The sequence below is a fragment of the Spodoptera frugiperda genome, chromosome 26 (genome assembly GCF_023101765.2).
Source record: "Spodoptera frugiperda isolate SF20-4 chromosome 26, AGI-APGP_CSIRO_Sfru_2.0, whole genome shotgun sequence".
Classification (NCBI taxonomy): Eukaryota; Metazoa; Arthropoda; class Insecta; order Lepidoptera; family Noctuidae; genus Spodoptera; species Spodoptera frugiperda.
This window is the reverse complement of record NC_064237.1, coordinates 9529853-9648386: the sequence shown is the minus strand read 5'-3', so window position 1 is coordinate 9648386 and position 118534 is coordinate 9529853. Positions and strand designations below refer to the sequence as shown.

The 118534-nt window shown below is 33.9% G+C and overlaps 6 protein-coding genes, 1 non-coding gene and 1 pseudogene across 12 annotated transcripts in view; 2 read left to right on the top strand and 6 right to left on the bottom strand.

Annotated features, from left to right (window-relative positions):
• Positions 1-25039: 25039 nt before the first annotated feature.
• On the bottom strand, positions 25040-27844 carry LOC118264744 (ecdysone oxidase-like). Its single transcript, XM_035577364.2, has 4 exons — positions 27712-27844; positions 27197-27342; positions 26779-26906; positions 25040-26647 (listed from the first exon to the last, which is right to left on the bottom strand). The coding sequence occupies exons 1-4, from the start codon at positions 27720-27722 to the stop codon at positions 25076-25078; spliced, it is 1857 nt and encodes a 618-aa protein (XP_035433257.2). The 5' UTR covers positions 27723-27844; the 3' UTR covers positions 25040-25075.
• A 7639-nt stretch (positions 27845-35483) lies between these two features.
• On the bottom strand, positions 35484-53263 carry LOC118264746 (ecdysone oxidase). Of its 6 annotated transcripts, none has more exons than XM_050704715.1 (4): positions 53121-53263; positions 52383-52510; positions 37580-37713; positions 35484-37229 (listed from the first exon to the last, which is right to left on the bottom strand). In XM_050704715.1, the coding sequence occupies exons 1-4, from the start codon at positions 53129-53131 to the stop codon at positions 35652-35654; spliced, it is 1851 nt and encodes a 616-aa protein (XP_050560672.1). In that variant the 5' UTR covers positions 53132-53263; the 3' UTR covers positions 35484-35651. The 6 variants fall into 6 exon arrangements, with proteins under 6 accessions (XP_050560672.1, XP_050560674.1, XP_050560673.1 ...); XM_050704717.1 differs by lacking the exon at positions 52383-52510 and adding an exon at positions 44688-44815 and having other exon boundaries at positions 53121-53262; XM_050704716.1 differs by lacking the exon at positions 52383-52510 and adding an exon at positions 37985-38112 and having other exon boundaries at positions 53121-53261.
• A 5390-nt stretch (positions 53264-58653) lies between these two features.
• LOC118264250 (E3 SUMO-protein ligase ZBED1) lies at positions 58654-69174 on the bottom strand. The gene is made up of 6 exons (XM_050704655.1): positions 64793-69174; positions 62607-63672; positions 62310-62397; positions 62072-62220; positions 61776-61991; positions 58654-61670 (listed from the first exon to the last, which is right to left on the bottom strand). Exons 2-6 carry the CDS (start codon positions 62919-62921, stop codon positions 60849-60851), a joined length of 1590 nt encoding a protein of 529 aa, XP_050560612.1. The 5' UTR covers positions 62922-63672; positions 64793-69174; the 3' UTR covers positions 58654-60848.
• Positions 69033-70265, bottom strand: LOC118264412 (piggyBac transposable element-derived protein 4). The gene has a single exon (XM_050705143.1). It carries the CDS (start codon positions 70263-70265, stop codon positions 69033-69035), a length of 1233 nt encoding a protein of 410 aa, XP_050561100.1.
• A 4873-nt stretch (positions 70266-75138) lies between these two features.
• On the bottom strand, positions 75139-85790 carry LOC126912471 (uncharacterized; annotated as a pseudogene).
• An 83-nt stretch (positions 85791-85873) lies between these two features.
• On the bottom strand, positions 85874-94343 carry LOC126912470 (uncharacterized). Its single transcript, XM_050704654.1, has 2 exons — positions 91178-94343; positions 85874-88375 (listed from the first exon to the last, which is right to left on the bottom strand). The coding sequence occupies exon 1, from the start codon at positions 94341-94343 to the stop codon at positions 92130-92132; it is 2214 nt and encodes a 737-aa protein (XP_050560611.1). The 3' UTR covers positions 85874-88375; positions 91178-92129.
• A 15165-nt stretch (positions 94344-109508) lies between these two features.
• Positions 109509-114516, top strand: LOC118264414 (uncharacterized). The gene has a single exon (XR_007707186.1). It is a non-coding gene; the product is annotated as an uncharacterized LOC118264414 (transcript).
• A 3745-nt stretch (positions 114517-118261) lies between these two features.
• LOC118264432 (zinc finger BED domain-containing protein 4) overlaps positions 118262-118534 on the top strand; it is a 2015-nt gene continuing 1742 nt past the window's right edge. Inside the window, exon 1 of the mRNA XM_050705142.1 lies at positions 118262-118534. This exon is cut by the window's right edge and continues 1068 nt beyond it. Within this exon, the coding sequence (XP_050561099.1) occupies positions 118262-118534 (273 nt within the window).

The window sequence follows — 118534 nt, the reverse complement described above, 5'->3', positions numbered from 1 at the left end:
TTACAAGAATTAATTATGGATACATTAAAATCCAATCGAGTTGACTTGATTCAATAATTTTTGTTAAATTTCATTTCGTAACTAATAGGTCATTCTTAAGTCATTAAGATGTTTATGAATAAAGATATATTAATAACAAAAGCCTAGTAGCAGCAAGAACATCTGCAATCACATAACGACTAGAGAAAACGAATTAATTGCCTCGGCAATGCACTTCTGCGAACGAGCTAAGTTTTCATCTATTTATTAATGTCATAATAACAATCTCCCGCTCCGGCGGCGAAATGGGTCTTGCTTTAATACCATTCATTTCTTTCACAAAAGACGTGGCCCATCTCGTAAATGTGTTGCACAGATTAATTATGCGAAATAGAGACTCCTTTGTGAAGACACGCTGAGGATAGAGTAGGTTAATATAATCTGTGAAGTCTGTGGGATCTGTGGATCATATTCTATAGTCTATAGGCTTCTGTTGCTGACTGTGTATTCTATTTGCTGTCTATTACATGGTGTTTTAAAGGAGGGTCATATTAAAATGAATGTATGTGCATCTCTGTTTAATACTTCCTGAATTAAAGGTATAAGTTTTTAAACTGACATGGTCACTAACACTAACATTAGAACTTAAGACGGGATATTTACCATGTTTATTTATGTCTATGAGTTTCCGATATTTCAGCACTGTTGCAAGCGCCATGATCGCGGATGACCACCCACAATCATGGCGTTCTAATGTTCGAATTAAAGGTTTGTGTAAAATTAAATGTTTCAGATTAATTAATATTAGTATCTTAATAGTTTTTAATTTGGGATCTGTAGCTGCAATATCTATATAAACTATGATTACAGCAAACTACACTTCATACATTTTAATTAATAGTCCCAAAAACAATTCCTAAATACCAGTACAAAATTACTAAATAATTCCTCATGACAGTTTAGCAAAGCGCTGTAAAAACCAGCGAACAAAGTTTTAAAGCGCTTAAGTCGCTGAATATCAAACTTGCGTTTTGTAGAGAGCTATATTTTGTTGGGAAAAAACGCAGTTAAGCTGTACACGACCGGACGAACGTAATAACGATGCCTTTCACAGAGTGATTGGGAAAATAGCATTACTTGAGTCGCAGGGAGCTCAAAGAGAATTCAGTCATATGCGATACTTTTCCGAGTACATGCCATGTAGTCGGCAAATAACAGCGCTCTGCTCTCCATACTTGTTTTTGGTTTTGCGATTTTTAGTCGCAAGTTGTGAATTCGAATTTATATTTTTGTTGAATATAATTATGTATGCAACTATGTAGGTAGGTACTTTGGTATTTGAAATTTGGCTTCTTTTCAATAGGTAATGGAGTCGATTTTCTGTAACCAAGGAATGATTATCAGCATCATTGCAATGTCTTTTGAAACAAAGTACCAGGTACTATGAAAATAGTGTTATTAACTTTAACGTTAAACACTTTAGTTAGTGAAAGTAAGTTAAAGTGATTTATTTATGAGTCTTATAGACAAACACAACTCCTAAACAAAATCACCAAGAACAAAACAAAAGCAACGAAACATTGTTCTATTTATAAACAAAAAACTGTCATCACTCACTGAACAACTTAGCAATCATATTTAGAAAACAACAAAACAAAAATACGCCATAAGTCAGTCACATAAGATACGAAAATACGCAAGTGGCCGACTACGCAGAATACGTAATACGCCAATGTCTTCCCTTTCCAATTCGTCATGTCACTCAGCATAAGTCGTTGGTGAAATGTGAGTGACGTACGTTGACTGCACTTCGATTCGCAAGATAAGAAGATTGTGGGGCAAAAGCAATAAAATATAATGCATTTGTAATACGAAAGGGGATTGTGTTCGGAATATTGGGACGTTTTTGCTAGCATTCAGAGAATTTAAAGGATAAAAAGGGAATTTATTCGCAGGGAATTGCATACGGTAATCATATTATACTAGAAAAAGATAACGCCAAGAATAAATCTGCAACGGTGAAAAATATCGCGATTTGATACGAGTAAAATGCAACGTTCGTTGATTGGTCAGTTTTTACGATGTCACATATGATTGGCGGAGCTATGTCAGATGACAGGCATTTAAATTGAGTGCGTTTCGAGTTGCGTATTGTGGAGGGGGGTGACAAGTATGGCGATATTTCTAGTGTAAGAGTATTTTGATTTTGTTTTCTATAACCACGAGTCATAAGATTGTCAAAAAGTATGATATTATTTTGTCTTTAAAACTAGCTGCTTTAGGTTTCGCAGTTTCACCTGCTGCTCGGCTCCTATTCATCGTAGCATGATGTTTTAGCGTATAGCTTTCCTTGATAAATATACTATCCAACACAAAAATAATAATTCATTCATTTGTATGCATATAGATATAAAACAAGGAAACAAAATCTCACAAGAATTTGAGGTTTTTCGACAAAAGACCGTATCAAAAACTTAGGTACAAAACATTAAGCTTTCAAAAATATCTATATCACTAATATCACAAAGTAAACAGATCTCATAAAAAAGTATTTACGTTATTTCCATTAAGACGTTTTTATATTAAGAGTGAATTGCTCGTCAACATTAAAAATTAGATTGGTTGGCTCAGTTAATGTATCTAACTGACGTCTCTCGCCTTAATCCCGGGTTTGCGAAGCTTGGTAAACAGTAATCTTTGCCGACGCCTCCGTTCCAAAGAGTTTGTAAGTGCAGAACGATTGGTACGTTATTTTGTACCTATTTGTTACGCAAACGATTGCTTTGTAAAATTCGACTTAGTTACAGTTGAAATTAGTAGTTTTTTGAAATGATATGTCTTTAAGCTTTCCACAATGAGATTGTTCAAAACGTAGCCAGGTTTCGTTGTACCACGTATCATATACAGTATGTAAATGTAACGCTCCCGAAAAACGAAAAAAAAAGTTTTTATAATTTTAATAGTTTTGGTTTTTGTGTTATTATTCATGCAACATCAGCCGTAAGCAATTGATTACAATTATTATTACATAATCGGATTCCTTAATTTTTTAAAAAGATATCTCGTTTATTGCCATCACCAGTTTGCGGCGTTTGGGAGCGTTCCGTTTACACCCTGTATGACACAATAAAATAACAAACAATATTATCATGAGTAAAAAATCCACCAAAAATATACCAAAAAATTGCAAGCAAAGAATTGAATCACCCGAATATTGCGGCACTCGATCGTACCTCATCTCAAACGTATCACAATTACAAGGGAACCAAAACTAGATTGCAATGTTCCGAGCGTCTGCTTTTAGGCATAAACGTATCATTTCAAAGCAATATCTCATCTCTTCGTTTTCATCAAAGCGAATGGAACTCCATCCAGACTTATTTCCGGGGGCGCCCGTTTGGAATAAACAAATAGGCGACCTCTCAAATATACAAGCCGAAGCCTTGGTTCTTTCCTTATTGACGGCCGCGTTAATCGATGTCGTGGACAAATATACGTGCCGACTTTAAGAATAAACAAGTATCTCACATTTATAATTAGACTAGCTGTTGCTCGTAACTTCATCCGTATACAATAATGACTTCGGATAAGCTTTTGGTTTCATATTTTTTATGAAATAAAGTAGTAAAGCCTAAAGAACTCCTACCTGCCATTAAAAGTCCCGTCAAAATCAGTCTAATCATTTCAGAAATTAGCCGAAACAAACAGATTGAAAGACAGACAAAAATTTAAAAATATGTTATTTTGGTGTCCCTACGTAGGTATCGTATGTATAGGTATATTCGCATCGTATGTATATTGTATATACGCATGGAGTAGAAAGCAGTTATTTCAGTGTTACAAACACTCCAATTTAATTGATTAGTGTAGATGCTCATTATATTTGGCCATGCTTTGCCATGCTGCCAGCCAAATACCAATTCATTTGAATAAAATTTCTTGAGGTCACAATATCTATCTAGATATTCTTAGAACTTAAAACGGGATATTTAGCATGTTTATTAGTGAACTGATGAGAGTTCATCCGTGATCATGGCGCTTGCAACAGTGCCGAAATATCGGAAACTTACAAAAACTAATAAACATGGCAAATATCCCGTTTTAAGTTCTAATGATATTACTAGTGACCATGTCAGTTTAAAAACTTATTATAGATATACTTAGTACATAAGTTTCATCCCTAGAGAATTGGCATCTCTACACTTTAATTAACCGGTGGTACGATCACGTTTTTAATTATTTTGAAATAATATTTTATATTAAAAGTATGTACAGATATTCTCTTATTGGTACTAAGCTAAGCTACGTGATTTATTCGATGACAATATTGGAGAAATGTGGGCGGAGTAATTTTCACTGTTTATCTTTTTCGTTTCGGTGATATTGTTAACAGTTGCTACTGCTCTATTTCATATTTTACTTATTGTTAGGAGTAAACTTAAGCAGAAAAGGATTCTTTACTTGAAGTGTTACCAAAATAGCTGTTGTTGTTTCTCCGACTATTACAAGGGTTGTTAAATTAAACAAAACGAATTGAATGAACATTTTTGCTTTCAGTAGATGGCGTTACGAGCGACTTGGGTCTTATTATAATTCTTTTGTATAATATCTAGTGTATTAATTGACTCCAAAGTATTATGAAATCTATTATATACTTATTATAATCATTGGTGAATGAAATAGCACACGGTCTGTTTTTCTAGAATGCAAGTACTATAAAATATTTTATTCAAATAGTTCAATATACAAGTTAATAAGATATTTGTACACCATTCGATATTTCTGGTTGGAGACATGTTTCTATAAACGAAACGTTTCGATGGAAATATGTGATGGACGACTTCTTAGAAGTGCTAATATTATATGACTTCCCTTATGTAGCTAAGGAAAATATCTATTTCCTAGTTACTTCCGCGCGGTTTCACCCGCTCTTCCCAGCTACTTTTTATCGCAGCGTGACTTTTTATAACGTTTGACCTTCGTCGATAAATGCATTATCCAACACAAAAAACATTTTTGAAATCAAATCAGTAGTTCCGGAGATTAGCACGTTCGAACATAAAAAGCTATTCAGTTATTCATTGTTTTGATTACAAAGTTATTTTTTCACCTAAGTAAATTAAAAAAAACACTTAACAGTCTTAAAGATTTTACAAGACAATCGTCTATGAACTCAGTTCAACGACCGCATATTACACACACATCATACATGTAATCCTTGTTTATATAAACGTGACAGCTAGGATGTTATATGGGCGGCGTCGGCGGTCTAATCTTCAATTAGTAGGCATGTCAATTAGAAGACTATACAGGAACTATATGTATAATTGTATGCACATTATGTATGAATGCGGACGACATTATGGGATTCTGTTTGGTCACTTGGATGATCTGATCACTTAGGATGAAATAATGGGTGAAAAGGTAATGGAGTAATATCGCAACTATTGTTAAAAGAGTGTCGGTTGGCTTAGTGGCCGGATGATTGGTTGTTAAGCAGCATGGGTCCAACGCCCATTCGTATTTCTTTTGTTTTCAATTTTATTTTTTCTGTGTTATAGGTTGTAGGTGAGTAATGTAAACGCACGCACAACACAGATAGAAGGTTTTTTATGCTATAAACCGGCAAACGAGCCCATGCATCACGATGGCAAGCAATCGTCACCGCCCATGAACACCCGAAATACCAGAGGCGCCACAAGTGCGTTGCCGGCCTATTGAAGGTAAGGAATTAAAAGGTTGTCGGGGAATCGGGGATTGGGAAAGGGGGTAATTGGGCTTCAGGTAACCTCACTTACACAACGAAACACAATTCAAGCGTTGTTTCACGTCGGTTTTCTGTGAGGCCGTGTCCGGAGTGATACCAATCACTCCGGTCGACCCGCCCATTCGTGCCGAAGCATGCTCTTAGTAATCGTTCTACTTCTAGTAATAGTAAAGCTTGTAAAGACGGATAAACAAACAACTCCTCAAATTATAATATTAGTAGATGAATGAGATCAAGTGAAGATGATACAGGCGTTGGATTATAGGATAAATCTTTATAGACTTCCCCATATCCGGGGATTTGCGCGCTTTAAGAGGTTATTCCACTTGACTTGTAGATTGGTTCATCAACCTTTTGTTTTTGAGTTATTTATTTACATAATCCCTCTACGTGTTGTTACTGGCCTGAAACACAGGTTTTTAAATTAAACCTAGATCGGGCGGTCCACTATCAAATAATGCATTTCCAAATTATTGTTTTATACCGTTATTAATATTTTAGTTCTAGTATATTTTTAGCACTGTAATTGTATCATTATTGTAATAGGAAACCTTGTTTCTGTTGGAGTAATGTTAAACATTTTTTGTAAACATTATTTTTGAATAAATTTTATTTATTATTATAATATTTATTTTACTGGGAATTTATAATTATAATAATCACATACACATAACATCACACCTTTTATCTCGATGGGGTAGGTAGAGGTGCTCATTACGGCACGTAATGCCGCAATGTACACCCACTTTTCACCATTTGTGTTATAAGTCCCATGTAATAGGGGGTGAGCCTAACTCGACTAGTTTCAAGGCATGCTAGAGGCTATATTCATGATCAGCATTCCGCGACAATCGCGGTGTCGTGCGTCGCGGAATGAAATTGGTCGTAAAAAAACGTTCCTCATCAAACAGTTACGTGAGTAAGCCGATAACATAAAAATTAATTTAGTATGTTTCACGAAAGTTATAAATATTTTTTTTACAAATTACGTTCAATATATCATTGTGTAGAGATTTCGAAGTAAATTTTTCGACGAATTAAATGAAAGACATTAAAATGCGCCTTGTAACAATTTGCAATAAAAAAGGGGATAACTTTAAAAAAAGTTTTCAAATCAAGAAACTTCACATCTAAACACGATTAAAGATTAAAAATCTAATTCTCATAGCCAGTAACTTTTACACAAAGTCATTTAAATTTCTATAAAAAAAGTTTGCTAGGTATATACATAAACTTCCAACGCCAAGCTTCCAAATTACACATCTGCATTAAATTCAAAGCAATTCAAATGTAATTAGTATTTTTAAAAGAAAATCTCAAACTTGATACAAGAAATAAAAAAGTAAACAGAGTTTTATATCAAGTTGTATCTTGTTAGCGTCTAGAGGGCGCCACTAATGAGAATTTAAATATTTCAGACGAAAGTCCGTTAGAAAAATCCGTTAATCCTGAAAGAGAGTTTCAGTCTGTAATGTAAGTAGCTGAAATTATTGCATTTCCTTTACTTAGAACAGGTATTTGTGATAATTTTATTCGCAAATCTGATGATTTAAATAATATGTTCTAAGTAAGAAAATACTTGAGTCTGTAAAACTTGGAGACTAAATATGTACTAAGTAAAATATAATGTATAAATTACCGTGGTATTATTATGGTCGAGTGGTCGCAAGTGCGACTACCGGACAAGGAGTCTCAAGTTCCATTCCCGGGTCGGGCAAAGTATTACTGGGCTTATTTTGGCTTTTCGAAAATTCATTTCTTGCAAAATAGTAAAACGCCTCCATTGACCCGGAAGGCAGCAATTCTACTACACGATTCTTAACCTTACCTCCGCCACTTCTATTTACATATATTTTCAACACAAAACAACTCGAACCTGTATTATACATGGGAAAAATTAGTATAAAGAACCCCCATTGTAATTGTAGTGCTATGCAAAGTAACAGTATATAGAAAATACCAGTTAAATACGTACACAGAGATGTAACGCGTTTTGTAACAGTTACTTTAGAGAATTAAGCCAAGCCACAAGGGAAAATGATGGCTATTTAAAGTCGCTCAGAAAATTCACATAGAAGATAAGCCCGTAATTGCGGCCGATCTTGTGGGAATGTCGGAAAAATTCCGTTGAGGCCGAAATTTTTATCAATACCTATCTGTCTCTCAAAGTAAAATAGTGGTATTTGAATTCTTTTGGTATCGTGAAGGTGGGTCATTATGCTTTATCGTGCGAGGTCCCTTGGTAACGGTTATGTTTTGTATGTCTATGGAATAATGGGGCTTTGGAAATATTTTGATTGTCATACCTCGGTATTTATGGAAATGGCTTGCTAAGAAGTAAAGTGGTTTGGAAGATCATTGTTATGAGTCGGAAAATCGATTGCAGTTGCTTTTACATAGTATGTGTTTTCTGATTTGTGTTACCTATTTGCTGATCTATGTTACATTTAAGTTTAGCTAGTCTAGTTTATAACAATCAGATAATTTTGTGTCTAACTGTGGTACTCAGAGTCATTTAATGGTTACTTAACCCTGTTTTTAGCAATTGTTTTCGGAACAAAATCGTTACTAAGGAATAACTTTTTTTAAATCTTCACGCCTTTTATTCTCGAAGAAGTAGGCAGAAGTGCACATTATGGCACGTAATTATTGCGGCATTACTGGGTTTTTTCGGCTATTTAAAAATTTCTCAGTAGTAGCACGGAGTCTGGAAATGTGCTAGGTATAGCAATAGGCTCACCACCTAATACAAGGGACTTACAAAATAAATTTTGAAAAGTGGATTGTACATTGTACAATGACATAACGTGCCATTGAAGGAAGTAAGCAAATAAAACCTTTCAATTACCACCAATTACAATGTAAAATGGGTTTAATATTAGGTACATGTACATTGAACAGTACTTTTATAGAACAGATATAATAAAAGTTAAGTAGATACCTCAGGGACGTATTAGAGAAACCGCGTCCCTACTTCATTTGAATATTTAGAGAAATAACTGTTATTGTTATCTTCGTGTTTAATTCTCTATGTTGTGTTGTCTTGCTTATTTTCAGAGTCTATAAAAGCTTTTCGATTTTTTATTGGGATAGGACGACCTACGAGGCGACGGTAAGCAATCGGTGCTGCGTGCCGCCCATAGACGAGTCTGTCTCCTTGCAACTTCAGAGGAGTTTCAAGGACATTGCCCTTACATGGGCATTTCTACTGGGTTACATATTTGAAGATTCGGGATTTGGGAATCGGGGATAAAGTGGAGAGTGGATTGAGCCTCCTCACACTTGTAATACAACTTGAACGTTGTTTCTTGTCGGTTTTACTCTTGTCGAGACGGCCCTATTTGTGTCGAAGCATAGCTATCCCACGTGTAAAAGTGGTGGCAACACACTTGTTACTTTTTGTTGTTATAAGTATCCGTGGGCGGCGCTGATTGCTTACCGTCATGAGTCATTATCTTTTTTATGAAACACGCCGGTTATCGAGCAGACGTATGACCTGATGGTAAGCAATCGCCGCCGCCCACACTTGAAACACCAGAGCCGCGATTTTCTGTGAGGTCGTGATATCACTCCGATCGAGCCGGCCCATTCGTGCTGAAGCATAGCTCTCCCACACTTAAATTCTGTTCGTCTGATCGTTTGCCTCAGGCATCTCCTCTATTTAAGCCGCAATCAGAAGCTGGAAACCAATATACCTACAAGTACATGGAAGCCTATATCAGGAGTACATGAACCGTGATGATTACTATGTAAACAGTTAACGATCAATTTGATAATGTGTGGCCAACGGATAATCGAATCATAATTACCTTTGTCGGTGGAGCTTATTGTATCGCACGTAATTGGTTATTATTGCCAAATGCATTTCTATGTACCTTTGTATGCATGTGTGTGTGTGTATGTATGATTAGCACTCTATGTTTTAAGTAAATGGTGGCTTACGTTGCAGGCGTCATAGGTTATAGTCATTGTATCAATCTGTAAATGCCTCAAAGATAATTAACACATTGAACGCCGTAATGGTCACCGGTGACCGACGTTAGCGGAGGATTTGCCTTCAACAGTTTTCTATTGGCAGTCAAAGACTTAATTCATTTATTTAGAATCATAATATCGATCTGTAAATGCCTCAAATATGGTTTGATTATTTTGAAATTTCTGGCTTCTATGTGGTTATTGACAATTGAATTGAAAAACCCCTAAAATAATCGTTCTTTACATTACTTATGATGACGAAACACAATGTACATTGTAAAGTTCCAGAACACCTGGACCAATTAGAAAATACAGGTTATTTTAATTTATGTCAAAATTCCTACAGAATCAAGTTATTTCCTAGCAAAAATTCTAATTGCTACGCGGAAATCTAGTTTAACATAAAGTATCGTGAGTAGTTTAAACCGTTACTCGCATGTATATTGTATACAAAGCAGTATTGTAAACAAAATTGCTGCAATCGAGCCGCACTTAGGTACTCTCCACTTCTCCCCTCGTTTACAGCGAAGCGGTGTTGCCAGCTTTTGAAAGGAAATCTCCACACATTTTATTTACTAGTGCTGGAGGAAAAGTACTTAGGAGTATCTGAATTTCGGTTAAATTCTACTTTATCGAGTAAAAGTAAAGTAATTGTAGTTTAATTGGGTTTTGTTGTCTTCCTTACTCTGCCTGGCTGTCGTTCTCATTGTCAGAGTAAATCTGGTGCGATCTGTAGTTCTAAGATTGTAATCCGCTACTTTTTGTGATATTATTGAAATAAGATCTTCTTATTATTGTCTCTTAAATGAAAATAAACATGTAACATTTAAATAAAGACTATCAGTTTATAGTTCCAAAAAAATATGTACCTATTATACTATATTATATTATACTATTTTTAATAACGGTGAGGCTCAGGTAGATGGCAAGCAAATAATTGCTACTGTGATCACAGACCTATTTGTGCAGGTTAGGGATCAGCTAACAGATACCGTTCGAAGTGAGTTCGATATAACACCGTTTGCGCTAGTCCGAATAGTCCGATCTAAGTGAATGTTCAAATATTTAGAATTAGTAAGCTTATTGTGTTACGGTGTTAGAAGTATTTTATACGACTATGTAGTATTTATTCAATGATTGCGTTTTATTTCTTCAATAATTTCTTGGCGGGCTTTCTGCCCTAATGTTGATCGTCGGGATTTTATACCCAGGTTTACTCGCATGAAACTTCACATGTGTGATTTAGGATTTATCTGCCGTCATATGGCTCTGCCCATATGTCTATGTGTGACTTCTGTCATCTGTCACTCGTCATGTCATGTCATATGTCGCCTCTTTAGAATAGGAATATATTCATTGCAATAAACTAAAGAACAACTTTGACTAATAGGTCTAAGAAGCGTAATGATTGTACTACCACATATAATAAAAGCAGATTTTTCATAATAGGTTTTTCTAACGTTTATAAGGTATGTCGTAGTGCAACGAGGCAGCTGGCCAGGCCAGACGCTGCACTGGCGATTTCTATTATCGTAAACAACAGGAGTAACTTGGCATGGCAAGGTTTTCCGGCAAGAAACTAATATGCCGTTGTAGGAAATGCTAGAAGAACAGTCAACTGAAATTTGCATGAAACTGTTTGTAACAAAAACAGGAATCTAATAGAAGCCCCGAAGTGCGCTTTATTTATATTTATTATGCCTGTTTTCATAGTAATTGGTGGAGAACATTATTATATAATAACATGCAAAATTCACTAAAATTCGTGTAAATTAATGGATATAAGCTTTACTAGTCAGAGAGGGACTCTTCATCATGAGAATCTGTGACTCAAAACTAGTAGAGCTTTTCTTAATTATAGTTAAGTATGACCTCAAAATGCAGGTCGCTTCCAACCGGTCCATCTGGAAGTCATTGGGAGAGGCCTATGTTCAGCAGTGGACTTCTTATGGCTTATATGAAGAAGATTACCTTAAAATTGTAGTTCTACACAAGTTGATCTACACAAGACTGAAGGAATATTATGTAGTATTATATGACTAAAGTAATGTTCCTTAATTTCACCTCCAATTTCTAAATAGCTTGTAAAAATTACCACAGATAAGTGGAAAATTTCCAACCTGACAACACCGTGTGGGTGCTTCATTTCTAAATCACCTGAGGCGAATTTAATATTTTATAAACAGGTAGCGGACGTCAAACGGTGCGTAAATTTTGCGCACCCTGTATAAACGGCCCTTAGTTTAACTCGCTCGTTTCCTACATCATGGTGAATGCGTTGTTTTCAGAGTGTAACGTTTGTAGCTACAATACTTTAGTTTTAAATTATTCTAGACCCTGTTTCTCAGTTAGTTTTGAGTTTCTTGTATATATTTTTTTGGTGAGATGAAACTGTTTCTTGTTGTTATTTTGTAGCTATGTTATGTTGACTTATTTATTTATTATTTATTTATTTTATTTTCAGCCATGGTTGTCCCACTGCAGGGCAAAGGCCTCCCTACCCTCCTTCCACTCGTCTCTATGCAGAGTTTTCTGTAGCCAATCCTTTTCATAGGTGTCGAGTTCATCCTGCAAGTTCATGTTAATTAATGTAAAAGCGAAAATTGTGATGTTTTGACTTATGATCGGTGCAGTGTTACAACTTCACCAGTGAATATTGCAATGAAAATCTGACCCTATTTTTATTTGTAACCAACAGTACCTACAAAGGCCATTAACTCCGGCAGGGGACTGTCACAGCTGTTGATGTCGATCCTTCACTACATAGTATAAAACAAAGTCGCTTTCGCTGTCCCTATATCCCATTTGCATGCTTAAATTTTTAAAATTACGCAACGGATTTTGATGCGGTTTTTATAATTAAAAAATGCGGTTTTTATTATTTTTTTTAAACTTTGCCGCACTCTAGGATTTTAACCTGTGTCGTGGATGCGTTTAAAAACAAATTCACACAGAAAACACACTCAGACACGAAATAACAATTTGTGGTTCACACAAAGAGTTGTTCCGTGCGAGAACCGAACCCGCTACACGGTGCGCGGCAGCCAGTTGCCCAGCCACCGCACCAACCGTGCGTATGCATAATATATTATCACCATTGCACCTATGCGCAGCTTGGGTCGCCAGTAATAAACAATATACAACAGACTAAACCCTAATACGTCAACGATGGACACACAGACCAAAATTGCATAGTAACTTTATAACATGTCGGTTTGTTCCGTAATCCAAGGACGATGTACGGAGATATTATTCGTTCCGGCACACCTGTGTCACAATCCGATTGTGAAGTTACTTGCATCTATTTCATGGTCTACGGATCAAGTCATGCGGGGTAGGGTTGAACTGATATTTTATACTATTTCTATAGGGATGATGACGGGGTATGAAAATTAAAAATGTAATTAGTCCGTCAGTTAGGTAATGAAAAAATATTAGACACGTATTTTTTTATTTTGTCATATAAGATAACAATACTTAGATAAAATGAATCAAAGTTTAGGAGTGGGAGCTAACTACGTCACTATAGAGTATAAAACGTACTCTAAAGTGACGTCACGCGATATTTCAAATGGATATATCTTCGAAAGTATTTGTTTCCGTAAGAAAATAAAAAATACGTGTCTAATATTTTAAAATAATCTACAAGACGGACATTAAAATAAAAATTAGTCATCTACCCTATTCTATGTGTCTATAAGTTATGAATCTATACTAATACTAGCTGCCCCGGCAAACTTCCTACTGCATCAAACCTTTTGTTCTAACCTTTTAAACCTTCCTTGGAGTTCCACATATAACTATAGACCAAAATTTGCTAAATCGGTCCAGCCCTTCTCGAGTTTTAGCGAAACTAACGAACAGCAATTGATGATTTTTATATATAGAGATTATAAAGCTGAAGCGTTTGTTTGAACACGCTAATCTCCGGACCTACTGGTCCGATTTGAATAATTCTTTTTGGGTTGGGTAGTGCATTTATCGAGAAAAGCGTAAAAGGCTATAGGCTATAAAACATCACGCTATGACCAATAGGAGCCAAGTAGAGCGGGTGAAACCGCGCGGAAGTAGCTAGTATAACATATGTTGATAACTGATGTCTTAAGATCAGTTACAGGCTTCTTAATGTTACAAATGGTAACTTATAGTACTGAAGCGGGAGATAACGATCGTCTCTTGTTTCTTTAAACTAGAATTACGGCATACCGTTACAAGCTTATGCTAGTAAAAACACAACGTATACGAGTATTTGCATTTATATTTTCAATTCACAAATTAAGCTAATTTTCAAAACAGTACAGTGAAAATTGCTGGCTTGTAACAACATAAAAAAATAAAAGTAGTAGTCCAAATAATTCTTAGCCACCCCTGACATGTCAGCCGGACGAGGGGTGTGAGGGGCTTAATCTGTCGCCCTCCTGTTAACGCTTACACAGAAAACCTTCCATGCATGTGCATACGAACTGCAACCCGATGTAATTGTCAGCTACACTCACTGGCTTAACTGAAAGTAAATAAACTAGATTTGTTTGACAAGCAGGATTAAAGAAATTAGTATAAAATTATTTGTAAGTAATATTTGACTTGATTAAAGTAGCAGGTAACCACTTCTTTTTAAAGGAGGTATAATCATCCAATGTCTTCTCGCGCCTTAGGCGAAGCGAGAGGGAGTGTCAGAGTCTTACTGACTAATACCACCCCGTCCCTACTCCTGCTTTTCGACCTGGAGCCCCCGGTAACCTGCTAGGAAGTCTCATACGGAGAAGGGGTAGTCTCACACATTAATCACCACGCTTGCTCAGTGCGGGTTGGTGATTTCAAACTTATAATTAGAAATTATAAGCCTCGGTTTCCAAACGATGTTTTACTTCGTCGTTTGTGAGTGATGCCTAAATAATCTTAGAAAGTATACGAGTACATAACTCGGAAAAAGTCACATTGGGTATTGAACCGCACTCTCATGCGTTGAGGAACGGGCGTCTTAATCCACCGGGCTACCACGACATTACATGTCACGATATGTTAAATAAGATGAACTTTAAAATTGAATACTCTACCCTAATATTGTGTTCAACCAAACAGGAGTTTGATGATGAAATCTCATATTTAACAGTTTCTCCAAAGTCCTGACTATATGGAAGTATGTATGCTAACACAAGTAATCTCATCTTATGTTTTAAAATGACGCCATTGTCGAAGTCATGCTCGGAGCTCCAATAAACCAAGAAACTTCGAAGACACTCTCCGGAATGTTTTAAATTAAATTCTTTCACAAACTACGGAAGTCTTAGGACTTAGCGTGGTACCGTTTTCTAATCTAACACTAAGTGAGGAACTTGATAGTGATATTGCCACTTTATTAGAGGCTGGGTATTAAAATATGCTGTCTTATGTTAAAAGTTGCTAATATATGTTATGAGTTTTAATCTTCGATTGAGAAAATTAAGTGGATCTCTAGTAGGTGCTTGATCGTGTAATTCTACCTAGAAATGCTATTTTTTGCATAATTTAAATGAAAGTTCTTTGTTAAGAAATGGGTTATTCTATTTTCCTAAGAATTTCGTGAATTTCTCTCTCTTAGTAGCACCTTACATTCCTTAATAAAATACAAGTACCGTTTATCTTTAATGACAATTTCATCTGTCAATCATCAATACTACAACATAAAAATAGATTTCTACTTCACAAAAATAATAGACATTTATATCCCAGATTAGTGATTCAAAATGTAGGTAATGACCCCAGTTGACGTCCGTCGCAAGAGCCACTCGATACCGTCCAAACAAATGGAGGGTGCTTGACGTCACGTCGAAGCGGACTCTTTATCTGACAGCCTGACGCTTACGTCTCTCGAAAGGGTAATGAGAGCGCATTTTTTATATCCCAGCCGGCTATTGGAACTCTTACCCTAAGTGGATTTCAATCATAAGTAGGGAATTAGTTTTTGATTTATTGATTTTGTTTTCGAAAGATTGTTTGGGAAATGATTGATATCATTACCATAATGAGTATACATTTTGGTTCGGAAATAAAAATAGATATTCTTTTATTCGACCCAAAGACAGAAGCATCGTACTTGTTATAAAAACACTGTTAATCTATACATATAATAAAATCGTAGAAAAGTGCTGTCTGTACATTGAAAATAAAAATAAAAAAAATAGCAGGGGTTATTGTTATGTCGATGTCGAACCCAAAAATGTAATTAACTTTTTTTTTGTCTGTTTGTCTGTTTGTCTGTTCGTCTGTGCGCGCTAATCTCAGAAACGGCTGATCCGAGTTGGATGCGGTTTTCACGAATATATTGTGGGATGCTTAAATTTACATTTAGTGTTTGTTTCATGTCAATCGGTTCATAAATAAAAAAGTTATGTCAAATTAAAGAATCACGTCGAACATTCTATGCTTATACCATTAATCTCCGCAACTATTTGACGGATTTGGTTGAAATTTGGTACAGATATAGTTTAGAACCTTAGAAAGGACATAGATATATTTTTATTTCAAAAATCAAAAAATAAAAATAAGAAATAAATTATTTATAAATAATTCTATGTCGATCGTTACACGACTTCGGTTCATGTTATTGTTTTAATTTATCGAAAAAAAGTAAATAAATAGTAAAAAGGTATGAAAAAAATAATATCAATATAAAGAAAATGCTCTAACGGAGTATAGATAATTCTATGTCGATCGTTACACGACTTCGTCATGTTATTGTTTTAATTCATCGAAAAAAAGTAAATAAATAGTAAAAAGGTATGTAATATCAATATAATTAAACTTTTAGTACAAAGAAAATGCCCGAACAGTTTAAATATTATCCAAGTTGTCTTTATCCTCATAGATGGCGTTGGGATATAGATCGCGCTATGGTTTCGTTACATTCATTTGGTTGGGTATCCCGAGCGCTTCGGTAATCGTAGAAAAAGTGTATTATCAATCGTATGATTATTTGTCTGTAGTGGTCCTGCCTGCTTTTCGTAATTCTAAATTGGTTTTTGTATTTGAATTAATAAGTATTGTTGGGTTTCCTGGTTTTTTGGTTAAACTATCGAGGTTTAGTTTGATATCGATTATTAGTAGTTACTGTAGGAATAAAATTGTAAGTCTATTTTTTTTTTTAGATTAGATTTAAGTCATTTCTTTTATCATTTAGTTTAATTGGTTATTATAGCATTTTGGATAGGTCGTAATATAGTTTCTTTTTTAATAATTGTTATAAATTCGTAATTCGTAGATTTCTTTATTTTAAGTTTTTTAAGTCCGTTTTTAAACTATTTTTTCAATGAAGTGAGTATACATCTATTAAATTCAAACGCAGAGCTCAGAAGTTGATTGTAAGAGTTCCCTGGAATATCTTCCACATCTCATTTTTGAAGAGATCCCGCGAGATCGGGAACTATGTGGTTAAAACCAAAAATTTGCCGGAAGTAACTATTCCACGCGAACGAAGTGCGGGCAAAAGCTAGTGTGAGTATAAACTCAATAGTAGGTCCAATGTTTTAGTAGTTAGGTTCGAGGGGTAACAAGTGTTCATTTTTATCCTACCGCAAAGTTTTTAGCCATAAACTATTCAAGTACAAGTTACAAGGGAAGAGAAAACTTTTATATGAAGAAAAACGGTTTCTTTTTTACTTATTCTTCAATGGAGTTTTTATTCATAAACTTAAATAAATGTTGATCGCAAGTGTGACTGTTGGATCCCAGGTTAGAAATCTGGAATAAAATAATTATTAGGATTTGAAAGTTTGAGGAGTACCTTTTTGTTTTTGAGGTGTATCATCCAATGACTTCGCCCGCCTTGGGTAAGGCGAGAGGAAGTGTCAGACTCTTACTGACTAAAAACCAGCCCGTTCCTACCCTTGTTTTTCGAGTCGGAGCCCCGGTAAACCGATTAGGTAATCCGCTGCTATGGATCAGGCATCAACCCTATTGGACCCCATCTGTGGTGATCTGATGGCTAAGAGGAGTACCTACTGATTTGCTCATAGTGGTTTTATAATTAAGTGATAACATAAGGGAGCAGTGAGTAAGGTTCCCTAAGAAACAGGATGCTTCGATCAAGCGAGGTGATAGCAGGCTTTCTGCGCTACAGTTGTTCGTTGGGATTTTCTATCCATTATTACTCGCATGTGCGAAGTACGATTTATGACGTCATCTTTTGATTTGTTCGTCGATCGTGCGACTTTTGTCATTGGTCACTTGTCATATGTGATGTCGCAACATAACTATTAAAATGGCGTCAATATAATTAGCAAGTGTTTGTCTATCTCTGCTTTTCTATTCAGCGTGATGTTATGCTACAGTTTATAACATAGACAAGGCTTGTTTACTCAATAATCGCTTATTGTGCATATCTCGTGGTTTGTGGCTAATTTTCAATTCAAATGAAGATATTTCAATAATCCTGCATACATTACAGTAATACGTATACAGTCTATGTATACAATACAAGGGTAGATTACGTGGTTAATATTACCAGAGCTTCAGAAGTAGGGTGAAAGTTTATGAAGTTCAAATACCATGTGTGAGATGTCAGGTTCAATCCTTCGAGTCTGTGGCTATATACCTATATAATAAGTTTTTCAAAGTTTCTTCTCAGTCACTTTTCAATTTCATCATCAGTCCAGACGCTTGCTCCATAATATTGTACCTTCATCTAATCTACATACAATTGCTAAGTTTCATGACATATTGATACAATAATTAGAAGTATTTAAGTGTAATTCAGATTCTTAGATTTCATCTCATAGTTTGTTACGCTTGAGCTAAAAAGCTTGTTAAAAACCTAGGTCCTCTTTTTTGATGGTGGAAAATCAACCAATGGCTTCTCCCGCCTTGGGCGAGGCGAGAGGGAGTGTCAGAATCTTACTGACTAAAACCATCCCGTTACTACTCCTTCTTTACGAACAGGAACCTCGGTAACTCACTAGGCAGTCCGCAGCTCCGGGTAAAAAAAAAAACCTAGGTCTGCAAGCTAATGATAAGCAAAGACTGCGGTGTATACAGGATTGTATAACACGTGGTATCTTGTTCAACTTGCGTTGTACAGTCAACATCTCATACTACCTATGACACATCAAGCTACAAAAACCAGTTTAGCATGAGCTCACTTTGTACGATCTTTCCGCACATTTGACAGCTAATTTATACTGGTTTTGTATAGCATTATGTGAAGCCATTACACGTGTGGGTGTTATATGTATACATACGTCCTAAACTAACAATCAAGTGTGCATAACTGAGGAAATGCTGGGACTACAACAAGCCAGTGTTTTGTTATTGTGTGGTCATAATGAACGAAATGTATATGTTTGGGAAGGGTTGACAAACTGTATATATTATAGTTGAGGTCGCACGTGTTTCAAGTTAAGGTTTTTGATAGTTTCGAATCATTTGGAAGTTCTAGTGGCTGATAGAAATAATCGTTTTATATTTGCATGGTAAGCTATGACGCAGGTGAAATATTTATGCGATATTTTTAGAAACAGATGTCGGTTGAGGCATTTTTAAAAAGCCAAACATGTATTGGGATTCTGGCTTAAATTCAAAATAATTATTTATACTACTACTTTACTATTTTATTTAAAGCCGTGGTTGATTATCAACATTAGTTAATTTACGAGACTCCAGAACGATACTTACAAATATATATGTTTTTGCTGTATATTGAAAGTTTAGTGCAATAAAAACAGTATGTTAAACGACCAAAAATATCTTGAACAACATTTAACATAACAAAAGTAGAATTTACCTAAATAAGAATTAAAAATAAAATACGATATTACACACTGGGTGAGTTCGGAACCGGCACTGGGCGCCATGACAGCAGGAAATTAATTCTAACGCTCGACTGACTTGCTCACGCGTCGCGGTTTTGACAATTTGACACTGCGCCCCCTTTGACATTTGCAGTCGACGCCAACGATAGTTCTCTAGGAAATTGGTGGTGGAAACACTTTTACATTTCAATTATATTATTATGACGAAACATTGACGGGATTATTTAAAGATAATAAGAAATTCGCACCGATTGTTGTTTTCAAAAGTTTTCCTTGGATAGGAGTGATAGACAATATTTATAAGTTGGGAGAGCCATGCTTCGGCACGTATGGGCCGGCTCAACCGGAGTGATACCACGGCCTCACAGAAACGACGTTTGTTTCGTTATAAGAGTAAGGTTACTGAAGGCCCAATTTCCCTCCTTCCCAATCTTCCCATCCCCTTTCCCAATCCCCGATTCCATAACCCCCAAAAGGTCAGCAACGCACTTGTAACGCCTCTGGTGTTTGAAGTGTCCATGGGCGGCGGCGATTGCGTACCATCAGGTGATCCGTCTGCTCGTTTACCGGCCTATTCTAAAAATAATATTCAAAGTAATATTTTTTTAATTTTGGCAACAAATCTTCTACAAATTACAATCTATTAATAGCCCATTATTTTTATATTAAACGACGAATATGAATCCTAAATATTTGAAAGAGAAACGTAATTAGGAAGGGGAGCCATCTTAGTGAATTTTCGCTAATCCAATAAGCTAAGGTCCCGAGCTGCAGGATTAAATTGGGATATAGTCACAAACTGGGAAGAACGAACATCTAAATTAATCAGGTGACTTACTCGCGGCCGAAAACCGGAGAATTTAGCCCCCAAATTATAATTTATCGTCCTTTTATAATGCCTAGTTATTAAGTCTTTTTTTAGAATATATTTTTATGTTGCGGAACTTTTTAATATCTATTTTTATTTCAGGTATAATGGTGTGCACAAAATAACTTCTTGTAATTTGAAATTGTTTTATATAAATAAAGAATGACCTACAGAAAAAGTGTGCTAATGTGTTGCACTATAATTTTGGTCCCATTAGAAAACGACTATAAACAACTACATGTAGGTACCAATTGTCTATTGATAACAACTTCAATATTTCACTTGCACATGACTGCACGGCATAGCAGGTTCGATACCCGCGCAGAGCAACTCTTCGTATGATCCACTAAGTATTGTTTCGGGTCCGGGTGTCATGTGTATGTGAACTTGTATGTTTGTAAAATCACCCACGACACAGGAGAAAATCCTAGCATGGGGCAATGTTTTTTAAATAAAAACGAAACAAAAAACAAATCTTCCTTCATTGATTAGTATTAGTTGATCATAATCTCCCAATCAGACCAGCCCTATCGTGGAACTACAGTATAATGAACACGCCATGCAACACTAATGACTTAGCCAAGGATACATAAGTACCACAATTCACACCCCTATAATTATTACCATAATTACTTAGCTGTTCGTATTTTGTTACGAATCAAAACGAAAATCATTATGTTCGTTTGCAATTCAAATGTTTCTTTGTGAACTTAGTTGGAACAATCGTTAATTAAATTAGCTTAAATTCAAAGAAGTTCTGGAACATTCCATAATGGCGGGTGACGATAATTTGTGCGGATAACTGGTAACGTTTTATTTATTGCTATTGCTATTGCTATGCTCGTGCCATTTTTTTTGGTTCGATTGCGTCTGGTGTCCGATCTTTTATGGCAGCTCGCTTTTCTTTTAATATGTGGTTTTCGTTTTTGTTCTTTTTTGTTATTAATTTTAACTACACTTAGATCTTCTCCTGTGTCGTGGGTGCGTTTATAAACAAAAAAAATCACATGCACATGACACCCAGACCCGAAACAGCAATTAGTGGATCACACAAAGAGTTACAACATCTGGGAATCGGACCCCGCTACACGTTGCATGGCAGCCGGTTGCTAACGCACCATCCGTGCAGTCAAGTTTTCTGTGTTTGATACTGAGATAAATAATTTACTCCCTAATTGTATTTTTACTTAAAAAGTACAGAATACCAAGCAAATCATAAACCAATTATCAAATTTAAGAAAACATTTCCTACATTATCTCCTATTTCTATGACTGAATTATCTCCTGAATGCCAGAACAAAACTAAACATTAACATTGACACACACTGAAACTTATTCGGTCAGCTCTAAATATCAAGGTACTAGAATGTTCTGTTTAACTGTAGTTAAGTTGACTAAGAGACAGGTTACCTCGCCGTCGTTAGCGTATGTGTTAACTAGGTGACGAAGTTTAGAACATTGATTGGTGCAACCAGACCCTGTCAATTTGCTGTGTTGCGGAGACGCTGTTTGGTCTCATTACTATGACAATGATTTACTTTCTTAAGTGTTAATACTTGAATATTAGGTTGAGAAAAAGTAATATGTTTTGTTTTAGTGATAGTGATAATATTTCTTCATTTTGTAAGTATGTCTGTTACTTTTATTGGTTCTCTAATGTTGTGATTGTTAAATTAAATAACGTAGTGTAATGTAACGTCACGCCTTTTATGCCCAAAGGGATAGGCAGAGGTGTATATTACGGCACATAATGCCGCTATACAATATACACCCACTTTTCACTATTTGTGTTATAAATCCCATGTAATAGGGATGGCCTTAGTAGATAGGCCAATTGCTATAAACTGGGCATACGTCCAGTTAAATAAGAACAATGTGAACTGTATGTTTCTAGTGTGGTAAGTTATATGAAAGACATATAGAGAAACAGCCCAAACCTGTAACATTGTTCGTTTCGCGTCTGGGGCTAAAAATAAAACAAATTGATTTTGATCGAAAGACCAGATCAAAATATTGATGCGTTTTTAAATTAAGATTTTTATTTAAAGCACTACACAATATCAAATTAGCTTTGGTTTTAGCTCTTTTACTATATCTGTTAATACTAATAATGGCCCAGTTAACTAAGACAATGCATCTGAGTAGCTTGCTGGATCTTCTTCGAGTCGGCAGGTATAAGTTGGTTTTATCTATTTGTCAAACTTGAAGTTAGCCGGACAGTTTGTCCTAGGTAAGATAGATTTGATTGAAACTTAACAATGAAACCAGAGCTCTGCTAGATAGAAGGCACCATAGTAGATATTAGAGCTCTATTGGGCACAAATTCTAAGTTTGTAGTGCCTAAAAATGTTCTATTATGTGTAAACATAGGGATAGACAAAGGCCTTTAGATTGTAATAACCACTACGAATCAATAAGTGTTAAATAGAGTTAGGATAGAAGTTCAGAAATATGGTCTACGTTTGGCCATAATGGTCATTTTACTATGACACATAAATGATGTCAAAGTTAAAGAATTTATTTCAATTAATCCTAAATTAGGCACTTTTGATTTAAATAACATGCATATCTTTATAATTCTGTAGCAAGCTGGATTCCAAAACAACTAAGCATCTCGTTTACATCTCATCTTTGCATAAACTTACAAAATTAGCAACGGATTAAAATTAAAACCTTACTCATGTAAAATCATACCTAACCACACACATTATTTTAGGCACGAGTCATCTGTAAAGCAAAAAGCCACATAATTTTGTCGTAAGCATAAACCTAAAGCAGTTTACACGAAACGAATATCAGTGTTCAATATTAATAAATTGTGAGCAATGTACCAGGGTTTCATGAATACGAAACGGTGCCGTTACATCAGGGACGGTCCTAAGCAAACATGTACACTCGCCAATAACACAGTATTGGTTTAATGACAATTCGTTTGTTAATTGAATAGAATGCCGACCCTTTTTTATGTTGCAAGCATTCATTTATTCTCCGTGTCATGCCCTTTTTTGGTACGAAGTTGATAGAAGGTTTATTTATGTTCATCCTAATTTGGGTGTGAATAGTAGAACATATTTAATACATTATGTATCATGCGACTGCCTCGGTCGAGTGGTTGCAAGTGCGACTGCCGGGCAAGGCGTCTCGGGTTCGATTCCCGGGTTTGGCGAAGTATTATTGGGCTTTTTTCGGTTTTCGAAAATTTCTCAGTGGTAGCACGGAGTCTGGAAATGTGCCTGGTATATGGCAATAGCCTCACCACCATGGGACTTACAACATAAATTGTGAAATATGGGTGTACATTGGCATTACGTGCCATAATGTGCACCTCTGCCAACCCCTTCGGGGATTAAAGGCATGAAGTTAAAAAAAAATGATGTATCATATTGGCTTAAGAAGACATGTCTGGTTTACATTGATAAATTATTACTAGTAGTGTTTTCTTGATGTCTGTATTTGCAGTACCTGGTCTAGCAAATTGCGTATAGTGCACAAATAAGCGTGTGAACACAGGTGTCTTTGCATTTCATTTCGCCATTCTGTTCCTTGTTATATTTTTTAATTTGAAAGTCAGAATAATATGCTACGTATCAATATGTCAGTTAATTTTCAACTTCATTACTTAGTGAAAAAAGTCTAAAATCTATTGATTGTATTGATACATAGGCTCACCCCCTATTACATGGGACGTGTAACACAAACGGTGAAAAATGGGTGTACATTGTATAGTGGCATTATGCGCTGTAATGTGCACCTCTGCCTACTCCTTCGGGGATAAATGGCGTGACGTTGCTTTGTTTTGATAGAATACGATGCCATAATCAGCTAATTTTAAACTTTATCACTTAGTAAAAGCGTTGAAAATCCATTGGAAGTTTTTAGATTGTACCAGTGCCTGTAACTATGTAACTAATATCCGTAAAATATATCGATCCTCCCAATTTATAATTCGTTACCCACCTTTACACCGCCCACGGAAAGTGATGAAGTGCTTCGTCCTTAGGCAGGACCGTACGACAAATAACAATTAAACTATAATTAACTTAACCCCAATTTAGCTGGGAGTTTCTGTAATAGAGAGCTATTACTGAGTCCTCCAGCTAAATTGGTTACTTTTGCAATGGTTCATGTCAGGATTGGAGGTTGAACTTATAGCTATATGATGGCCTGATGTGATTAGGAGTGAATGCAAGAACGGTTGGAAAAGAGGGTCAGTGGAAAGAGGTGATAGAGAGATATATTTATAGAGACAGAATTATGAGGAAGATTAATTTTAAAGTTTATGCAACAAAGACCATAAAAATTAAGCCCTCTAATGATGTTGATATAAGACTTACCATTGCTAAAGCGGGTGACATTCTAGCAATGCAAACTGCATCAGGAATATGATTCTACTACCGTGAAAATACAGTTATAATACAGTTCGCTTCGCTACCTACTTGGTGCTTTCATATGTGAGAAAGTATTCTGTATTTTATTTGTTTAGTTTTGTATGTTTCCACAAGTGTTTCGTCTTTAAAAATAACTAAAAGTGAAATGTATTTTCTTGTCACTTTATAGCAACTGCTGTTGTGAGTGTGAAACTTCGTCTTTTGTTCAATATTTTTGGTTATTATTGCAAAGATGTCTGAACATCTAGTTCTTATGGTTTCTACAATTAAAAAACTCTAAAAGTCAGAAAAACATTTATTGTGATAATATTTATTATTTATTGTAATCTTCTTTGATTAGTTCTGATCCCCTTTCGCCCACCATAATGCAAGCTGCATCGATGTTACCACTTATGGTCGAAGGGAATACTCCAGCATCGATCACACGCAGGTTGTTCACACCGTGGACTTGTAGCCTGCTGTTCACTACCGACGTACTTATATCAGATCCCATTTTACAGGACCCCATGGGATGGAAGATTGACGTAACTAAGTTTATGCAAATACACCTCCAGTAATCTTCACTGTCTAATTCATACTCATTGCATTCTGGCACGTCCATCCTTCCCAAAAAGGCTTTGATCATCTTGAAATATGGAGTGTCCAAAATTTTAGTTGCCATTTTAATACCAGCTACTGCAACATCCAAATCTCTACTATCGTCGAAATAATTGGCATAAATTAGAGGTGCGTCTTTAGGATCGTTGGATTGCAATGAAATGTACCCTTTGGAATAAGGATGCAAGAGAATAGTTTCGAATAAATAAAGCGCGTAATCTTTATTCAAATCTACGATTGAGGCTAATACAGTATCATTGTAGCGGAATTTTGTTTGTAAATAGTATTCAAGTGTTTTACTGTTTTTGTGTATGATTGAAGCACGAGTTTCAATGTTAGGGTAGGTAGCATCGTCGACAGTAGAATAAAATGCAGCGACATCAGATATAACGCTGCTTTGTGCAAAAACGCCTTCACGGATCGCAACATATTTAGTGATATCGCTCATCATGTTGAGTAATGTTTTTTCTCCGGGTGCATTGGCATAAATTGTTATCGGCAATAAAGCATGATCTTGCAGATTTTGTCCAACCATCGGAGAATCAACTAAAGTTTCTATATTATATGATTCAAGATGTTCTTTAGGACCCACACCAGACAGCATTAACAGCTGTGGAGAACTGACAGAACCAGCACTTAAAATTATTTCTTTAGATGCGTAATAAACCTTTTTTCTTCCGTTTTTCTCGACTTCAACACCATACGCCGATAAGGTGTCGTTTATCAAAATTTTGGTTACTAATGTATCTTTCATTATGACTAAATTTGATCTGCTTTTGATTGGCTGTAAATATGCCTTATTAGTGCTTTGTCTGACTCCATTGGTTGCTGTGGCCGTTATTATGCCCGAGCCTAAAAAGTTCGCTGCTTTTAAATCAGAGACTCTCTTGAATCCAATTTTATCCCATGATTCAATGACAAGATCTGTGTAAGTGCGGAGAGTATGATTGTACCTATTAATTATTAAAGGACCATTATGACCGTAGACATCTTTGATATTTGGATCTTGTAACATTTTCTCATTTTGAAGACTCTCAAATTTCTTAAAACATCTTTGGACGTCTTCTACACTCCATTCTTCGTTTCCTGCGTCATACCAGTTTTGGTAGTCTTGGGTGTTGCCTGGTACATATGCTAAAGCATTTATGCTACTACTGCCTCCAAGCATCTTTCCTTTCGTCCATCCCACAGAACCGTCTTTGAGGCCTTGACTTGTAATACCATTATTTACTGTTTTATATTGCCAATCATTCTCAGTTCCATACATAGTGGTTTGCAGTCCAGGAATCTAGAATTGATAAATTATGTTTGTAAGTTGCTTGGAACTCAATGACAATGACAGCCAATATACAACCAATTTACTAATCGCTATTCCGAAAATATAGTAATAAATAAATATTAAATTATGAGGGTACATACATCAGATGTGAATGGCGGGTCTCCTCCAGCCTCCAGAAGCAAGATTTTCCAATCCTCTACTTCACTTAGTCTATTTGCAACTGCACTCCCGGCAGATCCCGCACCAATTATTATGAAGTCAAATTTATCTTAAACAAAATTGGAATGTAAAAATATATTTAGCCATATTATTTTCTACAAGATACCTATGATATTGTCGAGAAGTATTTGTTTCTATAAAGAACATTTAGACAGACAGACAGACGGACAAAAATTTTACTGATTGCATTTTTGGCATCAGTATTTATCACTAATCACCCCCTGATAATTAATTTTTAAATACATTCATGTACAGAATTTACCTCTATGAGATTTATTATAAGTATAGAATAGATAACATGTAGATAATTAATAATCGTGGATAATAAGAATTACTTACCATATTTAGTTGAAACGTCTGGCACCGAGTTGTCATCTAATAAAAACAAATTAGCAGTAACAAAACATTGGAATACTGCTGCTATGGAGCTGAGGGTGATACCATTGGTACTGACCAATTGTGCCCAACATGGTGACGTGGTGACGCTGGAAATATATCATAATTATTCAGAAGTTTCATCAAAAATTTAAGATATACAGTATGTTAACTAACAGAGGGCATTCCTGTTAACCCGCAATAGTATAGCATCCATACATGCTAAAAAAATATTACCATTCAAAAACAAAACAATTTTATTTTTTTTTAATACTAAAATGTTCACCAAAAATTATAAATCGATACGTAAAAGGAACACTCTGTGCACGCGTAGTTGAAGGAAGGCAACGTTGCAATTTATTGCTTATTTTTCTATGCTGATATTTTTATTTTAATCTATTAATGATATAGATTAACGAGTTTAAAGGAACGCCCTCTGTTAGTTAATATACTGTATATTTTATCAGAATAAAACTTACCTTAGCGACATTTTTCTCGACTACATTGAGTAGACTGACACCGTTGCTTTATATGGTCTTGTCTTTACACACAATGGCTATGATGACGAAATTTTATTTTAACATTTATAAAATTAATAATTATGGTTGTTCCTACATTGATGGTTATCGATATAAATTGGAGGATCGATATTTTTAAGATCTATTGACAACTCAACAAAACATTTTTCTTTTAGTTGTACCCAATTTACTTGGTCTTTTTCCAATTAAATGTCAGAACATGTACCTGACTTTAGTACTCGTTACTATTTCGTAATTATGATCTTATCTGGTAGCTCGTTCATATGATGCCTTCAAAATCTTGACAGTTAAGATTCTTTTGTTGATTTGATAGTACAGCTTACTATCAGGTCTCACTAAATGTTTCAGTTAAGCCAATGATCTCTAATTAATAGGGATGATGACGGGGTATGAAATTAAAGATAACAATACTTAGATGAAACGAATCAAAGTTTAGGAGCAAATACGCCATTTCTACGTATAAAATGTACCTAGAAGTGACGTCACGCGATATTTCAAATCGAAGGTATATCCTTCGAAAGTAAAAAATATTTGTACTAATATTTTAAAATAATCTACAAGCCTGACATTAAAATAATAAATAGTCATCTATTCTATTTTAAACAGATAAAACCTCGCTTTAGATTTTTTGGGCCTTCGAATAAACATTTAATTTCATCGATATTTTTAATTTTTAGCAAATGTTAACGGCGTATCATCGCAAAATTATAATTCCTAGTATTCCTACATTACTGTTTAACCAAGTGTTTTAAAAGGTGCAACGTAATATTATTGTCAATTTTAGCAAATATTTGAATATTACGTTTACATAATTATTTTTAAAAATACCGATTATCCACTTGTATTAGTGCATATGTACCTCCTTCGTTAGGTAAAAAACCTAATAGTTACATAATGCTTATTATCAACTAAGTAATAACTGGATAGAGGTCGTTTCCATCAAGGTGACCGTTTTTTTGAGGGGGGCGGGGGAAATCATCCAATGACTTCTACCGCTTCAAACGAGGCTAGAGGGAGTGTCCGACTCTTACTGACTAAAAACCACCCCGTTCCTACTCCTGCTTTTTGAGCCGGAGCCTTGGTAAACGCGCTAGGTAGTCCGCAGCTTCAGGGCATCAGCCATACTGGGCCCCATCTATGGTGGCCTTTGAGGCGCGTTGACCTAGGGGTCTTCAGTCACTTCTTTATCTCTCATCTGGCATGACTTGATGATGATTAATTTGGTGATGATGAGTAGATATTTGTAAAATAACTGCAGCAATTTAATTTCTACATTGAAATGGAATTGTTTTATTGAATCGAAACATTAAAACTACAAACAGGCGTAGTTAAAAAAGCCTCAAAACGAAATACAAACTCTACACAACAACATAAAAGATAATAACAAGTGATATTTTAAAAATAATGTAATATGAGATGACTCATAATAGCGACGAAATGAAGAAATTTGACAATTTAAAATATCCGAACAATAACACTAAGTACTAGAAAAACATATTGCTCAGTGTTAAGTCTAAGAAATATCATAAAAATAATAGCAATGCTATCTTCTACACGATTGCTGTAAGTTTTTTAAAAGTATTTACTATTTCTGATATTTAAGCATCTATTCAGATCTTTACTGTAACCAGAGACAATCTCCGACCACCCTAAGTGCGGGTCTGTGGACGGCGAGCAAGGGTATTTCGCCTGACCAGAACCAGACACGTGCCGCGCCTCAAAGAGCCATCAGACCACTACAGACGGGGCCCAGTAGGGCTGATGCCTGATCCGGAGCTGCGGACTACGTAGCAGGTTTACTGGGGCGCCAGCTCAAAAAGGAGGAGTAGTAACGTGGTGAGTTTTAGTCATTAAGAGTCTGACCCTCCGTCCAGCCTCGCCCAAGGCGGGAGAACTGATTAGATGATTTTACCCACAAAAAAATTCAGAGACACCAAGAAACATTCACAAAATCACGATGTTACAAAACAAACCAATTTATCTCCAAATTACGGACACCAAACAAAATATCCAGAGAATTACATATAAATAATGCAAAAACAGTACGGTTTGGTTGTAAATCCGCTCTAATCGGTCCCGCAAGAGTTCTGACCCGAATTCCGGGTACCTTTGGCTATTTTCACATGATTACAGCACCGAAGATTATATACAGCGATGTTTGGGGTTCCACGAGCTGACTCAGGAACTATTGGTCCTAAGTAAACGGCTCGGTTGGCAACCCGTAAATATTTTAACAATAGAGAATAGCGCGCACGTAGCGTAATCTTCGCAAACATGAATGACAAACGTTTGTTTGGCGCAAAAGTTAATTTTTGGTTCGTTTGTTCTACGATGCTGGCCGCAGATTCAGTACAGTCGCCATTATCTGTGGAACTGGTCGTTCATTGCCATTGTTTGTGGCAACAGGTAAAGTATAATAAATTAGCATATAATAGAGCAGTCAGTGTTTTGTGCTGTTGTTTTACTTAATTACTACCAGGTTTATGGCTGCCTGTGTTTGTAACTTTTGTGACATTGTCCCCGCTTTGCAGTTTCTATGGAAGTTTAAAAACAATACTGCAAGTAAAGTATTCATGGGACAAAGGTGTTGTGACGTAACGCAAAGATTAAAATGTTAATTTCTGTTTGCCTCTGTCGGGAAAAGGCAGGTGTGATGTTATGACAAAGTTTAAAATTTTGCACCTGTCTAGAGACGAAGTAATTTACAACAACATGACCCTTTGTTCTAAATAAAGTTTGGACCACGGCCGCGGTCGGTCGCGGCCGCAAGTTGCGTTAGCGATACGTGGTCGGCTAAACCCTTGTGGGACGCCGCAAATCTCTGAAGCTTACATCCACTCCCGCGAATATCATATTAAACTGTTTATGTTGCGTAATACGGACTCTTTTTAAAATAAATTAATGAGATACAGACTTGTGTTAATAGTATGTTTGTAGGATTAGAGATTGCAGTATTATTTTACAAGGTAGATTGCACAGTTTGGTCGAGTTTTGGATGCGATGTGTGTGATTAACATTAATTCAGTATAGAAAAAAGCTATAGATTCTAACATTGTACCAATGGTAACATTATATAGAACTTTTTGGCTTTGGCAGCAAAGATTAGAGTTTGATACAAACAGAACCGTACGTGATGGAAGTTTATAGCAAAAGTTCAACTAAAAATAACAACATAATATGTACATATAATATTCAATCTCAACGTTTATGACCACAAAGAGGTCAATTGTAGGACCTGATCTGCGGTCAATCGGGACCGCAAACAACATAAACGATACATGATCGCTATCATATGACTTTGGGTCACCCTTGAGGGACCACGCAAACTTTGGACCTTTAGCTCGATCAATGAATTGCCTGTGACCCCTTGTGTAAGTTTAAACATGTTTTAGGGTTATGTTAGATGATAAGTGGGAACGAAATTTAATTCTCTACCAACTTGTGTGGCTTGCAAAATTGATGGACAAAATGTTGGTTCAATGTATTGACCATAATTTTATTCGTTAGCAGCATGACAATCGTCGCGTCGCGTCAAGTGTCGCAAATTGCTGCTCATGAATATTATGCCTTTAGCATGGCTTGAAACTAGTTGATTGAGTAGAGTTTGTCGTCAAACAGTTATGTGAGTAAGCCGTTTACCTAATAGTTAATAATTCGTACATTGAACTAAAAATAACTATTTCATTATTCAGTTTTATAATCTCAACTAACGTGACCAGCGAGGTAATAAATAAGCACTAAATAAAAAATATATTATAACTTTCGTGACAGAGACATACTAAATTAATTGTTATGTTATCGGCTTACTCACGTAGTTGTAGCTCACATAATTGCTGCTCACGAATCAGTTCCTCGTGAAACAGTTAGGTGAGTAAACCGATAACATAATCAGTTCCTCGTGAAACAGTTAGGTGAGTAAACCGATAACATAATACTTAACTAAATAAAAAATATAATAATTTTATCAGCGGCACGTCTCTGAAGGTCCCCATCAGTTTTATTCAGGAACTTTCTTTAGAACAACGTGACTGTCCTCCAATCTGATCTGGATTAATCTTTGGTATTACCCGATCTCAGAATACCGTCCGCAAACTTGTTGTTTGTAAAGCGCGATGAGAATACACGTCGCTTGTTGTCTTGTTGACCGTACAAATATTATTTAAGAGCTGCTTTGTTTTCCTTGGTTAACGTTAGTGCATTTGCTATGTAGACTAGGTTCTGTCTTCTGTGTACTGTGTGATACCTGTAATAAATGTCTGTATTATTTGGATATGTTATGTAACCTTTTTTGTAAGTATAATGTAGTAGTAATGTATTAATATTCTTTAATAATTTTGTTTGACTTTTCCTAAAATCATACCATTTCTGAGGGGGGAAAATCATCCTATGACTTCTCCCGCCCTGGGCGAGGCGAGAGGGAGTGTCAGCCTCTTACTGACACTCCCGTTACTCGCCTGCTTTTTGACGGAGCTCCGGTAACCCGCTGTACGTGAAAAATCATATCTGGTAGCCAGTTGCATAAGTACAAAATGAGAAATTAATAATCTTCACAAACAAAATATAATAAACATGAGCAAAGTCACAGAAAAACATTATAACTACTTCATTTAAGCAGAACTATAGAAGTCGACACTAAATTTATACGTAGTACTTTATCAAATGATCTAACTTTAGATCTAAGTAGAGATCTTCGTGGCATTATCATTCTTATCACGTATTGCGTTATTGACTCAGGTCGGTCTCTGAATTCAGTCAAGTGCCGCATGAATTATGTTTAGCATAATGAAACAGTTCAGATGGATAATGGATCCTCAGTTAAAGATGAAGGAAAAGGGGTGCAAATAGTCAATTAGATTCTGGAGATAGATAAGGAATGAGAGAATTATACTTTTTGGAAGCTATAAAGTGTGTGTGCTTTGTTTATTCCGTGGAACGAAGACTGTAGTAGCAGTTCCTTAGTATAATATTAGCCACAAGATGAATCTACAAATACTGCAAAATGCTCCAATCTTCCCTCAAATACAATTAGTGTAAAATAGATAAATTCTAAGATAAATTAAGTAAAGCATTATTAAATGCTGTGTCTTCTTCAAAGAATGTAGTGGCACATAGGTTTAGGACGTCAGCTTCTCATTCATGAGGGTTCGAAACCTGCTTACGGCAAGTACCAATAGGACCTTTTTCCGAGTAATATGTACTTTCTGAGATTATTTAGCTGCCACTGAAAACGGCGAAGGAAAACGACGTGAGGAAACCTATGCTTATAATTTATAATTATAAGTCTAAAATGCCAACCTGCATTAAGCAAGCATGGTGATTAATGCTCAAACCTTCTCCATACGAGAAGAGGCCTTAGATCAGCATGGCCACTTATAGGCTGTTGATATGTATAATTATCCTTTCAAAATATGTCAGTCATGTATATGATTACCATACACAATATTTGTCTGTTCATTCAGCATTTCGAATGATTCTTCCTTATAACGTGTATCGATCAACATAATGGTTACATCGAGGGTCACCACTGAACCGAATAGGACTTTAAGTGCTTCTTAGAACAATCAAGACGAGATATATTGTTATAGGTACGATTTTCTTCGGCTTTTTCTTCATTTAATATTTTGTTAGTATCCAGGTTACATCGTTGTTCGCTTTAATATTTTCTAAATGCCATCTAAAGCATTACAAAACATTTTTTTTTCATTTGACCTAGTCTTAATATTTCTTCTTTCTCATTTTTACTTTTTAGTCAACATAAAATGGTAAGTAAGAAGAAAATACAAACAAGGTTGTTCTGGTATTTCGGGTCAAGTTTATGTTTACTCGTATATCAATTTCTTTTTTCATCTCATTTGACTTAGTCTGTATGTTTCTCATTTGTACTTTTTAGTCGACATTAAAGGGCAAGTAAGAAAAAGCAAGGTTGTTATACTTTTGTCTGAGAATAAACACGTTTAAGTATTCAACCCAAGAATCAGAGAGCACCTTGTGTCATTGATTACTAGAATATTATAATGAAAGAGGTAGGTATTCAAACTTGTTATGCCATTCACAAAAGTCCAATAACAAACTTCCATATTTGAATAACAGACAATCAATAATAAAGTCATTTATAAAAATAACAGAATCATTATCGTAATAAACCGCGTAGGGGAGCAAATAAAAATAGGGAAAAAGACTAGGAATGGTGGAATAGGAAAATAGGGAAAATAGCGAACGACGGACCACTGAGTAAACTTGAAAAATTTTCATATCATTTGTCTTTTACCCCGGGCATGATCGATGTCAAAGCGGAAAAAACACGGACGATTTTTCCCAACGGTTTTTGGTCGACCAGGTAAAAAATCCTGCATAGTCATACTGCCTGGAAATGTCACGGTTCACGCTTGATCGGCACTGTCACTTCACGTCGGTAAAGATCTATGTTTTGGGCTAAAGAAATCTATCATTTAGTTCCAGTTTTTAGGTGATATATTGACCTGGTAGTTACGAGGCGATAAATGTTTTATATCAATTTGAAAATATAGGTTATGGTTAATTTTACGTTGAATCGAAGAATTGGTTTTTAAATAATAGTTGAATGATAACATCAGAAGCCTCATTTGTTAATTTGAACCCAATTAGTATTTGAGACAATTCGTCGTCGTCATTTTACAAGACAAGATCATTTAATTACTTATAGTTAGATCCTATTTCATCAGCATTTAAACATATTAGGTACTTTAACAACTCGATAATTTCCTATGAATCATAAACTTATCAATAATTTATATGACAACACAAATTATTACATCCATTGTCGCATTGTATGAACGTGACGTTGGTGCCTAGATATTGTCTGTCTGGGCTATGAATAAAATAGTTTCTATGTAGTTGTTATAATGACCTTAGAACAGATTAGCTGTTATAGCTACATGTATATGTTATATACTCTGTTAGTTGAATGACTTTAAAAACTGCAGATATTTGATCTGAATTATCTTTTCTGTACTTCTAAAATTGGTTCTTAACACTCAATAGGTCCTGGAGCTGCGGACTGCCTAGTGGGTTACCGGGGCTCCGACTCGAAAAGCAGGATTAGAAACGGGATGGTTTTTATTCAGTAAGAGTCTGACACTCCCTCTCACTTTGCTCAAGGCGCGAGAAACCATTGAATGATTGATCCCCCCTTAAAATATACCTATACAATAGGTTTAGAAATTAGAAAAACAGCTCTGCTTTATCGAGTAGATCGATCACAAAATGGGAGTTAATTTAAGTTCGTATTTATATAATTACCGAATCCAATGGATTTTATTATCAAATCCAGTCCAATAGCTTATCTAAGTCATTATGATTATCAATGCCAGTTCATTTGAATATAATTATTATATTTTGTTGTAAAGAAACAACGAAAGGTATGATAACCTTTGTTCATTAAGTCCAACATAAAAAAAGGTATTTAAAAAGTTCCTGGAAACGAAGAACTGAGAAGTACTAAACTCCTTGCTTTTGTTAGATAAAAATAAAAATTCATACAATAACAGACGGAAATAAAAGTAATTTTTAGCCTTTCGCTCTGAACAAGTTCAAAAAATTATTCATTGTAGCTACTTACTTACGCAACAATGTTACAAGAAGAATTCAAGGAAGGTTTTGCTTTTACAAAATTTATTTTCGTAATAAAATGTTTACCTTTTCCCTAATTAACTAATAATAACATTATTACACAATAAGATTCTTAGATAGTTTATTTATTTACAAGAAAATTGGCTTTAATAGCACTTTTAGAATTTCGTAGGTTCAGTACCTAGAACAAACAACAAACTATAGTAAAAAATAGAACATTTATATCCCTTAAACCTAGTTTATAACATTATCAAATCCCAAAACCATAGTCACTATTTAAAATTATAATAATCTTCCATAATGAACTCCGCTCCTCTCTCAGCTATCATGATACAGGGTCCATTGATATTACCACTAGTTATTTCTGGCATCACACTGGCATCCACCACTCGTAAATGTGATACTCCATGGACCTTCAGTCTACTGGTCACAACTGCTGTCTTAGGATCAGGTCCCATCCTACATGTACCAGCAAGATGGCTCATAGAAGTTACCATATTCATAGAAACACATTCCCAGTAAGCTTCACTATCCAGTTCAAAATCATCACAAGCTTCCCAGTTCATTCTTCCCAAAAATCCTCCATTTTTGAAAAATGAGGTCTTTACAACTTTCGACGCCATTTTAAGCCCTTGAACTGCCAGTTTTAAGTCTCTTGGATCGCTGAAGTAGTTTGTAAATATGAGAGGAGTGTCCATAGGATTATTTGTGTTTAAAGAAATGTTGCCTCTTGAATATGGGTGTAGAAGATTGAAAGCAAAGAAGTAAAGTGAGTGGTTCTTGTTTAGTTTTGTCATAGAATCTATAATGGAATCTTTGTATCTGTATTGTGATTTAAGTAATACGTCTAAGTCAGTTGTATTCTTTGGAACTATTGAGAGGTAAAGTTGAAATTCGGGATGATACGGTTTGTTCTTGGTAGAATAAAATGCTGTTATGTCTGTGAATTTTGCGCTCTCAGCTAATCGTCCCTTACGATCTAGGAGATAGTCTATAATATCTCGATGGGTTTCCTTTTCAGTTGGTTTTTCAGGTCCATCACCATAAACAGTTATTGGAACTACAAGATGATCTTGAAGATTTTGTCCAACCATTGGAGACTCGACTAGACAAGTTACATTCTTGGAATGTAGGTGTTCTTTAGGTCCGATGCCTGACAACATCAGGAGATGTGGTGTGTTTACTGCTCCAGCACTCAAAATGACTTCATGAGTGGCATAGAAATTTAGAATTTTACCATCTTTTTCTACCTCCACACCAAAACATAATTTTGAATCGTTTGTTATTAACAATTTTCTTGCCACAGCGTTTTTTAGTATTTTGACATTCCATTTGTTCTTGATTGGCTCCAAGTATGCTGTATATGTACTTTGCCTTTCTCCATCAGCTGCTGTGGCTGTTACAATACCTGATCCCATAAGACCAACCATATTTAAATCAGGTACATACCTAAATCCCATTTCATGCCAAGACTTAAGAACACTATTCATAAGATCTCTGTCAGTACTATTAAACCTATTTAAAACGATTTCTCCTTTATCACCATAATATTTCCTTATAGCAGGATCCTTTAGCATTTTCTCATTTTGAAGATTTTCAATCTTTTTGAAACATCGATAGATGTCATCGTGGGTCCAGTCAGTATTTCCAGCGTCGAACCATTTTTGGTAATCCTGGTCGTGGCCACGAAAGTAGTGCATATCATTGAGGCTGCTGCTTCCTCCAAACATTTTGCCTCTGGACAAGTTTATGGAGCCGTTAATAATTGCTTGATCTATAACTCCATTGTTCATTGATACATAATTCCAGTTAAAATCATCATCAGTCAGTGAGTTGTCTAAACCTGGTATCTGAAAATTGGGAGTTGAAATAGTTATAAATAACAATAATAGATACTGATCATATTGTGATGGAAACAGATAAGAAATATTCTCAAAATAATATTGCAGAAATGCGACATTAAATTTTATCTACTTATACAATGTAAACAGTTGAATGTGAGTATTGAAATCTGGGTACAGATACAGGTTAGTTTAAACTTCAAATTACAAAATTATAGAGCAAGTCGTATCAATACACTATCAGATCGAAGTCAGAATGTGACGAACAAATGATAAAGTTGACATATGTCTATCATACCAGTATCAGTGAGTATGATAGCTACATTACACAGTTAAATGGATTTTTCATTGGTACCTACATGAGATTCAACAGGCGGGTCGCCTCCAGCCTCTATGAGCAATATCTTCCAATGTTTAACTTCACTAAGTCGTTTCACAAGTACACTCCCTGCCGTTCCGCCGCCGATTATTATGAAATCAAAACTTTGGTAGTCTGAAAGAGATATTGTTCTTTTTATTATAAAATTAAAAATTAGATGTATTGGTAAAAGCATTTGTTACCAATTTTAGAAAAGGATTTTTTTATATTTTGTTTTTATTATTAAACCTACAACAGATCTTACGTCCGTCATCATCGTCATACTATAACTGTTCTTTTGCTAAGAAAAGGCTTCTTCTCATACAGAGAAGTAATCACAATTAATCACCACGCTTGCTCAATGCGGATTGGTTTTACAAAGGCAAAGAAATCAACCTGTACGTACTTAGAATGGGAGTATCTGGAATATTCTGGTGGTTGAGGAGACATTGTGCTGCTGCGAAGTACTGGAGCGTGGCGGCGAACAATTGTGGGCTTGTCCCCGTCGTGGGCGCCAGACATGACGTGTAGTTGCTGGAATTTAGGTACAAACAAGTATACTAGCATTATTTTATTTACGCCTACACGTGTTATTTGATAAAGTGTAGGTTTATATACATTTTTCGTTGGATATGTGATTAATTCCATTGTAAAAGCAGGCGAGGCTTAGATGGATTAAAACCTGCATCTAATTGTATCACACTTGGTCTATGAATCATACTTCCCACTAATATTATAAATGTGGAAGTTTGTTTGTTCATCTTATCTATCTTTATCTTTAAAAAAAAAAACGTCGCCCCACATTAGGATTTTCTCCTGTGTCGTGGGTGCGTTTACAAACATACAAGTCCACACACACATGACACCCAGACCCGAAACAACAATTTGTGGATCACACAAAGAGTTGCCCCGTGCGGGAATCGAACCCGCTACCCGTTGCGCGGCAGCCAGTTGCCCAGCCACCGCACCAACCATGCAGTCTGTGTTTGAATGTTTGTCCGTCAATCACGCTGAAAATACTGAACGGATTTTGATGAAATTTAGTATACAGACAGACAGACAGGGTTTGAGCTGACTTGACTGAAACGCAGGTGAAGCCGCTGGCAGAAGTTAGTTGAGAAATAAATATGAAATGACTCACCACCACGTCATGTTCCACTGCTGTCACTTTCACGAAGAAATACTGAACAACGGTTGAAAAACAATACATTTATTACCAACTTATAAGAAATCGTTCATATTAAAATATTTATAAAGCCACACAAAGCATTTATTTTATTTTTATTTTATTTTCTTCGGAAAACTTACAGCTAGGATACAGATGGTTGAGAAACATTGAAAGATGGCCAATTACAAGTTTCCACGGGTAGAATTATAGTAGAACAAGAAACAGTAGACAGGTAAGAAAAAAGAAAGAAGTAAAGGCGCTCAGAGCAAGTGAAACTTATCCTGTTGAAACACACGCATGCGATTTTTAAAGAAATTTAAAAGTGATACATCGTACTATTATGTATTTAGAGTATATGGAATATAAGTGTGTGTGTGTGTGACTGTTTATATATTACTCTTTCTAATTTTGATTTGTCTAAGCTTCTAAATACCTATCTGAGGTCCTTATCATGTTTGATTTTGTGGGTCTAATTTTGTTACTGTAATTTTGCTCCCTTCGTGACCGATCAATATTTGGTATTTGGTATATTAGATTTGATATTTTGTACATATTTTTATCTAATCTTGATGACTATAAAATATAGTATTTTTTTCCATAATCTTCTTTATTATAGATATCAAACGAAATGACTTGATAGGTAGAATGGAGATCCTTAAAATCGCTTAAATTTTTTTTCTGTATTAATTGATTTATAATTAATTTTAGATGATTGGAATGTTTTCCAATCATCTAAAATATATATTATATGTTTATAATATTAGCAAAATATAATAAAATATGACGTAACAATATTAGATTTTGAGATAAGTCAAAATGGATGGGACATCAAATCATCGTGTGCTGTGAAACTTAAATAAACACTGCCGTGCCAAGCCTTCATAATTTATTTAGTTAGCTATTGTGTACCTTCTTATGAAAGAAAAACTACATGTTTTTATTGCAGAAATAATATTATTCGATGTAATGACAGGTGTTTTGTATAATTAGCATTTATACAAGGGTATACAGGGTGCATATTGGAAAAAATGTTCTACAAAAAAAAGTAAACGTTTTTGATTATTTATTTTGACAACTAGTAGTTGTTGTATTAATTATTACATCTGATCACTTCTGTAATATTAAAATTAAATACATAATATGTACTTACATGATATAGAACAAAAAAGAAGAAACTAAATTATAAATAAGGTAATTCAATAAACGGTATACACACGTAAATATACTGAGAAAACCTTTACTAATTTCGATTTACACAGGGACCTTTCCTCATGAGCAGCGGGCGCTGACACAGTGACGTCGTGCAACCTACTGTCCCTTTGTGACTCGAAATTAGTAGAGTTTTTATCGAAATATTCACATAAGTAAACCGTAATTTTGAGTTAACTTAGTGGGTAGTTCTTCGAAATTTGATTCTTCGACTGATTCATATGGCCAAAATTTAATTCCACTTTAAGATCTGTAACACGTGTTCATATGAAAATAGGTATACCAAATAACGTATATTCGAAAGAGGGACTCGTTTTTAAAAAATAGTTTTCGAGATATCGACGTTCGAATATTTTCTGCCCAGATGAATCAGAAATTGTAACAGATGAATCTGTTGAACAATTGAAAATTGTATGTAAATGAGCTCTGTATTTATTTTAATTTCACGTTCTTTTAATTTCTTGTTAGCATACCATTTTCGAGTACTTTCGCACAGAGAAGTCACGAGCATTCATCATCACGCTTGCTCAGGGCGGATTAGCAATTTCAGACTCATATTAATTACATTCCTCAAAAAAAAAGTTTTTAAATTATAGCTATAACATTTATAGCTAAGTTAATTTAAAATAAGACTAGTAAAAAAATAGACAATGCAATAAGAGCATTATTTTATGACTCATATGCGGTTTTGACCATACGAATCAGGCACAGATGAATCAGGATTTTGCTTACAATCATGCATAACTCATCGTATATACAGACTTCATTCTTATTATTTTTCTACACGAATGTATAACCAAAAAGCTTCACAAGACACATAGATTGAAGTTTTAAAACTGTAAAGTAAATTTTATAAAATAGGCATTGTAATCAGGATGCCATGTAAACCAAACACAGATGAATCAGATATTTACCTTAGTAACACCTGGATCTAAGCCAACCAGCCGCACGTCCGCCTTCTAGCTTGTCCGTTGCACGCCTGGTTTCCCTCCGCACAGGAAGCCATACTCTCATTATTAATACCCGACCAAGTATGGTCATTCGCAGCTTACGCCATATTAATCAGTATTATACGCCGGACACTTCTTATTTATTTATTTATAATCATACTAACATAGTTATAACGAATGCATATTTTTTTTTTAAGAGGACAACTCATCTCCTTTCGATGTAATTATAATTTATATTGAAGTATCAAAGGGAAAATGCGAAATCGACTACTTTGTTCCGGAAAATGGCAAACGGACACACCATATGAATCAGAAGAACAAGCTTAAAAAAAATATTTTGTACCTAGACTGCAATTATTTAAAAATATTATTTGTCCTAGTAACTGATATAGCTAAACTATACTAAAAAAAATATTACATGCTGTTTTGTTAGTTGGTTTCAAAAATATTCCCATAGACATCGAAAATTTTGTCTCTGAAGAACTACCCTAGTATATCTCAGGATAGTTATTATAAAAATAATATAATATATATATTTCTACTAGTTTCTCAATACATTTAATTCTCCTAATATTTTCCTTGTGTTAATCCCATGTGATTGAAAACACTACTTATAAAATTACAAGGCCTTAATGACGCACAAAATTGTTTAAAAAAGATAATATTAATAATTTCATATGTACAGCTGCTGATCAAGAAGAAATTAATAAATTAGTATAAAAAGTAAGTATTTCTAGAAAATGTTTGTCGGTCATACAGTGAAGCTATGTTACGTAGTAGAAATGATTGTACAATTATCGAACACTGTAAAACCACTGACTGTGTAGGTAATATTGAATTCATTCACGTTGTCAACAGTACTGATAATTGTACCTACGTTTTAATGTTTAAACAGACCTTACAATTTGGCAAATATTTCCCTTCGAAAAGTTTCCTAAATTTTTATATTTGATTTGCCAAAACTTTTCTACTATCTATATTTAAGTAATTGATATAAAGCTTGAAAGGCGGTAAAATCTTTTTATCTTCATCATCATATCGTCACGCCTTTAATCCCCGAAGGGGTAGGCAGAGGTGCACATTATGGCACGTAATGCCACTGTGTACACCCACTTTTCACAATTTATGTTGTAAGTCCCATGTAATAGGTGGTGAGCCCATTGCCATATACCGGACACATTTTCAGACTCCGTGCTACTACTGAGAAATTTTCGAAAATCCGAAAAAAGCCAAGTAATACTAAAATCTTTTCTTTTTTTTTAATATAACATTGCCCCACACTGGGATATTTTCCTGTGTCGTGGGTGCGTTTACAAGCTTACAAGTCCACATACACATGACACCCAGACCAGAAACAACAATTTGTGGATCACAAATAGAGTTGATCCGTGCGGGAATTGAACGCTGCGTTGCTTCCAGCTGGTTGCCCAGCCACCGCACCAATAGTGCAGTCTTCTACAAAATACTTTACTTGGAGGAAATATTCTTATATTTCCTGTCCATCAATCAATTTTCAAAATACAGGAAGAAGAAATGTTTTTGGTCATAAAGCGAATATAATAGAAGGGGTTAAAAGTTATTACGGGAGAGACAAAAGGTTGAATAATGAACGAAACAAAGGCTACGCTACGTAGGCTAGCTGCAAATACGATTATGCGAGCCCTCTGTACCTTACCGCGGAGTACTCACCAATGGAGTGATCTTGTTTTAAAAGTATTAAGTAGCTTCTGCCGGCGGCTTTGTTCCCATGGGATAAAAAGTATCCTATCACCCAAGTCAGCTTATAACCTGTCTGTATATCAAAATCCATTCTGCAGTTTCAGCGTGATTGACATACAAACTACATAAACTACATTACCTACTCTTAAACAAGAGAAGATTTGTTAAATGAACCAGACATAAACAAACATTTTATTATTTAATATACGTTTGCAAAGATTATATATTACCCAAAAAAGATAAGATAAAAAATACTTTCATAAAACCAATAGCAATTGTAAAGCAGGTTGGATTGCTATTGTTTAAATATATTAAGGAAAAAAATACGTATGTACTTTTAACATGGCAATATAATTTTGTTACTGATTGCTAATAGATTTTTTTACTCTATATATAGATATGACATTTTTAAACTAAGTAGAGTAAATATTTACAAAAGGGTTGATAGTGGTTAGTGTTTTTTGTAGTATTTTATATGTATTAATAATTTATAATAACAATATAGACTTCCAATTAACACCAAATCGTTTACATATTTTTAATTACATGTCTATAAAAGAAATAAAATCTAATACAATAAATCCAGTTAGTTAAAATTAAGTTAAATCTCGCGATTAAAATAAACTTCTCAATTAAAATTGTTTTGAATTATTCAAATAACAGAAAATGTTATTATTATGTTATCGGCTTACTCACGTATTGATTTGACGAGGAACTCGACTAGTTTCAAGCCATGCTAGAGGCTCATATTCAAAACAGTTCCTCGTTAAAACAATACTTGAGTAAGCCGATAACATAATAATCAATTTAGTATGTCTCACGAAAGTTACAATAAAATCAACAGAAAATGTATTTTGATTTAGTAACATCACCATCTAAAAATAAGTCTGTATCTAGTTTGTTTTGTTAATTAAATTATCGTTAATTAATTGAATGGATGGTTCCAAGGCGCTGGAAGCTTAGCTTCCTGTACTAGCGGTTTGCCATAATTTCTATGTCTGGCAGACCAGTTGGAGATCGCACTTTTAAAGGTTCAGGTTTATTAGAGAATGTTGCCTGGTTTCTGGTACATGTGTATATTTAGTCTCTTATATTACACCTGGACCTGCCTGCCGAGCGATTAAGGCAAACCTCCTAAAGGGGAGGCCTTTGTTCAGCAGTGGACGTCTCTCGGCTGATGATGATATTACACCGATGGGAAAACTCACAGGGAAAACTATAGGTAGTGTTGAAGGTAACGATTTTCATTGACAGACGCAAAAGTATATACCTACTCAAATTATAACCTTACCCACACTAATATAGATACTAAAGCTGTATAAATAACGTTGTTTTTCGTTTGTTTCTACCTACCACAACAGAAACTTGATTAATATTTATTCATAATTAACAACTATTTCGCGGCTCCGGTTACGTAGCAATGATTTTTTTATAACATCTATGTTTTAAGTAGGCACATTGATTGAAAAAAATATCTACATCACATTAATGTTCTAAAGATTTATGTGGAAAGCCATGCTTCGGCACGAATGGGCCGGCTCGACCAGAGCCGGAGTGATACCACGGCCTCACGGAAAAACGACGTGAAACAATGCTTGCGTAGTGTTCCTTCGTGTGAGTGAGGTTACCGGATGCCCATTTTGCCTCTGGATAAGTTTATGGAGCCGTTAATAATTGCTTGATCTACAACTCCAATGTTCCTTCCAATGTTTAACTTCACTAAGTCGTTTCACAAGTACACTCCCTGCCGTTCCGCCGCCGATTATTATGAAATCAAAACTTTGGAAGTCTGAAAGAGATATTGTCCTTTTTAATATAAAATTAATAATTAGATGTATTGGTAAAAGCATTTGTTACCAATTTTAGAAAAGGATTCTTTTATATTTTGTTTTTATTATTAAACCTACAACAGATCTTACGAAGGCCATCATCATCGTCATACTATAACTGTTCTTCTGCTAAGAAAAGGCCTTTTCTCACACGGAGAAGTAATCAGAATTAAACACCACGCTTGTTCAAAGCGGATTGGTTTTACAAAGGCAAAGAAATCAACCTGTACGTACTTAGAATGGGAGTATCTGGAATATTCTGGTGGTTGAGGAGACATTGTGCTGCTGCGAAGTACTGGAGCGTGGCGGCGAACAATTGTGGGCTTGTCCCCGTCGTGGGCGCCAGACATGACGTGTAGTTGCTGGAATTTAGGTAGAAGCAAGTATACTAGCATTACTTTATTTACGCCTACACGTGTTATTTGATAAAGTGATTAATTCCATTGTAATAGCAGGCGAGGCTTAGATGGATTAAAACCTGCATCTAATTGTATCACACTTGGTCTATGAATCATATTTCCCACTAACATTTATAAATGTGAAAGTTTGTTTGTTTATCTTATCTATCTTAATCTTAAAAAAAAAACATTAGGATTTTCTCCTGTGTCGTGGGTGCGTTTACAAACATACAAGTCCACACACACATGACACCCAGACCCGAAACAACAATTTGTGGATCACACAAAGAGTTGCCCCGTGCGGGAATCGAACCCGCTACCCGTTGCGCGGCAGCCAGTTACCCAGCCACCGCACCAACCGTGCAGTCTGTGTTTGAATGTTTGTCCGTCAATCACGCTGAAAATACTGAACGGATTTTGATGAAATTTAGTATACAGACAGGGTTTGAGCTGACTTGACTGAAACGCAGGTGAAGCCGATGGCAGAAGTTAGTTGAGAAATAAATATGAAATGACTCACCACCACGTCATGTTCCACTGCTGTCACTTTCACGAAGAAATACTGAACAACAGATGAAAACCAATACATTTATTACCAACTTATAAGAAATCGTTCATATTAAAATATTTATAAAGCCACACAAAGCATTTATAATAAACTTATCCTGTTGAAACACACGCATGCGATTTTTAAAGAAATATGAAAGTAAAACATCGTACTATTATGTATTTAGAGTATATGGAATATAAGTGTGTGTGTGTGTGACTGTTTATATATTACTCTTTCTAATTTTGATTTGTCTAAGCTTCTAAATACCTATCTAAGGTTCTTATCATGTTTGATTTTGTGGGTCTAATTTTGTTACTGTAATTTTGCTCCCTTCGTGACCGATCAATATTTGGTATTTGGTATATTAGATTTGATATTTGGTACACATTCTTAATCTAGATGACAATAAAATATATTAATTTTTTTCCATAATCTCCTTTATTATAGATATCAAACGAAATGACTTGATAGGTAGAATGGAGATCCTTAAAATCGCTTAAATTTTTTTCTGTATTAATTGATTTATAATTAATTTTAGATGATTGGAATGTTTTCCAATCATCTAAAATATATATTATATGTTTATAATATTAGCAAAATATAATAAAATATGACGTAACAATATTAGATTTTGAGATAAGTCAAAATGGATGGGACATCAAATCATCGTGTGCTGTGAAACTTAAATAAACACTGCCGTGCCAAGCCTTCATAATTTATTTAGTTAGCTATTGTGTACCTTCTTATGAAAGAAAAACTACATGTTTTTATTGCAGAAATAATATTATTCGATGTAATGACAGGTGTTTTGTATAATTAGCATTTATACAAGGGTATACAGGGTGCATATTGGAAAAAATGTTCTACAAAAAAAAGTAAACGTTTTTGATTATTTATTTTGACAACTAGTACGGTAGTTGTTGTATTAATTATTACATCTGATCACTTCTGTAATATTAAAATTAAATACATAATATGTACTTACATGATATAGAACAAAAAAGAAGAAACTAAATGATAAATAAGGTAATTCAATAAACGGTATACACACGTAAATATACTGAGAAAACCTTTACTAATTTCGATTTTCACAGGGACCTTTCCTCATGAGCAGCGGGCGCTGACACAGTGACGTCATGCAACCTACTGTCCCTTTGTGACTCGAAATTAGTAGAGTTTTTATCGAAATATTCACATAAGTAAACCGTTATTTTCAGTTAATTTAGTATATCTCAGGATACTTATTATAAAAATAATAATGTAATATATATTTCTACTAGTTTCTCAATACATTTAATTCTTCTAATATTATCCTCGTATTCATCCCATGTGTTTTAAAACACTACTTATAAAATTACAAGGCCTTAATGACGCACAAAATTGTTTAAAAAAGATAATATTAATAACTAGCTTTTGCCCGCGACTTCGTTCGCGTGGAATAGTGACTTCCGGCAAATTTTTGGTTTTAACCACATAGTTCCCGATCTCGCGGGATCTCTTCAAAAATGAGATGTGGAAGATATTCCAGGGAACTCTTCAAAAATCAACATAATGAGCTCTGCGTTTGATTTTAATAGATGTATACTCACTTAGGGCATTGAAAAAATAGTTTAAAAACGGACTTTAACTAAAGAAATATAATAATCTTTCCGAACTTAAGATGAAAACTAACTTAAAACTAAAGAAAGCTACGAATTACGAATTTATAACAATTAAAAAAGAAATTATATTAGAACCTATCCTTTATGCTATAATAACCAAGCTTAAACTAAATAATTTAAAAGAAACGACTTAAATCTAATCTATCTAATTAATTAATAAATTAGACTTACAATTTTATTAAAAAAACTAACTACAGTAACTACTAATAATCGATATCAAACTAAACCTACGTTAAATAATTTAACCAGGAAAACCCAACAAATAAATTTATTAATTGACAAATACAACGAAACCAATTTATTTAGAATAGGTATACGAAACAGCAGGACCACTACAGACAAATAATCATACGACTGATAATACACATTTTCTACAATAGTACCGTACCGAAGCGCTCGGCCGATACCCAACCAAATAATTGTAACAAAACCATAGCGCAATCTATTTCGATCCCAACGCCATCTATCGAGGATAAAGACAACTTGGATTATTTATTTATACTCCGTTCGGGCATTTTCTTTGTACTAAAAGTTTAATTATATTGATATAATTTTTTTCATACCTTTTTACTATTTGTTAACTTTTTTCGATGAATTAAAACAATAACATGAACCGAAGTCGTGTAACGATCGACATAGAATTATCTATACTCCGTTAGAGCGTTTTCTTTGTACTAAAAGTTGTATTATGTTATATTTTTCATTGCTTTTTACTATTTTGTAAAAACAAATTTCCAATGAATTAAAACAATAACATGAACTGAACAATTGTAATTACACCATTGCGCGATCAACGCCATCTATCTACGGAGTATAGGAACAGCCCGACATTGTTCAATTCCGTACTATAAGTACGAAATTGAACAATAGATGGCGCTGTATGTCCGGAATAAATTTATTTTTTATTTTATTTTTTTTTTTATTTTATATTTATTTTATTTTTATTTTGTTTTTATTTTATTTTTATTTTATTTTATTTTTATTTTATTTTTATTTTTATTTTATTTTATTTTTATTTTATTTTTATTTTATTTTTATTTTATTTTTATTTTTATTTTTATTTTATTTTTATTTTATTTTTATTTTATTTTTATTTTATTTTTATTTTATTGTTATTTTATTTTTATTTTTATTTTATGTTTATTTTATTTTTATTTTATTTTTATTTTTATTTTATTTTATTTTTATTTTATTTTATTTTATGTTTATTTTAATTTATTTTTATTTTATTTTTATTTTATTATTTTATTTTTATTTTATTTTATTTTATTTTATTTTATTTTATTTTATTTTATTTTATTTTATTTTATTTTATTTTATTTTTATTTTTATTTTATTTTTATTTTATTTTATTTTTATTTTTATTTTTATTTCATTTTTATTTTTATTTTTATCTTTATTTTATTTTTATTTTATTTTTATTTTATTTTTATTTTAATTTTAATTTTAATTTTAATTTTAATTTTATTTTATTTTTATTTTATTTTTATTTTATTTTTATTTTATTTTTATTTTATTTTTATTTTATTTTTATTTTATTTTTATTTTTATTTTTATTTTTATTTTTATTTTATTTTATTTTTATTTTATTTTTATTTTATTTTTATTTTTTGATTTTTGAAATAAAAATATATCTATGTCCTTTCTAAGGTTCTAAACTATATCTGTACCAAATTTCAACCAAATCCGTCAAATAGTTGCGGAGATTAATGGTATAAGCATAGAATGTTCGACGTGATTCTTTAATTTGACATAACTTTTTTATTTATGAACCGATTGACATGAAACAAACACTAAATGTAAATTTAAGCATCCCACAATATATTCGTGAAAACCGCATCCAACTCGGATCAGCCGTTTCTGAGATTAGCGCGCACAGACGAACAGACAAACAGACAAACAGACAAACAGACAAACAGACAAACAGACAAACAGACAAACAGACAAACAGACAAAAAAAAGTTAATTACATTTTTGGGTTCGACATCGACATAACAATAACCCCTGCTATTTTTTTTATTTTTATTTTCAATGTACAGACAGCACTTTTCTACGATTTTATTATATGTATAGATTTCATATGTACAGCTGCTGATCAAAAAGAAATTAATTAATTAGTATAAAAAGTAAGTCTTTCTAGAAAATGTTTGTCGGTCATACAGTACAGTGAAGCTATGTTACGTAGTAGAAATGATTGTACAATTAGCGAATACTGTAAAACCACTGACTGTGTAGGTAATATTGAATTCATTCACGTTGTTAACAGTACTGATAATTGTACCTACGTTTTAATGTTTAAACAAACCTTACAATTTGGCAAATATTTCCCTTCGAAAAGTTTCCTAAATTTTTATATTTGATTTGCCAAAACTTTTCTACTATCTATATTTAAGTAATTGATATAAAGCTTGAAAGGCGGTAAAATCTTTTTATCTTCATCATCATATCGTCACGCCTTTAATCCCCGAAGGGGTAGGCAGAGGTGCACATTATGGCACGTAATGCCACTGTGTACACCCACTTTTCACAATTTATGTTGTAAGTCCCATGTAATAGGTGGTGAGCCCATTGCCATATACCGGACACATTTTCAGACTCCGTGCTACTACTGAGAAATTTTCGAAAATCCGAAAAAAGCCAAGTAATACTAAAATCTTTTCTTTTTTTTAATATAACATTGGTGGCTGGGCAACCGCCCAGCCACCGCACCAATAGTGCAGTCTTCTCTAAAATACTTTACTTGGAGGAAATATTCTTATATTTTCTGTCCATCAATCAATTTTGAAAATACAGGAAGAAGAAATGTTTTTGGTCATAAAGCGAATATAATAGAAGGGGTTGAAAGTTATTACGGGAGAGACAAAAGGTTGAATAATGAACGAAACAAAGGCTACGCTACGTAGGCTAGCTGCAAATACGATTATGCGAGCCCTCTGTACCTTACCGCGGAGTAGGCACCAATGGAGTGATCTTGTTTTAAAAGTATTAAGTAGCTTCTGCCAACGGCTTCGTCCCCGTAGGATAAAAAGTATCCTATCACCCAAGTCAGCTTATACCCTGTATGTATACTAAATTTCATCAAAATCCGTTTTGCAGTTTTAGCGTGATTGACATACAAACTACATAAACTACATTACCTACTTTTATTCAAGAAAAGGTTTGTTAAATGAACCATACATAAACAAACATTTTATCATTTAATGTTTGCAAAGATTATATATTACCCAAAAAAGATAAGATAAAAAATACTTTCTTAAAACCAATAGCAATTGTAAAGCAGATTGGATTGCTATTATTAAAATATATTAAGAAATTAGGTATGTACTTTTAACATGGCAATATAATTTTGTTACTGATTGCTAACAGATTTTTTTACTCTATATATAGATATATGACATTTTTAAACTAAGTAGAATAAATATTTACAAAAGGGTTGATAGTGGTTAGTGTTTTTTGTAGTATTTTATATGTATTAATAATTTATAATAACAATATAGACTTCCAATTAACACCAAATCGTTTACATATTTTTAATTACATGTCTATAAAAGAAATAAAATCTAATACAATAAATCCAGTTAGTTAAAATTAAGTTAAATCTCGCGATTAAAATAAACTTCTCAATTAAAATTGTTTTGAATTATTCAAATAACAGAAAATGTGATTATTATGTTATCGGCTTACTCACGTATTGTTTTGACGAGGAACTCGACTAGTTTCAAGCCATGCTAGAGGCTCATATTCAAAACAGTTCCTCGTCAAAACAATACGTGAGTAAGCCGATAACATAATAATCAATTTAATCAATTATCAATTTAATCTTTCGTGAGAAATTTAAATTTCTCACGAAAGTTACAATAAAATCAACAGAAAATGTATTTTGACTTAGTAACACCACCATCTAAAAATAAGTCTGTATCTAGTTTGTTTGTAAAAGATTGTTAATAAAATTAATCCTTAATTAATTGAATGGATGGTTCCAAGGAACTGGAAGCTGAGATTCCTGTACCTATAATAGTAATAGGGGTTTGCCATTATTTGCACGTCTGGTAGACCAGTTGGAGATCGTACTTTAAAAGGTTCAGATTTATTTGAGAATGTTGCCTGGTTTCTGGTACATGTGTACTCGTATATTTAGTCTCTTATATTACACCTGGACCTGCCTGCCGAGCGATTAAGGCAAACCTCCTAAAGTCCCCTTTAAAAGGCCTCCCGGCCTTTGTTCAGCAGTGGACGTCTCTCGGCTGATGATGATATTACACCGATGGGAAAACTCACAGGGAAAACTATAGGTAGTGTTGAAGGTAACGATTTTCATTGACAGACGCAAAAGTATATACCTACTCAAATTATAACCTTACCCACACTAATATAGATACTAAAGCTGTATAAATAATGTTGTTTTTCGTTTGTTTCTACCTACCACAACAGAAACTTGATTATTAATTAATATTTATTCATAATTAACAACTATTTCGCGGCTCCGGTTACGTAGCAATGAATTTTTTTATAACATCTTTGTTAAGTAGGCACATTGATTAAAAAAATATTTACATCACACTAATGTTCAAAAGATTTATGTGGAAAGCCATGCTTCGGCACGAATGGGCCGGCTCGACCAGAGCCGGAGTGATACCACGGCCTCACGGAAAAACGACGTGAAACAATGCTTGCGTAGTGTTCCTTCGTGTGAGTGAGGTTACCGGATGCCCATTTTGCCTCTGGATAAGTTTATGGAGCCGTTAATAATTGCTTGATCTACAACTCCATTGTTCATTGATACATAATTCCAGTTAAAATCATCATCAGTCAGTGAGTTGTCTAAACCTGGTATCTGAAAATTGAGAGATAAGAAAATATATGAAAATAATATACATTAATGTGACATTAAATTGTAACTACTTATATGTATACCTACAGTTGAATGTGAATATTAACTACTAACAATACAATAGAATTTTAGTTTTAATTCTGTTTATACTCCCGGCTCCCGCAGCTAAAAATCTACTGTATTGTTAGTGTAGCATGGATTTCCGCAAAGTAACACTTGATTCTATTCTATATATAGTATAGTAGAGTACCTATTGAAATCAGGGAATAGATTTAGGTTGGTTTAAACTTCAAATTACAAAATTATAAACCAAATCGTATCAATACACTATCAGATCGAAGTCAGAATGGGACGAACAAATGATAAAGTTGACATATGTCTATCATACCAGTATCAGTGAGTATGATAGCTACATTACACAGTTAAATGGATTTTTCATTGGTACCTACATGAGGTTTTACAAAGGTAAAGAAATCAACCTGTACGTACTTAGAATGGGAGTATCTGGAATATTCTGGTGGTTGAGGAGACATTGTGCTGCTGCGAAGTACTGGAGCGTGGCGGCGAACAATTGTGGGCTTGTCCCCGTCGTGGGCGCCAGACATGACGTGTAGTTGCTGGAATTTTAGGTACAAACAAATATTTTATTTACGCCTACACGTGTTATTTGATAAAGTGTAGGTTTATATACATTTTTCGTTGGATATGTAATTAATTCCATTGTAATAGCAGGCGAGGCTTAGATGGATTAAAACCTGCATCTAATTGTATCACACTTGGTCTATGAATCACACTTCCCACTAATATTATAAATGTGCAAGTTTGTTTGTTTATCTTATCTATCTTGATCTTTAAAAAAAAACGTCGCCCCACATTAGGATTTTCTCCTGTGTCGTGGGTGCGTTTACAAACATACAAGTCCACACATACATGACACCCAGACCCGAAACAACAATTTGTGGATCACACAAAGAGTTGCCCCGTGCGGGAATCGAACCCGCTACTCGTTGCGCGGCAACCAGTTGCCCAGCCACCGCACCAACCGTGCAGTCTGTGTTTGAATGTTTGTCCGTCAATCACGCTGAAAGTACTGAACGGATTTTGATGAAATTTAGTATTCCGACAGGGTATGAGCTGACTTGAGTGATAGGATACTTTTAATCCCAATAAAACACAAGTAAATTCGATGGTAGAAGTTAGTTGAGAAATAAATATGAAATGACTCACCACAACGCCATGTTCCACTGCTATCACTTTCACGAAGAAAGACTGAACACCGGTTGAAAAACAATACATTTATTACCAACTTATAAGAAATCGTTCATATTAAAATATTTATAAAGCCACACAAAGCATTTATTTTATTTTTATTTTATTTTCTTCGGAAAACTTACAGCTAGGATACAGATAGTTGAGAAATATTAAAAGAAGGCCAATTACAAGTTCCCACAGGTAGAATTATAGTAGAACAAGAAACAGTAGACAGGTAAGAAAAAAAGAAGTAAAGGCGCTCAGAGCAAGTGAAACTTATCCTGTTGAAACACACGCATGCGATTTTTAAAGAAATATAAAAGTGATACATCGTACTATTATGTATTTAGAGTATATGGAATATAAGTGTGTGTGTGTGTGTGACTGTTTATATATTACTCTTTCTAATTTTGATTTGTCTAAGCTTCTAAATACCTATCTAAGGTTCTTATCATGTTTGATTTTGTGGGTCTAATTTTGTTACTGTAATTTTGCTCCCTTCGTGACCGATCAATATTTGGTATTTGGTATATTAGATTTGATATTTGGTACACATTCTTAATCTTGATGACTATAAAATATATTATTTTTTTTCCATAATCTCCTTTATTATAGATATCAAACGAAATGACTTGATAGGTAGAATGGAGATCCTTAAAATCGCTTAAATTTTTTTTCTGTATTAATTGATTTATAATTAATTTTAGATGATTGGAATGTTTTCCAATCATCTAAAATATATATTATATGTTTATAATATTAGCAAAATATAATAAAATATGACGTAACAATATTAGATTTTGAGATAAGTCAAAATGGATGGGACATCAAATCATCGTGTGCTGTGAAACTTAAATAAACACTGCCGTGCCAAGCCTTCATAATTTATTTAGTTAGCTATTGTGTACCTTATTATGAAAGAAAAACTACATGTTTTTATTACAGAAATAATATTATTCGATGTAATGACAGGTGTTTTGTATAATTAGCATTTATACAAGGGTATACAGGGTGCATATTGGAAAAAAATGTTCTACAAAAAAAAGTAAACGTTTTTGATTATTTATTTTGACAACTAGTAGTTGTTGTATTAATTCTTACATCTGATCACTTCTGTAATATTAAAATTAAATACATAACATGTACTCACATGATATAGAACAAAAAAGAAGAAACTAACGAGTAGACCAAAAAATAACAATAAAGAAGAAACTAAATGATAAATAAGGTAATTCAATAAACGGTATACACACGTAAATATACTGAGAAAACCTTTACTAATTTCGATTTTCACAGGGACCTTTCCTCATGAGCAGCGGGCGCTGACACAGTGACGTCGTGCAACCTACTGTCCCTTTGTGACTCGAAATTAGTAGAGTTTTTATCGAAATATTCACATAAGTAAACCGTAATTTTGAGTTAACTTAGTATATCTCAGGATAGTTATTATAAAAATAATATTATATATATTTCTACTAGTTTCTCAATACAGTATTTTCCTCGTGTTAATACCATGTGTTTTAAAACACTACTTATAAAATTACAAGGCCTTAATGACGCACAAAATTGTTTAAAAAAGATAATATTAATAATTTCATATGTACAGCTGCTGATCAAGAAGAAATTAATAAATTAGTATAAAAAGTAAGTATTTCTAGAAAATGTTTGTCGGTCATACAGTGAAGCTATGTTACGTAGTAGAAATGATTGTACAATTATCGAACACTGTAAAACCACTGACTGTGTAGGTAATATTGAATTCATTCACGTTGTTAACAGTACTGATAATTGTACCTACGTTTTAATGTTTAAACAAACCTTAACACAATTTGGCAAATATTTCCCTTCGAAAAGTTTCCTAAATTTTTATATTTGATTTGCCAAAACTTTTCTACTATCTATATTTAAGTAATTGATATAAAGCTTGAAAGGCGGTAAAATCTTTTTATCTTCATCATCATATCGTCACGCCTTTAATCCCCGAAGGGGTAGGCAGAGGTGCACATTATGGCACGTAATGCCACTGTGTACACCCACTTTTCACAATTTATGTTGTAAGTCCCATGTAATAGGTGGTGAGCCCATTGCCATATACCGGACACATTTTCAGACTCCGTGCTACTACTGAGAAATTTTCGAAAATCCGAAAAAAGCCAAGTAATACTAAAATCTTTTCTTTTTTTTTAATATAACATTGGTGGCTGGGCAACCGCCCAGCCACCGCACCAATAGTGCAGTCTTCTCTAAAATACTTTACTTGGAGGAAATATTCTTATATTTTCTGTCCATCAATCAATTTTGAAAATACAGGAAGAAGAAATGTTTTTGGTCATAAAGCGAATATAATAGAAGGGGTTGAAAGTTATTACGGGAGAGACAAAAGGTTGAATAATGAACGAAACAAAGGCTACGCTACGTAGGCTAGCTGCAAATACGATTATGCGAGCCCTCTGTACCTTACCGCGGAGTAGGCACCAATGGAGTGATCTTGTTTTAAAAGTATTAAGTAGCTTCTGCCAACGGCTTCGTCCCCGTAGGATAAAAAGTATCCTATCACCCAAGTCAGCTTATAGCCTGTCTGTATCATATCAAAATCCATTCTGCAGTTTCAGCGTGATTGACATACAAACTACATAAACTACATTACCTACTTTTATTCAAGAAAAGGTTTGTTAAATGAACCATACATAAACAAACATTTTATCATTTAATGTTTGCAAAGATTATATATTACCCAAAAAAGATAAGATAAAAAATACTTTCATAAAACCAATAGCAATTGTAAAGCAGGTTGGATTGCTATTGTTTAAATATATTAAGGAAAAAAATACGTATGTACTTTTAACATGGCAATATAATTTTGTTACTGATTGCTAATAGATTTTTTTACTCTATATATAGATATGACATTTTTAAACTAAGTAGAGTAAATATTTACAAAAGGGTTGATAGTGGTTAGTGTTTTTTGTAGTATTTTATATGTATTAATAATTTATAATAACAATATAGACTTCCAATTAACACCAAATCGTTTACATATTTTTAATTACATGTCTATAAAAGAAATAAAATCTAATACAATAAATCCAGTTAGTTAAAATTAAGTTAAATCTCGCGATTAAAATAAACTTCTCAATTAAAATTGTTTTGAATTATTCAAATAACAGAAAATGTTATTATTATGTTATCGGCTTACTCACGTATTGTTTTGACGAGGAACTCGACTAGTTTCAAGCCATGCTAGAGGCTCATATTCAAAACAGTTCCTCGTCAAAACAATACGTGAGTAAGCCGATAACATAATAATCAATTTAGTATGTCTCACGAAAGTTACAATAAAATCAACAGAAAATGTATTTTGACTTAGTAACACCACCATCTAAAAATAAGTCTGTATCTAGTTTGTTTTGTTAATTAAATTATCGTTAATTAATTGAATGGATGGTTCCAAGGCGCTGGAAGCTTAGCTTCCTGTACCTTGTAATAGCGGTTTGCCATAATTTCTATGTCTGGCAGACCAGTTGGAGATCGCACTTTTAAAGGTTCAGGTTTATTAGAGAATGTTGCCTGGATTCTGGTACATGTTTACTCGTATATTTAGTCTCTTATATTACACCTGGACCTACCTGCCGAGCGATTAAGGCAAACCTCCTAAAGGGGAGGCCTTTGTTCAGCAGTGGACGTCTCTCGGCTGATGATGATATTACACCGATGGGAAAACTCACAGGGAAAACTATAGGTAGTGTTGAAGGTAACGATTTTCATTGACAGACGCAAAAGTATATACCTACTCAAATTATAACCTTACCCACACTAATATAGATACTAAAGCTGTATAAATAATGTTGTTTTTCGTTTGTTTCTACCTACCACAACAGAAACTTGATTATTAATTAATATTTATTCATAATTAACAACTATTTCGCGGCTCCGGTTACGTAGCAATGATTTTTTTATAACATCTATGTTTTAAGTAGGCACATTGATTGAAAAAAATATCTACATCACATTAATGTTCTAAAGATTTATGTGGAAAGCCATGCTTCGGCACGAATGGGCCGGCTCGACCAGAGCCGGAGTGATACCACGGCCTCACGGAAAAACGACGTGAAACAATGCTTGCCTAGTATTCCTTCGTGTGAGTGAGATTACCGGATGCCCATTTTGCCTCTGGATAAGTTTATGGAGCCGTTAATAATTGCTTGATCTACAACTCCATTGTTCATTGATACATAATTCCAGTTAAAATCATCATCAGCCAGTGAGTTGTCTAAACCTGGTATCTGAAAATTGAGAGATAAGAAAATATATGAAAATAATATACATTAATGTGACATTAAATTGTACCTACAGTTGAATGTGAGTATTGAACACAAACAATACAATTGAATTTTAGTTTTAACTACGCTTATACTCCCGGCTCCCGCAGCTAAAAATCTATTGTATTGTTAGTGTAGCATGGATTTCCGCAAAGTAACACTTGATTCTATTCTATATATAGTATAGTAGAGTACCTATTGAAACCTGGGAATAGATTTAGGTTGGTTTAAACTTCAAATTTCAAAATTATAGACCAAATCGTATCAATACACTATCAGATCGAAGTCAGAATGTGACGAACAAATGATAAAGTTGACATATGTCTATCATATCAGTATCAGTGAGTATGATAGCTACATTACACAGTTAAATGGATTTTTCATTGGTACCTACATGAGATTCAACAGGCGGGTCGCCTCCAGCCTCTATGAGCAATATCTTCCAATGTTTAACTTCACTAAGTCGTTTCACAACTACACTCCCTGCCGTTCCGTCGCCGATTATTATGAAATCAAAACTTTGGAAGTCTGAAAGAGATATTGTCCTTTTTAATATAAAATTAAAAATTAGATGTATTGGTAAAAGCATTTGTTACCAATTTTAGTAAAGGATTATTTTAATACTAGCTTTACGCCCGCGGCTTCGCCCACGTGTAATTCGGTTAAATAGCGTTTTTTAATGATCTCGACAGGGCTTTTTCTTCCACCTTCCGGTAGAGTATACTTTCAAGTTGGTCCCGTTGTTACCTAGTCAGGATCTGATGATGGTATTCCAGGGAAATCAAGGGCAAACCTCAAATTTACAGGCAATTACGTTTTTGACAATTTCATAGATCTGTTTAAGTATTTGTGTCTGATAGTCATCATCCCATGTGAATGAGCTGATGATGGAAGGTACAACTCCTCAACGGTTAGGAGTTGAAAGAAAATTCTTACGAAGTTATACGTACATGTGAGGCTATTAGGTTGACCTGATAATAAAAAGTAAATCTCATTAACGTTAAGAATTTAGGTGAAAATGGATGCGGACAAATTTCGTCTCTTCACTTGTTTCCTTTTAGCTGTTTGTATGGGTAGTGTTAACACAAAAAGCTTTGTGGTAAAGAGGTTAAGCAGGAAGAAATTTTTTTTTTGCCGGTATTGGCTGGTTGGGCCGTCCGAAAAAAAATGGATAACTGATAATTCTGGACACATTTGTTTGGTTAACTTAATAATTGGAATAAGGTGTGCCCAAATGGCGTGGGGTTCATGGCAGTTGCTGTCTGATAACGTCACAAAAGATTGACATCGTGTGTGCGTGTAAATCATACCTGTATGAAGGGTTATCGAATTTTTTGATCCACCGAAATGAAGTGCCTGAATTTCTTCTGACAACTTACAGTCGTAGTTTTCCGAAAAGTCCATCAGAATTGCGCATTCAAATGGTTTCAAATTTTCAACACACATTCTGTATTGACGCTGTTGCTCTTGAAAGTTAAAAAAATGCTTTTTGAATAAAGGAAATTGTTTTAGATACTCGCATATTAAGTCCTGTAATGTACCTGTTATTTTTACTCTTTTTGTTACTTTGGCTGTGATGTCATTATTGTTTTTTTTATAAGTTGTGTTTGCGCGCTTCCACTGCCACCATTCGACTTCAGTGTAGATATTATTAGCTTCGAAACTATTATTTTTATTTTTGCATTTATCACACAAACCGTACATACATTTAAATGACTTTATGTCACAAGAAGTTAATTCTATGAGATCTTTGGTTCCCTTGAATACAACAGCAGGAAAAGTATATTTTTTTAGAGCTGTTACTAAATATTCAAAATTACTGTGTTTCACACATAGACACGTGTCCCGCGAAGCACGTGTCGGTGACAAGACATAAAACGGTTTGTATTTACAAAACGTTGACAAACTATATTTCCCTCCTTCGCTTTTATATATTTGGTATAGGTTAATTAAAGTATCGGTTAAATACCGTATTTGCATCTTTTTCTTACATTTTGTTTTGCACTCACGCTTTCCGGATGTAGATCTGCTAATTTCATCCCGGTTGTAAAAAACTTCAATTTCTTCTTCTATGTTCTTGCTTATATTATATTTTCTATTGCTGGTAAATCTAATGCTACCTTTAAGCCCTAAACACTTTGATACCAGTGCCTTTGATCCTCTTTTTTGGAGAACACTCTTAGACATTCCAATTGAACGCAATATCTTTTTTTGTTCGTGTCTTTTACAGTCTTTATATTTCTCGCCTAATGATACTTCTAGCAGTTCATGTCTCACTTTCAGCTTATCATTTTCTTCTGTTTTTAGATTGATTTCTTTCTGGTATTTTTCTTTGGTTTGACTTAAAGTTTTACGCTTTTTAAAACTAAATTTGCATTGAGGGTTCTTAGTTTTTTTAATTGTTTTACAACAGTTTTGTACTTATTAGCTAAGTTACTATATTTTCTTTTATAGTAAACACACTATGAAACTTTTAAACCGATTCCTGGATTCAAAGCCAGAGTGTGACGTGTTTTCGAGTGAAAGAAGATTATTTTTGTCGGAATGTTTGAAGTTTTGCGAAAGAGATGGATGAATGAATATTTAATAATTAATATTTATATTAATTTTCTGAATTTTATATTTTTAAATTTTTGTAAGGTATTTAGTGTTATTGGCTTGTACCGTTCTATTCAAATAAATAAATAAATAAATAAATAGTCAACCTAGGGATGTCGGAAATGCAATAAAGTATCGATATATATTGTATCGATAATTTTTGAATATATCAATATCGATATTGATATTTTTATTCAAAAATATCGATATATCGATATATCGGTGTGATAGGGAAAAAAATATTTGGCCTAATCTACTTCAATCATCTTACATTACTAGATAAATACTAATCAATAGACATCATTTTTAAATTTTTTAAATCAAGGACAACAATAAAAAATATTAATTATTTATTAATCAAACCAATATTTATCCGATACAGACATAAGAAAAACTCTTTGATTGACATGCTCGGCTGTAAGCCGACTTCAGTTATTGGGTACTGCAAGATTTACAGCAGATGCCACTCTCTCTGAGGAAACCGAGGACGCAGGCGATATCAAATACTTTAGAGCTATGTCGGAAAGGACTGGAGTAAAATGACGACAATCAAACCAGAATTTTGTAGGATTTTCTTTTCTGGGTATTACAGGCTGATCTAGATATTGCTTTAGTTCGCTAGGCATACCATCACTTGGTTGAAAGTAAACTGGAGGTTGCTGCAGCTGCAGCAATATCTATCATAATTTTTTCATGTCCGGACCACAACGACGGCGAAGAATTTTCTGAATTTGGAATTATGGTAGTGGTTGTGGTTGTGGGTCTGAGTTCAGGCGAAAGTTGTCCTCTACGTATAGACGTAGAGGACATGTTCTAAACGTATTTCTTTTGACAATGCAGTTATTGCAGTGGAAACAGCTAGTGCTGAATTAAAATGAATACGCTTAAAGCGAGGGTCTAAAATTGTTGCTATAGCAAGATGTAAATGTCGCTCTAGTGGTTCTAGTTTGGCAATAACTAAGTTTAGCAAACTCTTCTGAACAGCAACACCAAATTCGGTGAAAGGTTTTACTTCTTCAAATCCTTTCTGAAGTAAGTTTGCAATGGGAATCGCCAAACTAGAAGTCACGTACTGATCGCCGCTAATTTCTTCAGTAGCTTGCTTAAATGGGGTAAGCAATATTATCAGATCTCGTATGACACTTAACTCTGAAGAAGTTATCATATCAGGTGCATTCCGCCTAGTTGCTAAAATCTTAGCCACAATAGCTGATAATGTATTGAATCTTTCCAACATATCAAGACAAGAATTCCACCTTGTGCTTACTGATTGTATAAGTGTTAACACTTCTCCCTCTTTCTTTTGTCCCTCTTGTTCTGCTCGCAAATCGTCCATTGCGTTCACAGATTGTTTAAAATATGTAACAATGGCTTTGACACGATTGGCAATTTGAAGAACTGGTGCATTATCTCTTGTTGCGCCATCCACTATTAAATTCAGCAAATGCGCCATGCAAGGAATTCTTTTTCCATCTTCCAAAAATTTCTTCACTGCAGCAACCATGTTAGCACCACCATCAGTGGTAATTGATAAGATGCAATCCTTTTCTATTGCAAACTCGTCGGTAATATTTTCAAAGCATTCTTTTATATAATCAGCTGTGTGCGCCTGCAGGAAAGAAGACCAATATTAGTCCACTTTATTAAATTTATTATAATTAACTATTTATTTTATTTTTTATAATTTGATGCATTTATTTTATACTTTACTTACCTGATACATTCTTCGTGCTGTCAATGTCACCATCTCATGCTCAGGAGTGCAGTTATTAGCTGTGTTAAGAAAATGTGCTGTCACTACGATGAAACTTCGTGTCGAGTTAGTAAGAGTTAATATATCACTTGTTAAAGCAACATTATTTATCTCACTTAATTTTTGTTTTAAAATGGCTTTGGTAGTGGCGTATCGTTGTTCCATGAGGCCAGTTATCTGAAATGAGAAATGAATAATAAAATAACATTTAAAAATAAAAAGGATAAGATAATAATTTAATATTATAGTTCGCTTACAGTAGTTCGTGATGGAATTTTATAGCGTGGACAAATGACGCTCATAAATCTTTTCAATCCTGATTTTTCTACACAAGATAGAGGCATGTTGTCTTTGCAAATCATGTACATCAAAGCTTGATTTATTTGGCTAGTTTTATGACCCCCTGCTAAATTGAGAGAAATAATAAAATTAGAACATCCTTATAGAACTAAAATGTAAACAATACAGTAATCTAATATCAAAAAAAAAAAATACCTTCATAGCTTGAACTTCTTTCAAACATATCTATGAGTGTAGTCTGTTTCCACAAGTCTTTACTCTGACCATCTTTGGAGGATTCAGTCTGAAAAAAATTATTGAATATTTTGTATATATTTCATTACACTTGTCGTCATAAATAGTATTAAGGTTAAGTGAAAACACCAAAATTTAAATTTATCGATATCGATACTTTTAGTAATTACACATCATTAGTTGACTGGTTATTGGTTATGAACAATTGATATTTAGATTCTAAAGCTACGTTTGATCTTGCACAAATAAAATACTTACACCAGTATCATCGTCAATCGCAATTTCAGACAATTCCATGAAGTTATTTTCTATCTCAGCAGGTTTATTAGTATTGGTAATAGTTGAATTAGTAGACGAAACAGGTGAACTAGTTCTTGTTCTTGGTGTAATATTCACTTCACTTGACCTTGAGTTTTTATTTTTAAGTTGCAAAAACGCATGGTGATGCTTATTTTTAAGATGTGTAGATAAATTCGTCGTATTGCCACTGGTTTTATATATTTTCCCACACACATTACAGGAAACGTTTTGTCTGTCTATTTTTTTGAAAAAGTTCCATACAACACTAGACATGACTGGAATGCTCGAATTATTTTGTTCACATACGTGAATTAATTATTGATTTAATTAGTTAGATTGTTTGAGAACTATAATCAACACAAATGTAGGCAGAAATACGCTCGCGTTGAGGTTATAATACGGATAACAGAAGGATAGTTGAAGCACAGACACTGACACTGAAATGACATTGACACAGACAGACAGAGTTGCCAACTTAAAAGCCAACTTAAGTACCAAATTAAAACGCAGTAAATCGAGTCGACCAAAGGCAAAAAAAATGTAATTTGTTAAAAAATGTTAATATAAAAAAAGTATTCTTTTTTAGGATTTTTTAATTATAAAAAATATCGATTTTTATACCTTTTCAATACTTTTAATTTTATATCGATACCTCGATACATCGAAACATTAAATATCGCTCAAAAATATCGATACATTGAAAAAATAATATCGATATATCGATGTATCGATATTTTTTCGACGAGCCTAAGTCAACCGTTCTTTGATTTTGACTTGTTAAAGGTACGACTACCTCTACAGCTTGTTTTTTGGCATCCCTTTGCTTTTTTTTCTGTTCTCTCCAAATTTTTCTTCGCTCCTCTTTTTCCCGATCGCTCAACTCCCTTATTTTCTTTTGGCTCTTCTTAACTCGTTCTATTTGTTTCTTTCTCTGTGCCTCATATTTTTCTTTATTTAATTTCAGATTTTCACGGTATCGTTTAGCCCGTTCAGCAGGTGTTAGGGCCATCATATAAAAAATAAACTGGAACAACAAGGAATATAATTTATAAACTTTTCATCAATGACTATGAATGGCTATCACAAAGTCAACCGATACACTATTTTAAATTTAAAGCCATGCATTGACCGACTTCCGGTTAATCTATACTTTTGCCATGGATGACTCGTGGATGTCTGACCATCTCTTACATAATCTAGCGAGAGGCTTTCCTATACAAAATAATCTAAGCCTTGATTAAGTACTTGCGACTTTAAGTTTCGTTGTGTAAACCTTTCTTCAAAATCATTAAAATAATTGTTGGTCACAACACAACTTACGATATAACAAATTCAAATGAAACACTTTAATTTTCCTTAAATAAACTGAATTTATGTACCTACCTACTTACATATTGATTTTGTAAAGTTTTCATTTATAACGAGTGGCAAAATTCGCATTCATCGGTTGGATAGTGATCGTAAAGACAAGAGTTGCAATAAGTACACCAAATATATGGCAATTTCAATAAAAACTGTATATCTTGTCTATTCATAGCTAAAGAGAAATGTATCAATCGTAAACCTTCAGCATCAACTGTGTTTTTGCATACAAGACACTTTTTTGCCAAAATAAAATGAGTTTTTTCCCAAGGCCATTGAAGTCCATCATCAAGGCATTTTATAAGATCATTAACCCATTATTGTAAGTTCGCGTAGTGACTCTGAAAGGGAAATATACAAATACAAAAAAAAATGTAAATCCTAATTGACTATTATTTATTAAATTAAATGCTTATAGTTTTTAGAATTATACCTACAATAATGTAAGCCAATCGGTTTCGTAAATAAATCAGTTAACTAAGACAGTCAAAAGATAGACCATCTATTATGCTTAATATTATTTAACAGAAACATGTAACCTCATCTTAGTTGTTGTCGGTAAAACATGCATCACGTAAACTAAGCCTTATGTGTCCATTTCGTCACAATTATTGTTCCACTAATATGTCACGACACTAAATGGACGTGACGAACTCCGCTTACTCATAATAATGACGACAACACTCAATATTCTTTGTTATTTTAGAGGAAATCATTATTTCACGAGATACACACTTACATTAGGCATAATTTACAAATAAAAGAATATTTTAAGAACTTACCGGTATCACGTTATAGCTGTGACTATAGTGGATTCCTTAATCGACTACGTAATTAACAACACGGCTTTCGTCACCGATCACTGCGTCACAACTGTACGATGGGTAAAAATAAATGGCTGATCTACTACAATAATGTTACCACTATAATAAAAAAACTTGTTTTGGTAGTTTTTTAAAACGGAAAGCAAATAAAACCGTAGTGACAAAAGTGGAATGTCCACCTTGGTGCTAATTTGATTATCATTTAATTTCATGAATTTTGTTGTAATACCATAAAATTAATAAGTAAAATTAATATTATAATTAAGAAAAAGCAATATTCTTCAAAAGCGCCCAAAAAACGCTGAAGTATGTATAAAAAACCTTGAACTTCGGTTAATTAAAGTTAGTGACAGGAGGTGTGACACGCTAAAATGTTCGTTTTTGCTTCTTATTTTAAATTTTTATTCGGTTAAATTAACAACAATGGACTCCATTATTAAATTTTTTAAAAGTTAATGATCTATAATGTATAATAAAAAAATATGCATTCAATAGAGTATGAGATAGTCTTGTAAACTGTTTGTAAAATTTTGTGACAGTACTTTTTTCTTACGTTAATTTTTTTACGGATTGGCTCTTATCACTTTTTTGAATCCCTCGTCCGGCTCTTTCTCAATTTTATAATCTTTTGAAGTCTAATTATTTATTTTGAAATTTGGTTCCAAATACATTTCTATAGTAGGTTTCAAAGATAAACAAGTGTCAGTTTCTATATCGTACTTCTCTTTAACGTTTTGGGGGATTTCTTCAACAAATGTCGATAAACTTTTTGAACTTGAGGGGCGAATTTCAGACGAGTTTTTTATGTTATCCGAACTAAGTACAACTGAATGTGACTTTGGTGAAAAACATTCACATTGACTTCTTAAGTCACCACAAAAGCAGCCGATATCTCTATATTTAATAATAAATAGCTTTTGCCCGCGACTTCGTTCGCGTGGAATAGTGACTTCCGGCAAATGTTTGGTTTTAACCACATAGTTCCCGATCTCGCGGGATCTCTTCAAAAATGAGATGTGGAAGATATTCTAGGGAACTCTTCAAAAATCAACATAATGAGCTCTGCGTTTGAATGCTCGTTTTCTTAAAATTAAACTTAAACTACGTGAGTCCATTATTATTCTTAATTACTATTATTATGTATATTCTTTTTTTTTCTTTATTATTTAAGGGGTTTTTATCCAAATGAATACGTCAACCCCATCGTACTAATTATCTAATTTACACTCACCTAATCATATATAAAAATTATTTAACTTTTTGAAAACTATCCATTATTGAAAAAGTTTAAATGTCCTAAAATGTCTTCTTCAAATATTATATTGATCAAAAAATTCTTTAGTTCTTCTCCAATAATTTTTAACAATGACATTGCTTTTTCTTCGAGTTTCAGTTTAGATTTGCAGATATTCTTTATTTTCATCCATATCTTTGCCCAATCAAGTTTATATAACCATTGTGAACTATGCTTATTACTTCTTTTTCCTTCCTGCTTATCGTCTATTTCTTCAATCATTGGTTGTTCTAATGGTGTTTTATTTTGGTTTTGATACTTATTCTGTTTATTTGATTTTTGTTTTGAACTTTTGATATTTTGCTGTTTGTCTATGCTCGTATCATCTATCTGTTCTTCTTTTCTATTTGTTATTGGTTCTTGATGTATTAACGCCCTTGTCAGTACATTACTATAGGTTTCTTTCTCGTTGTTAGTGACGATTGCAAATTGATTGTCATTATTTTCCTGTGAGATCTCATTTGATATTTGTTCTCCTTTTTTCTCTTTTAAAATTTGTAAGGCTCTTCTGTATGTAACTTGCTCTTCACTCATAATATTCCTGATGGATTTTTCTTTTAGATAAATAGGACACTTTTATCCAGAACGAAGTGATTCCCCTTGCAGTTTAAACATAGAAAGTCTTTTATGTCACAATTTTCATAACTTCCTCCACATTTTGGGCATATGACTTTTTTCGTGGGGCAAAATTTAATGATATGGCCAAATTGCCAACAGCCTGAGCATTGCGTTACAGGAAATACATATTTTTCAACTTTAAATCTGCAATCGTAGGCATAAATATATTGCGGAAGCACATTACTTTTAAAACAGATTCTGACAGACTCACAATCGACCCATTTCCCTTCTGGTATTAATCGTTTTAATCTCCTTACCGATAAAACATCAACACCTGACTTAAAAATGCTCATAAGTTCTTCTTCACTTAATTTTTTTTTCTTTGTTATCATTTAATCCTTATACTACCACTATGTACATCATACTGCATCTTATTGTTCTAGTTGACCAATCATTCTTAATCCTAGAGGACAATTTCTGCGTTGCAGAGTGTGTCGTTCAGATCCTCGAATGAGTGTGATCGACAGACTCAACAGCGCAGTTACAATTTCATTTTACTCTGGAGAGGAGGAAGAAAGGATGTTAGGTATTTTGCCTTTTTACCAGTTATTAATTAAAAAGGTTTTGTGGTGTCGACACTCTTGAGCACGCAACGTAGAGTTGTCCATGGGAGAAACAGTCTTTTTCAAGATGTACCCCCCCAACTTTTAGCGTTTGCCCTTGGGCTTTATTTATTGTCATTGCAAACGCAGTTTTCAGCGAAAACTGAACTCTTTTGAATTGGAATGGCAAATCAGTTGGAATAATGGGAATGCGGGGAATAATTACAGTTTCGCCTTTTGCCATTCTAGTCATAATAACGGCTTTAATGACATTCCTTCCTAAATAGGTTAATTGTAACCGTGTGCCGTTACATAGCCTTGGTGGATCTAGGTTTCTCATAAACATCACAGCAACACCAACTTTCAGCCTCAACTTATGAGAAGGCACTCTTGATAACTCTAAGGAGTTGAGAAACTCTGTTGGGTAAGATGTCACTTGCTCGGTATCCACGACGTTATCTCACCCCTCTTTTTGCGTCGGGGTTAAAAATGAAATCAAAGAAAAGAAATTGTTTTGATACAAAATAAAAAAAGAGAAATTATATGAAAATATAATCATAGAAAATTAAAGTTTAATTTCTGTTTACGAAAATGTGAATTTCTCCGTAACATTGACCACAAACACTAGGTTGAGTCGGGCATTTTAGACACACGGTATTCACTTTTTTTGTTCGGTCTCTGGCGGCCTTTGCAGATAGTCCAGCAGCTCGGTTCCTCTCATAACAATGTATGTGTTACGGTAAGAGTGAATAATTGAAAATTATTAATAATTATCTACTATTATTAATAATTACCGAAACTCGAGGTAAAAGTGATAAATTAATCACATTTGTCGCTTATTATTAATAATTTTACCCTAGTAGTGATAAATGTAATAAGTGGCCAAGATGTTATTTTTATTTCAATTTAAAAGGCAATATATTGTACTTACACAACAAATATTTGTTGAATTCTATGATAATACTTTAAAATTTTTAATTTGATGCATTTATAGATGCTACAGAAGATTTACAGGCAAACCAAATGTGATTATTGATGATTGCTTTTAGGATTCGTGTTGATTTTGTTAATGAAACAATAATTGTTTAATTTTATTTTTGTTACAATTTTATGTACCACGATAGACTTTTTTGCATAAGTTTCATGGTAATTTGATTTTAAAAGAATTTTATTGTTAATTTTGTGATAAATGTGCCCTTTTTGGCGAGGTGAGAGGGAGTGTCAGACTTTTACTGACTAAAAACCACCCCGTTCTTACTCCTGATTTTCGAGCCGGAGCCCCGGTAAACCCGCTAGGTAGTCCGCAGCTCCGGATCATGCATCAGCCCTACTGGGCCCCATCTGTGGTGATCTGATGGCTCTTTGAGGCGCGCGCAGAACTCGACGCGCCGCACGCACGGGTCTGGTTCTGGTCGGGCGGCGAGCTACCCCTACTTGCCGTCCGCAGAGCCGCACTTACGCGCAGAATATGTGAATTTGTTGTCCTTTTGGTTTAAAGCAAGTACAAGCAACCTTGTTTGTGTGATCTCTAATTAATATAATCGTAAGACGGTGTTTAATATTATAAATAAATACATGCTGGTCAAAAAACATAGGGTTTATATTTATTTTATTACTTTCACCAATATGTGTCGTGAATTATTAATAATCACTACTAAAAGTGATAAATTTCGATCGATTATTCACATTTACCAAAACGTGTGGTAATTATTAATAATTTAGCAAAATTATTAATAATTTTCAATTAATCAGATTTACCGTAACATATGCACCTTCGCCGAATAAGTCGTCCTCTGTGATCAGCCATCAATGATTTGCTGAATTTATGATCTCTTTGACTTTGTTCACGAGCTGCTGAATTAGAATTAGACGTGATTCCTAACATCTGTAGGCAGAGATTTTCTCGAAAATTCGACTTCTTGCTACTTAGTTGCTTATGAGTCTTATAAATTATATATGCATTTGTGACAGCTGTTGAAAGTAATAGTTCTACAGCTAGTTTCTGAAACCAGCGGATGTTTCTTCTGGCAGGATTGGCATTGCTTGCCATTTGATCAGACAAGTCTATTGAGCATTTGTGTTTGTTGTATTCAGCGATTAAGGTAGGTTTCATTACTTTCTTGTTAGGGTTCCTCCTTCTTTGAACAGTAACAAAACCAATAGAATGTTTTGTCGATAAAGCGAATACATCACGCTTGTCTTTCCATTTGAGCACAAGAATACCGTCATTGTTCTCTAAAGCAATCGTTTCACCTTTGGACAGTTTTTCTTGTTCCACTTTTTTTGGTAATCCCTTCCTGTTTATGCGTAATGTTCCAATCAGGTGAGTGTTTTTTTTTTTCAATAATTGTTGCGCCAAATCTACACTAGTGTAATAATTATCCGTTACTACACTCCTGCCTACTCCGAGGTAGGGATGACAAAGCTTCATTACTATGTTGGCAGGCGACTCGATCTGCTCTCTTGAATTTTTACCTTCGTAAACGATAAAGTCATGTGTGTAGCCGTCATCATCACACACTTTAAATAATTTTATGCCATATTTGTGCCGTTTACCGGGAATATATTGCATGAATTTTATACGTCCTCTAAAAGCCACCATGGTCTCATCTACAGTGATATATTCACCAGGCGTTTTGGAATTTCGAAATGTACCTGCAAGTAACTGCACAAAACGCCTTATTTTTAAAAGACGGTCAGTATTGGATGTCAAGTGGATACTGTCTTCAAAATGCCAACATCTTAGTAACAGCTCAAATCTATTTCTACTCATAGCCTGAGAAACTACTTTATTTTTATAGAGGATATTATTGCTCCAATAGTCACTCATTTTGGGTAATTTTTTGAGTCCCATGTAAATCAACAAGCCTAGGAACTTCAACATTTCTTCATCATTACAGTCGACCCATTTAGCAAGTCTCATGTTGCGTGTGACAACTTTTAGTATTTTAACTTTATTGGCATACGAATTGGTCATTTTAGAAATCTGTTGATAATTACCTACCTAGGCACCTTTTTAATATGAAATAATTCCAGCCTATGAAATTATTATTTCAATTGATTATTTCGATTTATTATTTCAATTGATTATTTCAATTTATTATTTCATGATGTACCTACTTAAACACAAACACAATTTCTTGCCAAATTAAATGATCGAATTAAACAATAAATTTTAAACTTACCAAATCAACATCACTATCTGTGTTAGAACTGTCGTCGCTTGGCAATTCATGATTCGATTGCAAAATAATTAATAACTCTTCGTCTTCATGCATTTCTTTTGCATTTAGATTTCCACACAATAACACGAAAAAGGGCTACAACACTAGTTGCATTGACCGATAAATGTTTCCCGTGATTTTACGGTGACGGCGCTAAGGCAACTCACAATACAGCTTGTCCGCACGTAATATTACGGTGACGGCGACCGGCGACTGTCTGCACTAGTGAGGTTCCGCGTAATGAGATTTCTATATTTTTGTCGTAAAAATTAAATCATTTCATACTTAAATACATTTTATTGTGTACAAATACTTGTATCAGTATTTCCGGGTATTTGACATCCTGTCTATATATTTATATAAGTTGCTTTTAAACAAGTTAATTATAATTAACCGTATGATAGTGATATTGACTAATAATTATTAGTAAATATCACCATCGTCATCATCACTAGCTTGTCTTGTATGTACTCTCCTGTCTTTGAAGGGCACATATGGCAAGTTTTTATAGAATGCATGATATTTTCTTGGGATTGCTAAAGACTTACACATAGAGTTCAGATCTCTATACTTATCGTACAGAATGGGGATGCTTTCATCTTAACAAGCTTGATTGAGTTCAAAATGCCTTGTGCGCTGGCTATTTCTATTCCATGTCCTTAAAACAACTAAAATCTTAGGTTCCTCACCCAGATCATACTTATACTCTATGCGATCATAGACGTTTTTATTAACTTAGACTTCACGAATTTGTTTCCATCTCATCACCTAATTAGTTACAACCTTTGTGTAGTTTGTGTTATCCTACAGTCCTTTGAAATTGAAAAAATCTTCCCTGTCCATCTCTTTCACCGCATACGGTTCTCCTTCAGTCTTTGACCAACGCACTAGAACATTCCCTTCATCGGGTAAATAAATATTTTTATGTTCGCTTGCTCGCTCGATCATTGCGTTAACACTATCACCCTCATTTTGGGTGTGGCCTTTCTCCATAAATCTGTTTGGATATATTTTGGTCTCTTCCCAACTTCAGAGTCACTCGTTTCAGTAGTATTATCGTCTTCATTATCGATTTCTTCAATGTCATCGTTTTGTTTCGTATCATTCGAGTCACATGTAATTGACCTTGAATCTGGTAAAACCAATTGTGGGATTTATTAATCTACAAAGCACCCGATTTATCTGCTACCCAAAAAAAACTTTTTTTTTTTTGTAATTTGGTTCTTCAAGCCCTGTCTTGAACGCCGATAGTGGACATTTCACTTTCACTATCATGTCTCCGCCAATAAGGCTTTTTGGTGTAGCACCCAGATACAGAATTTCGGGATCGATATAAAGCCCACATGGTCTAAAAACTTATTTTGTTTATTAGCAGCTAATAAACAAAGGAAGTAGATTTAGGAGGTGTATTTAGCAATAATGATTCAACAGTATTGTTGTTATATTTGCAAAAAAAGGTACCAATATTTGAATTTAACATTGTCAAACTACATCCTATTATCATCTAAATATTTATCTTTTAAAACATTATTAAATACCGGCTTAATTTAGTCGCTTTCTAATTATAATAAATATCATAACCTATAAAAATAGCCGGGTTATAAAATGTCAGTTTATCAAAATACTTACTTTGATGTCTCCATCGTGAATTACGTGAATATCAATGAATAATAAACTTTTTTTAATGAAACAAAATAATAAACTGAGTTTATGAATAATTATTTACAATTTTACGAGCATTCTCTTGTTGGCGGTTCGCCGCGGTGCACTGAATGACATTTAGCAATACTGCGTTAAGACACTGAACTTGTTTAACGTGACAACAGATGTCGCTACATGAACGTTAAATGTGTTAAGTAGTGTTGCCCAAATGCAAGAACAAGACGAGACTTAGCCAGTCTTGGTCTTGGTCTTGCGCCAATACACCTGGTCTTGGTCTTGCGCTCCCAGTCTTGGTCTTGGTCTTGCAGCAAGAGTCTTGCAAGTCTTGCAATTACCTATTAGTCTATTACTATTTATTAAAGTTTACTTTAAATCTTAGAAAAACGTATTAGAATTGGAACATTGTGAGCTTGAATTAACATAGCCATAGTAAAGATCAAGCAGATTAATAAATAACTGAAGATTTGATAAGAAATTCGAAAAATCAACTGACCTATATGTCGTTTTCCATGGAAGTAACTGTTTCTTAATAAACATTTATGATTTATAAGCTTACATTTGCTAAAACATGTAAAAAAACAAATTAATTACAATAACTTGACTGTATTTTAAAGAACAATACTTATCTGTCTAGAAAGAGATTGAACCCTCAACTTATAAGAAATAAAAGAGTTTTACGATTTATCATTTATTTGAATAAAAAATAAAATACAAAATCAACAGCTTTATCATTAGGTTATGATACTTTATATAAATTTTTTGACCAAGAATTAATACAAAGTAACTATCTGGCTGACTCATCACTTAACCTATTTCTATGTTTTCTAATTACTAATGATGCTTTAGAAAATAACCTCTCAGCAGGTACTGAAGTTGCAGGTATTGAGAGAAAATCACGGGCCATTTTCGATAAAATCGGATACTCTGTCTCATGCGTCCTCCACCAATCTAAAATGTCTTCCGAGCTGGCAGCAGTTGGCTAACTGTTCCTTTAATTTCTTTTTTTCTAGTTTCTGTATCGCTCTTTCTTCCTTTTCTTGTTGTTTTTTTATTTTTCTCGGCCTCTTTCTTCTCGTGCTACTCTTTCCAAGCTTTACTTGTCACTGTTGACGGAATCTTTTCTCGTTTCATTTTCTTTTTGTTACTATCCTTTTCGGGCCAAAACAGACTTCTCTTAAAAGGAGATGGTACTATCACTCCCAAAACACTTTCCATAGATTTCTTTTGTGGTGTTATATCCTGTAGTACCATAGTATTAATTATGGGTTCTTGAGATATGCAGTCTTCTACTATTCTGGGAATATCAGAAGACAATGACAACGCCGGTGGAGGAAGTGCTTGGTCAATTGATGTATCAATATTAGTATAAATGTCAGGTTGTTCAACTACGGGATCTATTGTAACTTCAGGTAAATCGGTCAGCGAAGAGAGTTGTGGAAGAGATTGGTTAATTATAGTATCAACTTTGGTGTTATAGTTGGGTTGTTGATTTTGATGATCTTCTATTGTTCTAACTACATCGATAGAAGACAATGGAACACCTACGGCAGTATCCACTGATTCTTTCAAGTTATGTGTTGAGGAAACACTTTCTATGAACTCATTAGAATTGGTATCTTTTGATGAATTTTTAGTTTGCTCGCTGTTTTCAATTCCTGGTGATTCTTCGGTTAAAACTTCAATCAACTGAGCAGTGGTTATATTATTTGAGACTATGTCTACCTCTTCCAAAGTGTCCGACGTAGAAGCAGCATCCGACAAACCCAAACGACACACGTCATCGGATTTATTTTTGGCCCAAATTACATATAAAGCCACATCTTCATTAGGGATGTTACTTTCCAGTGTACTTCTATTTTCAAAGTATAATTTATTAAATAGTCAACTTTCTAACTTTTCAGCTGAAAAAACTTTTATTATTTCGTTTTCTAAATATCTCACAAATTCCGTCTGCCCTGGATTAGTTTTAGTTGAGGTTTCCTTTGGTCTTATTTTTGACATGTCAATGTAATCAGGCCCGAATGGAAAAAGTCCCGCCGCTCTGAACCCATTTTTCACACAATCTTTTGTTATGTTTGCGAGTGATTTTTGAAGTACTGGAGCAAAATTCTCTTTACGAAGATTTTGACCAAGGTTCTCCATTTTCCATTGCGTCACAGCTTTTCTCCAATGTGCTTTGAGGGGTCTGAATACTGACAAGTCCATAGGTTGCAAAATATGCGTAGAGTTTGGGTACAGGGCAAAGATCTCGATACCGTTTTGGGAGCAAAAATTTGATAAATGTTGGGTGAGATGGGATTTGTGGCCATCCACAAAGAATAAAATCGGTTTTTCAATATTATTTTGCTCTAACCAAGGGTTGAAAACATTAGTCACATATTCATAGAAGGTGCTGCTGCACATCCACCCACTTTCTGACTTACATATTGCCCATTCATCGGGAACACTAGCAGCAACAGACGAAGGAATTCGTTTCCCGTGATAAGGACAGTAAGCTTGTCCTTCTCATCACCACACTTACTATAAGGGTGTTTATCTCCTTTTTTGCAGATAACACGATCAGGTTTCGGCGACAAGAAAAACGCGCTTTCGTCTGCATTGAATAGCCTGTGTGGGTTGTTTAGAATATTTTTTAAGTTATGTTCTTCTAAATAACTTTCGATTTCTTTAAACCAGGTCCTCTTGTTATCCTCCGATACATTATCTCGAGCTCTCGAAAAGTTATCTGGTACTCTTTGTGACAAGTTTGGATGTCTTTTCATGAATGAGTGAAACCATTTCTTACCAGGCCTATTCTTAGTAAAAGGATTTTTCCTGTTTTGATTAATTATTAGTTTTTGAACACTGTCCAGTAGACAGTCTTTAGTTAGGGGAATATGCTTTTCAGCTAAAGTTAATAACCATTTTTCTAAAATTTCTTCTTCTACTTTTGTTAAGATGGTACTTGGCCCCATACTACAACCAATGGAAGTTCTTCGTGTTATTTTGTCATGAAGAGTAATTCTTGGTACTCCGAAACGTTGCGCAGCACTTGCTATCTTTTCTCCATTCTTAACAGCTTCAACTGCTTTTTCAATCTGGTCGAGAGTGTAGTTTTTTCTCGGAGCCATCTGTAAGAATCAATTACCTATTACTGGTAACTTAAATATCTACCAATTCGGCAAAGAAAAGATGACCGTCGGTCACCGTATTCTCTTGTCAAATGTAACAAATAATTAATGGAATTGCAATGTGTCGAAATGGATAAGTATTTACCTAGTATTTATGACCTTTGACTTAAATTCAATATAAGTACTTAAGTCATAAAAAATTAAGCAATTATTTTAAATTCAAATCCAAAAATAATTTATTTCACGGTTAAACAAATTTTATTTTTATAACAGAAAGAATTATTATCAGTGTAATATATTTAATGTATAAAATACCTACTAAATTTAGTTTATAAAATGTATGTTCATTATTAAATGTAGTTTTTTTCTTGGAGACATCTGTATGAACCAATTATCGACACATTTCAATCCCATTAATCGACATCGTGTCGAATACTGGTAACTCTACTTTGATCAACCTAATTTAAATATCTAACAATTCTGCAAAGAAAAGAGAACCATATTCCGTGGTTACACAAAAATAATTTTAATAAAATTATTATCGACACTCGTCTATGATTGGAGCAAGTCAATTTCTGAGGACCAGTAATCGACACCGGCAATTTAGATTAAAAAAATAACCTCCTAACTTTTTTTATAACATAAATCGATCTTATCATTCCCATAAGACGGCTTAAAAACCATCAAATTAATATAAAAATCGTATTATAACTTTAATTTTCTCTAATTTAAACTTATATTAATTTGATGGTTTTTCCTCAGAAATTGACTTGCTCCAATCATCGACGAGTGTCGATAATAATTTTATTAAAATTATTTTTCCCATAAGACGGCTTAAAAACCATCAAATTAATATAAGTTTCAATATATGAAAATAATGAACATATTTTGTACTTACGTTCTTACAGAATCCGCTTAGAATTGCCGTTATTTTATGAGGAACACTAGCCGAACTAAGTTCTCACACGGCCATTTGTAAAAAAATGGCGGATTTCTTTCAAATGTCACTGGATGACAGCAGGAAGCGTATTGTATATTATAGCCACAGTATAGCCATATTAAAAAAATCGTATTATAACTTTAATTTTCTCTAATTAGAGAAAAAAATTGTCGATCATTGGAGCTTGTCGATCATTAGTGCCACTACGTTAACATAGTTTTATTTAAACATTTTTTAACTTTTTTCCCAATATTTCTGTTCCAGATCCAAAATTGCCATTCTTTTCTTATGCAATTTATCCTCCCGTTGTTCTTTATTTTCTTTGCACTTTTTGTGAGTAAAAATAATTGTTCCTCATAATTATCAGCAATCTGAAAAAGAAACAATAAAATGTATATAGGTCTATATCTCTATAAGAAAAATGAAAGAAGCCATTGGAAAAGATTACTATATCAGAAATATGGATAAAAGAATAGAAGAAGTAGTTTTGAGTTGTATACCTTGCCTACTAGCAACAAAAAAGGAAGGAAAACAGGAAGGGTATCTGAATCCTATAGATAAAAAAGATATTCCTCTGCATACTCTGCATTTGGATCTGTTACGGGGTGGGTCTCAGTAGGCTTTTTAAAAAAAGATATTGAAATAAACTGTAAAGAATTTAATTAGTAAAAAGGTCTACAAAAGAAAAGCCTATGTCCGCGACGACGTTCAATTCCACACTGCTAATAAAATGTATCATTCCTAAGTTATTGCAATATGCTGAGTAAACGGAAAAATGTGGTAAACAAGTGCTGCAGCGTCAGCTGCTTATTATTATATTCCTGTTAATGTTATTTAATATATAACAGCCCCCCGGATAGAATGGAGCATCTGGGAGTAAAAGATGCGAAATTGAAATGTATAAGATGACCTGGACTTGAACGTCGTTCTAGACTTACAAACAATACTTAGTAATTATAGCGATAACACATAGTTGAAATTAAAGTAATAGTAATCTTAGCACAATTCAATTACTCTAGGTAAGCATTAGTTATATTATTAATATAAGAGAGAAGTTAAAAACACTAAGTTTTAATTCTAGTTTATCTTAGATACTAAAAGATTACGCTTAATTGGCGTTGGCTTTGACATTGATGTGTAAGTCTCATCGGCCACGCCGTTTTCATTCAAAACAGATAATTCAACAGAAGGTCGGTGAGTTTCAGTAACTCTCTTACTGCCGCACTCAGAGACATTTAATGATTACTTAAACTAGTCCTTAGTAACGATTTTGTATCGAAAACAATTGCTAAGGAATGGGTTAAGTAACCATTAAACGACTCTGAGTGTGGCAGTTTGTATTACATTGGTTAAATATCTGTATACAATAATGATCTTTCGATTTTGGACAGAAACATCTTCTGATTCTATAAAGTAAATATATAAAGAATACAATGAAAAGTACATAAGAAAGAGACATGTAATGTATGCCATATTTTTGGAAATGATTAGGACTTTCAAGGCTATCTAATTCCTTTTCGAATGAGTCTAAATGTAAACTAGCCTGTAATAGAGAATCCAAGTTATTTGCATCGTTTACTTTCAGATAAGGCAACCTGGTAAGTGATGTGCGTCAGGATTGCTCCGCCAAGTTATCAAATCAGAAAATGGTTTCAGCCAAAAATTTGTCGATATTTGTCAAAATCGAAAGAAACAAACCCCGTATTTGTCAAAGCAGAAATAAAGAAGTTATAAGCGTTTTAAGTTGGCCGCGCAATCCTGACGTCAAGGACTGCGCGGCCACGGAGATCTCAGCAACTACTTGGGATAGAGAAATAATTGACAACATTTCATATTTTTAACATGCATGTATTATTATGTTATATAAAAGTAAATCGAAAACTAGGGCACCCATATTTTTTCATTTTTCGAAATTATGTACTTTTCATTCATAATTTCGAGTTTGAAATTCAGTGTATTCTAAAAAGACGTAAGTGCCAAATTACAGTAGAATGAGGATAATACCTTTGCCTCACCGTATCATCCGTAAAAAACCTACTAGATGTCAAATGTACTGTCACTGACAGCTTGTCCAGTGTTGCCAACTTAGTGGAATTTCCACTAGATCTGGTGGTTTAGATATGTGTTTCAGCGGGAAAATATTGGTTTTAGTGGCTAGTGGATATTTTAGTGAACTAGATTGTTTCAGTTAGTGGTAAGTTACAAATTAACCACTAATACTACTCGTAAAATGCTGTATGATTTCTAGTTAAAAATACTTAATTGATACACTTGTTGGCAAGATAATATTGCCTACTCAAAAGGTAAATATTTTTACGCACAATATTAAAGATTTTAGCAGTCTGTCTAGAAAGTCAGTTTATATAAAGAATATTTTAAAATATATTATATGTAGATTATATTAAGCACAAAAATTTTAAATAATGTGCGTAGTTATTGAAAGAGAAAAGGGGGCCATGAACTTATTATTCATAATCCCTTTTTTTAGATTCTGTGATGATCTTGAGGAATTCTGGTGGTTTGAGAGGCCGCTAAGATTTAGTGGTTTCTGGTGGTTTTCACGGCCTCATTTGGTGGGCTGGTAAAATAAAGTTGGCAACACTAAGCTTGTCAAACTGATTTCAGATTTTGTTATTTGTGTTGTTATAATTATATGATTCCTAGTTGCCGATTGCAGAAACTTGCCGAAAGTTGACTATTTAATGCTATTGCAATATATGCACGAAAATGAATGCTACAATTTTGCAGAAATACGTATTGGCAGTGTTGTTTTTGCAGGCTGATACAAAACAATATTTTGGATCCTTCATTGGCGTATATGTTTCATTGAAATCCATTTTATTGACGAAATAATGTCAATCAACAGTTGTGAATAATAACAATAAGCAGCGTGTCGATTCGATAGGAAAATATTGTGTAAAATCAATTTCGATTTCGAATGTAAATAAAAGTTACAACTTCAAGTGACATTAAACATTGACATTTGACACTTGATGTTTTCATCTGCAACCATGATTGCTAAGGCAAAGGTAACGACTACATTCTGCCGTACCTATGACGTCATCACATGTTTTGTGATTTTAATTATTTTTCTCAGAAATAAAAAATAAAAAAAATATGACATAAATATATTTGAACTCAGGATACGAAAATAAAGAAATGGTATTTTTGTTTCCATGTCGTATCAGTTTTGAAATGTTGTCAATTCCTTTTGTCAACTCAAGTCTGTATTTGTCAAGATTTGTCGAAAAATGAATCAAAGCTCTATATCAATATTATAATTAAATATTCGCCTTGAAAGTCATGGCCGCGCAGTCCTTGATTTGCTATTTTGTTTTTAGTATTTTTTTTATTAAAATTGAAGACTTCATATAGTATAGGAGTTATAAGGATAAAAGTCAACAAAATCATTATTCTTCAACTTTAAATGTTTTTCATCGGCTCTTACACCTCTACTAAAACATAAGTTAAAAAATGGATATATACAGAATCGTTTGTACTCTCTTCTAATTTACTCTTGTTATCGTCGTAACAAAGCATTCCGCTATTTCTTATAATATGACACTTATAATGCCCTATTGTTCCAAGTATTGGAGGAACATATTCTACAGCACCTAATAATTTATAAATGTTTTGTTTAATTATTATACTTTTAGGTACCTCATGTAAAAACACCATTTGCGTGCCATTTAAATCGAATGTAACAATTTTTGACAAGGTACTACTCTGTCAAGAAAGTAGCGGGAAAAGATCAATAATACACAAACTGTTTGTTATTCATCCAAATTTATTTTATCACCTTCAAAATATGCTCCTTTAGAAACGATACACTAACGCCAACGAATAATCCAATCATCAAAACATTTTTTAAACGCTGTTTCCGGAATTGAGGTCAGTTCTCGCCGCGTATTCTCTTTTATGTCTTCTACCGATTGAATTGAAAACGGGTGCCACGAAGTGGTAATTTGAGTTTAGGAAAAAGAAAAAAGTCGGCTGGAGCCATATCTGGTGAATATGGTGGTTGCTCGATGGTATTTGTTGAGTGTTTGGTTAAAAATTCCTTCACAATGATGGCCTTGTGCGAAGGTGCATTATCATGGTGCAAAATCCAAGAATTTTCTTTCCACAAATCTGGCCTTTTTCGTCGGATTTGCTCTCTTAAACGCCGCATAACACTCAAATAATATTCCTTATTTACCGTTTGACCTTCCGGCAAGAATTCCGAGTGCACAACACCGCGATAGTCAAAGAAAACAGTCAACATGACTTTGACTTTTGAACGACTTTGGCGTGGTTTTTTCGGTTTCGGTTCAGTTGGAAGGCGCCACTCCGAAGTTTGCATGTCAAACTCATAAACCCACGTCTCCTCACCAGTAACAATGCGTTTCATGAATGTTGGGTCGGAATTGACTCGTTGTAGCATGTCCTCAGCGACTCTCATGCGATTGAGTTTTTGGAAAAAAATCAGGTCTTTTGGGACTAGCCGAGCGGCAACATGTTTCATACCCAAATTATTAGTTAAAATGGTACGGATCGACTCGTGAGATACAGAAAGTTCGGTGGCTATCTCTCTCAAAGTTGAATGAGGATTTTCAGTCACTATTTCCTTCACTTTTGCGATGTTAACTTCAGTTGCAGACGTTGATGGCCTACCAGAGCGAGGCAAATCTTCCATCACATCTCGACCGCTTTTGAACGCTTTGTACCACTCATAAGCACGAGTTTTTGATAAAGTCGATTCACCGTAAGCCTTCTGTAACATTTTCAGTGACTCCGAACACGAAATTCCATTGGCAATGCAAAATTTAAGACCAACTCTTTGTTCGAGATTTTTGTCCATTATGAAATTAGCAATAGACACTAAATATGATATAACTAAAAATAGCACTGTATTTAATGTAAACAACAGATGCAACTCAAACTCCGCGCCAAAATGGAAAACAGTTGTGCCAATCTAACAATGTCAACAAAAAAAACAAAAATTTGAATTTGGAACCATAAATAAATAATCCATTCCCGATACTTTTCTGACTGAATGTATAATGAAATAGAACTACTTCATTGCATTTTCTGCATTGCTTGTTTTCCCAATCATGAATAATAATAGAATCTTCCAAGTTACTGATGGTGAAAATATTAATTATATCTAAATTTAACGTTATAAACACATGTTTTCTTCTTGATGGGGTAGAATTTATGCATGCACTATTTGAACAGTTACTTACAGAAGTAGCACTAAAAATAATATCATTTAAGACGTGCTCATAAATAAATGCAGCGTTACATTCACAATCATAATGATTGTTTTTGAAATGTATCGAAGCAATTCTTATTCTTAATTTGTTTGCTTCTTCACTGTTATTATCAGAGTTACAGAGGATTTGTAAAAACGCTGTTATATCCCTATTTCTGCAATTATTGTCAAATAAATCGCGTATGCATGAATACTCTTTAAATCCGTGGGCCAATAAAAAAAATACGGAATCAAATGCACAAGTGTTTGTTAATTTAATATTTTTTCAGATATATCTTGTACAGTAAAATTACTATTTTTTAAAAACATTATATTTACAGGTTTATTTGCAGAATCATCTTTAGGAACACCTTCGCCTCTCCAGTTTTCAACATACGTAGGAATTACTGAGAATACCGAATCATTTAAAAACGTTTTGGTTACACTAGGTTTTTCTTTTTTGCAGCATTTGTTTTCAAATGTTAACATTTTTCGCTTCCTAGTCTTACCTCGTTTTCTTTTAATGTTTTTCTCCTTTTTGTCTACAATGTCGGCGAAATTATTTAAACAATTTAAAGCAATTTTTATTTCACCTAATAAATAATCATAATGCATATTTAAATATTCATCAATGTTATATTTCTTCGACCTTGTTGTGAATAACAAATTTTTCATAGTTTTAAAATAGCTCTCTATAGCTGAAGATGTTGGTACTTTGTTTTGTGATTTATATAATGGGCACATAATATTACTCCAGAGGGGTAACTTTAGGAGTAACCGTTTGAGCGTTGTTATTAAATGAGGGATGTAGAAAGAGTTTTGTGATTCTGACGAACTTTTTGTTTTTTGTAGGCTTCTTTCCCTCTCAACAATTTCATCAAACCATGAGAGTAAACCGTCATCATCGTCGAGGATTATGTTTTCGTGAATATTTTCCTTCTCATCGGTGTCTTCATTAGGTTCCGTATATGTAGTATTACCTAAGGTGCAACTTATTTTCTGAACATAAACAGAAACAGGGTTTTCTGGGTTATTCGGTTAGACATAGTCTTACAACATCAGTAATGAGAGTTTTAATTTGCTGAAACGATTCACATTCTTTCATATACAAAATGCAACGAACGTATAACATTTTAACATTTATATCCCTATTTTCAAAGCAACGTAAATTATAAATTGTTTTGATAAAATGACTTGTATCTAGCCTAATAAATACTTCAGGTAATGCATAATTGCGGCCACTTAAGACTGAAACAGATCGTTTAACATAATCTTTTATACTGCTAAACGTGGTAAATGCTGAAACATTAGCTGCAATTAATGCTGATGAGACATCGGTAATAATTTCATGTGGCGGGCTCCTTACTTGAATTAACCATTTTTAACCACGCTGCAATTGAATCTTTATTGTGAGAATCGGTAACCATTTGAAAAATTGGAGTAGATTTAATTGAATCCGAAGCAATCATGCCAATATATACAAATAGTCGTTTTGTTAGTGTAGTTCCATCGGGAAGCTTTATAGCCTGAAAAAAAGATCCAGTTGCATCTACAGTAATGGTCACTTTAGAAAAACTATTACAATAGTTACTCTATTTGCTGATCAGACCAATAATATAAATGAAAACACGGTATCAATGTCACTTCACGGATAAAGTTCTGTACCTCTTGAGTCATCATGAGTATACTTAAAATTGGGTGAGCATGAAGTCTCTTGCTTTGTCGTTTCTCATACTTGATCTGGCGGAGAGCTGCTAAACTTGGTAGCATCGGTGGGCAAACTTGATTTGGGTCTTTAATTAATTTGGCCGCAAGTTCTTTTTGTACGACTACGGCAGGCTTATACTGTAGAATTTTTGCTAATTTACCTCTTTTGTATGGAGTTAATTTTGATTTTTTTTTAGGATTGTGTGGTACATTCTCTTCCTTACAAGTAAGTATATCGCATGTAAATCTTACAGTTTTTTCAGAAATTGCTTCGGTTTTTATTATTGTTTCTCTTTGACATTGTGAGCACTTTCCAAATAACGAAATGTTATTTTCACCGTCAACTTTCTTATTTTTAAAGTTCCAAGTACATGGTAGCTTAGATAACTCCCAGAGCTTTTCTCTCAAAAAAGTCGCCCACTTAAACTTTGGCAGACTCCTGTATTTTTGGTGTGTCGATGAGGTCCTTATATCTCTTCTAGCATAATGTACCATCACGGGTTGAACTTTTTTCCATTCATGCTCGTCCATTGTAAAACTAAATGTTTTCACCTTGTCTTGATATGTCAGCGATAATGAAGCCACACTATGACGCGACGGTGAAGAAGATGAACTACTCTGAACTCGGGGTGAATAAAGGTTATCATCTTCATCATTTTGGAAATACTCGTCGTAGTGCCTTTTCAATGCTTTGTAGATTGCATAAAGAGCTATCGTATTATCTAACTCATTAGATATTGTTTTAAATACTGGATCATTATATTTAATACTGCGATTTCTGCATACATCTCCGTACTTAAGAAATATTTTTTTTAATTTTTCACTATTGACTTTTCCTTTGCGACCCGCTTTTATCTGAAAATTAAATTAAAAAGTATATTTTTAAATATCTATTTATTTATAACTGCTATTTAATAATTTGAGATTACCAGAAGTTAAAAGTTGCGTCTGGGTTAGGCAAAACCTTAAACGCTCTATTTAGGCGCTTTGCACATGGAGCAACTTAAGTTGAGGAAACTATCAACATTTTAAAAGTTTCTTGTAAAAAGTTGATAGTTGCTATAACGTTTACGTTTGCCGCAATTTTATGGCAATCTGTGAGCAACTTACATAACCGAGTTGCTAAATCTACGCAGCGATCAGCGTTCAGTGTGACAATGGATATCGAAGAAGCAGCACTTGCTCTCATTTTATTACGTCGTCGCCGTCGACGGCGCCAACAAAGACAAATTATTCGCAGCAATTGTCGGTTTTGGATTCATCCCTTTTTTCTAGATCGATCCTAATTTATTAACATAAAAGATCTGCGAAAACATAATGATAAATTTAAAATATACTTTAAAATGTCTGTTAACTTATTTCATGGATTGCTGCTAGTATTGGAAAGTGATTTAAAACGACAGGATACTACAATGAGGGAAAGTATTCCTCCGTTCGAACGACTTGCTATTACTATTTATAAGGTAAGTAGGTAATTTTAGATAGTTTTAATCACATTTTTTACCAAAATATTCGAATCAATAACGTTATTCAGGTAATCAGTAAATAACGAAAAAAAAAAACTTGAGAGGTGTCAAGGGACACCCGGATGGAACGAAGATTGTAATAAAATTCTTAAAAAACAATTTTAAATTACGTAAACAATTATAAACACACAATTGATTCATATTAATTTAATGTTCATTATTGATTATAAACAATGTTTATAAATATTTAGTTCAATGCGAAATACATAGACGAAACGAAAATAACTGGCTTGCTTTCTATGAGTAGTACATGAAAGGGAAACGGAATTAAAATTTCCTGTTATATTAGAAATTATTTATTTCTTACAAATCAAAATAGATATCATCAATTATATCCGATTCTTGAGATACATTAGTAACTGCCGGTGATACAGGAACATCAGTTTCTGAACTGTGTAAATATGATCTGTTTGAATAATAACCATATTGTGGATTGATAATTAGTATTGGGTATATATTTTTTTATAGTGTTCAAAATATCTGTCTGAAGATCCAATTTACAATCATCGGGTACTTTTTTTAAATGAAGTAGTATAGAATGCAAAAAATCTAAGTCATTATCATCTCCCCTTTTTCTTTTCAAGTTATTTGCAATTGTTTGTAACACTTCCCTCTCTTTATCTTCAACTGATGTCTCCGTTTTATTTCCAGACTGGTCTTTTTTAGACATATTTGAGGGACCAGAATTATCATATTTTGTTGTATTCTCCTGAGAGGGTCATGTTTTTGAAACATTTAATAAAAATGACATTTGCTGGTAATATTCATATTCCTTTCTGCAATTAGCAGCTGAGCCACTCTTCATGTTGTTCTTTTTAGTTTTTTCTCTATTGAAACATGTTTTCAAAATTTTCCATCGTTTCTGTAGCTCGACAGCTGAAAATTGTAAAAAAAAGTATGTATATTTCAGATTTATTTTGTGATGTCGACAATCGTCTGATGTATCTAGTGGTAGTGAATCTGCCTACTAATCCAGAGGTAGCGGGTCCAATCCTGGACAATATAAATGTTTGTGTGCATAAACGTATCTATTTATCTTGGTCTGGGTGTGTTTTTTTATTTTTTTTTTTTTTTTTTTTTTTTTTTTTTTTTTTTTTTTTTTTTGCAACGTTGCCCCACATTAGGATTTTCTCCTGTGTCGTGGGTGCGTTTACAAACATACAATTTCACATGCACAGTGTTTCCATATAATATTATGTATATCTATATACATAAAACAAAGTCGGGTTAGTTACACCATTTATAACTCAAAAACGGCTGGGCCTGAATCTAGGATTATTATATTAGCCGGTCCGGCGGTATGGTATATTAATCGCCTTACTAAAATACTTATTTTTTTTTTAGGTATTTAGTAACTAGATGTAGCTTTGCTGAATTTGAAAACACATTTGGACGTGGTACCTCAACTGCAAGACGAATAGTCAAAGAAACTTGTCAACTTATATGCAATAAACTTGAAACTGAGTATATACCAGAACTAAATGAAGATCGATTTGTTAATATAGCAGCTGGATTCGAAAAAATAGCTAATTTTCCCAACTGTTTGGGTGCAATAGATGGCAAACATATTCGAATAACCAAACCACCGGGCACTGGATCTCTATATCATAACTACAAGGGCTATTTTTCACTAGTACTTTTGGCTACTTGTGATGCAAACTGTTTATTTACGTTTATCGATGCTGGCGCCTATGGAAAACCTTCTGATTCGACAATATATAAAGAGAGTAAATTATGTAAACAAATTGATGATGGAACTCTTAAAATACCAGAACCCAGATATATTTCGGGACTTCCTAATGCCATAAACTATTGCTTTATTGGTGACGAAGCTTTTGGTTTATCAAAACATATGTTGCGACCTTATTCTGGAAAACAATTGGATTATGCAAAAAGAATGTTTAATTACAGGTTATCACGAGCAAGGCGTTGTATTGAATGCGCCTTTGGATTACTAAGCAGTAAATTTCGAATATTTCAATCTCCAATGCAAGTATCAGCCGATTTTGCAGAAATAATTGTTAAGACATGTTGTATACTGCATAACATGATTCGAAAGCACGAGGGACTACATTTTCATGCAGTGTCAAACACACTTGCAAACACAAACAGTATTATGGGTTCAGAAAGGTCAATTAATACTAGGGATATCCTAAAGGACTATTTTATAAGTCCTGAAGGATCGGTTCCATGGCAAGATTTAATGATATAAAAGGTACTTGTACCTACCTAAATAAAGTTATAAAAAATATTACCTATTTTATTTTTTCCCTTGCAGGCAAATCTTCAAACGTGACATTACTCTTTATGCCCACTTTTTCCCAAGTTTTTATCTTCTCTGTGCGACTAAAATATTCATCGGCACTCAAATCCCAAATAGCACGATGTTTTCTTATTTCTTCGATAAAATCTTCTGTGTTCAATGTACCGTCTCTTGTACTGTCTCGGCTACTGTCGTCGGCTTAGTTTTCAGTCATATTTACTGCGCACGAAAGTCAAGACGTGTGTAGTCGGCGGCGTATTGAGCGGCACTTGACTGGAATGATCGGGCACAGGGAGAGGGGAGGGAGGGTGTGAAATCGCCCGACGCGTTGCTATTGACGGTTGAGGAAACCGGCAACTTTAAAAACCAGTATAATATTTAACAGTTGCTAGTTGCGACAATTAGGAACTATCTTAGTCATCGATTACAGCAACTGAAAACTGTTGACGATTACCGGAACTCGAAACTCGAGTTGCTATGTGTGCGCGGTTCAATTGAAATATATGTAAACAGCTAGTTGCCAGTTGCTCCAATAGTTGCTCCATGTGCAAAGCGCCTTAGTTTTTAAATGGGAAAGGTTTTCCTTACCCAGGCTTTATTTATTATTATTAATTATATAAAACACAATAAATTCCATCCTTGTTCATTAAGGCCTAATTTGTTAGGACTTTATTCCGATCTACTTTTAAACTAGGTACTTATGTAAAAGTACTGACTACAGCAAAACTGGTAAAAGTTTTAACATGGTATGGTGGTAGATAACACAAAATAAATATCGTTAACAAATTTAATTCAAAAATAAATAACTCACCATATTGATTAATATCACGTAATTATTTATATCACGTTTAAATATACACTAAGTCTCTCACTGAATACACACTTATGTCCTTTTTATCGGAATATCACTGTCGGATCCACAACGTACAGCAGTAACAGTCCGTTGAGATATAATACTGGTATCGTGACGATTCGACGCGAAAGAGAGCGCAATAGGCAAACTCGCGTCGATGCTCCTGTAGTGCGGCCGAAGAGACCAACTTAGAATAATGTTAAAATAGTAATTTTACTGATTTATCTGTAAAAAATATTAAATTTACTCGTGCATTTGATTCAGTGTTTTTTTTACTGACCCTGGGAATAAAGAGTATTTATGTATACTCAATTTATTTGACAATAATCACAGAAATAACGATATAACAGCGTTATATTAACAGTGAAGAACCGTAAAACGGGGTGAATAGCAATGATTTTCAACTTTGTCATAAGAATTTGTTGTCTGTTAATTTTTTTTTTAATCTCTGGTTATTTTATATCATGTCCGGTACCTAATAATAAAGAGCTGAAACAATATTTTTTAACTATATGCAAAGGTTTTCCAGATTTTTAATAAAATATGTACCATTTCTATTCACCCGACGACTGTAGTGGAGCGCCTGGGGGTTTTCACCTCGGATTAGAGTTACAGTGAATGAATTAATATGATCGATGTGGGATATTGTTTTTTAAACTATAAATTGCAATGTTTACCCAAAATTTTTTGTGCACTCCATTTTTTTATTGTTTAAACAAATTATTATAAAAAATTTATGTTTGACCATATATTTTCACTTTAAACAGTATTTTTTTTTTATTTATATGTTAAATCTTACCTGAGTAGACATATAGGCACATTTTTCAAAGATACCTCTGTATAAAAATAGCAGTATCTCGAACAGGTAGAAAAACGTGGAGGGGAGAGCGGAGCGACAGCTGCTATGTACAATGGAACTTCTTGGCCAGTTTAATTATAAATGAAACGCACTTTATTGTGTACATTGAAAAAAATACGGTAATTAATTATGACTAATGAAAAGAAAAGAAAAAAATGTACAAAATCTGTTTATTTAAATATATTACATGGTTGTCTACATCAAATATCTAGACACACGGCAGTGTGTCCGCCAAGTTCGAGCAAAAAAACCGACACACCGGCCGTGGGTTATATTACACGAACCATTTCGGGCCAAGTTCGACCCACCTATAACTCAAAATCTATTTTATCTACGCATATGAAATTTCTAGTATCTGTCGAGATCTACTTACTTATCTAAAATACAAAATTTCATTAATGTACCTATTGTAGATCTTGAGATATTGACGTCAGAAAATCGCTATTTTTACTATACACTCACTGACTGACTGACTCACTCACTCACTCATCAAAAACCTAGACCACTTCCAATGGTCGTATTGACTTGAAATTTGGCATGGAGGTAGGTCTTTAGGTCAAGGTAAAGGAAAAAATCTGAAAATGGCCAAGTGTGAGTCGGTTTTAAAAATAATGAAGGTGTAAATTCATACCCCTAAGGAACTAAAACAAAAAAATTATCTATATCTTCCAATGGTCGTACCGACCTAAAATTCGTTACGAAGGTTTGTATTTAGTCAAAGTAAAGTAAAATAAGAAAATAAACCTTACAAAAATAAATGAAATCCCACCCAAAACATAAATGTGAAAGGCTGCCAAGTTCGATAATATTGGAATGCTTCGCCTATAAAAGAAGTGAGATCTAAATAAGTACCAAGTTCCATACACAGACCTCAGTTAAAAATGATATAACTTGGCAAGTTTTAATAGAAAATTATATACTTGACTCATTGCGTTTAGTAGGTTTATAACAAAGTGTGTGAAAACTTGCCAACTTGTTATATCATTTTTAACTGAGGTCTGTGTATGGAACTTGGTAACTAGAGCTCACTACGACTCCAACAAGTTATAACACAAACTACCCCTATAAAACCTCCCTGGCCAGTTCGCCCGGCGTTCCGTACGACTACCGTGCAGACACATTCTGCATTCGGCAGTTAATAAGACTGGCCTCCATTGCTCTATGCTCCAATCGAGGTGTTCTCGGGCAAATTGAATGCGCGCTTGCCGATGGCGGGTCGTCAATTTCGGGCCTGTGGTAGGCCGTTTAGGGGTGAGGTTGGCTTCCTTCAACCATCTCCGTACTGTCCACTCGCTGACAGCCACTCTTCGAACTCTTCTGAGTTCCTGTTGAACATCGACACCGGTTAAGTGACGATTTCGTAGCGAAGTTGAAATAATAAAACGGTCGTCTCTCTCCGAGGTGGACCGGTGGCGGCTTATTCTTGGTCTTCGATTGAAGGCACTAGTATCTTGATACTACCTGTACCCTCTTGATACTGCAGATTGGCTCAAACTCAGATGAGCAGCAACTCTTCGCTGACTTAGTCCTTGTTCCAGTAGAGCAACGACTTGAGCGGCTTCTTCTGGTGTCGTATCCAAAATTTTTGGAAATAAAATGAAGCGTTTTTGCGGAGATGTGTACGATCAACTTTCGATAAGCCACAGATAAAGTTAACCTTAATGTGGAGGTTTTATAGGGGTAGTTTGTGTTATAACTTGTTGGAGTCGTAGTGAGCAAATACTCTAGTCCGCTGAATTAAGTAAAATATTTTAAAAAGTACTGATACAATTTTTATAATAATGGTACCAATATAAAGCTGAAGTTGTAAGCTTTCTAATGGTATATCGGTTTTTAAAAGCAATTCAGTATATTTTTAAGAAAACATCTTCGAATGCGCACATGTAGGTTGAGTCGATTTGGTTGCTCGCGAGTGTAGTTTATACTGCAGTGTATCATGTTTACAGTGCAGCGGAAATAGTTGTTCCAATACTTCACCTATTATACAGATAGATGAAGTAGAAGAAAATATTTGATGTAGACAACCATGTAATATATTTAAATAAACAGATTTTGTACAATTTTATTTTTTTTCTTTTCGTTAGTCATAATTAATTACCGTATTTTTTTCAATGTACACAATAAAGTGCGTTTCATTTATAATTAAACTGGCCAAGAAGTTCCATTGTACATAGCAGCTGTCGCTCCGCTCTCCCCTCCACGTTTTTCTACCTGTTCGAGATACTGCTATTTTTATACAGAGGTATCTTTGAAAAATGTGCCTATATGTCTACTCAGGTAAGATTTAACATATAAATAAAAAAAAATACTGTTTAAAGTGAAAATATATGGTCAAACATAAATTTTTTATAATAATTTGTTTAAACAATAAAAAAATGGAGTGCACAAAAAAATTTTGGGTAAACATTGCAATTTATAGTTTAAAAAACAATATCCCACATCGATCATATTAATTCATTCACTGTAACTCTAATCCGAGGTTTTACGGTTTTGAATGCTCCAGGCACTCCACTAGGGGTCAATAGAAATGCGTAAAGGGGTGAATGGAAAAACTGTTAGGGCTGCCAAAAATGACTTATCCAACATGCAAAAATGTAAGGTTGTGTATTTAAAAATTGTTTTGGTTTTTAAATGTTAAATTAAATTCGAAATTTGTGATTTAAACTATTTATGCATATAAACATAAATAATTAAGTATGTTTGTATTTTAACCGATTTTATTTTTACGGAATGTTATCTCTTTTCAATAAATTAAACAAGATACTTCTTATTCGTATTTTTATTTGAATAAAATAAAACTATTTTCTGAATTAAAAGTCGCTTATACATATACGATGAAAAATAACTATAAATCGTCTGAACTAATTGTTAAATTATCATATCAAAGTTATCACAGGTAATCAACTTCAGCCTACTTTATGGCTTTGTAGAATCAGTACTACTAGGTACGTAAAGATAATCAAAATTCTTTTAAAAAACCCAAATTCTAAATCTTCTGAACTTAACAATTATCATAATTATCAAAGTTATCACAGGTAATCAACTTCCGCCTACGTTATAGCTTTGTAGAATCAGTACTACTACGTAAAAATAATCAAAATTCTTTTAAAAAAAACAATTCTAAATCTTCTGAACTTAACAATTATCATAACAAAGTTATTACCGGTAGGTAACTTCAGCCTACGTTATAGCTTTGCAGAACCAGTGTGTTTAGTGCGAGATTTTTTACGTAGACGCGATAGTAACGTTTAACCGCGTTTGGCGCACTTATTGGCTCGCTCCAAGGTCGTGAGAACTCTCAACCAATGAGAACGCCAAACGCGGTTAAACGTTACTATCGCGTCTACGTAAAAAACTCGCACTAAGCACACTGTACCTAGTACTACGTAATAATAATCAAAATAAAAAAAAAAAACAACAAAATTCTAAATCTTTCCAACTTAACAATTATTATAACAAAGTTTTTACAGGTCATCATCCTCTACTAAAACTTTTAATATTTCGTCACTTTTATTGTAGTAATTATTTGTATGGTTTTTCTTTGGCAATTTAATGAGATCTTTTACCGCTACAGTCTTGCTCTTTTTTATAGTAGGTAATCTGTATTTTTTGTTATACTGACCGTCATTCACCAGGTCATTCGATATTATTTTTACTTTATTCTCCATAATAGTATTATCATCAGCAGTTTTTCCAGTACTGATCGTAACCTCTTCACATACGCTGTCAAAAAAGAGAATGGGCAGACTGTTTATGTCTATATCATTAGGTATTTTGCACTGTAATTCTTGTAAGTTATTATTGTAGTTTTCCGTTTCCGTAACACTGTTGTAATTTTGCTGTCCCATATTAGTATCATAATTTTCGTAAGCCGTGACGTTATCGTAATTTTCCGGTCTTGTATTTCTGTCTTGTTCTGCGTTGTTATGGAATTCTTCTTCCCATTCTTTATTGTTATCATTATTGCCCTTGTTTTCTGTTTCTATTCTTTTCAAACTTGATTTTTTTGTTATGTCCTCGATCTCTTTTCCTTTAGTCTCATTGTTTTCCATATTATTCTCTAAATTTTCTTTTTCTTGTATTTCTTTTGCTTCCAAATAGGATGTTTTAGTTTTTTTTCCAATCCCTTTGCCTTTTCCTTTGTAAGGTTCTATTTTATTAGGGCAATTTTCTTTTTCTTCAATTGGTTTTAGTTTCAAGTTTGTAATTGTATTTTTTTTAGCTTTTCCTTTATTTTTATTGTTTAAACCTGATGGGCCACTAATACTTGTATTGTATTTTGTTTTTTTAAGAATTTCCATACTGTTTTCAACATCAGTTTCTGCATAATTTTCAATTTCTTCTGAAGCGACACTTTTACCTGGGAGTACATTGAGTTTTCTCTTTCTTCTTGGCTCCACAATGTTCATGGAACCATATCTCATTTCTTTGAGAAGTGTTACGACAGAATCTTCTACAGCACTTTCATGGTCTTCACCTAAGTCTCCGCCGGGAAGTCTGGCTAATATTTCATGTGCATTTAAAGGGCTAATTCCTGTTTTCTTAAATCCAGCAATTATATTCTTTGAAGCATTTATTTGAAGTTCATCAATTAACAATTTTAATAGTTTTGGAAAGCAACCTTTTGGAATTGTGGGTAATTGTCGACCATCTGTCTTTTTCCATTTTAATAATAATTGCCTCCAGGCACGCTTCATTGGACGAAAAAATGCCACGTCCAGTGGTTGGGTCAGGTGAGTTGAGTTGGCTGGTAAAAACACAAAATCGATGTTGTGCGCTTTACACGTTTGGATCAAGTCTGCTGATAAATGTGAAGACAAATTGTCTCCAATTAAGCACTTTCTGCCTGGGAAATCCTTAAAATAAGGAATCACCATATTTTGCACCCAGTCCTCAAAAGTGGTTCCATCAAACCATCCAGATGTCGACCTGTTATATCGAGTACCCTCTGGGCCATGTTGGACCCAAGAATCATATAAGTGGGTTGCTTTGTATACCACATATGGTGGTAACATTTTACCATCTGCGGTACCAGCCATCATAATAGATACGGAAGCCTTGGTATGGTTCAGAACCCTTTCAGGGTACTTGCATCCCCGCTTGATTAGAATTTTTTTCCGCCCCGGGTCGTCCGTCAAATTTGTTTCATCGTAGTTTAAGATGTTAGAAGCAAGTACTCCATTTAAAGACTTCTCAAGTTCGATGAAATATTCTTTAATAGTATCTGGAGATACCTTAGCTCTCACACGCTTGATATTTTCGCAAACTCTTTGGGAAATCTCATTTTTGTGTCGTAATAGGAAGCTCTGCACAAAATCCGGTCCTGGAAAATTATCCTTAAATCTTTTATGGATTATACCTATCTTATCAAGATACATTTTTACTATGTACCTGAGATCCAAAGTATCTAAGGGATAACCCCATTCTGCACATTTGTTTATGTTTTCTATTAAGTAACTTTCAGTTTCATCGGATAAAGCTCTTTGGCCTCCATGTTGCTTCATATCCCGGGTACAGTGACGATACAACACCGATTTGTGTATACCATATTTTTTTGCAACATCTTCTAATTTAACATTTCGAGAAGATGCATACTCTTCCACAGCTTTTTTAATGATTTCTATGTTATATTTTTTATACCTTTTTCTTGTAGGATCGGGTCTATATACACGCGGCATGTTGAATATACCTACGGCGGTATGTACCTGTAAATGAAAATTATCTCTTTAAAAATACTATTTATTTATCAATCACTAAATCAGCTCTCATCTAAATACGGACTTACTATTCATTAATACAGAAACTATGAAAGTAGGTAGTTATTTAGTTCTGTTAACAGTTTTTGACAACCCTATTTATTTATCTCTATTGACCCCTCATTAGTTTCTATTCACACATTAGACGTTTCTATTATTCCCTACTAGGTTTCCATTAAACCCATACTACAGTTCTATTCACCCTTCAATAGATTCTATTGACCCCTTTTATACTATAAATTTACACATACTGTGATTTTAACAAAATTTTAAAGTTTAATAACGGATTTTTACTTACCTTCACTGTATTTTTATAATTTATCGCACACCTAATGACATAAACACATTAAATAGCACAGTCCACAAGTTTTTCACACCTAAAATCAAGAGTTTCGGCAGTTGAAAAAAACACGTTCACAGAAGGTAGACTTTGAATACGTTTTGAAGGATAAATGTTAATTTTGACATTTAAAAATTGTTGCCAACGCAAAGAAAAAATGTTGATATGTTAAAATTTTAAATCCTACCAAAATTCTTCAACGAAAACTAATGAAATATTAGCCTTAAAAACTTTCCTGATATTTTTTCTATTCACCCCGCAATTTCTATACACCCCGTTTTACGGAATCAAACAGAATAAGAATTGCTTCGATATATTTTAAAATATATCATTATAATTGTGAATGTAACGCTGCATTTATTCTTGAGCACGTCTTAAATGATATTATTTTTAGTGCTTCTACTGTAAGTAATTGTTAAAATAGTGTATATCTATTTATAACGTTATTTTAGATATAATTAACATTTCCACGAGCAGTAACTTGCAAGATTCTATTAATATAATTCTGTACATTTTGTTTATAATGTATAAGAATATCTAAATATTAAAAAAGTTTTTTATCAGTTAACAATAGAAACCAGAACAGAAATGCGCTTAGACTGTATTGTCTTGAACTTATGGTCTTGAAATTATGGTCACTCTACTAGAACATTGTATGGGGTAACATAATTCTTGAGATTACTCGCGTCCCAAACAGTGTTGAGGGTAAAAGGATATGTCATTTTAATGGGGTTAATATGAGGATTATATGGACGTCTACAGCAAAATCCTAGCTACTATAGTTATTGAGATATCATGGTTTAAAGTAACGTCAGGACTGCGCGGCCACGAGTTTTGTGTTTTAAATTGATTTCGTCTGTTTAATTACACTTTAGTCGTATTTTAAAGCTTTTGTCAGTTTCGACAAATTAAGACCTTTCTCCTTATAACTCCTATACTATATGAAGTCTTCAATTTTAATAAAAAAAAATACTAAAAACAAAATAGCAAATCAAGGACTGCGCGGCCATGACTTTCAAGGCGAATATTTAATTATAATATTGATATAGAGCTTTGATTCATTTTTCGACAAATCTTGACAAATACAGACTTGAGTTGACAAAAGGAATTATTTCTCTATCCCAAGTAGTTGCTGAGATCTCCGTGGCCGCGCAGTCCTTGACGTCAGATACGTGACGAAGTGATAGCGCAACTGCAAGTTTTGATATTTCCGAAGAGGACCGATGTTATTACTCATTGAGTAGTGATGATGGGGATGATCCGAGTGAATATATTATATTATGAAGTTTCTCTTTACTTCTTTCCTTTACTTCACACTGTGTAACATTTTGAATAAAACGCAATTAATGAATGTCATTTTTTTATTTCTTGTGCAAAATCAACCTCTTATTCTAAACTAAAATTAAGATCAGAAATTGTTTACGTTATTAAATAACAATTACAATCATTAAATGCGAATCAGTTACTTTTTTACTGGAATAGTGACATGAAACATAACGTATTTATTCGTATAATTAGTTCTTGTAATAAAACATTTGCCTTATAATTAAAGTAGGCACTTTTACCTTCTATTAAACGAACGTTTAATGTATGATGGTCAAGTACTAAAATAATATATAATATACTCATTGTTGTAATTCAAAAAAAAAGGCTAAGAAAAATAGCATTTGCATCATGATTAGGTACTTCAATCAACATAAGTAATTATTCATATATAATAATAAATTCTCGAGTTCTCGTTCAGCGTCCTTTTAAGTTGGAATATTGTTTCGTTTTACTTGGCACTTTATTTGTCGCCAATCCGGGTCTGGTAAGTAATCATCGCATTTAACAAGTTTTGAAATGTTTCTTTTAGGCCATTTTACAATGTTATTAGATTCCCATATAGTAGAAACAATCCATTGGCTCTATTTTCCTTTCTCTAATGTTCTTACAATTTTGAATGGCATTCTGAAATGGAAATATTATTGTTTAGTTAACAGAATTAAATTAAAAAAATACAATAACGTCTAAATTGTCTTGCTTTCTTATTTATTTTAACAACCTATAACTATATTTATGATATGAAATAATGCTAATATCTACCTAGTGACACTTTTAAAACAGCGCAATCGAAGTTACTTAGTGAACAAATATTCAAAGGCTTTACTTTACATTCTAGCAGATTTTTACAGTATTTATGTATGTAGACAGACAGGGCCGTGTAGGTATTCAAATTACAAATCATTTCAATTCGGCAAATCAAACAATAAAAAACAATATAGCACTCGGTAAGCTACGAGATACGTGTACTAGTCATCCGTAGGCTAGGTAGGGTTTTAGGAAAATAACTACGGATCCCCAAATTCATGCGCCCACCATTTTTAGATACCTAATGAAGTTAAGCAAAAACAGTAAAACGTACGAAACGAAAACTTAATACAATGAAAGTATTTATTTTTCTAGCGTTGTAATAACAGGGTCCCGACACTTAAGTGAATAGGCAAAGTTTTGTTACATATTTAGTAAAAAAATGTTCTGCTCCATGTGAAGCAAAACATTTTATTAGATAAATACACAACAAAGAATGGGCGCTTCAATTATTTGCTAATAATATATACACATATTCACAGTTAACTTACCTTCGCAATGAAAATTCCGCTTCAGCTTCCACTTACGATTTAAAATAACACTCAACTCCGCCATTTATTTTCGTAAACACAAAATGTATTATGGTTGTTTGATAATCTTCATTCATTTAACAACGTTATAAAAAAAAAAACATACCGCATTAGCCGGCTATGAAGTAAATGAAATTAATCCTTAGACGCAAAAATTTCTTATTGTAGATCTATACTGCAACTCAAGGTGTTACAATTTACCTTATTGCCACCCTCTAACCGCTCAAACAATAAGTAAGGTACATCATAGATCTACTGTGCCCCTTGCGGAGTTTATATTCGTACATTTGCTCCCTTTATAGCGCTCAAAGTGTCAGCAAGCAGCATGTAGCTCTACCATACCGCTTGAGGAGTCACTAGTCACTTAAATACTACTCTTACAGCGCTTTAAGTCTCAGTTAGCGCTACTGAACCTCCACACTTGCTCTACTATATCTCTTTAATTCATTTTGTAACTCCACTACATTGCCACTGTGGAACCTAAGGCCATAAGAACTTGTGCCCAATCCAGGGGTATAATAGACTTATAGCTCGCTATAACTCCCATGTGATAGCACTTATTTATGACCTTAGGATCTGTTTAGCTCCTTTATATATCTGTTATAACTCTTATATTAGCGCTTAATGTAGTTGGGATAAGGTATAAAGTTCACGTTCAATGTCACGAACGTTAGGTTGACTTGTAGATAAGTCTATAATGTCTTTGCAATACGGAACAGAATCGTCTAAATCGATTGAGGTAGGATATGCAATTAACTTGCACTTGGCCTTCAACAATGATTCGTTGTATTCTTGAATGTTAGTATCAAAACCAAAGTTTGGCTGTTTAGATTGTTTTAAGTATTTTTCATAAGTATCTGACGAACCTGGCGAAGGATTATCGAATGGCGAGCTTGGTATCGGTCTTTAGAATGTACAAGCGAACATTGCTTCAATCTCGCTCGCAGTCTATTTCGAGACAGGCGAACGGAAAAAAAATACATTTTGAAATCGCCGGGAGAATGTGGAGTAAATGAAATAAAACTCGAGATTTATCCATTCGCCAAAATCAGCGGCTTAGACGAGAAAAACTGGTGGAAGCACGCGGAAACGAAAATGTTATTCTTGACGATTTCCAATGTAAATCCATTGCAGATGGAGTTGAACAAAATTCAGAACACGATGTTGTAGGAAGTATCGAAAATAAAAGGAATTCAAAAAGAAACAAAGGAGATAAACTATTGGAATTCTTTTGGAGGTTTCCAACAGCGCCAATAAATAATATGTATATATATATATATATTCAATAACAGTGTGAGGGGCAAACTATACACAAGAAGAAAAATCATTCCTACTAGATCTTGCCACGCAGTCAGTATTAAATTACCACGTATGCTTTTCTTGTTCTTATTATTGCTGTCTACTTTACTGAGAAGTAGAGGGAAGCATGGAATGCTATTTCGATAAAAATGAAAAACATTGTATGAAGCAAAAATCTCGCAAAGATGTTGGAGAAAGTAATGTAACTACTCTATTTCTAGATAAGTTAAAACGAGCACACCATCCAAATTGGACAGATAAAATAATTAATTATTATAGTAGGAAAAGTGTTTTTTTTTTTTTGATGAAATAGCATACAACATATGCTGAACAGAACCGAACGGTGACAGAGGATGTTGTTACGCGTGCTGTAAGAAATGTTTAAGAAGATAAGGTAATAATTTACTGTTTACTGTGTTATTGATGGGTGACCTCTATAATATCAGGCTATTTTTCTTCACAAGTATAACGGAATGATACAACTTGTTTTCTATTATGTATTGTCTTCAGGTTGAAATGAAAAAGACTGGTGGTGGTTTTTGGAAGCCAAAATGAGCGACAATGACGCAAAAGTCTTGGCTTTATGGCAACACAGACAGGTTCAGAGTGCGTGCTGTTGTCTGTCACAAGCGCAAAATAGAGTCATTTGACACTGAAACGTTTATTACGGCAATTCAGGAGCGTCCTGCAATATGGGAATTTATCACGTCTTCCTGAATATTCGAATAAGACAAATCTTCTTTGCTTCAAGCCAAGCAGCACTTTAAAGCGTTTGACGAATATGGCTTGTGAAATATTAAATCAGGCCTTTGTCCCAAGGAATCTAGGTATAAATCATTTATCCAGATCAGAAATATCTCAAAGAAATCTTTTAATTCCAAATGGTTTTTATGGGGGAGAACATAGGAAGTTTATTATAATTGCAGATGGCACATATGTATGGGCGATTCTCTGTAACCTCGTAATTGGCTGTCCCGACTGATTATTTCAAAAAATAATTAAATAATTTAAATGAAAATGATTTCTAATGAAACTTTAACCCTGAAACTTTATGGGCCCATTGTTTTTAGAACCATAACTATTTTAATTTTTTTTCTAGACGTGATAGAAGCTTCAAAAATACAGTCCCCTGGCTGTCCCCATCACTGTATTCCCACATAGGAATGAGATTTACGAAGAAGTTATTGATACTACATACATTTGGCAGTCAATATCATAAATAAAAATAATTTAATTATATTATTTTCGTAAAACAATGACTCATTACAAATTTTATTATACTTATTAAACGCCTGTAAAGTTTGTCCCCGGAATTTCTATACAGTCCCCTGCCAAAAATTTAAATCCATAATAAAAATATAAAATAAAAAATAAAAATAAAATAATAATATAAAAAAAAACTGTTATATCTACAAACGTTTTTTTACTGAAACGAAACGCAAACTGTTGTGAGGTTGGCAAGCTTGCCGAATGCGGCGACGAGACGCCATTTTGTTTAGTGTCAGAGCGTCATTTGTGAGGTGAACACGCGTTTGGTCTGCTACCACACACAGTCCTCTGGTATGTAATAATGTTTATGTTAAGTACTTTAATTATCTCTATATATAGTTTATTGTTTTATTATTTATGTCTAAATTGATCGGTAAGTTCTTAAAAAACTATTTATATCAGTTTTGTAAATATTGTGAAATCTAACCGAAATATACAGTCCCCTGGCAACAGTCCCCTGCCTGAAAAGGCAGCAGGGGACTGTTTTACACAACAGGGGACTGTATCTTTTGCAAATTGGTTGTTGTTTTTATGTACTGTTTGTATAAATTTATCTGCCAGTCTGTTTTATTAATCTAAGAATCATCAAAGTATCATTGCTTCGCATTATTTTTCTTTATAAACTTATATTATTTTATACAGGGTGCTCGAACACACGATATGGCTCCTAAAAAGAAAAAGTTATCCCGAGAGGAAGTACTACAGAAAAAGAGAGAAGCAGAGCGACTACGATACCAAAGAAGAAAAAATGACCCTCAAAAGAGAGAAGAAATGAGAGAAAAGGAGAAGTTAAAGTACCAAAAGAAGAAAGAAAAAGGTTTGCGAAAGTTAGTAAAGGACATGACACCTCGTGAGCACAGATCTGCCTTAAAGACGTGGAAAGAACATTGTACCGTATACCGAGCCAAAAGACAAAGACTGAAAAGCGTCACTAATACTTTTGTACGAGAAAATACGCCGTTATCAGATACTTCGCCTACAAGACCCGCCAATCCAGTTCGAGTTCAAATATCTCCAGCTCCAAGCCCAGCAGTTTCCAGTGCTAGTCTACAGCAAAGAAAAAAAGAAGCCACAAAGCGACGAAAGAAGTTTAACAGGGAAAGAAACGAAAAAATTGCACGTTTAGAGAAAAAACTTGAGAAATACAAAAAAAGATTAGCGAGATTTAAAAGTAAAAACAAAAAGAACGTTGAAGATACGCCTAAGACAAAGATGTTGAAAATGTTAGAGGAGCCTGACCAAAGAAAAGAAGTAGTCAAGAAAGCATTGTTTGGTGACGTCATACTAATGACGTCACTGCTTACTAAAGCAGTTGAAAGAAAATTATTCCACATTAAAACGTACCAAAGAGAAACAAATCTTTAAAAAAGTTGTCACTGGCAGTATTGTTCAAAAGTACAGGTACTCGATACCTAAAGAAATGAAGTCGTTGTCTAGACCCGGAAAAAAATCGAATCTCAATGGCTTAGATGTACCTGTAGCTAAACGATGTAAAATACCTGATAGTTATAAAAGAGAAGTTCAGAATTTCTTCGAAGAAGATAGTAATAGCCGTATGGGAGCCGGCAAAAAAGAATTTATAACTAGAAAAGGTGTGAAGAAACAGAAGAGATATCTTCTTGACACAATTTTTAATCTTTACAAAAAGTTTTTGACTGGGAAGTTAAAAATTAGCTACCAAACATTTTGTCGACTCCGTCCATTTTGGGTTGTGAAACCAAGTGCTCAAAACCGAGATACGTGTCTTTGCATAGTTCACAGTAACATAGACATGAAGCTCAGTGCACTTCATACTGCTAACATATTGACTTACAACAATCACCAGAAGTTGCTGGAAGATATATGTTGCGACCGGTATAATGTCAATTGTTTGGCGAGATTATGTCATATTTGCCTTGATAAAAATCCAAAATATAAAGAATTTGATAACAAAAATGCCATAAAATATAAAATGTGGATTTCCGAAAGGCAACAAATCCAAGATTTTAAGACTAAAAAACCCCGACTGGTGACTAAATGTTTGAAAAAAACATTTGAAATACATCCAACACAGCTCATAATACATTTGCAGAAAGATTTACACAAATTTTTAGATCACCAGCGTAATATTGTTCACCAATATAAAGCCATGAATGATATGAAGTCTAACCTACAAGATGATGAAGTCCTGATCCACATAGATTTTAGCGAAAATTATTGCACCAAGTACGCAGAAGAAATTCAGGCCTTTCACTTCGGTGGATCTCGAGCACAACTGAGCCTGCATACCGTAGTAGTTTACCTACGAAATTCCATCCTTTCTTTTTGCACAGTCTCCGAGAACATAAACCATTCACCTGCTGCCATTTGGACACATCTACGACCAATTTTCAAGACTCTTCCACCTGGAATCAAACGAGTGCATTTCTTGAGCGATGGCCCTGTAACGCAATACCGTAATAAAACTATGTTTTATATAATGGCTACTAAACTCTCTGAAGAAATTCCAGATATTGAAAATTTTACATGGAACTACACTGAAAGTGGCCATGGAAAAGGTGCTCCGGATGGCATCGGAGCAACGTGCAAAAGAACAGCTGATTTTGTGGTTAATTCTGGAGGCGACATCAATAATATAGATCAGTTTGTTAAAGTAATCCGAGAGCGATGTCTTGGCATCATATGTATCGCAATCGACGGTAAAGACATCCAAGCAATGGTCGATAAAGTTGAAGAGGAAGCAGCCGATCAGAAGGGTTTTAAAGGCACACTAAATGTGCATCAGGTCGCAGGTGTTTATTCCAGCTCCATCCTCGGTCTTCCAACTAAATGTAAAACACTAACAATGAAAAATCTCAGCTGCTTTTGCAACAGCGGATCTTGTGAGCATTATAAAATTGGAACTGTCAACTTTGCTCTTAAACCTAGATGGACAGTAGAAGAAGTGTTTACAGAGTCCGAACCGGAAGATCATGAATCTGCTAAGCCTGAATTGACACCTACGCCAAACAAGTCCCCTCAAAGATTGGATGATGTTGTAGCAGGACCAAGTGGCATTAGGAATTCATGTTACAACACTGGAGATTACGTTCTGGTGAAATATGCAGCTAAAAATGTAGAATATCGTTATGCTGCCGTAATTAATAACATTGATAACGATGAAAATGACTTACGTGTTACTTTCCTCAAGATTTGTGACCAAAAAGTGCAGATCTTTAGAATAGATGATAATGACATTGCAGACGTGTCATTTGATCAAGTTGTTCAAAAGTTGGATAAGCCTAACTTGATTTTAAAAGGAAAGAGAATATTTTATCAGTTTTCTAGCGAAGTAGATGTTTTCGAGCGCTAACTTTTTTAAAATGTTAAGTAAATTCTGATATTTGTGATTAAACTTTATTATGTGCCTTATTTAATTTAGAAAAATCTTTGGGCTTTCGTTTAAGATCTCAGCTTTTTTAGAGAAAAGACTTTTCGAATAATTATATTAATAATAGTATTTCAATGAATACTGCAGAAAGCATTTATTGATTAATATTATAATACTAAGATTATATTGATCTCAGTGAGTACAAAATGTTTCTAGCACTTAAGGTTAATTCTTGATATAAATGTTTAAAGAAAGTTATGTTTTCTGTTATTTTTTTATAATGAAACTTTGTTGATTACTAATGCGAAAATATGTCATAAAAATAATAAGTGATTGATTAATGTAAAATGACTTTTTTTTAAGTACAACAGTCCTCTGTCTTACTTAACAGCCCCCTGTCACGTTTAAAACAGTCCCCTGATACCTCAAACAGTCCCCTGTCATGATTTTTTGGAAAATCGCTAATAACTCGGAAAATATGTAAAAATTCAGTAGGCCCCCTTATCTAACTAAAATAATAGTTAATTCTCTTCGAAATAGAACACGCTATTTTGGCTAATCTTAGGAATAATTGCCCGGACATCATATGTATGGAACCTGTTTGAGCTTACAGAGAAATGCCCGTATATATATAGAAAAAAGTTCTAATTATTTATATCAAAAGAAAACATACTCATTGCATAAGTATCGTAACCTAGTAAAGCCTTTTCTTTTGTCTGTATTGGCCCTTATCCTACAACTACATCAGATGCAGATATAATTAATAATGAATTTAGCAATGAATCCAATCCACTTAGATAAGATTTTCAAACTGGAGACGTATTTATTCTCGATAGACTTTAGGGATTCATCGTCCCTTTTAGACCATTGCGGCTATGATGTTCATGTACCTTTTTCTCTAGAACCTGGTGAAACTCAGTTGACAACTAGGAATGCCAATAAATCTAGAGCAGACAAAATGTGTAGATGGGTGGTAGAGGCTGTAAATGGCATTTTTAAAACAGGTTTTAAAATATTTCGCCAAAATTATTATTTTAACAGGGCTTCCTCACATGTGATGATAGACTTTTCTGTAGCTGCTGCATTGATTTATATCTATGATAAACGAAATAATTTAATATCAGGTTTTGTTAACAATAGTGGGTTCCAAAAAAGTCAAAACAACACAAAAAAATTGGTTTTGAATTATAAGTGGAAGAAGGATTTATTTTTTCATCGGGCTGAACTTGAAATTACGTCGCTGATGCCGAGTGAAGACGAACAATAACCTCTTTCGTTCTTTTATCGTTTCTTTTCACCGAATATAATAAAAGATATAGTAGATCAATCGAACCTGTACTCAGTTCAGGTAAAAGGAAGATCCATACAACTTACTCATGGAGCTCCTAACTTTTATTGCCATACAAATTTTGATGGGTGTGGTACACATGCCTAGCTACACTGATTATTGGAGCCGCAGACTTAGATTCACAAATATCGTCGATCTCAAGCCACTAAAGCGATATCAAACAATTAGACGATACATACATTTTATTGAATTTATTTTTTAGGAAAAAATTAGGCAAAACTACCTGAAGATAAACGAGGAACAAAATTTCAGTATTGATGAGATGATGACTCACTATAAAGGGACCACGGAGGGCAATAGAAGACAATAAACACATATGAGAGGCGTCATGGATTCTCACCTTGGCAAGTATTAAAAGCAGAACATTCGTATCAAAAGCAGAAAATGGTACATGAGAATATTCTACCATTTGTTGGACATTACCATCATCAATGCCTGAATCCTTTACAGAAAAGTAATGGGTAAAAGGGAAAAGTCAGCAAAGATATGAATCTTGATCAGATTTTCGTTCTGAATTAGCAAACACACTTTGCAAATATTCCACACCTGTACCAAGGGGTCGACCACGTTCTACATCAACTCAGAAGCTGGCCCGCCTCCCAAGATGCGGAAAGGAAAGCCCTGTCAAGTTTTGTCCCCAAATGACGTTATACTCGATGGCGTGAGCCATGAACAAGAAAGAACACGTAATAGGATGAGATGTATGTTACCCACCTGCAATTTCAAGACTGTAATAATGTGTGCGAAATGTAAAGTTCGTTTATGCGCTAAAATGTGACAGTTTTAATAGAGAAAATGCAAAAAACAAGTACGTTGCGGGTGGTTCGGCAGCAAGAAGCAGTAAACAGTACAGTTCATTTATATTACAATTCTAACACGGGAAACCCCAAAAGTTTGTGTAAACCAGGCAAAAAAGCTGAGGATATACGGCCAACAATAATTCCTAGCGGCATACAAGTGAATCCATTAAAATTGCGAGATGTCAGAAACTTGCTTCAAAAACACTACGGTGACTCTTGGAAAAATCTGGCACATTTAAGCTATTTTCACGCGGTATTGAATAATTTAGACGAAGATGAGCTGCGGCTATTAGAAGAAAGGGGAGTTGAAGAGAACGAAACTGTAAAATATCTATGTTATGTTCAAGAAGAAGGAGATAATTTAAGAGTGTAAAATTTAATTCATAATAAAAATGTTTTTATAAAAATGTTCTCTTATTTACCCAACTAGCTGGGTCAGACGTCGTCCTGCTCAGTAATCAATCCAACACCTAACCTACACCTACACTACACCTACCCTATACCTGCCCTACACCTACCCTATGTATTATTCTGGGTACAGCTACCTACATACCAAATTTCATCGTAATCTGTTCAGTAGTTTTTGCGAGAAAGAGTAACAAACATCCATCCATCTACACACACTCATAAACTTTTGCCTTTATAATATTAGTAGGATTATTAAAATTCGGTATCAATTTTTAAGCAATCTACGTGATAATGACGAATGCATTTCATTTCATTTTGGATACAAAATCCTTAGATAAAGTTTAAATGCACATCACTATTCCTGTGACGTCATCACCAAAGAATTGGTATCAAAAACAGCTATATCCATTACAATCAGAATCAAAGACAGCTAAATCCTTTTGTTGGTATCAAATACAGCTAAGGGATTATAAAATTACCGCGTAAGTTTTAATTTGGATTGGTTGATGTTGTTCAGTGGTACCAACATTCCTAATACTTTTTAAGGCTTTTTTTACACGTTCTGCTACAGTAAAAATAAAATAAGAGGTTTTTTCTGCTATATGAAAAAAATGCCTAGGTGGATATAGCTGCCTTTGATTCTATACCTATTCTATATCTTTAGACAACATCTTTATTAATTAATAACACTGCTATACAAAAAAAATAAAAAAATCTGCGGCAGGGATTTTGTTAATGGTTTTTGTTAATACTCATATTAGACGTTCACGCTGCATGCTTATTTATTTTTGATTCACTCTGGTTATTGAGATAAACGGAACTAAAAAATAATTGTAAATTTCAAACATTATGGTTCTTTGATTTGTTTTCACTTACGTTTGTTATCTTTTCACGGATTTATTTGCAACAACTTAACTTTATAGCTATCAGACCCTGAAGTTATCAATTATAAATCGGTTGTTTTGTGTTAAAGTGATTTTTTCCTTTCAAAAACATGAGTTTTCCACGTAAACCTTGTTTAAACGATCCTAACAGTTTTTGCTTTATTTGTGGCAAGTTTAGTTTACAAAAGCATAGAAAAGAGATCACAGAGTTTGTAAAAACAAACATTTCTTTTTTGTTTGTTGGTCCTTGAAAAGATATTGTCCTGGTAAATAAGAGAAAATCCCAAAGAAAAAGTTTTTCATGATCTGCATTTATTTATTCTAGTTAAAGGTACCCCAAACTATTATTGTTTTGTGTATTTTTGTAAAGATAAACAATAAAAATAGATTTTAAATACATCATGTTTCCCATTTATTGAAGCATTTTATGGAAAATCAAAAAGCGTTTATCTCAAAAACTGGAGTCAATCTGACCATTCTGGTATTTTTCCCGTTATCAGCACACTCGTCTTATACAAAATCGACTTCAAGTATGCCTGCCGCAAAATGACTGTATAGCAGTGTAATTAATTAATAAAGATGTTGTCTAAAGATAAAATATCTATACTTTTAATAAAAGCTTGAGGCACAACCAGACTGTAACACCTTTTTGAGGATTTTTTACTTTCTAATATATGTTTTCCAATCAAGCTGCTAAGCCTAGTTGTTGATATAGAAACATTAAGGCAGAAATCGAAACTCCAATGTCTTGTTGCCATCTGTGAATTGAAATTAATCTTGAAGTTAGTTACAAGTATTATTCCTGATGACTAATATATCTTCAACAATACTGTCCTTCAAATTTTATCTGAGGTCAGCTAATACAAATTTTAATGACGAAAATGCCGCTCGACACTAACAGGTTAGTAGGGTACACGGGATAGCTAAAACATTACATGCTAGTTTAAAGAGCAAAGGATCCGAATGTTTCCTCGTTTCCCAGAACTTTAGTATATTTTCTTTGGAGTTAATACGAGGATAGTTATTGAATTCCTCCAGACGCATAATTATGTTTCTAGATTGAAGTAGATTGACTCCGGCGACCATCAGTCACTTGATTTGTATGTTGCTTACTTTTTTCTGTAGCAAGTAGTAATTTTTCAACTTCGTCTTCAAGAATATCTTTGGAATTGGTCAAAAACAGATTTTGAGTTTGATCACCCTGTGGGATCTGCATTTCTGATTTTAAACGCAATGTTTGACACCAGATAGATTGTAAATATAAAATAGCTGTAGAAATTTCTTGATCAGAAAGAACTACCTGAAATCTGGGATCCAAATACAGAGCGCCTACAAAATGAGGTCTATCCACTAAATTCTTTTGACGTGACTTCATTGCTTGGGCAGCATACTGTGCCAACGAGAAGGATGTTGAATTAAAAGTAATACGCAATATTCTTGATTTGTTTTATTTCAATTGACTGAGACACACACACATTACACGTATATTTTCGCCATGACAGTTTTAAGCAGAGTGAGAGAGAAAGAGTACACTACGTCATCATATTTTTGTCTCATCTATTACATTGTCTATGACAATAGTTCCATTCCGTTCAACACCCTACCTCAATGTAATAAATGAGACAACACTACATAAAACATATACATATAACTTCTATTACAACCTTCAAACTAATACACCTTTAAAATAGCAAACATTCATACATGTCCATAAAGCCACAATAATACAGTAGGATACATACATGCATTTTGCTTATTACATAATACCACACTTTTCAATAAATTTTAACAACAACTCCTTTTTTCAGTGGTAGATACATATTTTACATTTACTTTTCCAAGCAATATTAATTCTCTTACATAATGATGCTTTATATCAATATGTTTAAGTCTCTTTACAGTATTAGTATTTGCTACCATGGCTGACTGATTGTCACATAATATTGTAACTGGAGATACATTAGACATATTAAAATCATTAAGCATATTAATCAACCAACAAGCTTCACTTGATGCCATGCTCAAGGCTACATACTCTGCCTCAGTAGATGAAGTGCTTACAGTACTTTGTTTTTTAGAGCACCAAGATATAAGGCAATTAGAAAAAATAAAACAATAACCAGTTGTGGATTTTCTATCCCTAAGATCCCCTCCCCAATCAGCATCACAATAACCCAATAGCTTGTCATTATTACACTTATATATGAGCTTATAATTTATTGTATGTTTAATGTATCGCAAAACCCTTTTTAAAGCTACTAGTAAAGTTTCATTAGCACGATCTTGGAATCTACTCAATATTGATACTGCCACACATAAATCGAGTGCCTGATACAGCGTACATTAAACATCCAATAATCTGTCTACACAATTTTTCTGTATTTTTATCTGTTTTACATTCACTTTCCAATATTTTAGTATTAAAGTTTTGATCCATAGGTGTACTTATAGGTTTACAATTATACATATTAAATTTCTTTAAGACATTTTCTAAATAGGCTTTTTGACATAATTCTGTTACCTAAATTCTGTTTGACATTTATACCCAAAAATTCTGAAATTAACCCCAAAATTTTCATCTTAAATTCCTTACTTAGCATTAACTTAAATTTACATACTTGGTTCTCATCAGTTCCAAAAACAAGTAGATCGTCAACATAAATGATTACATACATTTGTTGTTTATCATTACATTTAGAATAAAGACAAGAATCACACTGAGATCTTTTAAAACCTTCTCTCATCATAACAGAGTTGAATTTTACATTCCAGTATTTTGGGGATTTCTTAAGGCCATACAGAGACCGATTTAACTTAACAATATTCTCACCATTGTTATATGCACCTTCAGGTAATTTTAAATACACATCTTCCTCTATATCACCATACCAAAAAGCCCCTGTTACATCCATTTGTGAGACTGGTAAGTTAAGTTTTGTTGCTACTGCTAAAAATTATCTAAATGTCGACAATTTTGCTACAGGTGCATAAATATTATTGAAATCTAATATATCATCTTGCTCGAACCCCCGAGCTACTAATCTAAAGTAACCGTCACGAGAAGCTATAAATTATGTAAACAAACATCTTTTACTAAGTAAACATTTGATACTGCGAGATAATAATAACTTGAACATATTCAATCGACATGAAATATAGACGGGTTATATGAAAGTAACAACCTATTTAATTTAGTCGAATTATATTTTAACGACGCAAAGCGCTATCGTTTGTGTTCCTTGGTACCGGAACGCGTCCGTCGCAGGGATTGTAAACTATCGGGACGCCATTTTGAAATAAACAGTTATTCGAGTTTCGAATGCTTACGAGTTTGTTTCATTGCTTTGCATATATCGCGGATCTGGTTGTTATTGTTTCGTTATCACTTTTTAATTGTTGTAATTTAAATTGTTGCGATGTTGCGTTAATTTTATATAATAACGAAATGTTTAATTGTTTTTACAGGACATACCGTAAATAAAACTTGGGTAGACAAACAAGTTAAAAGTAAGAAGCAGGCTTTCCTAGAAGGACTTAGCATTTGTGCACCTAACCCAACGTCAAAAGGTAAACGATTAATAATTACCCATATCGGCAATGAGAACGGTTTTGTAGAGGGCGGCGAAAATATATTTGAATGCAAGAAGACGGGAGATTACCATGAATCAATGGATGCAACACATTTTGAACAATGGTTTGAAAACGTTCTCCCAAAACTTGGAGAAAATGCAGTAGTGGTAATGGACAATGCACCATACCACTCAAGGCGTCTTGAAAGAATTCCTACTACAGCCTGGAAAAAAAATGATATACAAAATTGGCTTGTAAGTAAGAATATTTCTTACGACGACAATGAAATTAAGACTGAATTACTGCTAAAAGTAAAAAATGTTAAAGACCATTTTAAAATTTATGTAGTGGACGAGCTCGCAAAAAAATATAAGGTGGAAGTATTGAGACTCCCGCCATATCATTGTGAGCTTAATCCAATTGGCCCAAATTAGGCCCAACGTAAAAGGATATGTTGCTCGCAAAAATACAAATTTTAAATTTGACGAGGTAAAACAATTATTACAAGAGGGACTGAGGCAGATTACTTCGGAAAATTGGAAGCGTTGTGTGGAGCATGTTATCAAGGAAGAAGATAACTTTTATTCCAAAATCGATGAGATGATTGATAAAACTGTAGACAGCTTCGTGATACATGTCACTGATTCTGACACAGAAATGGAAACATCTGAATCTGACGAATAATTATTCTGAAATAATATATGTTAATTAATATTTGTTAATTAATAAATTATTAAATCTTAAACAAATTCTTTTTTTTTTTTTGTTGGTCCAAATGTTGTGAACTCCTGAACACTTGTTTACAAAATTTATAGCTTCTCGTGACGGGGACTTTAGCTTTATATTGCAAAGTATTATTATTACTCTTAATCTTAAACACCCATTTACTACTAACAGCCTTAGTATTATCTGGTAAGTTACAACATTATTTTCCTTGAGAGTTTGTAGTTCTTTTTGTATAGCTTCTTTCCACTTACAAGAGTCCGGGCTTCTCATGGCTTCTTCAAATGTCTTAGGCTCACTGTCAGACACCAAAGCGTTGTGACATTCATAAAACATAGTCTGCTTCCTTGCACGATTTCCTTGCCGTCTGGTGGTTATTTCATTACCACTTTGTCCACTCGAGTCCCCGCTTTCACTTGGCTCATACAAGCTTCCCTCACTTTCTGTACCACTACTAGTTTCTTGATTACTGTCCTCTGGAGGGTTTAAACTCGTTTCTTCATTTGGCTCTTGTGTTTCACTGGCTTCACTGGCTGATAACTGTACAGGTAGATCATATAAGTTGCTATCAGACTTTCCTACATCACTCTGATTATTTTCCAGGAAAACAATATCTCTTCTTATTTCAACACTATCACTGCAAGGGAAATATACTCGATATCCCTTGGTTGTTTCTCCATATCCCACCAGGAAACCCTTTTCTCCTTTTGGGTCCCACTTCTTCCTCTGTACTTTTGGTATATGGACGATAACAGTAGTACCAAATATTTTTAGGTTATTTATATCATATCGACGCCTCCCACGCAAATAGTCGGAACATTATTTTTTATGAAAATATTTTTTTTATGCCATTAGAACCCTGACAAACAGTATTTCATATTCCCGAAATCCAAATTGATAAATAATTTATAAATAATGAGTTTTTGAATCGATAATAGTCGTAACATTTAAACGCTCCCGCGCATAAAGTCGCGCTGACAGTTCCGACTATGTGCTCCGATCTATTGGACCGCGGCCGGCCAATCAGCGCACAGTACCGACGTCGTACGACACGAACGACACGAACGAAGTCTCTTAGTTTTAAATGTTCAAATATTTATGATTATGTGTTGTTTTTGTTTACTTTTGATAACTAACTAACTTAACTTTACTTGTGCAATTATAAATTGGTGAAATGAGTAACGAACGTTCTTCAAAGATTTTGAAATTGGTGTTAGATAATCCCAATTCAAATAGCGAAGTATTAACGGCCGGTCAAAATTTTGAAAATGGTAAGTTTTACTGTATTATCTTATTATTATTGTTCAATTTACTTGTTTATATGTGTGATAAGAATATCATAATAATATGTTACAGTGTTCTATAGGACGAAACAAAAAAAAATTGGTTCCGACGCATAACGTCGGAACGTCTGTGTTACGACTATATGCGTTGTAATTAATAATTAACAGTCATCAGTTAAGACTTTTTACTACGTAACTATTTCGTTCTAGGAGTCGTAAATTATACTTACGACCTTATGCGTGGTTGAAATATAAAAATAATTAAACGTATAAAGACTGATCATAGTCATACGACTTTATGCTTTGTTGTAAATTTGTGATACGATACTTTGCTTTTCCATTATAGCTAAAATATCATTAAAATATTTTTTAACCCTATAGTTATAGGGTTAAAAAAAACAATATATTTGTTATTTGTGCTAACTTTTTAACGAATGGCCTGTTTTTATTTTTAGTATCACCGGTACCACTTGAGGCTGAACACCAGTGGGAGCAATACAAGACGATGTTCGGGAACTCTTTTAGTAATAGTACAGCAAGTATTGACGACAACTTTGAACTAACTAACTTAGCCGCAATTTTACCAGTAATTCCTTCCCCAACTCCTAAGGACTCCGAGCCATGTGATGAAGATTTTTTAAACGAATCAGCTGATGTAATAGAACCTTCATTCGATATGACACCAATGCCCTCTCCGAATAATGACTTTTTGAAATACAATGTAGCTTGCACGTCGACTCCATTATTTAGTAATGTATCTAATTGCGAAGCTGATAATAATTGTTCATCCAGTAGTAGTAGAGCCAATACACCACTGCTCAGTAACGTTTCGAGCCAGGATTCTTCTGTGTGCTCGTCAAACGAAAGTACGCCGGCCGGCAAGCAAAATTATTGGAAGAAAATGTCGCTGTCGCCATGATGAGTGGAAAGACATAAAAAGAAAATGTTTAAAAAATATGGGAAAAGCGTATTTAAGTAGGAACGGAGTTCAAAGAGATGGAAAGATTTTAAAACAACCATGTCCGGTTACTTGCCGTCTTAAATGTTTTCAAAAGTGTGATGCACAACAACGGGAACGTATATTTAATTCTTTTTGGCGAATTGGAGATCACTGTCGACAATGGGATTACATCGTCAACCATACAGAAGTAGGCGATACTAAGTATCCTTCTACTACAAAACTTGTGTCTAGGCGCAAGAAATCGATTAAGTATTGCTTGCCTCTAATTGAGTCTAATTCTGACATACCTAATAAGGTGTTCGTTTGCAAAACGATGTTTCTAAACACACTCTCTGTAGGGGAAAGAACTGTTCAAACGGCATTGGCGAAATGGAGCTCAGGGGGTGGCTCTGTTTTCCCTGATCGACGCGGTGGTACCAGAACTATTGTCATAGACGACGAAATAAAACAGGATGTTTTAAGGCATGTCAAAACGTTCCAGCCCGTTGAATCTCATTATGTACGTAAAGATACTACTAAAATATACTTAGATAGTGACCTTACATTTACAAAAATGTTTTCTTTGTACAATGAGTGGTGTATTACTGAAAATATAACTAAAAAAGCAACGACAGTGAGACAATATCGAGATATCATTAATCAAAATTTGAATATATCATTTCACAAACCGAAAAAAGATATCTGTAACGAATGCCATATTTACAACACAAACAAAGATACAATGACAGAAGAAGAAAAACAAAAACAAGATTAAAGCTAGAGAAATGAAAGCAAGTGATAAAAAAGAAGCTTTAGAAAGCGGAGGAAAAATAGTTACAGCATGCTTTGATTTTCAAAAAATCTTGAACTGTCCTCATGGCAATGTTGGTTTATTTTACTATAAAAGAAAATTATTGATTTATAATTTCACAATATTTGATTTAGCTAGTCAAGAAGGATTTTGTTACATGTGGCCTGAAAGTAACGGGAAACACGGGGCATGTGAAGTCGCAAGTTGCCTATCCAAATTTATTGAAACTAAGGTTAGCCAGGGTGCCAAAGAATTCCGATTTTGGTCCGACTACTGTGCCGGTCAAAATCGAAACCGTATTGTTATCGCTTTTTATACATATGCAGCAAAAAAGTATAAAATAACAATAGTTCATAGGTTTTTAGAGCGTGGGCACACACAGAATGAAGCCGACTCAGTGCATGCTCTTATCGAGAGCCTTAGTAAAGGCAAACCATTGTGCTAAAAATACTAAAAACCAAAAAATATCTTGGACCAAAATTAGAGAAGTTCAAGTAGTGTCAAATGAACCTTATATTTTAAACTGCCGTTATAGCTTTGAAGAAGACAACGTTATGAATTTATTAACTAAAAAGGGTTATTCATCTAGAAGGAAAAATCATAGTTTATTAGATACAGAAGTTTTGGAACAATGTTACACAGATGATTTACCTATTACATTGGCAAAATTTAATGATTTACTAAGCCTATGTCAAGGCCGTATAATACCCCAAGAGTACCATACTTTTTATCAACAATTGTCACACAGTGGCACTTTTGCTGAACAAAACAATAGTGATTCCTTTGACTAATCTATTATCTATTATCTACTCGTATAATAAATTGTTATTCCCTCATAAATACATAATTATACTTATAACCTACTTACCTAAAAATTATATTGTGTTATATAAAAGAGGGTTGAATAACTAATTTTAAAGTGATTTGCATTTGATTTTGAAGATTTTGAAGATTGTATTTCTATGTCATTTAATTGATTATTGTATAATTAGACATAAACTTGTGTATGTCTAACATAATTACATTAATCTATCTGAGCCTTGAAGATTATCTGGCAGATTTAACATTATTTTTAGAGATTTATTGTTTTTGTTTTTTTTTTAAATAAAAGTACCTATATCGTAACGTCCATTGATTTAAGAAGACTGAATTATGTTCCTATTATGATAATTATTGTAATAAAGTTGATTTGAGCTTAAATTTGTCGTTGTTTTTATTCATCAAGTACCTTCTTATGACCCCTTTTTTAAGAGAAATGATAATAATCACGTCGCATACAGTCGTAATTCAAACACACGACTTTATTCGTGTTGTCTATATCAATCTTATGAAAAGCATAGAGTCGTAACAATAAGATACGACTTTTCTCTTCGAAGTATAAAGTCGTAATTTGCTAAAATGAGTTTTTTTGCGTAAATATGATTCTTTATAATATCCAAGGCCTGGAAATACGTTATATAAGTCATAATTTATAACATAGAGCAAAAACACCTATTCGAAATGTTTTACAAATATTTTTTTTCATTATAGTATACAAAAGTTACGCTCCTGAAAAAATGAGTTTTTGGTCTTACGACATTATGCTTGGGAGGCGTCGATATGTTCTGTTGAACCACAATTCATAGGGAGTTTTTGTTGGAACACTACTTTCACCTGTTCTATTTTGTTGGCTACCAACAACGCCATCTAGCGGATGACGGCGGAACTATCGAGAACCGAGGCGCTCTTCGCTCAATAAGAGCGGGCGCCACCTAGCGGCGGCGACGAAGTTACGCCCGCCTCTCGACGCAACGGACGACAGCGCAGCCGCGGGACCCCCGCCTCCTCAGCAGCCCCAACCACCATCAACATCTCGGGGTTAGGAGTGAGGCATATTTATCGTAACCGATAAAAGTAACAGATATCTACAAATAACTAACAACAACTGTTACTGCCAACATATTTTATCTGTTAATTTAATAACAGACCCTCAAATCCTGTTACCACGGCTATTACTATTATTCATTGTAACAGTCCTTACACAAACCGACTGTTAGTTGTTACCAATACCATAGGTTACTACGTACGGCTGTTACTTTGTAGTACATGCGTATTCAATCTCTCTCTCTTTTCCTCATTAATGAATGACCTTTGCGAAAAGAGACACACCTATTATTTATTTCGGAACATGTTTACTTCTCACTCTTACTAAAGCGATTAGTATTTATTAGTCCTAAAATATAGTCGGTGGTCTTGCAAGAACAAATAGTAAGAAAAAAGTGACTTCTATATTTAGTTGCATTACCTGTCAAGTGTTATAAGGCCTGGCCAGTGACCATTTTAAAAAATACGTATAAGTTATTATACTGAAATTGCCATAGAGAAAATTTTGTTGTTTCAAAATAATTACAATTTATAATTTTTTTTTTGTTTCAAAATTATGTTTTTTCAAAATAATTGCAATTTAATATAGACATATTAAAATGTTTTAGACCAGCCAACCATCACGCAACGCGACCGTAATAAAGAATTGAAAACTTAAAAAAAGTGAAATTTTGATCGTATCTATTTATATTGTAACTAATTCTTTGATTTAACGGAATTTGTGTTTAAAAAATTTGAGTTTTACGATTTTACTTTTTTGGCAAAAAAATATAGTAGGTGGTCTTGCAAGAACAAATAGTAAGAAAAAAGTGACTTCTATATTTAGTTACATTACCCGTCAAGTGTTAAAAGGCCTGACCAGTGACCATTTTAAAAAATACGTATAATTTATTTTATTTTCTCTATGGCAATTTCAGTTTTAGTTTCAAAATAATTACAATTTAATATGGACATATAAAATTGTTTTAGACCAGTCAACCAACACGCAACGCGAACGTAATAAAGAATTGATAACTTAAAAAAAGTGAAATTTTGATCGTATCTATTTATAATGTAACTAATTCTTTGATTTAACGGAATTCGTGTTTAAAAAAATTGAGTTTTACGATTTTACTTTTTTGGCTAGCCAATAAATAAATCAAGTAAGTGTAAAAGCAATTTACCCAAAATATTGGTAAGTTTTGAGAAAATAGTTTTATATAAATAATAATGAAATATTTTTTTTTAGATTTGCACGGTAACCACAAACAATAATATTGATCGTGTCAGGACTCCCTTATTGTCTTTGGTTTGACAATTGATGGGATTGGTTGCAAAATATTTTAAGTATTTACAACTTTAATGTTATAGAAATAAAGCTGACTTTCAATTGAAACTTATTTAGCTCATTTGTTGACATATTTAAAATTTGAATTTTTCTTTTCTTTCATTAGCTGCATTAGAACGAAAGTTTACGAAAGTCACCACTTTCGTCTATTGTAATTTTAAAATTATCGTTAAGATTTCCTTTTTCTCATTTCTCATTGTTTGTTTACTGTGTACTAGGTGTTAAGTGTTCGTTTCATAATTGGTTTATGTACAAGTAGGTATAGTTTTTTTTAGTTTAAGTTTGTTTTTTAGTTTTGGTAGGTACTTAGTGTAGGTTGTAACATATTTTTCTATAGTAATTAGGTAAGTCAATAAGCATAGTTTTTTAGTTTAGGTTACTCTTTTTATAATTTGAATAGGTAAGTAATTAGTGTAAGTTGCAAATTAGTCTTTTTTTTTCATTTAGGTTAATAAAATTAATCAAAACAATGTCTAACAGAAAAGTGAGTGTTGTGTGGGATCATTTTGAAGATATAGGTGGTCAGTACGCGACTTGCAATATCTGCAAAGCAAAGTTATCTTTTCGAGCCTCTGTAACTAATTTAAAAAAGCACGTAGATAGGAAGCATCCCACAGTTCGGGTGCTTGGTAGAGTCGGTGCCGCAAGTTCCGATGCCCCAGTAATATTGCCATCCCAGCCCCTAGCAGCGTCTTCAATTGAGCCATGTCCTCAGTCATCGTCCGCACCGCCACCCCAGTCACTAACTGCGCCGCCACCAAGAAGAACGTATGGCCATCAGCCAATAACTAATTTTGTGCCCAGGCGAACCAACAATGTGAAGGCGGAAATAGACCGAAAAATAATGAACCTATTTATAAAAGATTTTCAGCCGTTTAGAATGGTTGAGGATCTTGGGTTTAGAGAACTAATGGAGTACGCGTTTCCAAACTACGTTATTCTCACTAGAAATTTTTTTCAAACAATATGCTGCCGGCGGTGTACGAAAAAGTCAAGGCCGAATTAAAGGACACCGTTCGCAGCCAAGTGAAGTCATTGTGCATCACAATTGACATTTGGACATCTCTCGCAAATGATTCAATGCTAGCCGTGACCGGCCATTATATTGAGGAAGAAGAGTTTGCCATCAAATCGTTATTGTTAGATTGTGTTCCTCTTGACGATGCCCATACGGCGAAAAATTTAGCTGACACAATAAAATCCATTTGCCAGGAGTGGAATGTCAGTGACAAAATTCTT

Coding starts and splice junctions, on each gene's coding strand:
- LOC118264744 (XM_035577364.2), bottom strand. Junction 26,907..27,196: donor AGACGTTTCAACTAAATATG/GTAAGTAATTCT, acceptor ATTTTGTTTAAG/ATAAATTTGACTTCATAATA. Junction 26,648..26,778: donor ACCCGCCATTCACATCTGAT/GTATGTACCCTC, acceptor TATCAATTCTAG/ATTCCTGGACTGCAAACCAC.
- LOC118264746 (XM_050704715.1), bottom strand. Junction 37,714..52,382: donor TCCAGATACTCCCATTCTAA/GTACGTACAGGT, acceptor TATCTCTTTCAG/ACTACCAAAGTTTTGATTTC. Junction 37,230..37,579: donor ACCCGCCTGTTGAATCTCAT/GTAGGTACCAAT, acceptor CCCAATTTTCAG/ATACCAGGTTTAGACAACTC.
- LOC118264250 (XM_050704655.1), bottom strand. CDS start 62,921: ATGTCTAGTGTTGTATGGAACTTTTTCAAAAAAATAGACAGACAAAAC. Junction 62,398..62,606: donor CGATTGACGATGATACTGGT/GTAAGTATTTTA, acceptor AATTTTTTTCAG/ACTGAATCCTCCAAAGATGG. Junction 61,992..62,071: donor AAATTCCATCACGAACTACT/GTAAGCGAACTA, acceptor TTCTCATTTCAG/ATAACTGGCCTCATGGAACA.
- LOC118264412 (XM_050705143.1), bottom strand. CDS start 70,265: ATGACCAATTCGTATGCCAATAAAGTTAAAATACTAAAAGTTGTCACA.
- LOC126912470 (XM_050704654.1), bottom strand. CDS start 94,343: ATGCCGCGTGTATATAGACCCGATCCTACAAGAAAAAGGTATAAAAAA.